At 37.7% G+C, this 144,179-nt stretch overlaps 2 long non-coding RNA genes across 2 annotated transcripts; both read left to right on the forward strand.

The window, feature by feature from the left end:
• Window positions 1-32,239: 32,239 nt before the first annotated feature.
• LOC132325844 (uncharacterized) lies at window positions 32,240-112,434 on the forward strand. Its single transcript, XR_009486044.1, has 3 exons — window positions 32,240-32,367; window positions 40,296-40,376; window positions 111,527-112,434. It is a non-coding gene; the product is annotated as an uncharacterized LOC132325844 (long non-coding RNA).
• A 10,250-nt stretch (window positions 112,435-122,684) lies between these two features.
• LOC132325473 (uncharacterized) lies at window positions 122,685-134,136 on the forward strand. Its single transcript, XR_009485949.1, has 4 exons — window positions 122,685-122,818; window positions 126,469-126,612; window positions 128,518-128,575; window positions 129,868-134,136. It is a non-coding gene; the product is annotated as an uncharacterized LOC132325473 (long non-coding RNA).
• The last annotated feature ends 10,043 nt before the right edge of the window (window positions 134,137-144,179 follow it).

Raw genomic sequence — 144,179 nt, forward strand, 5'->3', positions numbered from 1 at the left:
TCCATTTTCATTTCAGGTAAATTGCTATATAGTTATTCCAGAACTTAAATAAAAACTGGTGGAGAGAGAGTTCCAGACATCTATTCTTAATTCAGGATGTATTTAACCCAGTTGAATATATGCAGCATAGATTAGAGGAAGACAAAGAAAATATGGGTTTTTTCATTTGGATTAAATAATTGAAGATTTAAAAAAAGACCCCCAAAAAACCCCCAATTCCCCCCCCCGAAAAAAACAAAACCTCTAAAACCAAAACAAAAAAAAAAGCAAAAAACCTCATCTCCTATTTATTGCTATTTATTATGAATGCAAATTTCCCTTTCAATGTGCTTGAAAGGTGAAACTATAAAGCAGAGTCCCTGCTGAAGACAGAAGTATACCTGGAAAACAGTGGTCCTGTGAATTATAAGGATGCCTTCATCTTTTCTGTGAAGATAACTTTGCACCTTTTTTGTTTCCCATGGCCCCCTGTTTTATTCAAAATTATGTATTTTTCTCCCAGAGTCAGAACTTTCCTTGTGGGAATATACTGAAAAAGCTAAATGGAATAGTGATTTCTTTTTGGCATTATACTTAAACGAATATTTTTCTCCAGAGTTTTGAAAAGTCCTGTTTATTTTTCTTCCCCACACAATTTGATTATTTCTCTCTGCCATTATTTTACACGTAATCCATTTTTTCTCCTCTAAAAAACTGATCCATCATCTTAGAAGAAAACAATCTAAACCCTCTGCAGGGAACATAGAAAGCAAATGACCAGTTTTTCTGTTATTGTCATGATAGAATAATCTTATCACACATGGTTTTGCTAATGCAGAAAAAATATAGAATATGAGATAATAAAGCAATACATGTTGTGTGAGAATTACCCATACTTTAAATTTTCTGAACAATAATATAAATTAATTCAGTTATAATTAGATACACTCAAGAAAATAGCACTATCAATGGAGTAGATAGCTTTGGCTGCATCTTCATGAATTTTCAGAAAATTTTATTAGAAGGGTTCATTCTTACCTGACAGCACAGCTCTAGTGCTGATACATAGTTTCTCTACATATGTAATTTATTTTGTATAGGTGTGATGCTAGGTTATGGTAATATATGCAAAATTAGTTCTAACTAATTAGGTACAAAGATGTAGTGTTCACATGTGATGACTGTAGGTTCAGATTCTGCTCTCCCTTATACTTGCTGACATATTAATCTTAATGAAGATAACTAGGTCTAACTGAGGATAGAATTTGTCTTCCATTTTTTTTTTTTTTTACACTTTCAAACACCAAGATACCTATTAAAATATAGCTAAGCTTATTAGTGCAAGGCTGTGTGCAGTGTACTTCAGATGAAGCATAGGGGGAGATGCAGAGGAATAAATGGCCGGTTTTTTCTACATGACCTGGCACCTGCAGGTTTCAAATCTGATTTAAAGCTGTTTTATACCAGAGATTATTGTGTGGGTCCACTGTGATCACCTACAGTGACATCTCCTATAATCAGAGAATCCATGAATTTTCTTTCTGTCTGAATACTGTCTCTAAAACTAGCCAAACATCTCTACCCTCAATTTTTTTCTTAATTATCTCATTTTGAGGTAGTTTTATAGATTCAGGAGACTTCTTTTAAACTTCTGCTCTACATGGACAACAGAAATTTAATAAGGTATATAGAATGTGACCAAGTAAGGCTTTATATTTCAGTTCTTTAAGTCAGACTGATCATCTTTTGATTTTGCAGTGAAACATTTCCAGTTTTAATGTGTCCTTGAAATTTTCCTGTGGGATCTTTGAGATCTGTAACATCCCTGAAATGTGCTCAGACGAAAGGAGCTAGCATTCCAATGCTAACTGCTGCCAAATGCAGATGCAATCTGACCTCCCTCTGCTGCTTCACCTTCTGTAATTATACACCCAAGGATCACCTTTTTGACCCTTCAATTGCAATTGCCTCTACCATCAGCAATTCCTTTTCAAAGGCTGCATCTAAGTTTAACTGCAAGGGAACACCAGGAGATACCCCAGATCCTGCTTGCTCCTTGTATAACGAGATCGTGTGCTTAGATTTCACCTGCATGGAGACAGGGATGTGGGAAATGGCTGGTGCCTTTCTAGATAGCATGCTAATGGAAAGCCAGGATGAAGCAGGGGTCAGCACCTGTATCTGGGAATTCAGAAACACTCCTGGACTTTAGATTCTAGAGATAATTTAAAAAGTTTCTTCCTGGTGTTGCGTCTTACATTTTTTGGTTCTGAGTATATTTCCTGAACAGCAAGGTCTGGAGTTTGTCCTGTGCATTATTTACTTTTCTGCTGTGTTACCGTTTACCAACAGAGGTTTTCTGGTTTAGTTCAGGTAACTACTAAATCTTCTCTGAAATGCAAATATATAAATAAAATACTTATATTTAGTAGGAATTAGGTAGCATGTCTCAAAATGTAACAGAGTGTAAGTTTTAATCTTGTTTTATTTTGTTTTGCCTTGCCAATTTTATATTTCCTTGAACTAATCAGAATGTCCAGCATTGCAAAGGGAGATGCTGGCAGAAGCACCAATACATATGCATTTAATAACACAACTTTTAATCTTTTAGATAAAACCAGCAAGTCAGTTAAACAAGAGTTGCTTATATAAACCTTTGTGAATTTTCATTAATTGCCTTCCAAACCTTTAAATTTTTTATTACCCTGGTACCTTGTAATTTATCAGATTATTTTGCCCGCTTGTTTCCATCTTATGGCCTGACAAGTAACTCAGGTTTTACCACCTAATTAGTGGCACATTTTATCTTTTTTAAGTTTTTCAGAGCTTTCAGAAATGTACTAAAAATGAGCACTGATGGTCCAGAGAGCCCCTTTGTACAATATTTCTTTAGAAGTTCTTTTGCACTCGTTTTCCAGACCTGCTGATCCTACATGATTTTTTAAATTAGTGTTCTATGTTTGGTTATTAATGACTGAAATAAAACTCGCTATCAAGGTTTTCCCAAGGGCACAAGAGATGTATTTACTGACCACTTCTGGCCTCCCTAAGATCTCATCACTATTAATAAGAATTCCACCAGCTCTAATAATGAATTAATGCCACTATTGGAATTATTTTTGTTTCTAAAATGTCCCCTCTATACTCTCGCTCTTATCTCTGCTGACTATAGATTTTTTTCAGGAATTATTTTCTTTCCTTTACCCATTTTCTACAAATCCAGTTTTCTGATTTGTATTTGCTACTAGTATTTTTGTTTTTTCCATTTTGTTAATTTTTAAAGCTATTGTTAATCCTCTTTATATTAAATTCTGTTAATGTTTTTTTAAGGTTTCTTTTGTCTTCTGACTGTTTAATAAAGATCCAGCCATCATTCATGCATTTCTGATTATTTTCTGTCCTGTCTGATGATGTTGCAAATATTTGTTCTAAGACTATTTTATTTATTTTATGTAGAGTGGCAAACTTGAGTATTACTGATAAAGATTGGTGTCTTCATGTGATTATGAAAGAAACATAGTACTGAAGATACTATTGCTCTTTAATTTTGTGATCAGCTGTTATCTAAGCCATGACAGCTTAAAAAGTGTCATTCCATGGCTTGTATATGAAATCACCAATATTGTCTGTGATATGTCTAGAAACAACAGTTAAATACAGGTCCAGCACATGCCATCCTAATGTGCCATCCTAATGTGCCATGTGCTCCTGGAATTTTATTCAGGACTGACACAGCACTCAAGGGGCCCCATGGCCACAAGAAGCTTGTATGGGATTGAGAGAATCTCCTGAGGGGAAAACAGGTGGTGGGAGAATATTGGGAAGGTGGTGAATTAGCACCTGTGCTTGTTTTAATTTTAGTCTTCTGTACTTATTCACTAATCCACAGGGGAAATGGACCCTTTGTTGCTGGATCCTTAAGACAGTGTGGGTCTCTTTGATTATGTCTTAGAGGTGGTAGGGACAACAACAAGTATCTTTGTTTCATGGCATCACTAGTTCCTGATCTCTCATGTGAGAGCTATGGTAAAAATCTGACTTAACTTCACCTTGATCCTACACAGGTTTCTTGAAAGAACACATCTTAAGTATTTGCCAGCTCTCTTGAAAATGCAAATGCATTACACAGTGAACACAGAAGAGGTGCTCTTCTCAATGTGCTCCATCCCAGGGGAGTGATGCATTAACTTTGTGTGGCCAAAGGAAAACAAAGTCCCATTTCCATTTACTTTCCTGCCAGTATTTCTGGTTTTGTGTGCATGTAGGACATGTACTTGGGTGGATATGAATGCACATACCACTTGTCAAAATGGGATTGTTTTTTTTGGCCCATAATTAAGAAATCTTCTGAAAACCTCTGCGATTTCACACATTTCCAATGCATTACCTGAGGAGTAAGAACTACTTAATGTCACACAGATTAATAGACCTGAGCTCTGTAATGAGCCCATGTTAATAAGTAGAGAATCAGTGAAAATCATTATTCTGTGATTATGAATAAAAAGCTGTTCAAGACTAGAATAATAGTTTATTTTGCAGTTTTCCTTTACCGTCTTTAGAATGAAATAGGCAGGTAGGAAATTTTGTTACTATTGACCAGAGAAGTCACTTACCTGGAAGATTTCCATTTTGGAATTTCTGCCATGCAGAAACTTGTTTCCTTGTCAAGTGGCACATCTCAAAAGAGTTCCTCATCTCCTATAGCAAAATTCTATATGCAGTAGAAATAAATCTAGATTGGTACAACAGAAAGTGAGATACCAGCAATAACCCATTTGACCAGATCAATCTGCCTGCTTAAAACTGTCAAAGGCTATAGAGTTGTTAAAAGAAAAGTCTCCAGGAAGTAACTAACCTCTTCCTTCTTCTCCCATTTGCACTCACTTTCTTAAATGTTTCTTGTCTAACTGATGTCAGAAAGGTCATAATACTGTTTTTAGAAGATTTCCCTTCTTAAAAGGAATATATACATATATTATCTATGAAAATTGCATCAATTTAAGTTGGTCTTTCTGAACTGTTCAAAAATTGGAAGTTAACTATTTCCAGCATTCTGTGTCTAAGATTAACACCTCAAGGAATACTAATTTTGATTACTCTTTTCCAAAAATAATACCTTGATATTTAACCATGGTAAATTGGAGCACCTCTTTATGTGAGGAAAATTAAAACATTCGCATAAGCTTCCTGAATTCTTCTGCTCAGTGCTGTAATATGGATTGGAGACTTGTGATATGCTTGTGCACAAACAAAACACACTCACAGAAATCAACACAAGCATGTCCCTCTTTTCTTTACATGTGTGTATACACAGGAGCTCTTGCCATGCTTCACAACTCTGCACTTCCCTTTCAAAGCTCAGACTGAATGGTGATGTACTGATCAAAGACTAATGTGAAGGGATTAATATCTTTCCTGAGTTTTGACAGGGAGAAGGAAAATCTATGTTCATAATAAGCTAAACCATATCTTTTACTGGAAATGACAAATGTAGAATGATTTTATAAAAATGAATCTGCCATTCTTTTCTGATGAAGTTCACTATCATATGGCATCAGATTAATCTTTTATAAATTTGTGTTTGTGGCATTGACTTATAATGATTTGTGGTTGTTTTCTTACAATGAAGTAAACTCCTGTGAAACACAGAAATAACCATGAGCATTACCACCACAGATCTGCTGCTTGGGACTCACAGTTTCACCCTAGGGTGATTCTTCTGGGTCAATTAAACTGTGTTGGCAGTCATTCTTTCACTGCCATGTGTCTGCTGCCAGTTAGCATTGATTGAGTGGGTTGCACCTAAAGGAAGCCCATCCATGTGAGTCCAGAAACTACACACCACCTTTATATTTACATTATAGGTCTAAATTTAGGTAGTCTTGTTTGGCAGTTTGTGCATTAGTCTCTAGTCTTGGCCTCTCCATAGGACAGCTATGCCCTCGCCTCTTGTGACAATCCTCACTGGGATAGTGTCCTTGAGAGTATGACAGAACCTGAACTCCACCAACTCCACAGAGCCATGCAGAGGTAGTAATATCAAGAGCAGGTAAGATAGTTTGCAAAGTATGTTTAACTTTTTTGCTATATGGAGGTTTCAACTCTTCTTCTAAATCATCTCCCTTCTGCCTAGATAGAAACAGTTCCTTAGGAAGGGAAAAGCAGGAGGGAAGGAAGCAGATGCATTGGGGGGTCCTTAAGTTTTCAGGATGGCACTTACACAACACAAAGCAAAGAGCTTGTCTTCTGGCTTTGTGCAGGACACAGATTCTTCTTTCCTGTTTCCAAGATCTGCTGAGTTCAAAACAGTCCTGATTTTGGCCAGGACAGGGTTAACTTTCTGCAGTAGCTGGGAGAGACCATGACCAGGATGCTGATGACATTTGATACCATCTCACATCTTTGTCAGGGCAGGAGAGAAAACATGGCAGGGGGTTTTCTGTGCAAATAGTTTCTTTATATATAGATATCTTGTAGCTTTTGCTATTAATATTTTTGCTGTTACTGTGGTTTTCTTATCTCACTGCTGTTCCTAGTAAATTGGTCTTATCTCCACTCATGATCTTTGCCTTTTGTGCCTCCCATTGGAGGGAGAGTGGTGTGTGGTCCTTTCAACAGGAGTACTAAATTGGAGAATACCATCCTGCACCAGGACAACACAACCATCTTATCATGGAAATATCCTAAGATATCCCTTTCTAAGAGGTAGCTTCTACCCCTATAAAAGCTCAAGGCCTCCTATTCCTGTTGAAGTGGGTATAATCTTAGTCTGTGGACCTCTGCTTTCAGGGAAGGAGAAGCTAATGGACTTGCTGTCAGGATGCTCTTTTTCTACATCCTCAATGCCTTGTTTACACTATAACTGGAATCTATGCCCTGACTGATATTTAGAAAGATCAAGAGTGGCTTTCTTAATACTAAGCATTAGGGTGGTAATTTTCCTATTCAGTCACTGTCTAAACTGGACTCACTTCTGGTTTTTTAGCTAAACATTGCAGTTCAAAATCAAAAAGGTTGAAGGGTTAAAATTTTTATGTTTCCTCAGAAGCATTATTCTTTTAACTTCATAAAATATGAAATGCTATGTTGCAGCAGTTATTAGTAAAAAAAGAAATCTTTACGCAGGTATCTCGTTTTTCTAGATAAAATCAAGCATTAAGACATTAAAAAAATAACAGGTTTGTCTCAGAAAATTGGTATAGAGTTTTGTCATTTTAACAGAGATTCAGAGGATCCTTTTAGCCCTTTTCAAAAGTAATTTTTAATTCATTTAGTAATCCTTTCCACAATACTTACAATCAGTTTTAAAACTGCTAATTCCAACAGTTTTGGAAACCTGAAGTGCTTGAAGGACAGAATGACAGCACTAATCATATAAATCATGCAAGGTGCATATGGCTGCAAACTGTACTAACAAATGGTATCCTCCTCTGACATTATTGATAGTGTTATGATCACTGTCATATCATATAACCCCCATCCACTGCCTTCTTCCCATTTCTTACAATTTATCATTTCATTCTCTAGGCTGGCATCCCACCTCATCAGTACTGACTTCTTTCTGGCTGCATGAGTGAACTCCTTGGTATGGTATCTTTGCCCACAGACCAAGTCCTATACCTTCGAGTAGGTGTGTTGATCAAGCCACAAAGTTCAACAGCCACCTTTAAGCTCAGTCTGTGCAGCTGGGGAAGATACCAGATAAAGACAACTCCTTCCAAATTGAGGGTCAAATCTTCATCCTGCCATTTAAAAAATATTTATATTTGTTTTTCCAGAGAAAGTGTGAGCCCGACTATATCTGTGATTTTATACTCTTTGATTATCACTGTGCTCAAGGGCAGGGTTTTGACTTATGCCAGCTGGCATTTTCCTAGGTCATGGCCAGAATTAACACAAGGACACTACTCCCAGAAGGCAATAGGAACAGCATTCCCCTTCTTTGCAGGGTGAAGGAAAAGAACATTTCCCATACCACTTTTTTTCTCAGGATTTGCCCCCTTCCCTTTCTTTGCTGGCATGGGGGTAGTTTGCATCCAGATAAGTCTTTCTATACCTCCCTCTAATCTACAGTGTTCAACAAAGACAACAGAAGAAGAAGCAGTTTTCTGATAGGTTGAATAGGAGATGAGACAATTTGTTACTCATGCCATCAGCCTTTTCTGGAGCACATGTGTAGTGGGATTATGCTTGAGGCCTCCTCCTGCATAAAATAGATCACGCTGGGTCTGCACAAACCTCATGTTACAAATATCTATCTTCTTGCTTTGTGTGGGTTTCCTTTTTTTTCCCCTTATTGTTGTTTTGTTTTCTATAATTTTACTTAACATTAAATAAATCACGCTGGTTCTGCACAAATCTCATGTTACAAATATCTATCTTCTTGCTTTGTGTGGGTTTCCTTTTTTTTCCCTTATTCTTGTTTTGTTTTCTATAATTTTACTTAACATTAAATAATTCTGTCCAATTAACCCCTTTGTGCAACATGAAATATGTACTCAGACATTTAGGTACAAGATTGTATGATTCATAATTGGTTTTCATATGTTATACCCATGTGACAATTTATGTTGTAAAGCCACTATATTTACATTTTTTTTTTAATTAAATGTTAATTTTAAGGATTTAAACAGATATCCATACATGCCTCCTCTTGAGATTATTAACTTATTATCTTAAACATGTATGTCATAGGGCCAATTCATAAAAAAAATCCGGTGTTTGGCTTCCTTCTATTCCCTTTGCAATCCTGGTTTTGATAATCATTATTAAAGAACTGTTCAGCTTAATGCCTTTACAGTAAAAATAACAGTGCTGTTGAGAGAAGAAGAGATTTATTGGAACCACAATACAAATAAAAAACTATTGCCACATTTGGTGTTTTTCTAAAAGCTTTGTCTCTACTAGTGAATAAAATGGGCCAGAGACTATTCTCTGTCCCTGAGGGCAAATGATATGGCACAACCCACATTTATACAGCTAAACTCTCTTAATTCTCAAAACAAAGGAACCACATCCATGCTGCCTATTCGGAGCAATCCTTGGAGTGCACTACCCCCCAGATCATGGTCCAGGACTGTTTGTGATGGTGTTAATTGGTTTACATCCAAAAGTCTGCCAGGAGCTAATCTGACAGGGTGGATGTTTCTGCCCGTGCACAGACTCTGTTGCTTATTAGTGTAGTCATGGCCATATTTCTACAGAACACCGATCTCACAGTGATTGAGGGCTGTGGTAACCATTTGTGGCACTGGTTCAAGTTTCAGCTCAGCACTAGGACTTTTAAATCAGAACAAAAGATGTTGTATTTGAATACTGATATTCAAAATAAAACAATTCCTTGGTTTACAGAATGTTTTTGGACAAAGGAGTGAATTCGTTTTATGCAGCTCAAAGATCAGCTGTCTTCAAAAGATGGCTAAAAGCAATGGGTAAAGAGAAATTTAAAACCACTGGGCTCTAACCTTACTAAAGGAACACCTGCACTTTAACCCTTAAACAGGAGGCAAATGAACTTGGTTGGAGCTCCTGCTGAGGCAAATAGCCCTTAGTGCACTTACTGAGAGCAGGCTGAGGTGTTTCTGCAGTATGGTGAGCTGTGCAGCACACATAAATGCTTCCCTTCTCAGCCTTGACTTCAGGCAAGAAGCAACTTTGCTGCTGGCAGTATCAGCATTGACTCTGTCTGGCAGGCTGAGCCAGGGCATGCTGAAGCACCAAGGAATGAAGGTCAGGGAATGCCCTTAGTCTCTCAGAGCTCAGGTGAGTAGGGTGCCAGGTGCCACATTCACAAAAACAAGATAGTTTGTAGAGAAGATCGTTGCCTGCAAATCAGGAAAGTGCTGAGCACATGATCAATATTCAGCATGTTTGCAGCTGACTTTATGAAACAAAATTTTAGTGGTTTCTTGGGTTCTGAATGTGCAAAGAGTAAGAAAGATCTCTTGACAAGGAAACATAAATGCACCAGGGAAACAGTAAGAAGACAGCAATGCCAGCTTTTATTTTAAAACACTGAGCTATAAATGTGAACAAGAGCAAAATGGAAAAGCAGTTCAGAACGCTGGAGGAGGCAGGCAGCCAAAACATTTGTTTGAAAAAGCAGCTTCCTTGGTACTCTTGGGCTAAAATGGCTTGTGTTTGTACCTTGCCCTGAATGATGGTTGACTTGAACAGGACTTTGCTTCTGCAGCAAAAAGCAGCCAAGGCCTAGTGGATAGAGTACATTTTTTGCCACCTTCTGTTAAAAAAAATGTAGCAGTTTAACACTGCAAATTCACATTTTGGCAAATTAAAGGCAGAATAGTCTGTCTCTACAGAATTTCTAATGGATATGGATTTTGTTGTTATGCTGGAGTTTTTCACTTAGAAAATTCAAACTTTTGTTCTGTATGTTTTAATTTAAATTGGCTCTGGACCTATTCAGATGTATTTTCAGAGAGCTAATCCAGCAGAAGGTCTTCAGAGTCTTTCCAGATCTGGACAGGCAGTCAGGGATTATGAAAAGAGTGACAGCCACAAAGCCTGCAGCTAGCAAAAGCTGTTGACTTTGATGCTGGATACAGCCCTGTGTGGTACCCCTTAGAGGTATTGCTAGGACTGTTGATGAGTACTCGTTCTCCCAGTGGTGAAGAAGACATTTTGGCCATAGAAATTAGCAAATTAGCTGGAGATGGGCTTTCATCTGAGGAGTAAACAAAAAGGTAACGTTGGCCACATGTTGAAATGAAATTCCAACTGTATGCATACAAAAATGTGTCAGGAGGCAGTACAGCCTCTGTCTTTTAAGATTGTTAAACCTTATGGCTCAACACTCTTTATTTAGCTTTAAAGTTGGCCTGTTCTGAGCAGTAGCTTGAACTTACAGAGATCCCTTCAAACCTAAATTATATTCAAGTTCTAGTTTTATAATTCTATAGAAAGCTAGCAAAGAAAGGTAAAAATTAAGTAGATGCCATCTATACCTTTCTAAACTACTATATTTATGACAAATATTATCATCAGTTCATTTAGAAACATAAAAATCTTGGTATTGATATTTCAATATCTACATAATTTCTAGAAGTCAGCCAGATATAGACATAGCTAGATGAAACAATCTTCAATTAGCATTTTAGTGGCTCCAGAATCTATTTAATATTTTGTGTGGAAGACCCACACAACCATGCTTTCTAAATTGCATATATTACAAGGTAAATTACGCCTCAAATGTTGGAAAATTATGCTGGACCTCAGAGAGCTACAGTAGTTTTTATATCACAAACTATGAATTTCTTTTTCAGCTTGAAGCTCTGAGCTTCAGGTTTCAGCAAACTCAAAATTCAAAGGAAGATTAAGGAAAATTACAATGTTTTCTCTGCTTCTTAGTCAAAACCATTAATACCACAGATGTTTTCATGGCTACCACGGTACAACAGCTGCTGCACTGAAAAAAAGAATTTATGAAACCAATAAAAAAGTAAAGAGAGACCATGAAAGAAAAGGGTTCTTCTTTAACAAATTTGCAATATAGATATTAAGATGAAAGAGAACCACACATATACAGGCAGAAAGCAGGCTGAGTTGGTACCACAGCAAGGCATTTCTGAGCAGCTTCATTACCAATTGCACTTCATGTAAATGGGTTTCTCATCCTCTCAAAGCAGTACGGGGAAGTTCAAGTTTAAAGGTGGCCCTAAAAGATGGTGAAGATTTCTCACAGTGAAAAATTAAAACAAAATCATGGTAACTAAGGCAGCCATTTATCCATCAGGCAAATGGGGGGACTTACCAGTTCCCAGGCTGTCATTAGCATGGCAACAGCACTGGCCTCACACCACAGCATCACCCAGGCTTTGTGGACAGAAAAGATTTTGGCTGAGTTTTGTGAAGGAATCCAGTCCTTAATCATGAACAGTCTTGACACTTTCTGTAAGCAAAAAATTGTCTTTCCTGGGGCCATGTAAACATTTAAGCCAGCTCTGAAATGTAAATAAGTGAGTGAATGTGTCTATGTGTGGAAAAGGTGCAGAAAAAGTACATTCAAGGCAGAGAATGTATGATACTGGATTAAAGTATTTTAGGTTACTGGGTAAGTGTGTGTATATATATATATATATATATATATAATTTTTTATCATTGTGCAGTCATTTTTTCCTGCAACCCAACATGCAGTTCTGGGCTTCTATTATAACAACTTTGTGTGTGCTATTTATAATTTGGCTATTTATGCCTACTAAAAATCTGGCCCTTATAATTTTAATGCTAAAATTTCAGAAGAATTTCCTCTACTCATTTTTACATTTAACTGATGACAAATATATTTCTTTTTTTCTTCTCTCCTTTCTATAGAGCAAGGTCAGCTTCCTGCATGGTTCACGGCAAGCCAGCATTCAGTATCATCCATCATGAAGGTGTGTTTCCTCAAAAGCTGCATGAGTATGGATGTTGTTGGCTTATACTTATTCTTGAAAAGTTCTTCTGGTTAGGTTGGCCTGGCTGATTCTACCTTCCTAAGTTTCACCCTCAGTTGAGGAAATAAGAAATATTTACACTGCTAGAGAAAAAAAAAAAAGTTACCTTTAAACATAATCTTTGTGCTCAGCACATGCTGCCAGTTGTAAATAAAGACATTCACAGAAATAATGTTTCTTGCTCAAAGCTTTTGAGGGTTGATATAAAGTGAGTGACTCTCTGCACTGGCATCTTTTTCAGTGAGTCCTCTGGTTTTGGTAGTATCAAGGTGTTTCAGAAAGATCCAATGGTCTTCCTCAATTGCTTTAGTGTAGACACAAAATAATTTTTAAAAACATTAATAAATAATGACATTGTGATTTTTCAACTGGAAATATATTTATTGCTATTATTAATTAACTTTATTTTCTTTTAATTTAGATTTGATTTTATTTTTAAAATTTAAATGCCAGTTTCTCACATTCAAGGTAAACATTATGGTTGAGGTGAAGGAAAAGATTATTTTCTAGAATCTGGTCCTTAGGAAGTATTTTCAGCTACCTTATTTTTAAGTAATTTTAAAAAGTATTAAATCTACTTTTCTTTTTCTTAACTGGAAAAAAAAAAGAAGCTAGCAGCACAGCTTTAATCTTAACAGGGTCTTTAGTAATAAGGGCAGCTGCTCACTAGATAAATGGCTTTCATTTATTCACTCATTTCATCTTGGACACCTAATGTGATTGACAAATGTGTCTATTCAGGTTTTTCACTTGTTCTGACATCCTAGTGCTGGCAGAACTTCATTGAATTACTTGAGAAAATCAAACTGTTGCCACAAATCAACAGGTGCAAATTTATGAATGTCTTTTGCACCAAACACTGTGGAAATAATCTCAAGAGAATAATTATGGGAGAAGTGATGATGGGTCTTTCTAATAGAGAGCCAGCAGACAAACATGTGTAGTTTGCAATGAATTGCTGAGATCTGTCTGCCCAACGCCAGTGATGGAGTGTGATAATTCTGCAATGTCTCTGATACTCAGACTTGAATGGATCATTTAATTTATTCAGACTGAGCTGATTAGGTGCCTTAATTCTCAGGCTTTGAGCACCTTTCTGGTGCAGTACTTCAGGGCAGTTTGGTCAGATAGCCTGTTAGTCAGCCTTTCCTCCCTGACCACTGCCAGTAGTCCTGATGATGTCCAAAACCTATGGACTGGTAATCCATGGAGTGAAAGAATGTAAGTCTGGGTATTTAACTGTAAAATTTTAACCACATAATTATAGTTCTATTTTCACAAAAATTACTTCCTACAAAGTAATTTCAACAGATCAGTCATGCATTTTTCTTCATCTAGGATATTTGGGGCCCCTTGTATTCCCTATAGGATTATATTTCACAAGCCATCTGCTGAGAATCAAGGAAAACCTTTATGCTTCCATCATTCTACCCTTCCTCTTGCAGGATAACACAGGCACAGTAATAGCTGAAAAACCCTGGATAAAATCTCCCTGTTTTCTGTTCCTCTTCAACTCTTTTCTGACCCAGACCTCTTCTGATACTTGACAATGCATTCATATTCTAAAACAAAAATAGATGACTAGTCAGGCAGCTAAAGAGATACTCCTTTTTTGTATAACAGATTTTACTCCTAGAGATTGTACACTCCCAGTATAGAAGTTGTAAGAATTAATTTGACAGAACACTAAGCTTATGAAAAATACAGAAGTATCAGTAAAGGAGTTATTACTGAATGGTGCAACTAATGACAGAATCTTTTTTAATTTTCTTATTACTAAAATCTTTTTTTCCATACTTGATCTAAAAATCATAAAATCACTGAGGATGGAAAATATCTCCAAAATTGAGTCCAACTGTTAGTCTAACACTTCCAAGTCCACCACTAAATCATCCATGTCCCTAAATGGATCTGTATTTCCCACTCAATGCTCTCCTACATTGTATTTCTGCTTCCCTTGATTTTCATGGGAAGTCTCTCATCTGCTCACCAGACAGACCTGATAGCAGGAAATTTCTATCCTCACCATTGTGGGAGCACTTAGACAAAGTCTATGAGCTTGAAAAACATAGACATTGCAGATGGTGTTATCAGCGATAGACAGTGCCAGAGATGACAAAAGCATTTAAACCAGTGGAAACGATGAAAGTGTGGGAATCTGTGTTTATATAGTGGCATTAGATTCTTGGGAAGTAGATGAAGCAAGAAAGAAGAAACAAGTGACATTAATCAGAGTACCAGAGCAGTCACCACACCTTGCTGAGGATAAGATTAAGCCCTCCATCTGTGCCTGTTGAGGACACACATACACAGCATGATGTACATGGCTGTCTGAAGGAAAATGTCTTAACAAGATCTATAGGTTTTCATTGATTTCTGGAAGGAATGAAAAAAAATTAGTTGTTCTGAGTAGCAGAGAACCTCTACTGAGTGGCTACAGCATGGCAAAGCCTGGAAACAAATTATAAATGCAGCCATGGAAAGACTCCATATAATGTTGTAAAGATATGGTCAGGTGTCTGTATAATTGCTTGCTTGAATTAAGTCTAGTGAGCTGTATTTCTTACAAAATCAACCCACAAGCTAAATGAACAAAGCAAAGATGTCCTTAAAATTACTGGTGTCAACGTTAAGGTTTTCTGAAGCATATACACATCTTATGTAAACAGTATAAAAAAGACAGTCTCTGGGATAAGTCATTTATATCATGCATATTAAGCATTTTCTCCTTATTCAGCTTGCTATCAAAGATATTATTCAATTTTAAACCATAATGTTTAAGTAATTACTTATTCTAATTACTTTAGGCAATGAAATATATTTATACCTTTTTAACAGCATTTTCTTAATTTGCATATTTTCATAAATTTAAAAAATTGACTCATTTAGAAGCACAGTAACAGATGAGTTACACTAAAAGACATTTTTTCTGTGAAGAACAGTTTACCCATTTTTCCCATATATAGTACTGGGCAGCAGCCCAAGAGCTTTGGTGTCTACACTACGGAAACCAAAGGCCTGCAACATCCTTCAGTTGGCTCCTTTGCTGTGGATCTGTTAATAAAACAACTTCTGCTGTTTCCAGATCACCCCAGCTATGACTGATCAAGGCCTGGTGCAAGTGAGAAAAGCCTCAAGGCTGCTCTAAATTATGAATGTCATATGGTCCCCAGAGAAATCCATTACATAGGGTAATGTCTCATTTGCAAGGAGCCAGAGCTCTGTGAGGCTATGGATGGCCTCTTCTGTCTTTTTCTTCACTGAACAAAAGGGTGGCAGGTTCAGATCTAGGCCAGGTGGAAAAATCCAAATTCTGAATTTCATGCTCTTTGAGGTGGGTTTTGTTGCAATTACCACAGTGAAAGCACATAGCAACTTCTGCTATTGAAGTGCTGGAGCACATTCAAAGAGAAGTGACAAAGGTGGTGAAGGGTCTGGAACACAAATCTGGTGAGGAGTGGTTGAGGCACCTGGGGGTGTTTAGCCTGGAGAAATGGAATCTCAGAATAGACCTGATCACTCTCTACAACTACCTGTAGCCAGGTGGGGGTCAGTCTCCTCCCAAATAACAAACCACAAGACAAGAAGAAATGGCCTCATGTTGTGCCCGGGGATGTTTAGATTGGATATTAGGAAAAATTTGTTCACTGAAAAGTTGTTAAGCACTGAAACAGGCTGCTCAAGGATGTGATTGACCCAGCATCCCTGGGGGGATTTAAAAGCTGTGTAGAAGTGGCACTTAGGGGCATGATTCACTTGGCAGTCCTGGGTTAATGGTTGTGATGCCTTAGGATTTTATTTTTTATATTTTTTAAATCCTGTACTGCTTTAGTGTATAACTCTAAAATTCCATATAGAGTGTTAGCTACTGTCTTCACTTTTTGGTCAGACAAAAAAATTCCTCTAGGCCTGAAGCTCAAGGACACCTTATTGACTCAGGTCCAGAAAGTATAAACAAAAGTGAGTGGAGGGGGGGGAGCAAACTGTGGGTATATGACTTCATTACCTGAAAATGTAATTGCAGGATTAACCCCTGAAATGTGAATGGACCAAACTTATAACTGTGTGAAAAACTCATGACCATCTTGAGTGTACCCCTTGGTGGCTCTTGACTGCCCAAGGTGAACCTACTGAAGGCCTTCAATAAACACCCCCTTTTACTCTCTTAATTTTGTCTAGCCTCTGTTTCAGGTAGCCATTCCAAGGCATCAGCTGGACTTGATAATGTTAGAGGACTTCAGGGGGAAAAAGTCAAAATAGAGAAAACAAGACTGTTTTGACCAGATGTACATGATAAAATAATCTCATGAGAGGTTTGGCCATTTGTGGAAAGTTTAGGTGTTCATAAATAGAACATATCTAGGTGATAGCATGCCGTGGTATGGAGCATGGTGTGCAGCTCTGCAGAATTGTTACCTTCATTACCTACCACACATCTGCTGAGCACTGTACTGGAGTTAATTCAGGGACTTCTACCCCACACTCCTCTGCATGTTATAAACCACTGCCCAGAGTCTAAAGCAGCAGTTGAGCACCGTTTAGATCAAACAAATGACAGGATTCATACTGGATCCATAAATACACACATTCTGTTACATAGTACATGTCATCCTTAAATCTGTTATCTCTACATTTTAGTTGTAAATCATAGTCCATTTCAAGAAAATGGATACTCCACATGCTTGACATGCTAGTTCCATAGGAAAGAATGAGTACTGTGAACACACAGCAGGATTTGTTATAACCAATGCCAGACAGACATCAGTGCACATTTATGCCATCTGAAAAGCCAGCCTATAAAATGTTATGAAATAAAAATTGAAGAAAATTGGAAACACAAGGGTACATGTTCTGATTAGACTATTCTATTGATAGTCTTGACCAATGTCATAGTTCTTGATTCCTCATTTGTATAGTTTTAAATAACCAGAATATTGTCCCAAAATTACTGCAGATTTACCCATGTATTTTTGGAACTGGGAGAAAAATAAAATTGAAGTTCATCTAGATTTGCAAGGATCAAACTGAAATACTCTGATTCAGCAAAGACTATTCTTTTTTCCAAATAAACTCCAGATAGAGTATTTTATATGCTGAGATTGTCACACAGTCAGTGCAGCTGCTTGCTCAGGCAAGAAAAGTGTTGCTGTTAAAACATCAACAGTGAGATGCTGTGTATCAGAAAAGAAATGTTGTAGTTGATAGAGCTTTATCACCTCCAGGACTGGTATTACATAAACTTACAAAGTTCCTTGATTGCTGCAGCTACATGCAAGCTGCCAAAAATGTTTTACCTGGCTCATTTAACTCAGAGAGGTTTCTTAGCAAGGAGTCCATATTGTAGGCAAACCTTCTGAAGCTTTCTTTGTGTCACTGGTTGGTTGGTCAGTGTAAAGTATCATAGGGAAAAGATGGGTAAAGTTGGTGCTCTTCCACATTCTAGACACTGAACTGCTTCTGGAAGTCCAAAAAGCAAATACATAGGACAAGAAAGCCACACGTTTTCCTTTCAACTGTAGCTCAAAGCTAGCGAATAGACAAAATGGATTATGTTTGGATTTAATGGAAAAGTAGCCTCCAGAAAAAGAAAGAGGATGTAGTGATCTTCTACCCCACCCCAAGCAGTGGAATACCTAAACAAGAAAATCAAATTTGGTCCAGACATTCCTCAAGACAGCAGTTTAAAGATATCAAGTGAAGAGCTTGGCCTATCTCCATTACAGGAGAAAAATAATTTATGCAACATAAAGAGAAAAAAAATTGTCATATTTCTTTAAAATGACATCTCTTCATCATACATTATGTTTGGTGACAGAAAGAACAAGCTGTAAAGCACCATATGATAAAACAGAGGAAGCATGGCTTCCAGTTTTGGTACCCTTCTGGCCCTGCATCCAGGTCATTTAAGGAGCTATTGAAGAGCACAGGATCGAGGATGGAGCCCTGCAGAACCCCACTAGTGATGGGTCACCAGTGTGATGTCACTCCATTCACTGTAACCCTTTGTGCCCAAAGAGCTAAGAGGATATTCTTGCTCAGTCAGATAATAGGCACAAATTAGCTGAAGCTTTACAGCAAGTACAGGGTTAATCACACTCCTCATCCTCATTCAATGCAAACCAGACCTTGGCATTGGAAAAGGGAATGTGGGAGGGAAGCTACTCCTCTGCAGTGAAGGAAGAACACAGAAAAGGGAAAACTCTGGAGATAAAAGAGCCTGGCCTACCATGGCACATAGAGAAAAGAGCAGGGAAAGGAGGAAGCAGGTTTTAGATTTTAATTGAAGTGCAGGATAGTTAAGTGATCTGTGAGAACATTTTAGTACTTTTCATGAGCCTGAGAATTTTTGCACTTCATGTTTGCTACTTTTACATCTTATTGGCATGCATGGTGATCTCTGAGAAGTGAGAATATTCATCTTTAAGGACAAATATTTTATGATTGGTTTTAAGGTAAGGAAACACTTGTCTATATATTGCTTGTACAGTCTAGCCAGTTTGAGTGGTTTCTGGAGCAACTCAAGTGAATGATCTTATACATATAGAAAATCCAGGAAAAAATAATTTTTTTAATGGCTTGCCTGGGAACAATCTTCATATACATATACAGCACTATAGTTCTACCATCAAAATACTTGAACCCATATGTTGCAGAGGATCCAGAAAGGCCTGTTGCAAAGGTTTTGTATCTGCAATGAAAGGTGTGTCTGCAAGTGTTAGTATGTTTATGTGTGTCTGTATTTACAACTCAGGTTCTCAGCCCTAGAATTATTCCCATCTTAATATTTGTCCATTGACTACTGTATTTGTATCTCATTTTAAGCATTTGTCATGCTTCTCTTTAGTTCATCTTATGTTCTTCAAGTTCTAACCCTTGAGTAGCAAAAGAGCAGTGTGCCACGGTGCTTGCACCAGCAGGAAATTTTCCCCAAGACCACATGAGTTTAATGGAAATAACATCAAATTTGAATGGATTTTTGAGAGCAAACATCAAGGCTGCAAAGCAATTCTCAGAGTCCTCATGGACAGCTGGCAGTGTAAGTGAAGCTCAAATGGCCTTAGTTGGGAGAATTTAGCAGACCTTTCCTGTTCACCTCCAACATATAATCTTTTCATATATATATATATATATATATATATATATATATATATAGATATATAGATATATAGATATATGTCTTGCTTTTAAAATATATTTTTTAAAGATACTCATAACAGGTATTCAGACTGTAAAGGACCCATTTTACATAGGGTCATTAAGAGAGCTCCCTGATTGCAAGAGTAACTTTAGCATCAAATCTTCAGCAGCTTATAATTATGTGGCTTCAAAGAGCAATCCAATTTGTTTATGCAATAAATTATCTCCAGATTGTTGAAATGGCTTCAGCTGTCCTTTTTTTTTTTTTTTTGACTCTGATAAAGACCTTGTTCTGATATTTGAAAGCAATTTCTTTTTAGGCAATGGATAAAATAACCAACCAAGTACAAATACACCAAGAAACTAGCCCACCAAAATATCAGGTTTTAATCTGGATAAAATCAGAGTCTTTTCAGAGGATACAGAAAGTTGCTGTATTTGAATTTTTTAAAATATATTATTTTTCCTTCTGGTTTGAAATGAAAACTTTTAATGTATTAAAATGCATGCTATTTTTGCAGCATATTTCCTGAATCATTTACATTATTTGTCTTCTACTGGACAATTAATGTTCATTTTAAACTAACATGCAACTGGTGTAAAGCTATAAACATAAGAGTTTCCAGCAGTATTTTCCTATTTTGTGACTTATTTGGTTTAGGACGATAAGCATATGTTTTTCTCTGAGAGCAAGAGGGATCTGAGGATTAGGAAATATGAAATTTCTGCAAGGAATTACTGAGACATTTTTTCACCTGCTCTGAACTTTCTTGACTCCCGATCTTAGGGGAGGAAGGTGAATCCATCAGATGCTTTCCTGTTCCCAACAAATCCTTTATGCCTTTTATCTCTTTTGTGTTAGCTAAGGCTAGTCTAGCCAGTTATATGCTGAAAATTAGTCTTTGCTTTTTTTTAAGGAAAAGCAAATTTAACATTAGTTTGGAAATCAATGTAGCAAGGGTATAATGAGAGGGCAAAGACAGAGGTCCCACAGGAGCTACTTGGAATACAATCACTTTTATTTAAGCAGCGAATTTGCTCTGTAATTTAAAAACTTGCAAATTTACCGCTCACTAACCTGAATTCTTACTATTTGTGTTCTACGAATGTTCTTTAGGATTTGCAAACATTTCCCTTCAGAAGTATGTTAATTTCTACATGCTACTTCTAAAATATTTGGGCTCTTATTAGGAATTGATGATGATGTCATGTTGTGCCAGGTTGTGCCACACCTGTGCCTGCTTGGATGTGACCCAAAGTAACGTCCTGAACTGTGCATGTATCACACCTGTGTTAGCTCCGTGTGACCAGGGCTGAATATTGAAACTTGGCTTGGTAAGACTTGTCCAGTTAACAACCATTTGCAGGTGGCAAAGGCATGGCACGAGGACCCCCACTTGAGACAAGTTTTGATGCATGTTTGGGGCCACACGGGAAGGGTGGGCATGGCTCAGCCTTTGAGTGAAGGCAGGCACAGCCTTCGAGTGTCATCACTCACCCTGATGGGGAGCAGAGGAAGGCTGAGGCAGACACCTTGCTGAGATGGCCCCCAGGACCAGTCCTATGCCACTCCACCATCCTCCAAATTTCTCCGTGCCTTCATTCAGTGCTCTGTGTCTCAGGAGAATGATAGAATCTGCTGGGTCAAAATCCTCTCAAATGCACTCTGGGGTTCTTCTGAAAAGCTCTGGGGATCCTCTGCTCCACCAGCAGCAGAACTTCAGGCATTTTGCTGCCTGACTCTTTTCCATGTGGCTGCTCTTGTCTCAGACCTCACCTCTTCTTCAGGGATCACTCTAATTTGTCTGTCTCACTTTCCTCTATGCTATGATATCTACTTTTAGGAACTAAGTAGGAGTTTAATACCCTTAAACTTTTTCCTTTCCTATCACAGTCTGTTGAAATTGGCAAAAAGGTCTGAAGCAAGAGACAAATTAAGAGATTGACCTGAAAAAGCATAATCACATACTTTTTTTCCTGGAAACAGGTTAAAATAAGCTTTTTAATTTTGTTCAAAACAAGTTTTCTTTTTAAGTTAGGGTGGTGACGACACTTTTGAGGTATAACATATAACTGAGGTCTAAATGCAGCAGAAATTAAGTCTGAAATTGCAAGTACCTTTGATTCAGTCTTTATCATCAGCAACAAAATAGTATATTTTTTATTACAGAACATTAAAAGTAATTATCTTTTCCATTGTTGAGTGTATTGTGAAGAGTTTTCTGTAAAGTAAGAGATAAAAAAATGATGATAAAATGCAGTGTAACACATGCAGTGCCCTTCCAAGCACAGACAGCTGTCACTCCTAAGTAATTAAGAAGTTTAATATACGATATTGAAATTGTCACTGGTGCTTTATTTCATTGGTGGTGTATGAGGTTCATTATGAGAGTACAATTTTAAGTTAAAATGAAGAAATTTGCATAGAAGACTTCCTTTTTATGAAGACTGCTTCCAAAACCATTTTCCAAAGCAGTAGAGAAGAGGCTGGTGAAAAATAACAAAAGAGAAAATGCCATTTGATGCCACTGGTTTGTCTAAGTTGAAATTCGGGACAGTCAGAGAAGAAAGCAGAAAGGGGGATTCAGATGAGGATTTCATACACCATCATATGCCAGAGTGTTTTCATTTAAGTTATGGTTTCTTCAAATAAATAGAATACTTTTGTCAAATTTAAGGGCTTGATGGCAATACAGTTTTTGCATTTAACATTTTGGCTCTGATTTCAGTCAGTTTTACATTGCTTGAAGTCGCAACTCTTTCTATTAAAGATTTTGGGGTTTGTCATGAGTGTCACGAGTGCAGTATTTCCAGTGTTCATCAGGTGGGGATAAGTGCTGGAAGGGCAAAGACTCCTTAGCTCTGCCAAGGGGGGTGTGCATGTTTGGTTATGCTTTGTCACCACAGAAGTTTATTAGCATTAGAAACATGGAATCATTTCGGTTGGAAAAGATCTTTATGACCATTGAGTCCAACCATAAACCAATGTAAAAGCATAATTTTATGTGCCTGTGAATACTCTTAGCCACTGAATTGAGACATGCTGTGGGAATACTTTATTTTTGCTGCTGCCTTTGTTGCTTTCAAAGGGTAAAATTTATCTTGTCCAAAAGGTACAGACAAAAAATTTTCAAAGTGTGTAAACCACAGAGGTGAGTTGGGGTAAAATGGGCAAATGGAGCCCCTCGATCACAGCATGGGAAAGGCTGCAAAAGAGTAGGATGTCTGTGCGCTGGTGGGAGGACACAGTATTGATGCCAATGCTGTGGCTCCCCACTCAGTGCAGTTTGAAGAGAGGCTGTGGCTGCTCTCTGAGAGCTGTAACACCCCCACCACTTGAATAGCACATTCAATTTGCTGTTACTGTGTTTGTGCCTGTGAGAAAGTTGGATTCCCACCTCACTCCATCTGCTTACAGGCACAAGCACAGCTACAGGGAATTCAGTTTTTCATTTAAATGAATACTGGTGGGAGCTCGAGGTATTCACTTCGCTCTGGTGAAAGCCTGGAAGCTATTAAAAAAAATGGAGAAAAGTAAAAGACAGAGTCTGTCTCATTTGGATTGCTCTTCAAGGAAACAGGAGCTACAAGTAGATTAAAACTGTGATGGTAGGGTAGGAGCAGATGTTCACTCTTGAGGGCAGTGATGGAACAATAATTATAGCATATGTTGATGTCCTGTAGACAACAGAAAACTTGTACCAGTAACTGTAACTTGATAGATCCAGACAAATATGTCAGTACTGTTCATCTGTATGTTCTAATGCTCTGGAAACGAAAGAGAAAAATAGAGACATCTCCTCTCACATACATGCAAAATCTCTTCAGAACAATGACATATTTTAAGAAAGGCAAGACTACTGTAATTATTTTTTTTTTTATTGTGACAAAGAGGAGAAATTTGGTAATTAGTGTTGGATGGGGGGCAGAAGAGGAGGCTTTTGTGAAGGTATTACCTTTTAGTTATCTGGGGAGGAGGGAACTAGGTGAGTCAGAGAAGAGGTTAAGTTGCATTCCAAATATGTTAAGACAAGCGTTGCCCATAAGTAAAAAGCCTAGAATCAAAGAACTGGAGCAAAAAAAAAAATTCTAAAGCAAGAAGACAGAGTCTGGAGAAAGAAATTTACATTGGTCAGCATGTAAAATCATCTTTAAAGTACAAGCCAGGCTTAACATATATAGCAGCAGTTTCTGGGCTTCCGCTGATAATTCCCACTTCTGGTTGTGATCCTCACTTGGCTGAATGTGACCCTTATTTTCAGAACTACTGATAGAGTAATGCTTGATGTGCCTGATGCAAATCATCAAGTATGTGCAAGTGTTTCAGTTTGCAGTTTGTCATGCTTGTTCTAAGATTTCAGCAGATGTTATTTATTTATTTAATCAAGAGCAGATTTTATCTAACTTTTGTGGGAAGCTTCCAAGTATGCATGTATACACACTCTATAAAGGAACATTGTTTTCACTGGGGGACTTGAGAAAACTGTTCCTGCTGAAGGCAGTCATCTTGTTTAGCAAAAAGGTAATTTAGAAAGTTTGATAGAAATGGCAGTAAGCAAGAAGAATTGCCCCTGGCAAATTTATTTATAATTTCACCATTTATATCTATGGAACCGAGATACTCTCTGTTTCCTTAAAAAACATCTTACTTTACAAAAGAGGAGGTACTGCAAAGACTTCAAAAGGCTAGATAGTATAAAAGTATTACCTTGATTTTCTTAATACACCTTGCTATAAACCTGTCATTTGCTGGTTTTTTTGGTATCATTTTTGTATTTTAATGTATGTGGGTTGCTGTGACAGAGCTCAGGAGTTACCTGGGGTGTGAAAGAGAATACTGAAAGTGAGACATCCAACTCATCATTCCATGTGGAACTTATAAAGAAACAGCAAATAATATTTTTTTTCATTGAAAAGTATCAAGATCCAGTTTATTCAAACACAATGAATAAAAAAATAAGGAAATCAATCAAAAGCACTGAAGAAAAAAAGAACTGTATTTTCACTGCAGTGTTAGAAATTTTATGAAAATGTTTAAATCTGCTCCAACCTCTGATTCTTCATTTGCTCACAGGGTTCACGTTACACCACTGAAATAGCTGAATTATTTCAAGGTTGGTAAACACCTAGGGTTTGTTTCACTATAGGGAAGACTTGATGGTTTGAACTCCTAAGTTCTATCTTTAGATGATATTACAAAACTTAATTTCCTCTTACCAGTTTCCTCACTGCCTCCTCCTTCTTGCTGTTTGTAACTCTGCATTGCATTTTATCAGAACACCCCATGCATCCCTCTCAAAAAATGACACCCTCCTCAGTGAAGGCCAGAAAACCACTGCCAGCTAATTGAGCAATGGCAAGGTTACCCAGGCAATCTTCACCTACATCTGGCACAGAGGTAAATAGTGATAAAAAGAAGCTGATATCTGTGGTTCCTGTTGCTTTTGTGAAATTAGGTGTTCTGTGGCTTTGTGGACAGGTAAGACGGTCACACTTATTAACTAAAGAAACATAATATTGACTGGTGTGGAAAAAAAATATTAAGTACTGCACTCTTTTCATTGAAGAATTACAGAGAACAGTTCAAGGCCACTGAACTCTGATTGCAGCAAGACCTGACGTGCTGTGCCTAGAAGTTAGCAGCACAATGATTTTATCTACCTGTTGGAATAGAGGAGTGTTTCACTACCTCTTGGATCTGGATTTGCCTGCAATTGTACATATGTTAGTTTAGATCTTTTAATATAAAGCCATGTGTAATCAACCCCTGAATCAATCCTCATAACAGAAAATAATAAATATTTGGTTTGGTTTTAAGTTTTTTTTTGAGAAAGCAGCTGAAAAAAATCAGTAACATTAGTCTGACTGGAGTACTAGAACTAGATCAGCTCCAGCCAGGTGAACATAGCCAGGTAAAACTCTGCTGGCTCTGCAAGCTTCTGGCAGCTCTTCAGAGAAGCCACCCCTGCAGCCACCCCACCAGAAGAACCTTGCCTTATTTTAGTGTGGTCAGCAACGATACTGCCCTCTCTTTGCCCACTTTATTCTGGGAACAAAGAGCTTTGTGTAAAAGTAGGTTGACTCAGGTAGATTTCAATCTGTCTTGTTTTTGGGACCAGGGAGCAACACAGCTCTCAAGGCAATGCACCTTTGCTTATGTGGTGCTGTGCTTTAAGCAGAAATATTTTGGAACTTGATGGTCACACTGTGGCCTGGATAATCTGCAGGGATAATCTCACTGCAGGTAAACTCCCAAGGACAACAGTGTCATTAAATTCATGAAAATATGATGAGAACAGAAAATACTCACAAATATGGGGTTTCTACCCATTTTATAAGTCTGGACCAAAAACATTCTTTTTGCTTCACCCACCTGCACCCATGGTTTAGCATTGTCTGATGATTTAAGCACCTCTTCAGGACTCTTCTGGTCATTTAGGCATGTGGGTGGTGTGAGTGAAGCAGGGTTGGGCTCAACACCACGTCTCTGGTCACAGCCACCTCAGGCTGCCTGGAAACAGAGCAGGGCAGTGACCACTCTGCTTTGGGTCTGAGGATGGTTTAACAGCACAAAGTGAGCTGGGCCATTCCATCTGGCTGTGGAGGCAGAGAACAAGGCACACTAGCACAAACAGTTCTCCAGATACTCAATTTTACTGCTTAATTCCAAACTCTGCTAAGACAACATGCAGACAAATGTATATCTTTCTAGACATCTTTGTCCTTTTTTAGCATGAGAAGTGCCCAGGTCTGTGGAAAACAATGAGCACACTTACAGACATTTCTGCATCACAGTTTCCTCTCAGCACTCCAGGAGTTTTGGCCAAAGACAGCATCCTTTCATGGTTCCCTGACTCCTCTTCCCTATAAATGTTTTCTTTTACATTGAATCATGGCTTTCACTCCCTCTCTTTGTTGTAGATTACTTTACTTTGATTTTGGCTGGTCTCGCATTTACAAGAGATTATTTTGCTATGAAAATATACATCAGGCTTCCTGTCTCCCATTTGAAGCTTTCTGACCTGCTCTTTGAGACTCTCAAAATTATGTCTGTGATTATTCTTTTTATTCAGCCTTTGGGTATTATCTGCTCTCAATTTTTCAGAAAAAATTAGGAATTACTGGTTTTCCTAGCCCAGTTCAAGAGAGTCTTAACAAAATTAGATGTCAGCAACCTAAATATTACCCTGTTATTTGAGACCTCAAATAAAACAATGACAGTAACTGGCTGGTTCTACTGTGAAGTAAATTCATATCTAAAACCAGAAGTAACGTGTTTTGTAACTTCCTGTGAAAAGAAAACACAGTCTTTTGATATATTTGATATACTTATGATATCCCCAGATAATCAGTTTATTCACAGTAGGTGAAAAACGAGGCCTGACAGTACAGGATGAGATTATAAGCTTTTTGAACGGAAAGAGTCAGAATATTTATAAGATTATTTATAAGAAACTTAAGAATAATTTAGAATGTTTTCAGAGCTCACCAAGAATCCATAAAGATCTGACCACTGCAGTCACTGAAGCCCAGAGAGCAATTCAGGAGGGCCAGTACTATCAGGTGAGTTGAATTCCCCTTTCCTCTCTCTTTCCTCTCCATATTCCCCTTGTCTGCAGCTGCTTGTTGCTCACACACAAAACCATGCCATGAACACCTAAGTTCAGGGATCTGGGTTACTCACCTATGCTGAACTCTCTGGCACATTTTGAGATCACATAGGCTGCTCCAAGACACATTGGACTTACAGAGATCTTGTGTCACATCTGTCAGCTCTCCCTCAGAAATGGCCTGTAGCAGGGCAAATGAGTAGAGACTCCTGTTTTTAGGCAACATACAAATGAGCAGTCACACACTGGAATCTGGAATGAAATTTCACCACTTCTGACTAGTCAAGCGCTTAATTCTGGTGAAATGAAGGGTACAAAACTCACATTGTGTTTCTGCTTGTCCTAGAGCTAGTACAGATTTCTATTTTCTTGAAGGCATGCCTGGATAACTAATGTTTGCTACATTTTTCAATATCTTCCCAGGAAAGAGAAGCACAGCAAGGTTGATGAGGCTGATTGAGAGGAGCCGATAGAGCAAGGCTTTCTGTCCATGTTTTCCTGCCCTGCCAGCTTTCCCTGGCATAACACCATCTCATTTAGATTCTCTCACCTTTTTAGTTAAATGTATAAAGTGAAGATAAGGAGTCAGTTCTGCCCTCCCATTGACCTGCTTGGCTCTCAAGGGCCAGTAGTATCACATTTTTGCCATTCAGGGGAGGAAAGGACTTGATAAAAGCCATCTGGTGCTTTGTTACCTGAGGACTGATCATCTGAGAAGCCCCTTAAGTGGGATAGCATGGAAGTGGGGACCAATATAAGTGTAAGGTAGAGCAGAATGTGACATTTTACTTAGAAGAAAAGGCATCAAGATAGTTTAGGATCAGCTTTGCCTATTCATTTGTTACATTTGTAACTTACTCCTTTTGCTGAGGATTTGGTTTTAGTTTTTTTTGCAGTGAAAGAAATGCCTTTAATTTATGGGCATTATGTAATTATGTAATACTGTGCTAAATGTGTGAGAAGTACTTAAGCTCCTGAAAGATGTCAGGACAACTGGTAAAAGGGGGCCCAACACTGAGGGATTCATCATAATCTTTCAATCCAATCATTCCTGCACTTGCTTTTACTTTAGTTCAATTTTTTGTTCATCAAACTGGAAATTGTCAGGAGAGCAATTAATGTTGTGTTTCTAAATCTTTATACATGACGAAAGGAAATCACTCATCTGTATCAGCAGCCCTGGGGGAAGGGAGAGCAAAATCCAGAGAGAATCTAAATTCTCTTAAACTGCTGTGCAAAGACTATTGGATCAATTAGTGTGACTGTGTGAAAGTGCAGCAGGCCCTCCTGGCAAAGTGCAGCTCTCAGGGTGGGCTGAGCTGCAGCTCGGTGATGCCGGGCTGCTCCTGGAGAGCCGGACTCCTGCTGCCTGCTGCGCCAGGGTGGGATTGCTTCCACCCCACAGAATCCCAGCTCTCTGATTGCATGTCTTGTGCTCTTGTCATTTTTCTCTTCACACCTAGCACCACTTCTTTGCCCGGAAAAGTCCCTGTTGCAGTCAATACTGCTTTCCTACTGATGCCACTCTGCACTTAACATGTCCTTTAACGTGGGCAGAATTTTACTTGCAAAACAATGCTATGTACCATTGCATCCAGTGCAGTGTATGGAAGTTGTTCCTGTTTCTTAACAGGTGCACTGTAACAGTGCATGGAATGTCTGGTTTGGCTCTCAGCACTGTACTGCAACTCTTTTATCACTTCATCTGGCCGAAGTTTCAGTCATTCCACTTACACACCACTCTCACACATTCTCAGCAATGCCCTTACTTTCATCTACGTGTTTGTATTAAAGTCAGTAGTAGAGCAGATGGGAATAAGTAATTGAAATGCTTTATTCTCTGGAAACTGTTGATTTAAATAAATAACTGGGGTTTTTGGGGTTTTTTTCTTCATAAAAACCACATTGGTATGATCAATACTTGGAAAAACTTGCATGTTGTATTTGGTAGAAATTCTGTCAACTTTCTCTTCGGACATCCCTGGTAAATTTAATTACATCATTTTCAAGACCAGGTTGCTCCTTGATATCTGTTGTTTGGAGAGGTTTTTTTTCAGTGAAAGTAGTAAACTCTTTCATTTTGACTAGAGAAAGGAATATTTTTAAACTTTTTTTAAAAAACAATGAGCTCCAAGTATTGACTTCTTACTATCTGGCTTCAGGAACTGGACATAATTGAATGCTGGTTATGCTGGTTCAAGCTCTAGACAAATCAGACTAGGCTTTTGCATAAAGTGGAAACATAGGAACACTTTGACATCCAGCTTCAACCTGGATACAGATTCTTTTTTTTTTTAATGTAAAGGATAAACCCAAGTGATTTAAATTTCTGAGATTTCAAGTCTAAATTCAGGAGTTTGCATCTTGAGTCATTTATGATTTAGCATAAGAACTACTTTATTTTTCAGTGATCCTTAATTCTCCTTCTGTGAATTTGCAAAGTGAAAATCAAGCTCTTTATGATTATTTCTGTTATTATTAATAAAATATAAAACTTGTAATAATTATATAATAATAATATAAATTAATTTATGTGGTGGAATTGCACAGAAACACCAGTCACTCAGAAGTCCAAATAAAGTAGAAGGGGAAAGGTGAAGGAAAATATATACTGTTTTTCTAGGCATTGACAAATGTTGTTATCAGCAAATAATTCCCAGCATCAGATCTACCCAACTTATTTAGTATTAGTAGTTAGGGTTCTCACAAACATTCAGAAATATTAAATATAAAATAAATAATAATATTCATAATGTACATTACGTGTTTTGCAACCTGGCATTTCATTTATTTAATTCTGCTTTAAAAAATTTACATGAGAAAGAGTATCATTTAACCTTCGGGTATAGCAATAATTCCTTCTTTATATTCTTGTGTGTTATACTCAAGGGTTTTTGTTTTTTTTCAGTTGGTTGGTGGTTTTTTGTTTTGTTTTTTTTTTTCTTTTTCTTTTTCATCTCATTTGTTTTGTTTGGGGGAGTTGTTTGTTTGTTTTATTTTTAATTTATGAGCAAGATAAATCATTTAGGTAGGTGGCAGATTTTATTTTCCTGGATTGAATCAAGTTGGTTTTAGTCTTGAAGCTATTTAACTGCAAAAACAATACACAAATGATGCCATACAAAAGAATGTGAAGCATGCAGACTTGTCTAGTAGGCATCTCTGAAAAAACATATGTCCTAAAAGTCAGCTTGCCATCACTGGGGAAATGGTGACATGTCTGAGGCAGTGCTGCTGACATTGCATGAGGTTAATGAATGACAGTGCCAAAATGCCAGCACTTACCTTGTCACCGCCAAAGAGCTACAATTAAATTGCCCCTTAAAGAACTGACAAGTGACGAAAGGGGTTTCAGTGAAGGTCATGAGTATCTAAGATTTCTATTCCTTTGAGCACTGCTGTAATTTCTGATTTGCCACAAAGAAATCACAAGACAAATATCCTCTATAACCCAGCAGTCTTCCCACAGAATTATTAAATTACTGGGGCACAGTTAGTATTAAACCTGCAATATTAAGACATATTGAATGGCACCACAAGTTTACACACTCAAACTGTTTTGTGTCCTAAGTCATATTTTTTCTTGACCAGCAATATCCATAAAAAGGGAAGAAAGTCCTCCAAAATGCATTAGACTTTTCTTTTTGAAAGAGCACAGGAGAGTTTTTTCTCATGAGAAAGACATGATTGGTATCGCCCATATGAAGGGAGGATGGGTACCATTTAACAAAGGTTTGTCTGTGCATCCACTGACAACAGAGGATGGAATGAATGTACCTCTTGTGCTGATATTAATATGAGCAAAATATTTCAGTCTTTTCTTCTTTCATTAATCAGGCAAAAATCTTATCAACAGAGGTCACAGAATCTGGTTTCCAGGGTTTAAATGGACACTTTCATATGAATCTCATTTTTTAAAGCCCGCATTTTTCTGATAGCATGGCAAAGGTAAAACACATTCCTAAAATGTGAGTCAAACTCTATTTCCACATTTGCATTTCAGATAAATGAGTGAAAATGTTTATAAAAAATTTATCAAGTGTAGAAGTCCTTGCAATACTGTAAATTTATTTTATTTATTTGAGGGAAAGGTAGTTTTATTTATGATTTAGATATTAATTAGGAGAACACTTTAGACTTAAAAAATTGTAAAAACTCAAAATGGAAAAACAAAAGAAATAAAGATAGTATTAAGCAAAATGGCAAGAGAAATATTTCTGTCTGAACTTTGAAAATAATGTATGTAGGTGGGTCTATAAAATAGAGAAAACTGTTTTTTTCCTCTCACACTGCAGAGGTTACAGAAAACTGATGTGTCCACACAAAAGCAGTGGGTGGAATGAGAAGGTGGAGAAAAAGCCACTGCCAGATGAGTGACAGAATCAGGGAAGAAGGCAAAACCAGTTAAACAGAAAAGATCTAGTCCATGGCAAGCTCTGAAATGGGAAGAACAGTTTTGTGTCTTCCAGAGGGCCCCAGAGGAACACTGAGCATGGTGAGCCTAAATGCTGAGTTTCCTGAACTGAAGCACTCTGCTTCAGTTTCAGGCTGCAGAATATACATGTATTAATTTTAGTGATAGCACTCTGAAATACTGGACATACTTTTGCCTAGTCTTTGGGTCCTGCAGGAGCCTTGTAATTAGAGACCATGGTACAACTGCTATTGAGGGTCCAAATGCCCATTAAGGTGGAATCTGCACTATGATTTTATTCTAAATAAAAGTTACAATATTCTTTTATTCAGACTGGCCTGGTGTTTGCAGCATTTCTACATAAATTAGAAGCCTCTCCTCCCCATAACCCCAAATTCCTCTTTTTTTCTGTTTTCATTTTTTCAGAGTCCTTAAATGCTAAACAGCTAAGAGGTTTCTCAATCAAAGATTTCAATTAAAAACATCCCCCTTTTGGAGAACAGACCTTTAATTTATAAAGCTGAGCTGTCACATGGAATAATTTATGTTGGAAGAGATTTCCGGATGACACCTGGTTCCACATCCTGCTCCAAACAGGGAAATATTGAGTTGCTGGAGCATATCCAGAGATTGGGCAGCAGAGCTGGTGAAATGTCTGGAGAGTAAGTCATATGAGACACAGCTGAGAGAGCTGGGGTTGTTTAGCTTGGAGAAAAAGGGAGCTCAGGGGAGACCTTATCCCTCTACAACTGCCTGAAAGGAGACTGAGGTCAGGTAGGTGTCAGTCTCTTCTCCCGGGCAACCAGTGACAGGACAGAGCCTCAAGCCATGCCAGGAGTGGTTCAGGTTGGACATCCAAAAGAATTTCTTCATTGAAAGGTCTGTCAGCCTTTGGAGAGGGCTACCCAAGGAAGTGGTGATATCACCATCCTGGACATGGTTAAAAAAAACTACTCAATGTAACACTTAGTGCTATGGTTTAGTTCACAAGGTGGTGTTTGAGCAAAGGTTTGATGGACTGGAGGATATCAGAGGTCTTTTCCAACCCTACTGATTCTATAATTCTATGACTGTATTCCACAATTTCTCTTGGTAACTTATTCCATTATTTTACTTGTCCTGAAGGTTTTTTTTTTTCCACAATATTTAATTTTGATTTATTTTGTTGCAGCTTATGTCCATTGTCCATTTTTCTATTGATGAGCACCTCTGAGAGGACTCTGGGTCCATCCTCTCTAAGCACAGCCCTCTCTGCAGCATGTGTGCAGACATTGGCATCCACACAGTATTTGTGTTGAAACTCCCTTGGCAATGCAGAGTTGTGTAGTCCTGCAAAGATACCACTAGGAGTCAATTTTGTTCTTGCAGACCCCCAACATTCATATGTAGAGATGTAGGTGGAGGCTGCCTAGATCAGACACAAGATGCTGCATCCCACAAGCAAGATGGGGAAATCTGGTTACTTTCAAAAAGCTGGTGACTTGTGGCCTCCCCTGATAAATGCTGACAGAGTTGACCCAGAAGTGAGCTAAATGACTCTCTCAAAGCTAACTAATGTGAACAGTATCAGCCATGACCTCAGCCATGCCCTCTCAGCCACTGCTGCAAAGGGCAGGGATTCAGCCATGATACCACAGCAGTATAAGGCACAGGAATGTAAGAAATGATCCAGCTACTAAAAAACGAATGTTGTGGATGCTGTTTGTCCTACCTAAAGCCAAACAGCAGTTCAGTCTTTGCTTCCCAGTCAATCTGATTACCCCATTTACAATATGCTGTCAATCTTTCTGGGCCACCCTTGGAGTAAACTAGAACTTTGCTTTAGAGAATAATTTATTTCTTATGTCTCAAATGTAGGAAAAGTGATACATATCTCCAAATTAGACTAACCTTAATTTCAGAATCTTGCTCATTAATTTGCAATAATGAGATGTAATGAATATTTATAGAAGATTTTATCTATACCTATTAACTTACCATAAAATACCACTGATATCGCTGCAGTTTGAGTTAATAGCAAGGAGAATTAAATGGAAAGCTGATAAAACTTCTCTTTGCAATGTGAGGCTTGGATATTATGTTTAAAGGGTAATATGTTCTGTAGAAATGCGAGTTCAGTGTGTCTCTAAGTAGCTCACTGACTACATTATTCAGAACTGAGTGACTCGTCAGATATAATCTTACTACTACCATGGGTCCTTATTTTTTCCCTTGTATTTTAGGCATTTAAAAAAAAAAAAAACAAACCCAACACCTGTATTTCTGCACTTAGTAGAAACAGAATGTTTTCACTCACAGTAATTATTGTGAGACTCTCAAAAAATCTTTCACCTGGATGAAAGATCAAAGGAAAAGCTGAGATCATAACTCATGGTTTTCACCGTCGTCTTTGATGAAAGGCTTCAATCTCAGTCACCAATTGCTATATATCAACTGCATTAGACTAGTTTGGCAGTTTTCACCCCTCTTTAGTTGTGGCTTTATATATTATTTCCTTTTTTGTATAGTTTCTAAAAGGAGGAGTGGTTGATTAGAAAGCTTTAATTTAATTTTGTTTTATGAAACAATAATTGCAGAATATTCTTTGGTGTACTCAATATGTCTCATGAATGAGTTCCAAATGTTAAAATGTGAATAGATGCAGTCAGAACAATGGTGACAAGAAAGAAAAAAACATGATCACAATATCTTGGGTTTTATTTTTTCTTTTTTATTTTGTCTTAGGATCTGGGGAGATTTTCCTTGGGATTTCTAGTGATTGGAGATGTGAAAGCAACTTCTGGTCTTCAAAGTTCACCAGCATTTTATATTCTGTAGTTGTGCTTTTCAAATAAGGAGGCAACTCTAGCTAAATCACTTAAGCTCACTAGATTAAACACTTTGTACAGTATAAATTTTTCTGAGTTTGAACACATTTACAAAGCAATTCTGCACCAAAAACTGGTGTCTAACATGGTTTATTCTTGCTTGAACAAATTTAATAATAATAATGGTCCTTTATTGTAAATCTAATTCAAGTTTTTTGTCTCTTACTACAAAAATACCTGTACTGAAATGTCCAAATATAATGCCGACCATCTCCTCTTTTGTTACAGTAGAAATTTCAATCCGAACCAGGGTTCTTTGCTTTATTTTATTAATTCTGTCTCTGATTAATTTTTTACTCTCTTGACTGTCAATCAGTGCTAGCAGAAGAATTTAGGTTCCATTAGACAGCATTCTGAGAAGGGAATCCTCAGCTTGTGAGAGCAAATGCCTTTCTCTTGGGAGCTCTGGTTACAGAAGCCAGACAGAAGGACCTGAAAAGGGCCTCCTGGAGGCTGGGGCAGCAGAGGGGGGCAGTGAGTGATGGTTGGCTGTTTTCCACACAGTTTGCAAAATAAAATAGCCTAGAAATCAGTTTTTCTGCATGGGCAGCTACACTCTGTCAGAATTTTGAAAAACACACTGTTTTTCTCTCTGAAGGCAAGGGAAATGTGAAAGTAGATGACAACCAGATAGAAGCATAGCTACTATCAGAGCATAAACAAATATACTTTTCCATCAAAAGTACCTATACTAAGCTTCAGGTTCAGCTCAGCTTCTCAAACCTTTAGCAAAACTTTTCAGAATACTGATTTGGAATATAAATGCCTTCTCATATGTGCTGTATTTATGCCTCTTTGCTAACTGCCAAAAGCTTTCACAACAGTTCAACAGTTTTTTTTTTTGCTCACACAAAATATTAGGAGTGTGTCTATACCCATCTTTACCTGCAGCCTTGAGTAACAGTATGTTGAAAATGAGGACTTCACTATTCCTTGTCTTTTGCTCATGTCCTGTCTTACAAGCCTTACTTGTCAGACCAAAAAAAAAAAAAAAAAAGGCATAATGACCAAGACTATCAATCATGCAATCAAGTGGTAAGCAGTCCATAGCTCACACATAAACAGCCAACATGGAAACACAGGGAAATTCAATGTCTAGCTACCATAACTCAGTTTTGTTGAAATCAAAACTGTATTAGCCTTCTTTTTCCATTCTACAGTATCCTGTAATACTGAAATTCTTGTAATAAATCCTGACTTAATAAAATCTTTTCCTACCACACGTCAGTTTTCTTATACTTGTACAACTCACGGACATAATTTCTGGTGGTGATAGAAAACCAGTTTAAAACAGCTCCACCTTTGTTTGGGGGATAAAGACAATCAAGGTTGTGTCTCATTAGACAGAAAGGCAGCAGAAGATGCCCTTACATGTCAGGGCCACAGCAGCTGTTTGATTAGAGGTGTGTGGCTGACACTGTGGTGAACTGGAACTAGGGCAAGGGCTTCAGCTTAGATCCTGATTAATTTCTGACTCTGGTGGTGCCCAAAACGATGCACGCTGGAATGCTGAAACAGTGATATTTGTTTGAAGTGAAGACATAAATAATTTCAAATTAACAAGAAGGTTTGTGGGGTTTTTAACTGTCTTTGAGTGGTATGTTGTATGCTCTATAGAAAATAGTGCAGAGATTGGGGAAGCTTAAAGGGAGGATGAAGACATCAGCATTAAAAGAAAACACTGACCAAACCCTTGGAAACTGACTGGGAGAAGCAGAAAGTTCCATGGCTGAAAGAACATTTGGATTAATGAATAAACAATATACACTGAATTTTGCTGCATTCAGAAAATAAAGTTTCTTGAATTCCTGAAAGCAAATAATGGTCTGTTCAAGCTACCTGAACTCAATCCACAATCAATTTCTCTTCCTAATGACACTAAAATTGCTACTCAGGACAGAAAATCATAACGGTACTATAATGAAATACTGAGCTCTGTTATGAATGAAACAGTCCCTGCCACCCCAAAAAGAAACCCAGCAAAAAAACCCCACAAAAACAATCAGCCAAGCAAGCAACAACAACAAAAAAACAAACCAAAACATTAAAAAAAACCCCAGGTGTTGAGATGAAACACATGTACTAAATGAAATAACATCTCTGTAAATAATACTTTATTTAGACTGATGTGCTTGGGCCTAGCCCTCGAAATTGAATATCTTGAGCAATGCACTTCTTGAGTAATTTCATGCATTTTCTCAGCTAATCTCCCATCACCAATATCAAGCTTGTCATATTGATTTTAAAGGGGAGGCAAAAAAAAAGGCAAGGTAGTTTTCCTTTATCAATCCTGAGCACGGTTGCCAGGCAACTTGATGACCTGACTTGGGATGGATTGTTACAGTGACCTGACTGAATACTCCCAAAACACCCAAGAATTTGTAAAGAAAATATAGTAAAGTGGAATTACTTCTGCAATAATAAGTATTAAATTTTCTGTTTGCCTTTATAAAGAAAAATATATACTTAAGGGGAATAATACTTTTAGTGTCAATGAAAATCTGGTTATATAAAAGAGAAAGAATGGGCTATTTGACCCTGAAAACTCTTTGACTTGACATTGTTTCAATTTAGTGTGTTAAAACTGAACTGTATAATTCATTTAGTATAACCTGCTTTTTACAAATATGGACTGTTTCTTAGATTTACAAATATTTCTTACACATGTTATTCCAGAAGACTGGCTAGGAAAGATGTGTGCAGACTTAGGTAAGAAGTTTTAAAGAATATTTTTGAAGTGCTGACTTATTGACATTATTTTTCTTCATTTTCCTGCATGTAACATTTTGTTTTTTCAGACTGGCACTCTAAATTAGTTACCTCAGGTATATAAAACCACTACTAATATTTTTTGTCATAGTCAGAGCCTGCTTTCAATCAAATTTTAACTTTGCCAAGTACTAAAAATACTGATACTAGGTGAAAACAGGCAATTTTTTTTCCCTGAAACATCTGCTGAAATAGAAAAAACAAGAGGCAAGGGGCAGAAACTCATGCACAGGGAGATCCACCTAAATGCAAAGAAGAGAAGAACTTTACTGTGTGGGTGACTAAGCACTGGAACAGATTGCCCAGAGAGGTTGTGGAGTCTCCCTCACTGAAGATATTCCAGAGCTGCCTAAACACAATCCTGTGCCATGTGCTCCAGGATGGCCCTGCTGGAGCAGGGAGTTTGGACAATATGACCCTCTGTGGTTCCTTCCAACATGACCCATTCTGGGATTCTGTGAAATGATCCAACCATTGTCTCATATGTCTATCACGTCAACCATGCTTGAATTTCTGTTTGTACCAAGTGCAAACAGAAGGAAGGCACTCAGCCTTGTTTCTAACAACTTCTTGTTCTGAGGCACTTGATGATTTCTTGGTTTTCACTAAGTCATCAGAAGGCACTTCTTGAAATTGTATTTCAATGTGAAGGGTACTGTGCTCTTTGTATTGACAGAGAAGTTTCTTACCAAGAGACACGTGTAACAGTTGAAAATATAGAAGGGTTTATGAATTATTTGAAGGTGAAGGGTATACTTTGCAATTCCATTAATTTATAGAGGCCTTGATAAAGTTATGGTTAGTTTGTGAAACAAAACACTTTTAGAAAAGCACATTGAAGGATGCAAAATTTACCAGTCCTAAACTCAGTTAGAAATTGCCATAAAAGAGCATTTCAGACTGAAGAATCCCCTGAGCAACTTTTACATGAGTTTTTTACAGTTAGAAATTTCTGAAAAATGGTCTTCTACAGAAAGACATATGGAGCTCAGAATGATAATTCTCCAAATGACACAAAACCAATATATGGAAATGCACATCCTGAGGAAAAGACCCCAGACTTTGAAATTAGGTGAAAGCATCTTAATGGGCTGTATTACTTTGCAGTAATTCTTATTTCAGATGTTAGCATGTACTGGAAAACCGTGCTTGAACTCAGCAGGTGATTCTTCACCAGGCAAGACCAGTGGATAATGTTCTGTGAATTTATGGATGAGACATTAGCCTTAGAAATAACAAAATTCCTACCAATGGAAAATAATGTGAATGGAATGGTATACTGACTAGGTGCCACTAGATCTCAATAAAACTTAGTGGGTTTTGTTTCATTTTGGGTTGCTTCAGAGTAAAACAGATTAAGATGAAGATTTAGATTAGGCAATTTAGTTGAGGGTGAGCAGGTTTAATGTAAGAATTGTAACAAAGAACTATTTAGGGTAGGCCTCAGTGGACTGTACTGAAAAGGAGCTCTATCAGAAAATAGAGGCCTCCTACAGAGGATTCTGGGGCCAATACCTATTAATGTTGCAGTAGTGACTAAAGCAAAGCTGCAGGGAAGCAGCCCTGGTTGAAGGAGAGACTGTAGCCAAAATAATGGGATGCTCTTTGTGTCTGGTACAATCTGATGGGCCATCCTAACAAACAGAGACTGACCACATTGTGAGCCAGTGCAAGGGAAATGTGGTGAAATTTTACAGGGGAAAATGGGAAGTAAAAATTTTGCAGACCAAGTACAAGAAAAAATTCAATTTCTAGTATAGAAAGAGAGAAAAATGAAATTAAATCAAACAAAATGCAAAGATTATAAAATTGGTCCTGGAAATTCAGAAATTTCATAACCATAACATAACCACAATTTTCAGAACTTCTCACAAAGAGTGCTGGGGACCTAAATAATTTCAAGGTGAAGACTGTTAAGTGTGTGTAAATGACGCACTATAGGGGATTTGATGTGCAAAATAAAATCTTAAAGATGAGACTTTCTGATATTCTTGAAAAGAAGTTAAAAAGAATGTAATAAACACTGATAGCCATATATTTATCCTGAAAAAATACTTTTGTCATATTTTTGAATTACTATATATGTAGATCACATGTAAGAAAGTGAAGAAAAATGAGGGAAATCATATTTTTGCCTCTCCCCATAAGTTGTTTTCCTTTCTCAGATGCAGTGAGAATTAGTCACAAGACTATATGCTGTGTGGAGTGCTCTGAAGTGCATTGTAGTACTGGGAAACTCACATTTAGTTGGTGTGTCCTTCAGGTGCTCAGAGTTGAAGTGATTGCCAGATACTGGAGCAGGATGCTATTTTCCCATGGTCAGAGTCTTAGGAACCACTTTTTTCCTCACTACCATGGGCTGTAGTTCAAGTGTTCAATCATATCTGATGTTCTTCAGTGGTGTACTGAGATTTTTGAACTTTTGTCATTGAGTACACAAGTTTGTAAATGTGGTGAATGTTATTTGTTTTGCAAAGGAAGGCAGAAAATGGAAGCTTATTGTACAGGGACATGTATAATAATGATCTGAACTATATAGTTTAGATAGATTTTTTTTTTAAGGCACTTCATTTGTATTACTGGATGGGCATGAGTTGAGACAGGCTTATTATCTCTGTGTGAATGAGTGAACACTGGAACACATTGCTGGGAGAGAGGCTGTGGAGTCTCCCTGCCTGGAGATATTCAAGAATATCTCTGGATGCAATCCTGTACAATGTGCTCTGGGATGACCCTGTTTAAACAGGGAGGAGACACCTTACCCATACTTTGATTCTGTGATTATCAAGTTGGGTGTTATTTACCAAGAAATAAAAGTCTGTATAAAGGGTAGATAGTTTCCTAGAGTAGTTATTCCTCAATTTATTAAAAGCCTGAATGGTTTTTAGTACTTGGATCTACAGATTTCCTTTTTCAAATTTTTTCTGTGTTAAGGAGTAGAAAGCATAAAGGTCAACCAAATAATTTCAGGTTGTTTGTGGAAATTATTTCTTTTCATGATGCCTGTGGAGTGTTCAATAACAGTCTGGCATTTGCTTAACAAGACAACATCTTTTGTGTTCACAGGTCTTTTTTCAGAAATTAACAGCCTACAAAAGATAATGAGCTCTGTGAATCTTATTAAAGCAAGTTACAGCTGACTGACAAGTAAGTACATGGCTGTCATGTAATGTAATCATGGTATTATAATTCAATTAACTATTGATTTTAGTAACCCATACTATATTCTAACTGCTGCAGAAAAAAAATATTCAATATTTGAAGAATTTTATGATTAATACAAATTATATCAGTCCCAGACACTATTGACCTCAGATATTATAGAAATGTATGTATTTTGTGTTTAATAGAAGTGTTGTTTGTTTTCAGGTACTACTATTCATGTAATAGCTATGAGCTATACTGAAGTTTCTTCTACTCAATCAAACTGATAATACTTGGAAATAAAGTGGGCACTATTTGCTGTTTATTTAACACCTGAGTAGATCTAATGCTGTATCATTTGGCACTTGTGCAGTCATTTCTACCTATGCAAAATGAATGTAAAACAGGCATGAAGCCTTATTTTCCAGACCGTTGATTTATCTACCCCTTTGGACTATCACAGATGACTGCACAAATGGCAAAATGTGTTACTCTCAGGCATGAAGACAGAGTCATGAGTCCAATTGCAAATGTTAGACTGAATTGCCAGACACACTACTACTTCAATGAATCTCAGGCCACTCTCAGACTGGTGGAGCTATTGATGCTTTGCTCTCCCCAGCCATGCTTTTAACTTTTTTAACAGGGAGATGCATAGGAAGGTAGATGAAGCTGTGTTTAGTTTTTTTCCATCAGAGGTAGACAGTATAACAGATTTGAATCAATCTGAGGAGGGAAATAAAGAAACAGCTAGGCCACACTAGTATGTACTTCTTACACCCTGGCCCAACATTTTAAAAAGAAGCAATAGATGTTGCTTATTTTATGATGATTCTTGATCTTATATTAACAGCTGCATATTTTCAAAAGTATCTACTATAATGACTACTTTAAGGCAATAATCAATAACATTTCTTTACTGACTTTCTTAACTAAGTTTAGGCAGGAGAAGTGAGTTAAGAATGCAGTCATAAAAAGGCATAAATTTTGGTTACCGTTTTTTTTCACTTGATTAGATGAACCCACTCTATTTAAAGCAAAAAATCTGGTCTGCAGGTAGGTCTTTAAGAACTATGGCATTTTGAACTTGTCCCAAAAATTCAACTTCAGATTTAGGTGCGTAATTCCTCCTTTTTGGGTATGATCCATCAGCTAGTTATTGCACCAGTGAGTGCAGTCACCAGATCTCTCCCACGGCAATCTTCCTGGCTGCCAGAGTTTGTGCTGTGCCAGGGGCAAAAGACTTCAGATCCACTTCTTATGCTGCAAAGGATATACTTAAAGTTACCAATGCCTTTCTTGACTTGCTTGGATTTTAGCTCATTCTGCATTCAAATTAACCGTACATATTTTACTTTAGAATGTATATTTCTAGTAGTATGAAAATCCACCATACCCATACTGTGAAGCTGGTTACACCAGAAGCTTCAAAACCGCAGGGTCTTTTACTTGACAGATTTATCAATCTACTAAAATAACTGTGCCTTGCCACTTAGAGTATATATCTGTTATACTAACAGCCTGAAAAGTCCAGCAAATAATACAAGTAATTCAAGGCAAGAGCCTTTTATGACTATACCACACAATTTACATGTGCAGAATAGTATATTAAAATGACTTACTAAAAAGAAAAGCCATTGCAGAGAATTACTTTTTAATGTCATTGTTTACCTCATTTCTTGTTCCAATATGGCTCAAGCCCAGGCAATTTTCTTTGTCATTGGCACTGCCACAAGACACAGGCAGTAAGTTGAATGTAATAAGCAGTCTGCCTACTTTTGGGAAAGTAATGCATTGTCTCATTCTCACAAATGGGCAGCTATCACCAGCCCCTGTATATGACCATTTTAATATATGTGGCATCTTGGCTGAAGAATGCTTCTCATATATAGTCTTAACAGAAGCAGTTCTTCACCATGTCTCAATTTTGCTCTTTTCTGAATTCTTTTCTAAGGGATATATGCCTGTAACAGATGAAAGCAGTACAGGTAGGGAAGCCTTCTACAGCTTTCATCTTGCTAGTGTGACTGACACTGAAGAATAGATGGCAGGGGCATCTGTTATGCCCCATAAAATTCCTCATGGGATGCCTGCTAAGCATGTTGACAGATTGCTAGTCCATGAAGTCATTTTGCTGCAAGTTTGTCCCCTAAGATACATACATAAAAGCAGGTAGGACATGTCTGTAGCTTTTACTGGTTTACTCCATGTTGCTCGTAGAGCTTTTCATTGATTCTGTCTGTGAAGGGTGTCATTCTTTGATGGAAAAAAAGTGACTAAGAAAAGTTTTGCCATTCACAAGCTGACATGTTTTCTTTATTTCTGTTTATTCAGATTTTTGAGTAATAATAAAATATATACATCTTCATTGAATTGTTCATTTTATTCAATGTATCGCTCCAAATGCAACAAGTAAAATAACACAATAGGGTGCAAATAAATACAAAAGATGCTTTTTAGAATAGTAGAGTATGGAAATATCCTTCCACCTACTGTAATGGCCCTACAGCATTGTCAACCTGCAGTTAGTCAAAACCAATGTTACTACACAGATAGACAAACCTTGTTGAAAGTAAATTCTATTTACGGTTTTAATTATGACACAGAAATGTTATAATTCTAGTAAAAATCTCTGATGAAATAAAGCTCTCTAATTCTTTATATACTTTACTTTTATGTGTCCTTGAGTTGATCAATAAACTAAAAATTACACTGCTGTTTGCTGAGAACTGTAGTCTCAAAGATGGCCAAGCATTGTTACAGCCCTCACTCAGCAAATCACCTCGTCTGCTGCTTCAGTCACTACTCAGGCTCTCGGTACAACCTGGCTACTTCCAAAGAGGATCACCACGTCCCAGTTCACTGAAAAGGGACCTAGGTTAATCAGGAATGGAGAAGCAGTGGAGTAAAGTTTATATTGACAGGCAAGACATGCTTATAGCCAGGCCAGCAAGATGAGCAGGCAGCCCTGTGGCTTGCTTTGAACCCTATTGACTTGACCAGTTTGCAGACAGCTTCAAGCCTGTGAGCTTGGATTTCCCTACACTGGAAAAGCAGATGTGGACCTTTTTCAGGCTGTGTGCACTCCAACAGATCTCTGTATGGGAATATTCAAGGTCAGAACTGCATGGTCCAGGACACAGCACTATTTTGTGCAGATAGAGCACAGGTCCTTGAAGCATGATTGTAGGAGACACCTGAGGCATTCCTGTCCTCTTGTGTAAATTCACCTAAATCTTAATGGGATGATATTTAACATCCTTAAGTAAGAATACAGAATAGAGACATGAAAACTCAATAAATACAGAAAAAATTAGCCAAAAAAAAAAAAAAAAAAAAAAAGAAATAATAAAAAGGAGGGAAGGATGTGGTTTTTTGTTTCTTTAACATGAAAGTAACCTCCAAATTTACACGTCTTCCAAGGCAGGTTTCATTTGCAGGAGAATCACCTCAAACCTTTTGGCACAGATGAATTCTGTAAGACCATGATTGAACTAAACCTGATAAATCTGGTATTTCAGTAGAGTGCCCCAGGGAGGGGGAAGAAGAAGAGAAGAGAGGGGGAAGAAGAAGAAAAGAGAGGGACACGAAGAAGAAAAGAGAGGGACACGACACGACATGACACGACACGACACGGGACCACACCACACCACATGTTGTATGTGATGGCCCTGCAAAGCTTGTCCCTCAGCAGCATGTGGCACAGCCATGCAAAAGATGTGGCCACATGTTGGGATGCCACTTGGTGGGGATGGGGTTCCTGCAAGGAAATATTGCTGCTCTCCACATCACTCATTCTGGGCAAGTGTTCTTCTCTAGGTAAGGGTCCTGGGTATAAAGATTCACAGTTTCTTCTCACAAGAAACACTGTCAAGGTACCATGGTATTTTGTGAGTTATCAGGTTCTGCTGCTTGGGAAAGAAAGAGGTCAAGATCTGAATGCTAGTATTAAAACAATTAGAGCTAAACAACTTCTTGTTTGAATGTGCCCTGTTGTGGGCATGCTGTTCCAAAGAGCCTAAGAAACTAAGAGAGCAGCCCCAGGCAATGCTGCAAGGGGCACATGTGTTATTGCAGAGATTTAAAAAACAAAGCTGACAAGCAGACTTGCCTAAATTGGTTGGATTGGTGCTTGTTCAGAGTTGTCACTAATTCAATGCAGATTGTCTGTGTAATATGAGTGCTTAATTTCAAAAGAAACAGGGTGAAAAAAGTGTGTGCAATCCTCAGGAGATTCTGATTGCAAAAGGCATGGTTGGAGCTGATTAGCCTGTTTACCCTGTCAGTTTTCACACACAGACAGACAGGCAGTCTTGTGCATTTCCTCAAGCAGATTCTGGAGAAAGCTGAGGAGGAAAATGAAATCCAGTTTCAATTCCATTTTTTTCTCACCCTTTTGTTTTAATCAGAGAAAATGCTTTGTTTTGAGATCTCTTATGACTAATTGAGATCTCTTATGGCTAATAAGAAATGGCTAATTTTTGGGACTGTCATTGTAGCAGATCAGTAGATCCTGAATTTAGTCCCTCACCTTTGCTTATGAGGAGTGAGATTTATTAATTGTTGGTAATAGTGCAAAATTCACTTGCTTTTTCTTTCAAGTATTTGGTTCTGGGCCACAAAGTGACTTATTTTTTCAATGTGTTTTCAGTTGCTTACCTCATTTTCATTACTTACAAGGTCTTTTTTCCTCTTTCATATTTGCAGAGGTTTTTAGTTAATGACAGGAACAGAAGTCTTCCTTTCTAAACGGTTCCTTGTGCTCCCATGATTAGAAGTCACAGCCTAACTTCTTCCCTGGCCAGTCCTATCTTCTCTTCTCCAGTCTCAGATGTTTCCATAAGCATACTTGTATTATAGGCGTTCTTTAACTGAAAAAGGATTTTTCTTTTCTTATTTTTATATCCCTGTGTCTTTCTCCTGAGGATAAGAGCATCTCAAATGCAAGAAATCTTGAGTTTTGAATTTGGTTCAACCTATCACATGATTCCAGGGATCCAAAGATGTTGTAGGGAGAACTGCATCACCTCTGGGGGATGCCTACAATTTGATCTGATCTTCCTGAGGTACCTAGGAAAATTTTAGGAATACAATATTTATGGTTCTCAAGTGTGCTGGGTTGGGCTGGGGTAGAATTACTTTTCATCACAGTGGCTGGTATGAGGCTATGTTTTGGATTTTTGCTGAACACGGGGCTGATCATATAGGGATGTTCTTGTTATTGCTGAGCAGAATTTACACTGGGCCAGGGCTTTTGATGTTTTTCATTCTGCTGTGCTGGTGAGGAAGGTTGGGAGGAGATCCAGCTGAGAGAGGTGACCCTAATGACCAAAGGAACATTACAGACCACAGGACATCATGCTCACCATTTGGAAAATGGGGGAGACAAGGAGGAAGATGGGGCATGTAGAGTGATGGTGTTTGTCTTCCCAAGTCACTGTTACATGTGATGGGGCCCTGCTCTCCTGGAGATGGCTGAACAACTGTCTGACCTTGGGAAGAAGTGAATTCATTCCTTGTTTTGCTTTGCTTGTGTGGGTGGCTTTTGTTTTCTCTGTTGAACTGTTTTCATATTAACCCACAAGTTCTCCGCCTTTTACCTTTCCAATTCTCTCCCTGATCCTGCTGGTGGGGGAGTGAGCTAATGCTTATGTGGTACTTGGCTGCTGGCTGGGGTTTAACCATGACATTAAGATGGGTAAAAAATTATGTTCATTTTTCATTCTGTTTATAATTGGTAAATAGTGGTATAGAAATTACAGCAGTAGAGTACACGTCACCAAATTTCAGACATCAAAAGTTTAGATGTCAGGTCTAAGCTATTTTAATAAGCTTCTAAGCTCTAATTTACAGAGATGGGTACCTTCAGACAGCAGTTTTTACCTCCTCTCAGGATACTTCTTTCATTCTCTCAGTGCATCTCACTGGGCCCTAGGAATTAAAACTTTGCATTAAACAAAACATAAATGAAGAATTTGGAATGATAGAAGAAAGCCATCAGGAGGATACAGCAAGGAAAGATCTCCAACAAGCTAGGAGGTCTTTAGGCATTTCACAAAAGCAAAAGAGAATGGCAGAACAAGCACAAAACCAGTAGGCAAAAAGAACACCCAGTTCTGATTACAGTAGACTGTTCTGGCACAGTAAAAAGGATTGGTAAATAGCATAAATAAAATTTACTCCCACAGGAAGGACCTTTTATCCCTGTTTGTTTCAGATTTCTTACAACTCAAATGGAAGTGCAGTAAAATTGCAAACTTGGAAAGACGTGTCTTTTTAATGACAGTTTATTTTATGTACTTGCTGCAGGTTAAAGAAAAGGATTTTTTTTTCCAAATAAATTAGTCCAAGACAATTTTGGTGCCTTGAACTGATAGCTTAGAACAAATTGGCAGCTACAGATTTCTTGTTGCCTGTGTAATGTATGAGCACACTTTCAGAATGGTATTTATCAAGCATAAATAGTATCCTTTCTAGAAATAACATTGTTATGCAAATAATGCCGTGCCCAAGTTTTCAAAATAACATGAGTTAATTATGTCAGTGATAATATTTGGGAAATCTCTCATTTCTGAGCAAAGAATCTTAGGGATCCATCTGTAGCATGGGGACACTCTCATAGCACAGTGGGGGGAACCCACATGACCACCTTGGAGGGAACTCCAAAATTTTGGCTTGTAGATGCCTGTTTCTGCCAAGATCCCCCAGTGTGGTTGTCTGCCTCTTAGAGAACTGGATTATAGGACTATTTTTGTACCTCTGAAAGTGGCACAAAAGGCCACCTTTCACTGTAGGGAAATACCTAGCTTGTGTACAATCAACATGCAAGCATTGTCAGCTAGTTGGTAGGAACAACTGCAGCTATGGGAGAACCACCAGTTCTTTCTAGTGTCTTGGCAGCAGGCTAGGGGCTGCAGGGAAGGTTGCTTTTCACTCTGGGTCATTTTGTTGGTCTCTGCAATTATGACTGGTAAAAGCAACATAGGGCAGTGGTTGCACTCAAGCTCTTCTAGAACAGGCATTTCCAAGTTCTGGCAGCAGGACACCACCTGGTCTGTTGTATCAGATGGTGTAGCATTGACAGCACTGATGTGGAATAAAGTAACTTGTAAAACAGTAGTTCCAAAGATCATTTTGCAAGCCATTTTTTAAGAGTAGGGGAACAATGTATAATTCATGATGCTCACTTTTTTAATGGGTCAGAGAGGAAGAAAGGAGCAGACAAAATCCAGGCAGGAATGCATGTATGCATGCTGAAATACTACTGCACCTGTAATTACAAACTAGTGTGTCATACAGGTTTGAGAGAAGTATGTTTTCTAAATTCCAATTGCAGAGCTACATTTAAAAGCAATAAGGGCAAATACACACATTTTGGTTCACAGCTAGCTAGCTTAAGGATATGTTAAACACCTTCTGATCATCCTTTCCAGGACAAAGCAAATTCTGAGCATCTACAAATGTGTACCTCCAGATATTTTGGGAAATCAAGAGTAAAAGAGAAAATGCAACTGGTTTTGGAGTTCAGACTTCTCAGGCTTAAATTGCTGTACCTCAGGTTGGGATTTTCATACATCTCCTTTCAATTTTAGGTATCAACGTCTTTCCTGGTTTAAATTCTTAATTGTTTTGTCCCAGCATCTTTGTTTGAAATCTGATACACTGCAACCAAATTATTTTAAGTTATATACCTGTATTGATCAGTAAACCGTACTAGGCAGTTTTGCTAAATAAGCTGCATAGTTTCCTGTGAAATATTCTTGTGTTGAATATATCTGTGCTGCACATCTAATTAGAAATGCCCAGACTAGCAGTTTGTTCAGTTTTGTTCAGTATCCTCAAAAGGTACAGAAGATGCTGACATATGATGTTCAAATACTTTCCCATAGGCAGAGGATGGCAGTCATTTCAGTATTCCCAGTATGACATACATTTACAATTCCCTTACATCATTCCTCCAAAGGTTCCACACAGCACTGCTGACAGGTATTGAGGCTCTTTGAATATGAACTTTTGCATTTCAGTATTTTCACTGCTTTCTAATAACCAAAAATGGGGGATAGCAAGTACAGGGAATTTTTAATCACATTCCAAAACATTCAGTAAATAATCTTGTCAGAAACTTCAGCCTGCAACTGCAGATGCCTTCAATTTTTCTGATCATCTGGGGTTTCAGACACAAGTGTAACTTAGGTTTTTTCAATTGAGAACAAAAGTACTTGGCAGTCTTGTGACTTTTTTTATTACTATAATGTCATCAGGTTTTTCAGAGTTTCTTTCTTTTCACTATGCTTTTCAAATAAATAAGAAGGGACCATAATTTGGATCTTTCAGAAGCCTGTAAGATTAAGAAGACAACCAAAGTCGGCCCAGCTGGTATGAAAGAGTTCACACACATTTTACACTCTGATATGTAATCACAAAAGGTTCAGGACCTCAGTAAACACAGCCTGACCCACCCATGATATTGCTTTATCTGTGGCCCATGCACCCAGCATAGGTGTCTGCTGCTTTGGTCTTCATCTGACCATTTTGGACAGTTTCGGTGGGACTGCTGAGGCCATGCCTAATTCAACCATTTTTCTTGCACACCTGAAATGGTACAAAACAGGTAAGATGAAAAGGGGAGGCAGTTAGAGTTGGCCTTTCCAGCCCAGTAACTCAGTTATTTGTTCATGCAGAGATCCAGGCTCCCACTGAGGTCTGCACTCAAAGGGAGTGGGGAGTGTCACAGCCAAACAAGATATTGCCTTTTTGGCACTTAGTGGAAAGTGGTGAGGTACATCATGCCTCTGTGAGAGACAGACTTTCACTATGTTCCTGAGGGTATTAGTAATGCAGTCCTTTCCCAAATAAAAGCTGAGGTGGTTGAGCTGCTTTTTCTTTCAAAATAACTTGTCATACCATGTTTTCATTGCATATTCTTCCTCTCTAGCAAAGAACATTGTTGTCCTTGAAGGCACATGCAATCCATAAACTAAAGATTTGTGGGAGAAGCATTACTGAAATGTCATCTCCCATCCACAGATGCTGTAACTGTAATAAAATCTAGTATGAATCTGGACTTTTTAAGATGCTACAATGTTATCAAACACTTCAGAAGGCTTGATAGGGTCTGAAACATGTTTATCTGTCTGACAAGTGTCTGAAGCTCTCTAAAACTGTAAGATTCAGTCCAACAATCCCATTTTCTGAAACCTGCTCTTTTCTAAGGAAAAAAAAAAATTACAATCATTTCCTAGAACAGAACAAAAAGTAAGGGCGAATGTATTGTCTTCCAAGAGCAACCTAGATTCTGCTGGTGTCCTGGACACAGCAGTCCAAAGGAACACTGAACTCTATTACTGAAGAGATGTGTATCTTTTAATTGTCTAAAGCAGTTTATGTGCAGTTTAATAGGATCAGTATTAGCAGCATTAGCACTGACACCTAAATGGGAGCTCTGATCCAGCCTTAAGCTCTGTGAGTCCTGAAGACAATACTTATTACAGCAACATAAGTATCATCTTCAATGCCATTAAAATTAAATATGAGTACACATCAATTTCAGTGTCAGGAGACATACTGTAAAGATCAACAATAATTCTAGCTGCAGATCTCTCTGGAAGCCCATAAAGCTTGAATACCACAGTATGAGCTATACAGAATTTAGAGTTGTTTGAGTAGTACTTACAGATATAGAATGCTTTTATTTTGTCTTTTTCTTTTATAGAGCATTCCTGCAATTTAGCAATTTGTTATAGTGGAGTGAATCTCATCATTGTACACAAATGAGAATACACTTGAAAAGTCTTTAACACTGTTATTTGTGATCTGAACCCAGGTACTTCAGATATCTCTGTGTCATATGAATGTTTTCAAATCAGTTGTGAAATTGTGCAGCTCTGTGAATACTGAATAATTCAGAACTGGTCTAGAAAACTGCAATGCTAACATGACTAAAGAGTGAGATTAACTGGCAGGTAATCCTGACTATTTGGTACCACTCCAGAGGTGCAAGGAAACAGTAAGTAAGTGCTGCCTATTGTGCTGTGACTGATCAATAACTGCTTTATGACTTCAGGTTAGCACAAAGTAGATGAAGAGTATTCATGATTTGGCTGAAAACATTTAAAATTATACTTTCTTGCCTTCAACCACTTTGAAGAAAATATATTAACAACATCCACAATATAATAAAACTAACAGAGTTTCCAGTTCTGAACCAATAATTGTTTTATTAAAAAGTCTGGCAATAGTTCTTACCTAAAAGTGGTACCCAAAGTGTGCACTTAGGCTCATTAAGGGACTAATGCTGTGGAAGAATGAGTTGCTGCAAGTCAGCTGGTTTGCAGGAAGTGCCTGTGCTCTGTCTTATTGTAAACACTTCTGAATCTGAGCCCTCAAATCTTTCAGTAAAAAGTTACCACCATTCAGGGCCTTCCAGACATTGTTCCTGCAATTCTTCCAACAGTGCCTCCAGCACAGGTCCATCCCCATCAGAGGATCTCTGGATGAGCCCATCATTCTACCCTCCTTCTTTCCTTAAGAACAACATTCCTTCTCGTGCTGGGGAATGCAAACAGATAGACCTGGCCCTGACAGCATTTACATTTTCATTTCCCTAATTGTGTGTCCATTTGCATCTTTATCTGTTGATATTTAGATGGAAGATGAATTCCTAAGAAAGTTATGTTTGCACAAGATCACTAACTCAGCCGTACTTCAGCTTTTGCAGGTGGGACTCCTAAGAAAGGAACATCTTCACTGAGTGAAATGGACTTGAACCATATGTGCTTTTAAAGAGCATCAGTAGCAAGGCTCATTAGGCTACAGAAATGAAGGAAAATTAAACCTGTGGGTTAAGACAGGCTCTGGAAGATCTGCGGATACTAGTGAGGATTTTTGGTGAACTTAGGAATGATGTTACTGGAACAGGAAGATGGGATGCCCCAGATTTGAAGCAGGAGAGCAGTGGTTTTGAAAAAGGTGTAAGTCCCTGGGTTGACTGTTATTTTAGAGTGGACCCATAAGGTGAAGCATAGCAGGTTTGGAATGGGAAAGGTTTCAGAAGGTAAGATAATGATTAAGGAGATCTTTGAAAGAAAAATTTAAAATTTAGTGTAGAGACTTCATAGAGGCAAAGGCAGAGTTTGGGGCACTAGCAGAGGACCAGAGAGCTTAGCTGGTTTATTTTTCAGGTAACCTTTGAACAAGAAACAGAAAGGTTCTGGATTTCCAGGTGCTTGCCATCAACATGTTGTGAGCAATGTATCAGTTTAAAGCCGGAGACATACTCTTTGACTGTTCTCTCTTCTGTTTCCAGTTAAGCGATTTGCTACACTCCCTCCGCAATGTAATCCAGTAATTCAGCTCAGAAAGCAAAAAACACAACACAAATGTCTTTGATATTGGTTCCAAGGCAGTGTTTAGATGAGGAAGGACCCCTAATGTGGTCAGGGTTAACCCAGATAGTCAGATTTGTCATTGTTCAGTGAGGAACTGAAAGGAGTTGGGGGCAAACCCAGTTGTAGTTCAGAACAGCTTTGCCCACAAGTACTCCTTAATACTGGCTGCACTGCTTGTTTTGTCAAGGGTATGTTTTTTCAAGTATCTCCCACCACCTGAAAGGTGGTTGTAGTCAGGTGGAGGTTGATCTCTTTCACCAGGTACTGATAGAACAAGACAGTTTTAGGCTGTGCCAAGGGAAATACAGGTTGGATATTAGGAAAAAGTTTTTCATGGAAAGAGTCATAAAGTCCTGGAATGGCCTGCCCGGGAAGGTGGTGGAGTCACCATCCCTGGATGTATTAAAAATAAAGACTGGATGTGGTTTAGATGAGGTGTTAGGGAATGGGTTGGACTCGGTGATCTTTAAGGTCTCTTCGAACCTAGTCAGTCTGTGAATTCTGTGAATCTTTTGTTTATTTGTCTTTGAGCTGTTAGTAATGTTACTAATGAGAAGACAGGAAAAATACCTCAAAGGCCCTGGATGGGCTGGAAAGCTAAAGATGGAGGGTTCTTCTTTCATGTGTCTTATCTACTTTGTGCTGTAATAGGACTTGGCTCTTTGTCATGGCCAGGACATTCCAGCACTAACAAAGTGTCAGGAGATCTCTGTAGGTGCTTTCTGCAGACAAAGAGATCACTTCTACCACCAGCCTGGATTCTGAGAAGATTCAGAGTACTTGTCATGCATGATGTGAGAAAAAAATCCCTTACCTACAGGGAAGACTTTGGCAAATCCCTTCTCAAGGAGAGTCCATTAACCTAAGTGAGCTAGTTGTTTTCATGGATAGCCTTCCATCATATTAGAGGTGGTGATATATTAATGAAGCATCAATGCGTGTCTTAACAAAGAGTAAAACCCCAGTGAAGTTTTCTAAGGTAGTAGCATTCTTGGACTAAGGATCACTGAAATAATTTCTTAAGCAACAGTCTCCAAACTATCCCACAAAGCTACATCCTTCTGGAGTTTTAATGAGTAAATGTTTATTCATCCATTTCTAATGTTACACACAGTGTAACTCCAGTTACTGCAATGTCATATCATGGGAAACGACAAAAGCTCTTTCTAAAGACCTGAAAGCAGATTTCCCTAAACACATCTCACAGCAGCTAAGCAAATTAAATTCATAATATTCATTCTGATACTAGTTGAAATGAAAATTATTTTACTACCTTCTAGAGGCAGAGATTTAACTTTTGCTGCAGAAGTTAGTTTATTACCAAAAATGTTATGTGTCACTGATGGGAGGTTTAACAAGGCTCATAAATGAGAAGTGCAAGTTGTATTCTGTACAGGGTTTTGCTCATCAGAGAGGTTTGACATCTCTGCTGATGTCAGCTGCCATGGTAGACCCTTGTCATTTGTGCAGAAAAACAACACCTCATTACAAAGGGTATAATTTTTTCCATTCTCTTTTAATCTCACTTCACACTCACAGTCTAACTGAATGGCACTTTATTCAAAACATGCTGAATTGTGCTGATTTGGGATCATACATCAGTGCAACTAGAACAAGGCTGAAACTAACAGCTAAAATATTTTCATACATAATCATAACATGAAACCTGGGAAAGGACCTCTGAACAGGAAAAGATGGCTACTGCCTCTTTTACAGTGAGTGAAATGTCATTGGCATAATATAATATGTGCATTCAGTTTATACATTTTTAAATCCTTGGAATATAGATCTCTGCAAAACAGTGGCTTTCATCTCTTTAGCTTGGTAAAAACATTTGTTTCTCTCGGAGTGCTGTACATTGAGAACATAGAAGACAGAATTTAACATTGGTGAGGATGATGTACGGGAATTTTGCTAAGTTTATTGAGTTTGCAGGGTTGTCAACCTGAAAATGGACAATAACTCACTTCTAATGTTATTCCTTAAAAATCTTTTCCAGTCTGGGGTAAGCATATCTCCTTGAAGGCTGATTTCCTTCGCAGAAATTCTGTGACTATGATTCTGCATATTCTGCATTACAATTTTCAGTAAAGTACTAGTCACACTGTGAAACTAGACATTTCAGAAAGTCATTCAGGTCGTTAACACTGAAGGACAGAAATAAGTATTTTTCCAGTTTGAGGGAAGTTTATATTGTAAAAGAAAACATTAAAAGGAAATCCAGCTGTTAGAACCCCTAAGCAAGTTCACTCTACTTATTAGGAAAATCAATTACTTCATTTTAACTGCTTCTGATTTAATTATGAAAGGTGATGCAGTCTGCAAATCTGGAAGTGTAGAGCCATGGTGACCAGTCATGGAGCAGCAGAGAAGTGTTTGTGCATGTTGCAATGATGTAGAGCTGAGCTCGCAGCAAAGGGGACAGGACAGGGACAGCATGTTTGAGGATGATGGCTACATGAAAAGATGAGCTGTACTTCCCAAATTATATATGAAGAAGATTAAAAAAGAGAATTCTATTTTCCTTCATAATGGATGACAGGTTTTAGAGATTCCACTTGCAGCTTTAAACAAGGAAAACAGCTGGTCTTTTTTCAGCTGAGCTGAAAGTATCTTCAGTCTCACCTTGCTCTTCCTAAGTATTCCTCTGTATGCACAGCTGTCCTGGTTGATCCCATTTCCCCTTCCAGTCATCTTCTCCTTAACTAGTACTGGGGCAGTTAAAGGAATTGTACAAGCAGAGTAATTTTTATTACTGAACCTGGTTAGTGCTTGCTTTGGCTCACAGACAAACCTTACTCAATACCTCTGCACACTGGGAAGTAGCAAAACTTAAAGATTATAGAGAGAAGGAAAACAGATATCTGAAGCAGAAGTGAGAACTAGAGAGAATGAAAATATTGAATAGGGCTAAACTGCATCAAAGGGTGCGCAGTAAATATTTGAGGCAGAACAGGGAGATGTAAATATAGGTAGATGTTCTTCTGCTGCTCTCCCTGGATCCTGACAGCAGCACAGGATGATTTCAGGGATCCACACAAGCCTCCCTTCCAGCCACTCCATTAATCACTTGCTGCTGCTGCTGTGTGCAAAACATGGAGTGAGAAGGGTGTTCTTGTTAGCAAGTAACCATCCTTCATTTCAGTTCACAATGCCAGTCACATGCATCAGTCCAAACCAGCAACTCTCCAAACCTCAAGGGAAAAAGCATGAGTCAGAAAAAAGAAAGAAAAAGACTTTCTGAGGACAGTGGAGGAAAATAATAGCTGACATACTGCTTGCAGAGAAGAGATAAAGCAGGGGCAAACCTCAAATTTCTCTGCAAAATGGGACAATGTATTCAAATATTTTCTGCTGAATTCATGCTTAAAATTAATCAAGATGAGAGTTTTCTCTTTTTTTAACCAAACTTAATCATTACTGAAAGACACAATAAGGGACACTGTCTTTTCATACAGGTGGCTGAGTCTTCCAGGTATCTACAAGTGAGGTGTGGCCAGACTTCCTGTACAAGAGGGAGAAGTCCAATATCTGAATATTAAGAGTTGTGAAGAAGAGAACTAGAGGTGGCAGCTTAGGAGTACAAGGGTCTTGCACTCTCCCACAAATCAATTCTTATTGTCTTAATGTCATCCACATTAAAATTTCAAAAACTGCTGTGATGTGTGTGGCATGCACAGCTGAATATATTGTACTGACATAAACAATAGTGAAATTTGATAGTGAAATTTGTATACTACTAACATATATGCCTCTGAGATGAAGCATGCTAAAGAATTCTGAGACGTTAAAGGTAGTTAATTTTTTTTTTCAGTTAAAATAAAATATAAAACTTTAAAAAATTGTTTCTTCTAAGAACCTGAATTCCCTTTTCACTGAGGATCCTTTATAGAATTCTGGCAGTGTAGAGGGTTTTATGTTGGATTCAATTTATGTCTATTTGAAAGACAAGCTTAAATGAGGATGAGAATCTTATCCAATACATGTGTTTATTTTGAATTCTGAACTTATAAATGAATCTGGTGAGAAGCACCAAGTCTCAGATGGTCACGCCTCAATGACTTCATAGTTTATCTTTAAGTTTTATTATTTCTGTATCTGAACTACAGGCACTGGTCATCTACCAATATACCACCAAGCAAAGTGATGCCAAAACACAGAATAAAAATAATTGAAACTATCACAAAGACCTTCCACAATAGTTGAACACACAGTCCTGAAAGGAAAACTCCTAATTTCACTGTAGTTTTTTTATGAAAAACTGTAACATATCCAAGGTCCCTTTGAGTCCAAGGGAGCTTCTGCTTTTATTTCAGCTCTTTCATGCAACCCATTAGGATTGCCTTGTTTTGCTCAAAAAAGGTATATAGCCCTTTGAGTCTAGTTTAATGGTCTTCATTTAATGATGTATTAACAGAAGTTTGCATTTTTTGTTCTATCATCTTGTTAATAAAAGACTAAGTATCTTACCAATAGATAAATATTCTAATTGATTTCAAATGGGATTTGTGGGTTCACAATTAGATCGTGAAGTTCACATTTTAAATTCCAACAAGCTCCAAAATTAGGGCTGGTTGGGGTTTTTTTTCCTGCAGCAGCTAATGAGAGAGTCATGGTGTGGGATAGAAAAATAGCAATAAAATGAAGTTTGTGTTTATATGACTCAGTGTGACAATATTCATGTTTACAATTCAGCAAAGTTGAGAAAATACCTCTCTCCTGACCCTGACATGACACATTGGCAGCTTTAGTATAAAATGTGCATCCTTGAGCCTGCAGGTGATTCTCACTGTGGAAGACCTTGTATTCACAACTACCCAGTAAAACCTGAGAATTGTTAAAATGGAGGATAAAATATAGCTTCAGAAGAATATTCAAAGAAAGCCACTAAAGTCAAAATCCTCAAACTAGATTTAAGTTTTTGAAGTGAGGCAATTCACCTCAAATAGGAGCAAATAAAAGATACTTTAAAAGCACAGGATTAAAAAGTAGACATAAAAGAACAGTGATACTCTCTTTTCAAGTAATAGAACAAACTATATTATGAGCAGCATTTTGAAGTGTACATCAAACCGATTTTCTCCTCTTTATCCTTTTTAATCTCCACCAGATGCAGTTTCTTTAAATTCAAGTTTTACATTCCTAGCCATAACTTGTCTGAACACACGGAGAGAGCATTGAGAGACATTAGTGGCATTCTTTTTCTCTTTCTTTCTCTGTCATTCTATTTGTTACAGCTGCTGAAGGCTTATCTTCTTAAGTCACTCAGTTTTACAGACTTGGTTTGCTTTATTTTCATCTATGTTTTTAGGCTCCAAACAATTCCATGCCATTCTTCCATGGAATTTGTGCAGTGAAAGAGATGCACAAATACACAGAGATACTTACTTATGTAAAAGCATACGTAAATAAATGTGTGTATGTATATGTATGCATGTATATAAATGATCTCAAAGAAAAGCTGACATGATTGTTAGTGGTATGGTAGAAAAAAGCTTTACAATTATACTTTAAAGCTTAATTGACAGAACATAGCCTGATTGAAATCTCAGAATGGAAACGCTGCAGGAGGAAGGAAGGGTTTTCATTAAGGCACACCAATATTCAGTAGCACTTTTTCTCAGTTGATCCCTCAGGGTCATAATTTTCTCAGGAATGATGAAATACAGTTTCCTTTCCCACAAACATTTTGATCTTTTTTTTTTTTTCTTTCTTAAGAGATTGTCAGTAATGAGTTTCTCCTTTATTCTTTCCCTCTTCTCTCTTATATCTCAATTAATTGTGGATAAGGATGGATTTACCATTTTCATTGTTTCTTCTAATTAGAACTACATGTATGTGAAGCAAACTGATCTGTTACTAGGTGTTTGGTTTTTTCTTCCTGTACAGGAAATACCTATGACTAACATCCTGCAGTAGCTAAGTCTCTAGAATAGTTTTTATTCATTAAGGCAGCATGATATGTTTTAATGGTGTTTAACAGAATCCGCACAATTTCAGCAAGTCTGTCTGCTGACCTTGTGCTGTAAACATAGGTTATATTACAAGTGTTACTAAAGACAGCAAAAAATTATTTTATTTTTCTTCCTGGAGGTAAAAATCTGACTGCTTGTTATTTATTTTGGACCTGTACAGCTGGACGGACAAGAATAATTGCATTTTTTGACATTGTTAAATCCACAAAACATCAAAGGTGCAATGCATATAATGCTGGAAACAACTCTCAGTGAGGAAACTCTAGGATAAATGGTACAAAATAAACCCCTCATCCATTTGGTTAATCAACTCTATTCCCCTTTTCCCCTCATCTTTCAAATCCACAGGCAAATGACATTAGCCTTTCCCCAGCATGCACCTCTCCTTTAAACCAGGGAGTTTGCCTGGGGCCATACCTATATATCTGATCCATGCATAATGAAGCATGAAGCTGCCAATTGTAGGGAGCGTCTGCTGTGTCAGAGACTGATAGGCATTTCATTTGCTGAACTCCCAAGGGCCCTCACGCTTCTCAGGTTTCATGTAGTATTTATTTTAGGCACTCACATTTCTCATCTGTGAACTTCGCACCATATGTAGAATGAGTAACACAAGCTCTGCGTGAAAAAGCTCTCCAGGTAGTTTTAAATGTAACTTGGTGGACTGGGGGCATTATGGCCTTGAAAAATAGGCTTGCATGGGAAATGAAGGAATATTAAGCTTTGTTCATACAACAGCTGTCTGAGTCTTTCACTGAATAAGAATGGTCTTATTCTAATAAAATCACTGCTCTACACTTCTACCACACAAATTGTTTTGTACTGTGCACTGTGCAGATCTACATTTTTCACAAATTATTGCTACTCTGCTATACTGTCTACAAGGAAATGTTCATTTGCTGTTCTGAAGTGCACTTTTGTTAGGTCTGAGGCTCACAGTCAGGCTGAGCTGATGGATAGCAAGCTCATATGCCATGCAGCTTTGAAATCTGAAGGCTGAATAAAATCCTGAAAAGGTTGTTTTAGTTCTCAAAATCTGAGCATGCAGGATTACTGAGGCAAATATATGTGTCTTTATTTTTGCTGGTAGGGATCTAGAAAATATTTCCTATGAAATGCTCTCTTATAGCGTAACAACGAAGGAGAATAATAGAGAGGGATAAAAGAAATGCTTATTCTCCATTGGTGTCTTTTCTGAATAGGTGTTTCTAAGCATAACAAAACCTTTGGCATTTGCTTCTCAGTTTGTAGGTGAGGGGATTATGACAACCTTATGAAAAATCCTCACGTAAGTGTTCATAGGGGACACACTCTCTGGACTTGCAGCCAAATGATGTAGACTAGACAGTAAAACTGACATTCAGAAAACAAATCTGTTTGACCGCTTGGCAGTTCAAGCTTGTTTCTGGGAGGAGACAAATACTATGTTCTTGATCAGGAATATTGAAATATGCATGCAGTATGAAGCATTTCAGTATTTCACTGTTTGCAATGGCAGATTACTCTTGTAGAATTGAATGTGCTCACAGGCACACGCTGTGTTGAGAGAGCAGACCCTCTGCCAGCCCAAAGTGCTGTAGTGGAGCAATGTCAATTGAAACAGAAGCTTTGTTACCCTGCACTTCCATCTTTATCTGTTTGCAACACTCTGCTTTCATGAGTGCTCAGTGTCCAAACTTCCTTTGGCAATCAGCTTTCTCGATTTTGTCCTTTATTGAAGGCAATTCTGGGGGTTTCATCATTTAAAAACAAGCAAACAAAAAAAAAGAAACCACTTCAAACCCTTTTCTGTGAGCTCTGTATGTCGTGTACAATCTGTAATAGGCAATGCTGTGAATGAGACAGTTCACTACTATTAAGCTAATGAAATACAAAGTGTAAGTGGTTTCATTATGCCAGCAGCAATTCTTTCTTATATTTCATTGAAATACTTGTTCCATAGTATGCTTTACAGTAGGAAATTCTATTGAAAATTTTTTCTTCTTATTGAATTTGAGCTGTAAAAACACATTGCAGAATTCTACTTCATGTATATATAATCTTCAAAACAAAGTGAATGAATAGAGTTGCCTGCATGGAATTAGGGTATTACAATAATGAATGCAATCATGTTGTGAAAGGCTTTTTATGTTGTTCAGACTCACATGAGAGTGCAGCAATATTTGTTTGGCAAGTGGCATTTTGGTATTCTCTGGCTTTCAAATTCCTAATCACAATCTACCTTAATGTAAAGGGGTTTTTTTAACACATCATTTGCATACACCTGTATACATGTGCCAAATGTGTGTTGGGTTGTTTTTTTTAAATGTGTACAGTTAATTAGCATGGCTGAAATCAAGCAGATGTTATTGACAGGAGAAAAATTGTGCAATGGCGAATTCAGCTCCAGATGCTATAGCAAAGCTTTAAATTGCTTTACCTGACACAACTACATGCATGTGCAGGTACCCTCGTTTGTGTGCAGACACAGTACATGGATAAAAACAGGTACAGCATGTATGTTTGGAATTGGCCTGTGTCCCTGCACACTTCTTTTCTCTGACTGCTACATTCAAAGGGAGCGTGAGGCGTGAGGAGGAAGGGCGCAGACATCTCCTGATTCATGTGTCATCTCCGACGCAGCTCACTGCATTGCAGGTCTTCTGCTGCCAGTGCAACTGAACCATGATGAGGAGGGACCACCCTCTAATGGAGAAAAATAGTATTTCGGTTTGGGGCTCATTTGAATATTGCCTTTCAGCTTTGCCTTTGTGGCGTGGCTGCAGCGTGGCGTGGGGAGGCAGAGACCACACAGCACCTCGGCACAGAAGGGGCAATTTACAGACAGCTGGCCCAAAATGTGTCAGCTGCTTTCCATTCAGATTCCTCCCATTACTTTAATCCTGTGGCAGAGAACTTCATCTCTGAGTTTAGTTTTCAGTCAGCTTGTGTTTTGTGAGTGTCAACAAACATTTTAGACGTGTAAATCCTACTGGCATAAATGGACATTTCCCCTCTGAATCTCACCAAAAAAAGCAGTGTTCTTGGTTGAGAGAATTCTGAGTTCAGCAGTGGTGGGTGAGAAGTCTATTTATTTTTGAAGCCTACATGCATTTCAGATTAGTTTTACAGATGAAAAGAGAGACAATTTATCCTTCTTGAAAGCTGCCTTAAGCATCATGTACAGAAAAGCTCTAGCTCCACAAATACACACCCCCATATTAAGCAAATATTTCCTTCAACAGTTTGAAAAGTAAATTTCCACAAGCAATCTGTTTGTTCACTGTTTGGTTTTGGTTCTGGGTTTTTTTTCAGCTTATATATTAATTTAGAAATATCTGTTCATGCAGTTCAGAGGGATATACACCAGGAAATACCCAAACAATCTGTCAGAGAAGCCACATGAATGTTACACTGTATGCACATATGACCTCCTGAATTTTTGCTACTATTAGGTGTTCATTTAATGTGCATTGAAAATACTTAGCCAATAGAACTAATTCACTTAGACTGAAACCACTACAAGTCTATAAGCTTATGTGTATTATCTTTTTAGTTAAGGTTAACCCTAAAAGGTTATAAGCTACACTTTCCAATCAGTGGGAAAATTCAAAATTCATACCTGCAAGAGTCTGTAGAGGTGTTTTAATTAAAGATAATAGTCAAATGAAATTAATGAAAGCATTGTTATCCAGTTTGTAAAAGATAATTACATTTCAGCTCTCTAAAATCCTCAGATTGCTTCAAGAGCAAATGAAAACTAAAATCCTAAACTGCTGTGTGTGACTATAACATATTACTGAAAGCAGAGGTTGTGAAAAATTCTCTAGTATTTTATTATTTATTTTATTTTTAAATGATGAAAGAAAATGAAAGAAAATACAGTAAATATGTATTTAAGTAAATACAGTAAATAACTATGTACAGGTACACATTCACACACATATATAAGCAGACATATATGTGGCCTTCCTGAGGATTGTTATGGATGGCTTACAGGGGAAATGATACCAGCATACAGCAAAGAAGATTGCTTATGCACTCCCCTGTGCAGGAAGCACTCACTTGATGTCAAATAAAGCAGCATACAATATTTTGTCTTTTTTACCTCTTCTCTGTCCAGGTGGTATATGTGTGTAATATTCTTTGCAGTCAGAAGATAGCATGGAGTGCAACTGGGAGGAGGGATGCCTGGGGGGAAGGTCTGGCCCTGCATGCGTAAGAAAAGCCAGCTGCAATCTGGTTCAGAATTTCTGCTTTCTGTTCTTAAATTTATGAAATACTCTAGGATGATATTATATAAACAAAATATATTTAAATTCTTGTCTAAATGTCTCAAACCTGTAGAAGTAATTGAGAAGAGAACAAAAAGAGGAGAGAATAGTCTGAGTAATACACTTTCACAAATCAAGAGCTCCAATAAATAATATATAATATTTGATTCATTCAGCTGAATCAATCTCTGAAACAATGCTTACTTTTTTTTATTCCATTGTCTTAGATAGTTGGTAAAAAGGGTCATCTTACAGAAGTGAGGTGGTAGAGTTTACTGACTCAGGTCCATGCAGCTTTTCATTTCAGCTATTACTTTTCTGCTTAATAACTTGCATGGCTTTTATCCAGAACTAATTTTGTGTGGATGGAGGTGTCAGTAGCTGTGCTAATACACTAATGCATATTCAGGTTCTAACACACTGGTCTGTAGTGTTCTGCAGTCAGTCTTCCTCCTGCCACTACTTGATCTGAAAACTAGTCTGGTATTTATAAAATAGAACTCCTAGAGCTCCTAAGGCATTGGATTTTCGGATTATTTTTCCCATTTTGCCAGGAAAGCAGAGAGTTTTGTGCATTGCGATCTCATCATGCTAGAAATCAGTGACCAAAATATAGTATGAAGATTTACATTATGAGATTCATTCCAAATTTAGGAGTGGTACATCACAAAGACATTGACTGAGGAGCTTTTGGATGATGTCTGCCTCCATTATATTTATGTGGACCCGAAATGGAAGCTGGTTTTCTAAAGCACCACCTCTAGTTACAGTATATTTTTTATCTCCTAGGAACAATTCACCCTACAAGTCCCAGATACCTGCTCTGTATCTTTAGATATCTGTACCTTTAGAAGGTGTAATCATTCCTTTGAAAGCATGTCTCTCCTCCTCTACCACAGTGGGAGCATGAATAATAAATTTATCTTAAATACCTGATTTTCTGTTGTCTAAAGTAGGATGAGACCCACATTACACAACCATTGAGACCCAGATTAGCATTGAGACCCAGATTAACCACATAGAAAGCTAGGTACAAAGCAGAGCAATTGGGGAACACTATGCTAAAACAATTTTATATATGGGCAATAGCCCTTCATGTGTCTTCATGGAGGTCTAAAACAATGCAGATAAAATAGCAGCCTCAGAGAGCTATGGTGTGTCTTCACAGACCTGACATTAAAAATGCCTTTGAGAGGTTATAGGTAAAGAGTTTGTAGAAATGTGAATGAAAAGTCATTGTGTGGTAGCGTGTTGCTCACTTTACAGCCCATGTGACACTTTCTTTGTCAATTTCTTCCTTTTTAAAACAATTTTGGATTTAATAAATGGGAAGTTACAAAGAGAGGGATAGAGGAAGGAAGCAAGGGAAAGAGGAAACGGAAAGAGGGAAAGAGAGAAAAAAGGAAGGAAGTGGTGGAAGGAAGTGGCGGAAGGAAGTGGCAGAAGGAAGTGGCGGAAGGAAGGAAGGAAGTGGCGGAAGGAAGGAAGTGGCGGAAGGAAGGAAGTGGCAGAAGGAAGTGGCAGAAGGAAGTGGCAGAAGGAAGTGGCAGAAGTGGCGGAAGTGGCGGAAGTGGCGGAAGTGGCGGAAGTGGCGGAAGTGGCGGAAGGAAGGAAGGAAGGAAGGAAGGAAGGAAGGAAGGAAGGAAGGAAGGAAGGAAGGAAGGAAGGAAGTGGCGGAAGGAAGGAAGTGGCGGAAGGAAGGAAGTGGCGGAAGGAAGGAAGGAAGTGGCGGAAGGAAGGAAGGAAGTGGTGGAAGGAAGTGGCGGAAGGAAGTGGCGGAAGGAAGTGGCGGAAGGAAGGAAGGAAGGAAGGAAGGAAGGAAGGAAGGAAGGAAGGAAGGAAGGAAGGAAGGAAGGAAGGAAGGAAGGAAGGAAGGAAGGAAGGAAGGAAGGAAGGAAGGAAGGAAGGAAGGAAGGAAGGAAGGAAGGAAGGAAGGAAGGAAGGATGGGGTGGAGGAGTGAAAAAATATTTTATCTGGAACACAACCTTCATACATCTCCATTAGTGTTTTCCCAGCCTTTTCCAAGTCCAGGTATACTACTCCTTTGTAATGTTGCTGCCAGCAGTCTTACTGCGTGCAAAACTACTTACCTCTCTTGGCTGCTTTGGAGTCTTGTGCATTTACTTTGTCTGAGAAATTTTGCCATTGTCAGAAAATCTCCATTTAATTTACATTTAATTTTACAGTGGGTTAAATCAGGTGGCAGTAACATCACACAGTCCTGGCTTTCAAGCAACTTTCAAGAGTATAACTGTCAGCAGAGACTATTCCATTTTGTTTTAGCAGAGCACAGCTCATCTAGTCCTTTTAAGATTTGGAATCAGTTCTCCATGTTCTTATTTACTTGAACTATCATACTGAAGCACTAAAGGTGCTATATCACCCGGTTAATTAGGAAGCAAAACAGAAGCAAGTAGTCTAATCAATTCCACATTCTTCTTTTTCACCTGTCAATAATGGGCTACCTAGCTCCACATTTTGAACCAGCCCAACACCAACTTCTTACAGGAGAAAAGATTAATCTGGGAGAAATATTGCACATGTTCACTGGGAAAACTTCCAAAGATAGACTACAGGTAATTCACTTGTCTTCTTTTAAAGGACTTTGGGGCACAGAGGACTTTGCATATGACAGGGTCTGGGACATGGTAATCAGTTAGAACACCTCAGCAATGCAGACACATAAGTTCAGAATCTGCTGTTCTGAAAGCACCTTTTTCCAGGAAAAAAAATTCCAGGGTTCAGTAACAAAGCTGCATCTCCTGGTTTGCCCCAACCTCCTTGACACAGGATCACTGTTTGCTGCCCCCCTGGACTGTTCTTAGCCTCACAGTCAGTGGGAGGACACACAGCCTCACGTCACTGCTCATCAAATGCTTGTGTTTGCTCCATTGCTCAAGGAAGGCTGTTGTTACTCAGCCATAATGACTTTATTTAAAAGCAGTTCCTGCTCTATCCAGCAATTCACACTATTCTGCATATACACACAAACCATTTTGGTATGCAAACCCTACCATATTTTCTTTGGTAGAGTTTGCATACCTATTCACTTTTCTCTATTCACTTTTACCTTACTTTGTCCTTCCCTTGTCCAGTCTTGGATTGTATAACCAAGGTTTTATTTTGTCTTAGCTTTTCAGAAATCCATGTGAAAGACTGAAAAATATTGTAAAAAAAGACTTTTTTCTCTTTTATACAACATTTAGAGGCAGATATTATTCACACAGGCCCTAGAGCCAACAATTTAGCTCAATCACCAAAAGGAAAAAATAACTTGAATGTGATGTGGTGGTCAATAATGCCATATTACTATGCTTTTCTCCATGTGACACACTAATATATCAATATACAAAAAGTAAAACTGTGTTAGTATCCCAGAAGCTCTTATACAGTTTCTCACTACAGGCATAGTTTTCACATGTTATCACTCAGCATTAATCTGGGAGTCAAAGGCCAAAAATGCCTTCCCATTTCACTGCTGTACTGAAATACCATAAATTCTCTACCCTTAAAAGTCTGTCAGGTATGAATGAGGGTCAGAGGAATACAAAACTCTTACCCACGAGGTTAGGAAAAGTAGATTCTTTAGCAGGAGAAATGTTGCAGCACAGACTGTGCAACACCAAAAGAGAAACCACAGGGAGTGATGGTCCTGCAGCTGTCCTAAAGGCTTCTATAGGTGGTGGTGCCAGCAATGAAACTGTCTGTAGTGGAAGAAAAGGACAAAAAAAAAAAAAAAAAAATAGGTCTATCCTGAGAAAAATCATGTTGGTTGCCTTTCTCTTGGCATGAGGACAGAGAGACTTGTTGAAAACAATTTTTGGTGAACAGTGGCCTTTATAGAAACATAATTTGGGAATAATTTGCCTTTAACCAAACTACCTTTATAAAACATAAAATTGAAGGATTTAAATGCAAGGGGAACAAGGTATTAAAAAAATGGGCAAATGTTCTTAGGTTGTTCTTTGCCCTCAAAACTCTGTTTTCTTTTGTTTGTATCCTCAAATGAGGTAGCACTTTTCAGCAACTCATGCTTTATTCAGAGGTCAAATTTTGAGTTAATTTTGAAGCAGTAACTCAAAAAAGTAAATTTTTAATGTGCAAGCCATGAATATGCTGAAATACCTAGCTCACCAACCAGATTTTTAGGCAAAATTCTGCAGGTTTTGTTATATGCAGTATCTGTGCAGGCCTTTTATTTTCAAGAGCATGCATTGCCAGCATTTACATCCAAACAGTTACATGGATGTAGATGTTCTATAAAGCAGAAGTTGTGTACCTAAAAAGAAAAAAACAACTTTTGGGAGCCTAAAACCTTTGATTATTTTATGCAAAATCTCAAAAGGATTTATTTGTTATTTTGTCTATGTACATGCTCACACAGCTCCAGGCTCCACCCCCTCATGGCTGCTGTGAAAAAATTAACACTGTCCTTGATGAAACTAGGCATCAATGTATGTGGGGGAAAAAAAAGGAATGTGGCATTGATTTGGAGTGATTTAGTCTCCTCTCAAATAAGCCATATGACAGACAGAACGGATTGATATTCTTTTCAAAAGCAGCCATAAGGCAAAAAACCCAGCCCCAAAATAAACAGAAAACTCATCTTAGAAGAATTAATAATAATAAAATGAAAAACTCGTTTTAATGGTGTGAGAAGTGTGAATAGCTGATTGTGTATTGAAGGCCTATCTATTACCACTCTTTAATAAAAAGACTTAAAATTAAATAATTTTTTAAAAATCATGTTCATCCTTTGCTGGTACAGAGTCTCTGAAGCCTTAGAAACCATACCACTTTAAAATATTAAAACAAATCCTTTTTAAAAAGCAGATATATAAAATTACCATAACATTTGGTTTCTAACTTTTTTTCTTCATATACTGAATACCTTATAGCTGTTTTACCTGATTAATACAAATATAGTGTTCTTAGTGACTGCAAATGAGAAAAGTGGGCTCTTGTAAATCAGTGCACACCATTCCCAGATAAGGATGACACCCTAATGCCAATATTTTCTGCAAGATGCTCTGAGAATTGGCTATTTCAACCACCTTTATACTGTTACCATTTGTTGCTTAACCAGTGAAGTCCATATTTGCTTTTGTTGCCATCTTGTTCTGTCGCTTTCACAGATTGGGAGCCATCAGGCACTCTGAAGTTCTCCAGGTTTGCTTATTCACTCCTCTGTCTTTATGTTCTGCTGTCTTTTGTGCTCTCTCCCCCTCTCCCAGTCTAGTCATCATTTACCTTGTGCCATCACTTAGGCGCCTGCTTTTTAATTTTAAGGGCTACTCAGTCATTCAGAGGGATTTTAAGTCATTTACAGTAGGGTAAATAGTGATCAAGCTGAAGATCAGCAGAAACTAATTTGCCCCACTACACAGGCATGGAGCATGTTAAACTGAACTGTGCAGCACTCAGGAGCTAACAGCATGTACACTCCATTTCATTCCTTTTACTTTTTACTTTTTCTTCTTTCTTTCACCTTCCTAACAGTTTAATAATTTATTTTTTTGGTAAAAACGAACATTTTGTAGCGCATCCTTATTTTGATTTGGCTATTCATCCAATATATCTGAAATATGCCACAAAAATAATAGAATCATTTAAAAAACCCTAAAACCAACAGTAAAGACACAACAGGATTTTCACCTCATACACAGCTCCCTCTTCCACTCTGTGGAGTCACCTGGGCAGAGAAAACTATAGTTCAGAAACTGCTCCTGTTATCAGAGCAGTGGGGTTAGGATGAGTTTTGTGTTCATAAACCTGTAGGATTCAATACACCACACTAATTCTGCTTATAAAGGGTGTTTACATATTGGCATGATAAAATTCTAATTTCCACATGAAAATTAAGAGGGAAATTAGATGAAAGTAAGTGTCAAGATCATTTCTCTTCAAGAACATTTTGTCATTAGAATCCAATAGCCTTTTGTGAGAGTAAGGGAAAAAATGTAACCTTCAAAAACAAAAGATGTGTTTAATATGTTTGGGTGTGGAGTCATTTTTTTGGAAAAAAAAAAGTCTTTTGGTCTTTTTATGTGCCAGAGGCTTGACATGGCCTTTCATGGTCTTCCTGGTCTCCTTTGGTGCATTCCAGACACATTCCCTTCTCAGCCTTCCTTTTGTTTTCAATAGAGCAGAGCTAGGCTACTTGCTACCCTTTCTCTTCTCCAGATAAATTTCTTTTGTAGAGCTCTAGAAAAATTATATCATTAATAAAGAACTTGGAAATAATGTTGACCTCCCTACAAATAAATTGACTGTATTATTAACATTTAGCTATCAGTCCTTCTAGGCTCGTGCTTTTGATCTCTTTTTATAAATAGCCAAAAAGGAATGTATTTGAAGTCCTATTCAGTTTGGATGTGTTGCTATAATCAACCTTACACTCTATTATTATTTGGAAAGTTTTGACTGATCTAAGTGTGTAATCAACTATTGATTCATGTTTAATAACAGCCACATTGGGACAGCAGTCAAGGCTTTATTATTTTGCATTTTTTGCCCTTAAATCACTTGCATTAATCATGTTTGATGACTGAATATTCAATACTCATGACTTTCCTTTCCTTTCTCCTCTCCACCTCCTTCATTTCCCACTTCTATAACTTCTTTGATCTTTTATTGTCAAGTCTAAAAATCAAATAAGTCCTGTTTTGCCTTATTCATTTAAATGTCAAAGGATCAAACAGTCAGTATCTGCTGCAGAGTCCCTAACACAGACAAAATGGCAGATATGCTGTACAAAGACAAGCAGAGGGATAATCATTCCTGTATCTGTGGAATACTATATCTGTGCTTTCTATTCAATCTCACTATTCCTTCAAACTCTACTGGTTAAATTGAATATATAAGTAAATTGAACCCTAACCCTTCAGATTTACATTAAGTCTAGGACCCAAGGTTAGAAAAAATAATGATCAAAAACCCACATATCTGGAAGTGGGATCCTTCTCTGCATGAATATTTGCTCCTCTTTCATCCCAAGATGAAAAATGAAAAAGGTGTCTATTTGCTTTTTCACAGGATACAAAATTGGATGAAAATACCACAAGAGATTTTTCACTTTCTTGATACTTCTAGTGACCAATACTGTGTTTACAATAGTAAAACACAAACTTTTCTAAAATAGTAAGCTTTGCCTCTGGGTTCATCCCAAAGACAGGGAACACAAGGGTTAATACTTAGTTATAGCAGAGTTCAAGGGAGGAATCTGCCTATTTTCAGAATTAGAAATTGAAGAAGCTACAGAAAAGAGACTTCTCTGCCTGAAATAATTCACCTGTCCCTAGATTCTGCCTTTTTATTAAGAGTTTTCTTCCCTTTAATCTGAATGCCAGTAGTTTCAAGGGTCCTGTTAACCTCAGTTTTGGTTCCCTTACTCTGTACTGGTGCTGAGCTGGAGAGTTTCATCACTGTCATGGATGCAGCAGTGTCAGAACTCCTTGCAATCAGCAAATCTTCAGGTTACTCTTCCTTTCCTGGGTGAGTCATACCTACAGCATCATTTTGCACTGCTCCCTGAGCCTGTTCTATCAGCTGCTGACCACTCTTCTCAATGAAAGCCATCAAGATTGTCTAAAGTAATAACCTGTCTTACAAACTCAACACAATCAATCCAACAGTAAACTCTGGGAAACCCCCAATGTTTAATAACAGTGGAATCTGCTAAATCCTTTTAAAAATAATTAATCCACTATACATTTCATTTAAGGAATGTAGAAAGTTCAATATTAATTCACCAAATATTAATGTCACTATGTTATGCAAAATTACAAGAGCCTGAGATGGCAATTCACTTGATGGGGGACCGTTTCAGGAAACATTTCTCCCAGTAAAACTCATTCCAGCTGCCTTCTCAATACATCTTAAATACTTGAAGACAGTTAATTATGAGAAAAATGAAGATTGTGTGAAGGAAGATGACTTTAGTACAGTATAAAAAAAATTAATATTTTCATTATTTGCACTCCTGAAAGTAAATATCTCCATTCCAGCACTTGAGAGCAATAATTATTCCAGTGAAATAAGGAAAGAACATATTTTATCTTCTCAATAGTTACAGTCAGTATTTATTGTGAAATAGAGACAGTGAAGACAAATGACCTGTTTTAGAAACCCGGTGGTTCTTTTTTTCCCTCTTGGGTTGACTTTAGTTGGAAAGGAAAAAAAAAAACAGTCCTATCATGGAATAGGCTCGAGATGGAAAGAAACAACTTGCACTAGAGAATCTCTGCAAGGGATGAACTTGTCTGTGCAAAGACATATTAGAAACAGGTATATACCCAGCTTTATGCTGATAACACCCTTGTTACAGAACAGAAAGGTCAATAATGTGTTACATCATCTACCAGAAGTAATAATCTCTGAGAACTAGAAATCCAACTATGACTGGATTATTAATTCAGTCAGAATGAAGATGTGCTTGAGTGGTCTTTGACCTAAAACAAGAATCTTCTGATGCCAAGATTCATAAAGGCAGAAGAAAACCAAAATGCACTCCTAGAGAAGAAAGTTATTAGCAATATTGGAGTTATCTCAGCAAAGGGGATGCTACCAAGCTGCACTGGTCTTTGGTGATATTTTACTGTATTTGAGAGGAGAATACATAAATGAGATACAGATATAAAGTAAAATGTAATGATGATAACATGAGAGTTAATACATTTTACAAGAAAATGTTGGAAGTGTAACAATCATGGAAATATTTTCCTCCTTAGATTCCCCTGTGAGTTTGGCATGAGCCCTGCTGTCCCTGCTGCAAAACGAGCAATAATTTGCTTAAAATTTTACCATGATCCCGAAAGTCCTTCTGGAATCTGTAGTCTGACAAAGACAGAGAAACAGACACCCCCCCCCACCCCCCCAGTCCCTTCAAGCATAGCCTACCCTTTCTATCTTTCTATCATTACTAGTAGTAGTAGTAGTAGTTGTTGTTGTTGTTGTTGTTGTTGTTAATAATAATAATAATAATAATAATAATAATAATAATAATAATAATAGTAATAATAATGTGTTTGGGTACCATAATGCACTTTACTTGTTGCCAGGTCTCTGAGTGATTTAGTTTATTCCAAACTGGTCACCTGCCCTCAATCACTGCATCCCAGTAACACTAGATGTCTTTCATGTTTTCTTACAAGCCATTAAATGTAGCAGATGAATATATCCCAATAGATTACAGTTACAATTGCAGCAACTCAGGGGTAATTTTTGTTTATAGTTTCACCCTCTAACAGTGAAACCCTCTATAGTGAAACCCTCCAATTTCTAGTCCATTCAGTATATGTTATATTCCCATTAGTTTACTACCAGATAAAACGTGCAATTTTATATGTCCACAATATCTGTTCCCTAAAGAACTTTCCTGCACTTAGTTAGAAATTCTTTCCTTTCTTCAGTTATTACACATTCTGTTTAGGAATAGTAGTGGTGGTGGTAGTAGTAGTAGTAGTAGTAGTAGTAGTAGTAGTAGTAGTAGTAGTAGTAGTAGTAGTAGTAGTAGTTGTTGAAAGTTATTATCTTTCACCCTTTCTGGTGATACATATTTCTTAAGTGCTGTAACTTTATTAATTGGATTGCATTATTTTCTCCTACTATCAACACTTAAAAGTTTTCTTAGTTTTATAACTGTTCTTAATAAAATTTTATAATCAGTGAAGTTGTAATTATAGACTTATGACAGATCTCTCAAAATATTCTTGATGTGCTTCCTAATCATGAAACATATTTTTCTGTTGCATTGCCTCTTTCATCTGGCTTTAGCTACTTTATCCCCATTTACTTGAAGAAGCTCTTTACAGATGTCTTCTATGTATTAATGGACAGAGAGCTTCTGACTCAATCTCAAGGCCCCCTAAAGAATGACACATAAACTCTCAACCTCTGAGCTGAATCCTCACCTTTTTCTTAAACTTCCCATCTGCCAGGACTTGCAGCTGCGGCTCTGGTGGTGGTAACATGACCCTCCTGAGTTCAGCATACCCTCAAAAACAGTTCCCCAAAGAATTGCATTTCCAAGTCCTGAGTCTGATTACATGTCCTTTAAAGCTCATAATACAGAACTGATGAGTCCATCACCTGGAAGATGATACAATAGCAACCTTCAAGGTTAGCCCTTTTCCTGTCTCAGAATCCTTTGCAAAAATATACCAATGCACTGAGTTCCTACATCTTTTTACTGCCCACTCATAATACAAATGACAATTCTGTCTGTAAATATGATAGCATGTCAACCATCTGTAAGAGAAGATGAGATGAGTGGCTTGACAGACCCTCATCTTCTAAATCCCTGCAAGTACTCTTTGAGCTTCCAGAACAAAAAACCTTTTTGAAGTGATAGGTGCCCTCAATACAACCTGAGACAAAATCTGGGCTCAGTAGACTGGGGGGGTCAGACGACAGACAAAGTGCTCCTTTTTGTGACTCAAGCAATTACCTCAAAGCTACAAGGCACCAGCTTTCCCTGGAATTTTGACTTCTTCCTACCCTCACAGCTAAACATTACACAAGAAAATTGACCAGTGCTTCTTCATGATGTTCAATCCACTTCTTATTTTAGATGATTTAAGGTTAGGAAACAGGATCCTAATTCTAATCAAAGTTGGGCAGGATCTTCTGGAGATTTGATAACCTTTAAGTGACTTGTTGACTATCCTCAAGAGGTGATCAGAGGGATCCTATCCTCTAAATCACTCTCAGAACCATCCTAAACATCATCAAATCTTACCTTTAACTACAGATATCACCACTGCCAGCACTCCTCTCCAGCCTGAATAGGAGACTATTATCATCACCACTAATTTCACCATCAGTATGAGCCCTGATGATGGTCACTGGCAGAATTAGAGCTGTAAAAGAACTGTCACTGTCATCTTTCTCGGTGCACTTTCTCCATTAATGTGAGCATCCAGACTGAATTCCAGCACTGCTCTCACCTAAACCCTAAGTCCATGGTGAAGGTATCTATCCAAAGTCTTAAAGAAAGTTGAGACCATGGTGGTTAATGAACACTAACTCTATTTTTCATTCTGCAGATTCTGACTGGTATGTTGGTTAAGTGGACCAGTGAAGCTTGTAATTCTCAAACCCTATGAGCTCGTGCAGGGCCCTCAATAAAGGGCCATAAGGAAGACAATAAGTCTCATAATGAAACCAGCTTCCTAATCCATTGAAGTCTGCAGTATATGCCAAAATAAAAGCTCCCAAATGAATTAGAGAGTCAAGTTGCAATCATAATACCCTAAACTACTCTCACAGTCCTTATAAATGCCCATGCCTATGAAGAAACTGACTTCTTACATGACTGCAGGTCCTTGCAAGTCTCACTAGTAAGCTGGAAAACACAGGTTTTTCAAGCCCCTTTTTATCCCTAACCCTATCCTTACTATAATGGTAATTAGAGCCAGGAAATAAATCCCTGTGCTAAATGAGATCCTATTATTTCAATCCTATTAACACTATGGCCTCTTCCTAGCCCTGTAGGCACTCTTGAATCCAGAAGTAATCATGGCTCTGAATGTGTGCATTCTCAAATTCTAACCCTAACAACACCCCTGAATTCTAACCCTAATTAAACTTAACTTTAATTATTGAAGTACCAGTTGTGTCTTAAAAGAGAACATGAGTCATTGGACCTTTACCTAATTCTGTGGGCCCTTCAGTGACTGCTAATAAAATGGAATTTTGAAGGTTTATTCCCAAGTCATTCCCCAAACTCACACTCTACTCCAGCCTCTACTTACAGCCTGCAGTTAATGAAACATATGGTACTCTCTTCTGTGCACAGCATTCCCTTTTCCTAACTTCTAATTCTGCAGTAATGAACTGAATTTTTGAAGTTTTATATTCAAAAATTCTACACGAAATAGCAGCCTTAGCTCTAAAGTTAATTGTAGCAGAGAGACCAGTTCTTACTAGTTTTATTAAGCCAAAATCTAATCCAAACACCAAATCTAATCCGAACATGAGGATGGATTGATAACTATATAATAAAAAAAAGAAAAAAAAAGGGGGGGGGAGCATAAAAAACAAACAAAAAAAAAAAAAAAGAAAGAAAGTTAATAAAAAAGCAGAAACAAAAAGCAGATTTGATCATCATCAACTGTCTCTCATTCCCTTTCTCCAAGGTCTGTAAAAGTTAACAACAGATTACAGGAAACCAGAAGGTTTTAGAAGATCTGAATACCTATTTCCATATGGTTCTTGGGCCTTAGAGAACCCAGTAACAAATTAGATAATTAGAGGCTGTATTCCCAAACTGTAGTCTAACCTGGAAACTTTTTATTATAGTAACTAATCTCTACACAAAAAGACAATCTGATGATTTTTTTGCACCATCTTCCTGTCTAACTCCTTGAACCTCAAAAAATCCAGCTACAGATTTGCTCTCAAATTAGTAGAGACCAGACCCTTAATCCTCAGCTTTAGTTATCACCAAAAGCCCAATCTATGCAATAAAGAATAATGAAAAGACATTGGCCTAACCCAAGCAAAGAATCAGATATTAAGGTAACCTCTTGGTATTTCCCTAGATGTAATCTTGATTTTAAATATTCCTTCTCTAAATGTAATTAGAAATAGAGCTGAGACACATTCTGACATTAGATACAAATACAGGGGAGTAGAGATGCTGCTGACACCACTTTCCACTTTTTCTGTCTTTATAACGTGAAACAATCAGCACGTGTGACACTGTTCATTTTATAGCATGAGAGTCTGGAAATTTTTGATAGTGAAATGGTTCTAGAAGACTGGATAGGGTGAAGGGAGCTAAAACAAGTGTGGCATTTTCTGTACTGGGTAAGGATAGAATCAGTCTACTTAAAAATATTTTCAGAAGCACACATTTTGGATTTTTTTTGGAAGGAACTAGACTGTTCATTGCAATATTGGAGATAGAAATAAACGAAGCTTTGCTTAATGTAGACAAGTGAAGGACCAAAACCTGGTAGTAATTTCCACAGTTAAATTTTAACAGCATTATGAAATATGTTTTTATGGTGTATCCAAGTGGAGAGATCTCCCTCCTTTCCTTGTCCTCTAGCAGTCTAATTGCAGCATCCATTTTCAGATGTAATGCTCTATTTGCAAGCAGGGAGAAGGAATTTACCTTGATTTTATACTCTTGCCCTAAGTATCTATTCCTGACCACTGCATAAAACAGATTTAATAATCCCTGGTGTCTGAGGCAGAAAAAAACCCATGCAATAACCCAAGGCCAGACCCTCAGCTACTGTTAATCTGCAGATCCACTAAAGTCAGTTCATAACCTGAGGCTATGGATTCTCAGTGTACTCAGTGCACACTGAGAATTGCAGGATCTAGTCTATTATTGTACAGGTTTTGAAGATTTCCTGATTATTTTAAAAATAATTCACAAATCCTTACCCCTGCACATGTATGTGTCTAATTGATGCACAAACTCAGAGGATCATTTGCCTCATACTGTACCTGACACATAATTTCTCAAAGAGAGATTGCTATTAGTCATCTCTCTTCCATGCTTTGCACAGGTCACTAAAGTAGCATCAATCCATACTAAAACAAATTTTAATCTGATCACAGCTACAGTGGTGTAAATGCTTGAGTTCAGTGGAAAATCATCTGTAAAATAGATTTTCTAAACCCTTCCTTTCCCTTTGTTCCTTTTTTATTTGCAGAAAAAAAATAGAGCAATCTACTTTTGAAATAAAAGACAACAGTTCATAAAAAAAAATTATGTATTGTAACTTGGTTGTTGAAGGATTGTAATTAAAGAGAAAAAACAGTGAAAAAATGAAAAAAACAGTGTCACACTTTTGAATATTTAAACATCTCGAGCACTTTACACACTGTAAATTAAACCTTATGACACATTAACAGTAATATGTTAAAATATATATATATATAGGCTGTATTTTAGCAGTGTATAATCTGAGTCATGTACACACCCTCCACACTGTAGGAGAGAATATTTGCAAATGTCAACAGTACGTCTGTGGGATCCAGGACACAGGACTCAGTTCCCCATGCAGCTGATGATTTCTTGAAGTAATTTGGGGCTGCATTATCAAAACAACTCTATTTTCACCACAACAAGGCTGTTAATTTTCAGGATTATCTAAAGTCCAATGCCTTTTCTCTTTCTATTCCTTTCTTGTGTTATTTACTGGTGAGCTTGGAGAGGACTATACATTCCACAAGCTTAGCTCTGTAAAAGTAATTTATTTTGATGCACTAGTTGATTTTCAAAACATGTCAGTCACTCATCTCACACTTCCTTATTAGTCAGAAGGAGGTATTACTGCTTCCTTCACCTTTCACAGCAATCTCTTTCAGAAATAACTGTTTATTGCTTTGTGCAGTGTACCAGCCAGAGCACAATCTGCATCTACACTCGCAGGTGTAACATACCTGGGGGCTCAATACCAGTTTGCTGGTGCTGCAGCCATCTGGGTGACAGGGAGTGCAGCCATTCCTCCCTTTCTGCTGCCCTCCAGAAGACAGCAACAACATGCAGGCTGCCATCAGGAAATAATTCCAAACTGCACAACTGAATTACCTGTTAGAATATTAGGTGGCTCCACTCCAAACACAGTGGATGACTGCTCTACCACCTCGACAACTCCACGGTGCAGACCAGGAATAATGAACAGCACCAGGAAACTCATACATGGTACATGTATAGAGAAACATGAGACACTTATGTAAAACAGGTTCTGTAATGCATTGCTACTGGTAATCATCTTGTGCTGGTTTTGGCTGGGATAGAGGTAATTTACTTCATAGTAGCTGGTATGGGGCTGTGTTTTAGATTTGTGCTGAAAACAGCATTGATAATTCAGGGATGGTTTTGTTATTGCTGAGCAGAGGTTGCACAGTCAAGACCTTTTCTACTCCTCATACAGCCTTCCCAGCGAAGAGGCTGGGGGTGTACAGGGGGCTGGGTGGGCAGACAGCCAGGAGAGACCACAACTGACCCAAGGGATATTCCATACAGTGTGATGTCATGCTGGATGTATAAAGCCAGCTGAACACCTGCCTGACCATGGAAAGGGATGAAATTTCATGTTCTGCTTTTGCTTGTGCATTCAGCTGTTGCTTTACCTACTAAACTGTCTATCTCAACCAATAGGTTTCCTCATCTCAGTGGTAGTTGCATCCAAAATTCAGTCCAGACAGGAGAATAAAAGGTAGTATAGGGAAGGGTGGCAGGGTTGATTGAACCTGTGCAAAGAAACTCAAAGCATACATAGAAAGAAAGAGATAGTTTATTTTAGCTAGGAATGAATAGAAGGGGGCATGAAAAAATTATGCATCCTATTATTTTTATTAGTGACATTTGTGATACTACTACTACTACTATTATTATTATTATTATTGTTGTTGTTATTGTTATTACTATTTTCATTAAGTGTATCGTGTATTTACATTAAGTGTATCTCACAAGACCATAAGATGATGTGGTCTCCTTGCTGAATGATACTGAAACCCAGACACACCTCAGAGTAAGTGATCTTTATGGTAAGAATATCCTGTATTTTGGCATGAAATATCAGGGTTTATGTAAGCTGGTATCAAACATGAAATCTGTACTTTTGTGGACCTGGGAGACACTCTGGCACCAGGTGATTCCTGACTGTCTGCTCCTTTTCTGAGCTCTGCAGCCATAAATTAATGCCATGTAAAAGTGTTGGATATACAAAGGAAACTCCTCTCAGGATGTTTTCCAATATAGAAGCATCTCTTGCCCTGGAGAAAGGGGGGAAAAATAGGGAGAATAAAGCATAAGCTTAAGTCTGCTGTGGAATTCCTGGTATTAATTAAACATTACAGAATTTGCGGTAACATTGCAGATGTGATGATTTTCAGAGAATTCCTTGAGTAAAACATGTTGTTTGTCTGCTTCAGAATTAAGTAATTACTTTTTTCATGTAAGGAATAATAATCTCCCTAACTGAACTTTTTTCATCTTTAGAACTTATCTGCAAACTGTTTCTAAAACCTTCCTTCTTATGATGCCTCAGTCCTGGCTAACTAATTTCTCTACATTAACTATTCTATTCCAAATTATAGTTTTCTTTTAAGAAGCCTCCTCTTCCTTCTCCTAGCTCTCAACAATTATTACAAATTCTTACCTATAAGCACTGTCTCAGTCTGATTTTTTTTTTTTGCATAAATATCTTGCACCCTTATTTTCCTCATATCTCTCAATGTTGTTTCCTCTGTTACTAAGTCTGTCTGTCCCCTATAGTTATTTTTATGGCATCTATCCTAGCTGTGTATCCCTATTTTTTTTTCCCATTTGTTGTTTCCCCTGCACAATTCAGCAGCTTTCAGTAGAGCAGCTACAACCTCTGGGAAGATGAGGGAAATTGATAGTGGCAATTGACAGATGGCCTCTTTTTCCATCTGATAATGATGCTAAAATTGCAATGAAATCTTAGAATTGTCATAAAAAATTACCACTCTCCGACAGCATGAAAATTAAGTCACAACCAGGTTTAAGCAAACAGTAAAATTATAAATCTCTCCAAATAAGTCTAAAAACAAAAACAAAACCAACAACTAACTCCAACTTTTGGTCTTGTCAGGAAAATGTTCAGGATAGGAAAAAGAGGAGGCTACAAAGTGGCACAGATTGTGAACTGTGGGCTGTAGAGAGAGCTTGACAGATGTCCAGTGTTTGACAGGCTTCTAGCATTCAAATTACTCTCAGATTAGCCAGCACATCTCCAGTAATAAAAGAGAGTAATGATTTCAGCTCTCTTATTTATTCATTTTACACTGAGTCTGAAAGCCATAAAACATTGCACTGATGGATGTAAATTGTCTCAGACAATTAGCTCCTATTGTGCAAAAGCAAATTTGAAGTCTCTCCAGTTTAATAAGCAAGATGCCTTGGATTGCATTTCAAATATTAGGGAAGTAAACAAAAAGAGAAAAAAAAAGGCTTATAGTGGGCAGACAGATGTGAAATGTCCAGGGTGTGACTGGAAAGCACTGTTAGGAATATAAATCTGCAACAGGGCCAGTTCAGCTGCTCAAATGCATATTTGCTTATACTTTCTGTAATGTTGAGTAATAATCTGTTCTTATAATTATTAATATTTTTTTCTTTTTATAGCAGTTTTTGGTTTGATTGCTAGGTCTAGACAGAATCATGATGTTTACCATTCCTTCACCAAACAGTTATTCAGTCTCTTCAGCTCAGAAAATCTCTCTACATTGTCTGTCAGATTTTTCTTTAAAACCTCCCCCAAAGGACTTCTACCAATGATCAGTCAGCAAAGTCATTCAAAACAGTTCATAAAATTTTCTCTTATAGTGCCAAAGACAAGTCAGTCTAGACACTTTCAACCTGTATGGTGATATTTCCCAAAGTCTAGGATTTTTTTACAGCTTTAAGATTTCCTGGGAATGCACCATGGATTTGAAGCAAAGGAACACACTGTAGACCTGAATCAAAAGTTCAAAACCTAGCAAAGTGATGCAAATTCTTACATTATTATTAATTGATTATTCATTCCATCTTTGCCTTGGTGAAATTTATTTCTCTTGTTTGTCCTGATGGATTTGCATTTGGAGGAGCATTGAGCCCTGGTCATTCAGAAACAAATTTGAAGGAAGTGTGGGAAGTGATGGCTTAATCAGCTTCAGATTTAAGATATCCTCTATGCTTATGGACATTAAAAATTCATGGTTGCATTTGTATAGATGAAAACCATGACAGATGCAGAGCAAGTGTAAGGAGTCCCATAAGCATCAGAATTGTCTCCCTTTTGCTGGACTTGGGGAACAGTTGACACTGTGTCCCCAGAGTGCCAGAATGATGCTGTTGAAGCATCCAGCACCATCTCCTGTGCTGCATATCCAGTCAGCAGCTCAACAGGTCCTCCTTCAGTTGTTTCAGGGCTGTCTGTCCTGTTTAATTGCTTTAGCTTTGAAGTTATGTCAAAAGGCTCCACGAAGCTGACACTGAAGCTGAAACAACAGCAAAGGCTGGATCTGGATGGTCTGTCCCAGTTTCTACAAATCAGATGGGAAAGGTAGTTGGGATCTACACATCACCACCTCACAGAAGCACTAATAACTATTCTTTTGCACTCCAGCTCTGTGTTCTGTCATTTCACATCACTGGTCCCAAACCAGCAAGTAAATTTTTCAGTGTTATGAGCGAAAATGTGAGATTAAAATAAATAATATGCTTAATATCTCACAAATAACCAATAGAAGAGGAAGGAAATCATCCCAGGATATCTTTTAGTGACACTGACCTTTGATACCTAAGAGCATACTTAATCAGGAAAAGAGGGCTGAAAGGGATCAATTAGTTATTACGAGGAGACAGCCTACCTGAAGAAAAAGACCTGGTTTTCCTTTAGTTTAAGGCTTTTTCCACTGCACTAACAGTGCAAATGAACTTACATAGTGCGTGCAAATTGCATTTACAGTTGTAGAAGATCAAAATGGGTTATTGTATATATATGTTAATTGGATTCTCTCTCTTTTTTCCTGCTTTCCAACAGTTCCAACTGCTCTTAGGAGGAGAAAGGTTCTGAAGTATAAAAATGCGGGTGTTAGAATGGCAGGTGCTGCTGCCTATTTCTTGTTCCCAACAAACCTCTCCTGTCAAAAAAGCAAGATGAGTTAACATTCAGGCAACGCAGTCAAACCTCCACAAAAGGTGGACACAAAAGGTCCATTTGGGAGTCTGTTTTTCCCCGCAGGAGCGCTGACTCTATGGTAAGTAGTTACTGATATTTCCAGGGCTGAGGGCTTGGGGATTGACCAAGGGAAGAGAGTTCATGGGATACAGAAGGACACACTTTGTGTATTAACAGCACAAGGGTGGTCAGCTTTTTCCACAATGATTGTTTCAGCTTGAAGTTGGGCCCAAAACAATAGCTGTCTAACAAGGGGCTTCTCTGGAGTTTCATTTTTGGAGGTCAAGATAAATTAAATGAATGTTTTGTTCAGCCAGTGAAAACTGTGAACAATGCATATGATTTTGTACGCAGAACTACAAACTGTGTGTTTAGACCATACACCCTATGCCTCCTCAAACTCTGAACTGTGCATAAACAGGCTATAGTCCTAATAATCTTTTTTCTGGTAAACCAAATAGTAACAGCATTTGTTTCTTATGTATAAATTTAAATTTTTATTCATCACATGTTATCTTCATGCCTTTAGCAGATCTTCTTGAAAAAAATCCTTGACAAAAGTCTCAAGAGGAACTGTTGACCATCTCTCTAAAATATACCCTCCAGTCTGGTATTCTTATTTGCTGTCTTTTTTCCTTTCATCTATAGCTGGTCAATATCACATTCTTGTTCAGAAAACTATGTTCAGCACTTAAGAGTTTGTTTAAGGAAAGCTTACACTTTTTTGTCCTGTGTTGTTTACCATATGCTCTTAATTCTTTTGTATTTCAACATTTAGCATAAGCTTTACATAACATTACTCCTCTTTCTGAAAAATCATCCAAACCATGTTTTTTTTAAGAGGAAGAAAGAAATGACAAAATCTTTAAGCAGACCTGATGGAGCTAATGTCTTTTTTTCTCTCTGTTCTTCTGTTTTTACTTTATAGAGCTCGAGATAATTTTAAGACTTATTTTAATTTCATTTGCAAAATCTAAGTCAACTTGATCATCTCCATCAACTTTTGGCAGCCTATATTATTACTGTATTTCTTAAACTTTAATGTGCAATGTTCATTGCTGATTAATATATTTCTTCATTTCCTGTAGGCACTCTGCTTGCTCCAAATATCCTCTTTAAGGTGATATTAATTGAGCATGAGATTACATAATTTTCATGTCTGTGCAAAGTGGTTTTGAAATCTCAGAATTTAACACATTTCTTTAAAGGCAATATTATAGTTTAGCAAATGTGGGTATCTATCAGCATATCTGCACAATCCATACCAGTTGGTGTCAAAGTAGTAATTAAATACAGCGCAAAAGCAAATCAGGTCCTCCAAATGTTAATCTCATTATCACCTTCTCAGCCCTGCTTGCCAGAAAGTTAACAGCCGTTAAAGCTCTGCTGCTCATCCAATCAGAATATTAAATTAATCAGCAAGGCCTGACACAAATATTGCCAGTGGTGTTAATCCTTTGCTTTGTACATAGCAAATGGGGAAATAAGCATCAGTCTATGGAGCTTGATGAATTCCTATTAATATTTCAAATCTGCAACACGCTTTGGAATGTTTTATGTCGTGGTGCGCAATGAAAAGTTTCTCAGAGACTGGAAAATGCACCTCATGTCTGGTTCCCAGGCTCTTTGCCTCATCTCTGTTCCCCTAACGCCGCTCATAGATAGATTCCTCTCTCTTCCCTCTCTCTGTGCAATCATATGACTTCCTGGCAAATTTTTAAAAATGCACCAGCAGTGTCTGAAATCAGATATGATTAGATAGATGAACCCAGACGGGCTCCAGGATTCAACAGGCATGTGCTGCAGGGAGTCATCTGAACCACAGTGTAACATTGTTCCTTTAAATTTATTTTGGGTATCACAAAAGCTATATAGTATTATTTTTTTCCCCATAAACAGACGAACATGAAAACAGCAGCTGAAAGAACCTCCTGTGCTGTAAATTTTGGCTAATAAAAGTCGTCATGTTCTCAAAGCCTTGGATACTGTTTGGCCGAGGCCTTTGCCCTGCCTTTGTTATGATAGTTGCATCCAAGCCATGATCCTGTCAGAATTAATCACAGATAATAAAAAAATATTAAATGTACATAATTCCACCTTTCATGTAGATGCTTCCATTTATAAATAATGCACATCTATAAAGAGCATGTTTACAACCTTCCAGAATTACAGCTGTTTGTGGACAACCCTGTGGATGGATGGATGTATATACATGAGAATGTACATGTATGGGGAACCTGTATACATGCACATCTATGTGTAGAGAGCTACTTAATATTTTTCCATGTGCATATTTATATAAACACAAAATATACATACATGCATGCACTCATGCTGCAAGAGGAATAAATATTCATTGCTTATTTTAATAATTCATCATAATAAATATTTATATAACATACACAGTGATGTGTTGTGGTATAAATGTTTTAGTGGCATGAGTTGGGGCTGAATACATTATTTATGAGTGACAAAGCCACAACTAAGTCATGCAGGTCAGCAATAAAATCTTTCCAATTCACTCTCATGGATTTCTTACATACTATCTAAAGAAAAACTATTTCTCAAATGTCTAGAACCATTAAAATTTTGCTATTCCTGTTATTTTTTCCTCTATTAATGCTCCTCTTTCTGACCAGAAATAATCAAAAAAGACTGCCAATATGTACATAAAATTACCATTTTCTACTTTTATTTTGGTAAATATTAAGTCAATTTCATTCATTAACAGGGAGCAAAGAAAGCATTGGAACAAAGGCTTTGTTGCACTGCAATTACCTATAAGTTTTGAAAGTAAACCTGTGATTCTGATAAGAAGGGGGGAAAGAACAAGGCAAAATAAAATACAATGACAGCAACTTCTCCAAGATTCAAAGTTACACATTTTGAGGTTTTGTCAGATTTAAGTGCTGAAAAAGCTCATAGGGAACAATCTTATCTGTGGTAGTGTGATTTTCTTTTTTTCTTAACAGACGTTTGTCTGAAGCTGTTTAGAGGTGTGGGATAGTCAAGCTTCCTCCTTAAGAGGAGGACTAGGAAAAAGATTAGACAGACAGACAGAGGTAACTGATAAATTTAAGAAGCATGAGATAAATTTTATTTATATCATGGTTTAGCAATTTATCACACAACTATACCATTTATTGCATTGCTTTGCCATTACTCATGCAGTAATGTGCATTTGTTTCCATGTTTTTACCTCTGTCTTTTCCCTAGTTTAGGTTAAAAGTGCATTTGTTTATGTCTCTAAGATAATATAAAAAATCATATATGGTATCTTTTCCCATATCACATAATGCTGTGGCAATGACAGGAAATGGCTGGTATAAATACAGATAATTCTGAATAAAAATGCATTCACACCAGAAAGTACTCAACCTAAGCAAAATAGACAGGTGGGATTTTGAAGAATCTGAGTGCATGGAGATAGAGATCTGTAATTGTGATTGTCTAGAAAAAAAAGTATTTTAGATTGGAATAGTATGGACTGAAACTTCTCTGTGAATAATGATTCTGTATACCTTCATTCTTATACATACACTTTTTTTAAATTTTATTTTTTATACATGATCTCTTACATCTCTTGTTTGCAAAAAAATGAACGAGATTGTACCAGGCAAAAAAAAAATTTTTCCTCTACCACATTTATAAACAACTGCTGATACCAATACCTTGCACTCCCCTGCAACATGATACCAGTATCTCTTCTTCCAAGCCCCTAAGCTTAACTGTGCATATTTTCATTAATTATAATTTGGAGGAGATGGAGAGTTTCTTTGAGGTGACAGACAAACAGCAGGATATCATGAATATGTATTACATGTCTGAGAAAATAAATTAACAGGGGCCATCCACTCTGGTGACCCACTTAGGCTGTCATTGATGAGTGTGACAGGAAGGTTCTGTAAGAACTGAATTTGCATGACAGACTTTTCTCCTGATCAACTAATTTACCCTATGCATTTAGATTATTTTAAGCACTACACAGCAGTCAGATAATTAATCACTAAATCACCAATAGTGACATTAAGGTACAAGCTATACATTATTGCTGATTACCACTTAAAACTCAGTCTTGTCACGCTTCATCTCAAAAATTGGTGTAATCTTACACTGAGTAATAAAATATATGATCTGATATGTTCATAAGGTTAGATGTTTGGGGAAATAGGTCCATACTCTATAAATAAATGCATTTTGTCTTCTTTATGACAAATATGAAAAGATTTATGGAAATTCTCACAGAGGTACCTGGTTGCCACTAGTTAGTAGGTTATTCTATTAAACACAGATTCTATTAAAATTAAATGTCTTAAAATAGTTAGTGTGAAAATGTTTGTGTGCATGCACATATATCTGCATACACATAAGCATATAAATACATGAATGAAACATCATTTTCTGTGGCTCAGATATCTTCACACAAACATGCACACTTTCAGCCAAAGTAATCTAACCCTTAAAAGAATATAAACAGATATGAAATTATAATAGAATGGGTCTCTAAAATTTTAAAAACATTATTGCAATGTATTTTTGTGATGCATCAGAAACATACAGAGAGCATCTTCCTATGCTGTAGATTTTTACTGATTCATATTAACTTGATTCAATGCCTGTAGCAACATATGAATATTCAGATGCTTTCTTAGTAGTTGAATTTGGCCCTAAAGTTATACCACGAAGGCCAGATATAAACTATCATGTATTTTAACAAATTCCTCAATGAAGGCATGTAAAAAAGTAAAGCAAAAAAGGCCAGCTTGTCTCTTAACATCTTGAAAATTAAGAATAGAATTTTAAATTATTTTCTATCAGACATTAAAAAAGTTCTCAACTCTAACAACTGATCAGGCTTCTTCAATCCTCTTAATTACATATGGAAAGCCAACAGCTTATAAAACTTTCTTTTAAAAATTGGGACAAACCTTGTGGTGTTTGCCTGGTTTTGACTGACTTTAGACCACATGTTTTTCATAACAGCAGAAAGCTCCAGCACCAGATTCTTTAGCCCAAGAGGCCTTTGACACTTCTGGAAACTTAAGCTTCTTAGTTGGAGGATAACAAATCAGTGTTTGAGACCTGCTGTCTTTAATCTTCTATGCTTACTTGCAATCAAAGAAACAAGTCAGGTTTGGAAGGCTTATTTATCCTGAGGTACACCTGGCAAATCACTTGTTTTCAGCTCCCTTTTCAGCTCCCTCCCAGGAATTCATCCATCTATGCATGTGCCTTGGGTGCCTTTTGGAGAAAACCACCTGTTGGGACGTAATAGACTAGAAAAAGCATAATCTATTTGGTAGCCAAGGTAATTCTCTCTACATATAATTAATTAGTTTTCTTTCCCAATCAAAAGCTGATTTTGACTCTTTTTGGTTTTCTTTTCTATGCTTACTGAAGAGTTTTCAACAACACTGAGAATTCTCCTGAAGCAAAGTTCTGCAGCTAATATCTTTTATAAATCCACCTTGACTCCTATTCCTCTGCAATTTCTTTGTAAGCTGAGCTGCAATTGTATCTTAAAGGCTTATTTCAGTTCCCAACCAGCAGCTGAGTTTAAGTGACTAGAGGAGCACAGCAAGAGATGAGGCCATTCAAGTCATCAACTGAAGTACTCTGGAAACTTAGAAACTGTGTAGGGCTGTTTTGTTCAGAAACACTGTGAGGACAGCTATTCACAACACACTCTGCAGGCAACAGCACTTTTCCCAGAAGTCTCTTAAAGTCTGTGTTTAATACATAAGGCAATAGCTTTCTTGTGCCACCAGCAGAGAACCGGGAATGCTAATGTCCTAGGAAATTGAGCCAGGCACCTCAGGCTCTGCACAGTGCAGAGTCCACGCTCTGGGCTATGGAGGTGAGAATACAAACAGTAACCTCAGTAACTGCTGATCTGATTCTGTCTCTGTACCTACTTTTTACTTACCCAATTTACTTTTGGAAATTGGGTTACCTCAATGTGTGTCAGCAAGACAAATTTGCACGTATTTAGAGGATAAGTCCCCATCTTCTAAACCCCGAACTACACCAATCGTCTCATCCTTGGACATCTCATCTGAAGTTCAGATTAAAGCTATGAATATCAGAAACAGGCAATGATAATGCCCATAAAAAGATAAAAAATCCTTAGCCCAATCTGACCAAACATATTTTAGATCAGAAGCAACCCAAAATCTGTCTTTGAATAAACTGAAGTTTGTGATCTTGGAAAATATTTGTTCACATCAGATATGTTACCGTGGCAACAAAAAAAAGTGGTTGAAACTTAGATGTCTTGTAGAAAAGAGTCCAAGACTAATTTCAATAGAAAAGAGGGGGGAAAATGGGAAAACAGAAGTCTGAAATCACAAACTCATATGTACTTTACCCATATGTAGGTGTTTCAAGGGAGGTTTTATATCTCATGCTATCCTCTGCCCCAAGTCCTTTATAAAATACAGTGTGCATTAAATATACAGAAAATGTATCAACAAGCCTTTATAGGGAGGGAGAATCCAGGGTTCATGTCCCATCTGAGTTTGTGAACACCGGTCCATGTTTAAGCTCATGGTCTCTCCCTGTACATTTACAGCAGGAATGAATGAAGGGTTTAGTTCTGTGCCAGCTGCTCCCCTGGCACTGCTCACAGGCAGGTGGAGGCTGCAGGGCAGCCATGGCAAATTCAGTCCCTGTCAAAATGGGTAGAATTACACCAGCTATTGCTGAGAGCATCTCTGATTACAGCTTTTCCCCAGCAATAATGCCATACTAATTTTCACTAGTTTGACACTCCAATATCTGTCAGTCTATCAGCTGAAAGAAAGGAATTGCACATTTCCTAGAAAGCAGGAAATAAAAAGGAAATCCCTTACAACCTTATTTACTTAGATAAAATGGTGTTATTGACATTCACTCAAGGTTTGGAATGCTACCATAAATCCTCCTATTTTAGTGGGATTAGTGGGTAGAGTTCTCACATACTTCAAGAAATTTAATATGTACAATTAACCAGATTTCAAAGTGAGAAAATGGGATGTGAATCATTTTCAGAGAAGAGTGGTTAGTGAGCGGAGATGTAAGAAAGGAAGCATGTAGCATGAGATATAAAAGCTAGGAAGTCCTTTCATCATTCCAATTTCTTTTTTCCCTCTTTATATTACATGGTGCCTCAAAAAATGTTATCTGTTCCTGGAAGGATATTAATTTTCACCAAGTAATTTTGAACAATGTCATATTGGTAGAACATACTTTTTTATTATTGTGTTCAAATATATTTTTCATGATTTATATATTTACTTGAGGGTTTTCTGGATTTTCAAGACCCATCTAGAAAGATCAGGGCCGTGACCAGCAAGCAACTTAATGAAATTCTTCTGCAGCTAATCTGTGTGGGGACAAAGGCCCTTTGTTACCCCTGTTTCTCATATCTGGAGTTTAAATAAACCCACTCACACACACACACACACACACACAAAAAAAAAAAAAAAAAAAAAAAAGGTTGTTTTCTGCTCATAAGTCAATATCTTTTACTTACATTCAATGGAAACAGTGAATTTTTTAGCCCAAAGGTGTCAGGAAGAAAAGGAGCTCTTCCATTTCCCAAACATTAGTAATGTACAAACTGCAAGTGAAAAGACTTATTTGCATGCTTAACTCAATCATGTGAATAGGTCTGTTCAGTCTGTGCATGCCTGTTTGCAGAATGGAAGCCCAAAAGACCAATCTTAGTCCCGGTGGAATTAGGAAAGGCTTTACCAATTATTTCAGTAGAAGCAGGATCATGACATTACATATGAATGAGAATTGATGGTTTAGAGACACGATTGTTTTCAGAGCAACTGTTTTGTACACTGCCAATTTGTCCAGCTCCCCAAGGTCTGTTAGTGAGTCCCACAATTCCCTATCTTCTCTGGGAAAGATACATACCTCTCCAGCCTTACAACAACAAGCTGTGAAATTAGCCACGTAGTTTCAGAAGCAATGAGTTATTTCATAATTCTTTGTAAAAGAATTTTGTTTAATAATTGCATAAATTGCTTGATAATAACAACTCAATATTGAATAGAACAAGAAACAAAGTGAGATTACCTAACAGGTGACAACTAAAATGCTGAGAACAAGTAGATAATTATATAGTCTGCAGGCCAACTCCCTCCCCAAATAATTATTAATATTTAGTAAGCAATTATATTTAAAGGACAATTTGTGGGTGTAAGAAGAGGTGCTATTTATGAAATGCAGCTGTCCATTTATTTGAACTCTTAATTCTTTCATAAGAAATGGTTAGAAGTAAAATTAATTTAAATCCACAGTGACAAATACTCTGGTCAAACCTCCAAGTTTACAAACACTCACCAATTCTTTTACTTATCTCCTTCTCCACCCTCCTTTCCTCATCACCTCCTGTTGGGCCCTTTTCTTTTCCCTGAAGCCAAGAAAAAAGTAAAAAAAAAAAAAAAAAAAAGAGAGTGACTGCAACAACAAATAACCATGTAATTGGATATGCATATTAGTCAGACAAAGATTTCAGATAAAAATACCGGCTCCAAACATTCCTTTTGCCAAGGTAAGGCAGGTTTTTTCTTCAGGTGCTCATAGGTTTCTTAGCACCTAGGGTCAGATCTAGGATCCATTTATTTGCTCCACCAAATCTTTTGCCATCTGTGTTATCAAAGCATTAACAAATAATAAGCTGACTGACCATGAATTCAAAAGAAATCACTAATTTTCTTTGGATAAGACTGTGGAGTTGCTTAGGGAAAAGACTGGAGGACAACCTGTTTGCTTTTCTGTGCCATGTTTGTGCCAGAGTTTTTCTAAAAAAAGAACTTTAGACAATAGAATTGTAGGCTAGGAAGGATACTTTGATGATTTTTACTATACCTGATGTCATTTTTTATCATTTGGATAAAAATGGAGTGAAATCTGGATGCCTTAGAAGTGTTTGTTTCAGACTGATTTATTTCCACTTTGGTGATAGAAGACTCTTCTCAGGACCAGCTTGTTCTGTTCAAATGTGCAGACAGCTGTGCAGCTCCTTCTCCACTGTGGCTCACTCTATAGCACCTCAGTTCTCACTCTGAGACAGAAAGCACATTCCCTGCCAATATCTTTCAAAGAATAATTACCACTCCCTCCCCTTCCATCCTGCACTTCTGCAGATTCATGCATCACAGATGCCAACTACTGCAGCCTGAGAGTTTGCTTAAGGTGGACAACACATCATCTGTACTGCAAACAACTCCTTTGGCATGCCATGGCCTAGACCTGCACTTGTGGCTGGCTTCCCATCAATCATGTCTCTGAGAGCTGATTAGGCACATCTGGATATGGAAGTGCTTGATGAGGAGGTAGGAGAGCAGATATCATCAGTGATGGACAATTAATGGATAGGGTAAGGGTCAATGACAGCACTGAAGAAACAGCCAGCTGTGTCTATTCTTTTCCAAACAGTGCATATCATGGTATAACAGCTGTGGAGGGAAAAGAAGACAATTTGTGGGGACTAAAACCACAAACTTCAACAAATAGGCTTATAGAAATTTCACAGCAGACTTTAAGAGGATGTCTGTCTTGATATCTGTCTTGATATCTGACATATTTATGAGACACCAACATTTGTCTAAATCTACAGTTTTCTTTCAGTGTGTCTGGTTTGCTAAGAAATATTTGAAACCAATGTATGTAGCTTAATTATTGCTCTTAATTCAGTCTAAATTAATTTTCATCCATATCTTTGTTATGAAATGTACAGAAGTCCCCAGGTTAAAATTATTTTTGCTTTTATTGACACTAACCATGCAAGATTTAGAAATAGAAACAATAACATGTGCTAAAACTTAAGCACATGCAACTACAAAATTTAAACTTCTTTCTTAATGGACTGGATTAAATCAGTCCAGACAACAAACTAGTCCTCTCTGTGTCTGAGATTATTTAATTGCCTGCAGAGCCCTCTGCAACTTTAGGAAATGTGGAGGTAGTCATACAGTTACCAAGGAAAAGAAAATTATTAGAAAATAAGCTTTTATCAGAAAATTTTAGAAGGAGAAACCTAAAAATTTGCAGACTATAGAACTGTATAGACTGACTATAGAAAGAGATAGGGAGGTGAATCTCTATTTCCAATGCAGAACTGGCCTAGAAGCACAGTTGTACATAGCATTTGCACTGTCCTGTGGGAACTCTGCTGTATAGTATATGCATAACACTTTTTTCACATTCTTGTTCTCCAAATAGGCCAAGGCTGAAGCAGGAAATAAATGCATACCTGGCAGGGGGCCAGGCCCCTGTGTTCTGGAAAAATAAGTGTCATGTAATGTCTGATCAAGAATTATGCAGTTGCTGAAGATAAGAAGATTTTCCCCTTTAAAATCATGGGAAATTCCTAGAGTCCCAGAAGCTGGGAGACTTCATCTGCCCATGAGTGAAGAGGCAGACCCCAGCCTGCCATTCTGCCATTCTGCCATTCCTCTTGCTGCTGCTGCTGCTGCTTTACCCCATCAGTCCCCCCACTACTCCAGACATTGTGCTGTGGCTCAGCTCTCACACATCCAAGTAGCCTAGCTCATCCAAGCAGACATTTGACATGATGTGTTCCTTTATAGGTATACTGCTATAAATCAGGAGCAGGTCCACAGAGGTTGGAGGTTTAGTATCAATATATAAGCAACATAAGCAAAAACAGGCTCAAACAAGAGCAAAAACTTTGGCCAAGTTTTTGAATTTATACTGAATGACAGATTTATGGAGCAGATTATAAACTATTCAAGGCAGACTATCATTTGCTTCTCCAATATTCCACATACTGAGTCTGAAGTCTCCAGAGTACGAATAATTATATGTCTATTATAAGGAACATTTTTATTTTTAAACATGAAAAGCAGCATTGTCAGCAAAGCATAAATATGTATTTTAGGAAAGAAAGCTCACCCGTCTACAATCTTTAGTAATGGCAGAGGGCAAAAGGTCATCTCCTAGAACTGCACTCAACAAGTATCCCCAAACCTACTGTATCTAGTATAACACTGACACAGAATGATTGTATTTTCTTTCACTCTTTTTGCGGTGTTTCTAGTGCTTTTTGGGCATTCCATCCCAGAGTTTCACTGCTATCTGTGTGTGTGTGGATGGTACAGGGACTTTCCATATGCTCAGCATGACTTAAATAAACTCTTCAGCCATTTGAAATGTGGGTGTTACTGTTTAAGGGGGAAAAAAGTAGATGGAGGGGAAATGACAGATGTTTTTACTCAGCAGTGTGCTCCCATGATTTAAATCAAGATTTTTGATGTATAAATAGTGTTTGCAAGGCTAAATATTTTTCATGTGGTATTCAGCTGCAGCTTTGTTTTTTTCTCAGAGTAAAAGTCAGCTGGAAAAAAATACATATGATATGGTATTAATATAGATGTATATGTGTCTTTATGGTTCTGTAAAAGGGTATGGTTCTTTAAAATTAAAATAAAACCAGAGTAGGAATTAAGGAACACAAAAATATTAGAAACTTGAACCATCCTAGTGTGTAAGCAACTATGTTTGCAAATATCCTTACAGACTCCATATGGTTCCAGCAGCTGGATCACCCCACCCAGTTTGGGACAGAAAAGTTAAATTCTACACATATTTAACCATAACATCAGTCCCACTCAAGCCCCACGTAATCAGGTATATGTATAAATGTCTATCCTCAGAAAGATTCTTTTGTCCAAGAAACCAAATGTACTCACAAAAATTGGGGTAGATCTGTAGTAAATGAAGTTTACAGGCAATGTGTCGTTTTCCTGGGCTCTAAATACATAGTCAAAAATGGGTCCAAGTGCTGGAGAACTGAGCTGTTTTGAACAAGACTCACATAAACCAGCAGGGCTTTTCTCCCTTTTTAAATTGCTTGAACTTTGTATCGAGGCTGAAGTTCTTGATTTAGGATAGCAAATTACCACAGATTTAAGATCATTGTTCTGCAGCAAAACATTTAAATTTAAACATGAATTAAAAGTTCTTTTCCTAAGTGAATTTTCCTTGATTTCCAAATATCTACAGAGAAGTTGTCATGACATCTCCCAAAAAGTAGATATACAAGACAGAGTGAAGGTCATTGAGAGCAGAAGGGTGGCTTCAAATGGTGAAGACAAGGTTTCATCTTCAGCCTCTAGGTGTTCCTCTAAAAGGAATCTTTTCTAGTCCTGGGCAAGCTGGGCAAGGGGCCGGTCTAGTGCTACATCCATGCCAATATACTATTCATGGTGTTCCTTTTTTATGCCTCGTTAAATTGGTGCTATCAGGAAAAGCAGCTCAACCCTACCCACCTTGCTATGGCTGCAAGTCCCCATTACTTGCCTTGCACCAGTGTAAGGAAACATGTCACTGCACAGTGAGGTGAAGAAGGGATTTGACCTGATTGAAAACGGATCATTTTTCTTTGCTGTGCACATTTTAAGCTGGGTAACACCTCTGTGTTTTTCCATACAGATGAGTTAAACTCAGGCCAGGAAAGAGGGAATTGTGAAGAACACACAGGCAGAAAAGGGGGAGGCTTGAACCATCCTTTCAGCCCCATCCTGTGCTGTGAAGTCAGCCTCCAGACTTTCAGCCCAGTATGTTAGCTCTGGTGCAGCATGTGGCTAGAACTGTCTGGATCAAAAACTGAGATGCAGACACCTACGTTGGTGCCTTTTCCCATCATATTTCCAATTCCAATACCAGCATGGGAAGACCAAGCTCAGTTCGGCCTGTACCTGCTAATGTACACCTACACACAGCTTCTGTGCATCTGCTCTTTGTCTGCTAACTTGGGGAAAACTGCATTACCTTAAATGACAGGAAAACATATTCCAAGCAAAAATGCTTTCACAGCTTGTGAGGCTTACAAGCACTGAAGTAAGATGTGCCAGTCAAGCATCTTGGGCTACTCTGCCAAAAATACGCATATAGATCCCAATCAGAAAATTATTAAGATGTTAAGAAGGAAATATTTGTATTTTACTATTCTGCTCTGCTCAAAAGCTGTGCATCTTTTTAAGTGGTTCATTTGGGTATGGGTCTTTCTCTTATTTTCATAGAGTGAGCTGGTTTTAATCCTTCATGAGAGCATACTGTACAATTATTGAATACACACATAGCCAGCACAGCTCAGGGAAATTGGTACTGATATTTCAGCAGTTTTGTTTAGCAATTGATTTAATATGTGTTTATTTTAAGCTTGATGATGCAATACATGTTGTGAAATAAAGACTGCTAAGTAATCCTAGTCTGAATAAGACTCAATCACTGAAGAAACACTTCACACTATGACTGTTTTTGCTCAATTTGGGAACTCTAGCAGTCCATACAGTGCCAATGATTCTGGTTCATACTGAGAATATTGAACAGACCCTTTATTCAGCATCCTTCTTAGCTTTTTCAAAAAATATTTATTTAAATAATTTAATTTTAGATGGGATCTTATATATCTTGAACAACTCTTTTACTAAAACACCACATTCAATAAAGGGATCAAATGTAATTTTTTCCATTTACAAATGTGATATTGTTTCTGTTTAGAAAGGAAAACACATTGAAGTCACAATTGGAACCAGATTTCCCAAGTGCTTTTTAAATAAACTGTATGAGAGACTTTGATCTAGTTAGCTGATTGGTATCATAGTTCCATGCATATGTCCTTCTTAATTCTGTTGAAAACTTAATATCATTTCAGATCATGTCTTGCATGGCCAATAGGTTAGGTTGCTAGAAGTTAAAGCCAGTAGTAAAATTTCTATAAGCTAAAAAATATATCTATTTAACATTACTGAAGTTTTTTATACAAATTATCAAAGAGGAATTATTTTCCTTCCCTTTTTTCTAGGCACTATACAGAACTGTGGAAATGTGGAAGTGGGGTCAATCAAGTCATCATCTTTTAAACATAAAAATGTTTTGGGTCCAAGCTTCAGTAATATGTACTGTGTTTCCAAACCACAAATTGCTGGTTTTGGCCATGACTGAGAGTCTATCTCCAGCTGACACGTGTGTTACTTCTCTGTGCAACATTTAGCAAGGTGATTTATCATTTGTGCACAATATCATGTCATGAAACACTTACAAACCTCCTGAAGACAGTCAGAACAATATCTACCATAATAAAGTACAGTTCCAGTAGCCTCCAAATTACATCTTAGATATTTTGTTACTTGTCCTTTATCAAGCACATGTAAAATTGTAGTGGATTACTGACAGACTCTATAATTCAGCTGTCTGCTGCTTTATCACAGCTCTCAGTAGGTCTCTAATGAATATTTCTGTATGCATGTTTCTGACTGATAATCAAACTAAGAACAAGTCCTAATTGGGTTTTCCAGTGCACAGAAAAGTGCCTATCTGCATTCGCAGATATCCCAACCAGTGTTAAATTAAAAGTGCAAACATAACAGATATTCTTTTACAATTCTTTAAAGATTCAAATGTGCACAGAGTGCAGAGGCTTGTGCATAAAGCTATGTAGTGCTCTAGAATAAAAAAACAGGGAATGAAAGGGTTTGCTGCATCCAATGAAAGTATATAAATCAGTGTCTATGGGTCTGTTTCTTCAAAGAATCACACCAAATCAAACTAAAATGTCAGTAACATGGTGGAGATCAGATGAAGCCTTAGAACTTTATCAGACAAACAGTGTAATAATTACTAGGTTTTTTGAGCCAGATCTGCATGCTATCCTATTCAGGTAATTTTAAACCATTAAGGATTTTGATCTGACTTGCAGTTTAAACACACCTCTTTTTTCAGTATACACAGCATTGGAGTCAGTGGAAATTACACCAACGCACAAACATGAAGCCCATTTAACCAATTTAACTATATGAGTTATGCAACTCCCTTTAGCTTACAGTGGAGGATAAGGCGAGAGACCCAAGAAGAATCCAACTTGTCTCATAGAATAAGCTGGGTTGGAAGGGATATCAGTATTCAAGAAGGCAAATTATGGTTATGTGTAGCCAGAAAGGATACTCCTCCTTAACCAGTACAAGAGATCAAGATATGTCTGTGGTATGCAGTGACCTACATACAGCAGCAAATGATCAGCCTTACATATTTTATATATCTTAGTCCAGAACTTGATCTCAACTGCCTAAATTGCATTTGGACTACTGTGTTGCATTGTGTGGTTTTGATTGTAATGCAGTTCTAGTAGTCAGTTTTATCATCCTTCCTATTTTGTACTGTTATAGCATATTTTATTACTAATGGGTTCTTACTTTCCCCCCCGGGTAGCTCTTTTTGCCCTAGTTGTCCACGTCCCCAAAGACCTGCCCTTTTGTTCCCTGTTCCTCCTCCCACTGAATGTCAATCCCTCCCCAAGCCTGCCTCTTTCTCTAGAAACTTCCCTATCAATTTTGTATCCTCATTGGTTTGTTTAAGTTATTCTACTCCCCTGTAGTCCCCTACTGGTTTAAACATTGTATTCCCCGCCTTGCGTTCCACCCCCACTTTCTCCCAGTCAGTTAAAGATTGTATCCTCCCCTGGGACCTCCCCCATATATAAGTTGATGTATGCCTTTGAGTCAGTGCCTTTCTGTCTCTGACCCTCTGGGGGATCAACTCCTCTGAAAAACATACAGAAGACCTCTCCATGTTCCTTGTCCCTGCCCTCGGCGTGGTTCTCTCCCTAGTGGAGTCCACCCATGCCATAGAGCAGCTGTGCCCCAATGCAGCCCACCCATGCCGTAGAGCGGCTGTGCCCCAATGCAGCCCACCCACGCCGTAGAGCAGCTGTGCCCCAATGCAGCCCTCCCACGCCGTAGAGCAGCTGTGCCCCAATGCAGTCCACCCATGCCGTAGAGCAGCTGTGCCCTACAGCTGCACCCCGGATCCCACAGCTCTCTGGGGACAGCCCACTCCCGCTGTCGGAGTCGGGAGCCAGTTAGGCTGAAGAAATCCGGCACTGCACTGCTACTGTATATGGCTTCATTTGCTTTAACTTGAATTTCTATCTGTATAACAACTTACAACCCAGCAGGTTTCAGTTACTAGAATCATCATTGAAATACTTTCTTTTTTATTAGAATTACTTTTCAGTAGTTTGTGGAGTCTAGTTTTCTCTGGATTAAAATATATATGGGGGAAAATCTTAAGCTAAGATAGGCTGAAGAAGGATCCAGCTGATATAAACAATTGGACAGTGCTTTTTCATAAGTATGGGTAGAAGGATTTCAGGTAAGAAGAGAGTTCAACAGGCTACACAGGCTTAGAGTCCTAAATTATCTATAGCCATAGACAGAGGATATCTAAGTATCACAAAGATCAGGATTAGGTAATGTTATACAGAGTACAGTTATAGTAAAACAGGTAGGCAAGGTGCAACAAAACACAGCACAGATAAAATCATTAAACACTGCAATTAGGTCTTTAAAAGCACTCATTTCTTTCTTCTAATAATTCCAATGCACAGCCCACTTCTAATTCCAATTCTTTCATTTTTTTTACAAAGGATTTTCCATACTTTCAGAGCCTTATTCCTCATTTTCCTAAAACTCTCTGTGTAATGCTTAGACATAGAAGTGGAAAGAATAGGTATTACAAAAGCGGGGGGTAACCACAAATACTAGTAATATTAAAATACCAAGAAGCTTCATGTGGAAAGGTAAAGTGCAGAAGCAGAATAGCTATGGTCTCTTTAAAGACATAATTTTGAGCATCTCACTACCTTCCCCCTTCCACATTGTCAGTGAGTCATTCTAGTGGGGGCAGAGAGAGGTAATATCAGCTGCATGATTCATGTGCATGCTGCTGGCCCCTGTGAGCCTCAAAATGCTCAGTCTGTTTGAGCTTAAGTGAACTCCTGACCCTCTTCAAAGAGAGACACAGAAATTTCCCATTATATTTTCCCATTCTGAACAAGGTGGAATTAAGACACTGAGACAATGAATTAAAAAAGCTGTTTTTCAAGGCTAAATCATGCCTCCAGCAAAATGCAATGAGAAATGGATACCACATGAAGAACAGGTACTGTCTTTCACTCAGAGCAGAACTGAAAGTTTCATTTAGTTCTTAAGACATATTTCCTCTTCCTGTGAATTATCTTTACAGGCCATGACTGGAGGCAAGATAGAGAATAAGGTGGAGTATTCATTTCATACATTTGAGCATTCTCAATTTTATATGCCTGACTTCAGATGAAAGCGTTTTCTTAGAAAGATTGTTTTCTAAACTTCCTAGACATAGATTAGTTTTCAAGCATGTTAAAAGTCAGAATGATTATGAAAAGGAACAGGAACTAATAAATTTATTAAATATGTTGTGGATTAAAGATCTTGTGAAAATGTTGAAATCCTTTGCTGCATGCACCTTCTTAAGTATACTTTAGATGCTAAAACTCTGAACCTAAGGAAAGATGCTGTAGTTTTAGACTGTTACACATACTAAGACAACCAGTGTTGTTCACAACCTGCCTAGCCAGCCCTGAGGAGATTTATAACTTTGATTGGCAGAGGCCAAAACTCCTCACATCTGCTTTATAAAAGTAGTTCTTGAAGACCAGATATCTAATTATTGCCAAATCCACTATGCAAGTTTAGAGTGTCTGATCTTATGATTACAGACAGGTGCACTTAGAATACAGAAAATGTCTCTAATTCAATTTCACTGATGAGATAATCAGGACTGACTTTCTATTGAAGCCATGTACTCTGAAGCCTTGAACTTTGTTTTCTGTGCCATTAATGGCCATCCCTGTTGTGTTTTGTTAAGCAAACTAAGAAGTCAGTACTGGAATTGAAGGTATGTCACCATTATCTTAGGGACAAGCAGACTGGGTTGATAAAGTAAATAAATAATTATATGTTACTAGTGTGTCTTGATAGGAAACTGAAGAGCTTCAAAGCTAGTTTATCCTAGTAAAATAAAAACCAGTCCTGATATCTAACATCCAGCCATATACTTCTAAGGTCTAGAAGGTAATTATTTATTTACAGTCTTGTAGAGCAAATACAGTTTGACTGGCATAGTTTTGTTCTTCTATAAAATTTTTTGAAAATAATCAACCTCAGATAACCTCATGGGACAATGACTTAAGGAAACTTTAATCTGTACTGAACACAAAAAATTTATCCACTTCTTTGAAACAGTGTTGTTGCTATTTAAAACAGATGTAGAGTCCACAGTGGATCTGGGTTTTTAATCCAAAGCTTCAAGTAAGATTAACCTCCCAAATAGTGAAAGCTCTGGAGCGGTTATTAATTATAAAGATAATAAAATATTTTTATGTTGTGATGAGTTACACTGAAATTTGATATGAGCCTATTTGTGTAAGATGCAGCTGAAAACTCCTCATGCAATTGATGAATTTGTCAATTGTTATGGATCTAGGGATCACAACACAGGAAAAAAAAAATCACCTTTATTACCTGTATTATAAATAAAATATCTCTTGCTGCCAATATTTATCTGAATCTAGTTCTAAGAGGATCCAAATGAGACAAGGTTGCTGCTCTTGGTACAGTACACTTGTGAGCCCAGTCTTTTCACCTGCTCTCTCCACAGGATGTAACCACTGCTACTCTGCTAAAGCAATCTATACACTTGTATATCTGCAATGTAAAATAAATGAATAGTTTATAAAATGAGCAGCTGTCGTTTCCTAATACAGCAATGCGTGCATGAAAGAATCATATCTAGCAAAAGCTTAGTTGAGAATATTAATAATTCTGTGAATTGTGAAGCCACAAGACTAGCCAAGTTTTTACTTATTCATCCAAAGCATTCCCATTACCTGAAGGTCATCACCCACTCTCTCAGTGCAGATTCCTGCAATCACAGATCTCCTTTGTTGTGTTTGTAACCCAGACTCTTCTACTGCCATCTCTGTTGTTGTTCTTTCCTGCCTGGGATAAGCATGTGGCTGGCAATTTAAATTTCCTGTTGCTAGGGCAGGATTTGAGAGCAAGCTGAACCACCCTCCTGGAGGGTATCCTTGGAATAATGGATTAATTCATATCCCTAAGTTTCTTTCTGAGAAAACAGGAATGGGTGACTCATAGGTTCAGTCCAAGGTAATGTAAGATTTCTTGAACAGGTTCGGCAATTTTTGTCTCTCTTTAATAGGAGAATTTCTGTCAAGTGTGCAAGCAGGAAATGGCATTTAGACCCATGAGAATTCAGAAAAGGGTAAGAACCAGAAGGAAGACAGAAATTGAGCATGCAGCAGAATCTTGAGACATCTTTTTGCTCTAAGTATTATACCACCAAGTGCTGTCACTGCTTTCACCCTGTTCCTTGCCTGTAGGATCAAAAAGCACTCCAAAACCCTGCTGCTTTTCCTGAAGTGAAATTTTTAGGAAAATTGAAATTCATGCTGACCTGTGGTAGGAAACAGGAAGCCCTGAGGAGGAGGGCAGTCTGTTTTATTGCAGGCTACACAATCTCGGCCTTGAGGCTTCAATTCTCAAATGAACTCAGTTTATCTGAGAAATTTCTCTAATTTCACAGTTTGTTCCCAGGCTGTGACACCTTTGCTATAGATGTTTCTTCCTCCACAATCTGACTTCAACAAACATGTGCCTATTGATAACATGGCTGTAAAATAATCACATTTTGCTAATTTAGCTATTAATGAAGAAATCATAAAATTCTCTCAGCCAGGGAGCACTTCTCTATGTATTTTACATGTTTTTAAAAACTGAATCATAGGGAGTTAATCTGACCTTGCATAGATTCCAGGCAGCTCTTTCTCAATTCTGTTTGTCACTAGTGTTGAAAGTACTTCAAAGTGTAATGAAATGAACAGAGTTCAAATGCGCCATAACTTATTTTTGAAGCATGAATCAGAGATGCTTAAGTATCAACACTAAGTTGAAACTTAACACAGCTGATGTGTTAAGCCCTGTCATACAGATAGTGGTAGATAATACCAAAAGATTGTGTTAGATAATATCAAAACTGCTTCTTTTTTATGAAAAAAACATTTACAGGCAAAACTGGCTCTTGAAGGGGATTTCCACTAAAACACATTCCTAATTTATTTGTGAAATTAAAAAAAGTTTGCGTAGCCAGCATGACAGAGCATATAATATGCAAGGACATCTTTCATTTATAGGCAGATTACGCCACCTTTACCTTTATTGATTTGAGCACGACTACTCAAGCATCAAGAACAATACTTGATATAGATAAGGCCAGTCAATAGGTCAAAGATAACTATATTAGATGTCTCAGGGAAGCAAGGGAAAATGTTTTAAATATTAACAAGGGACTGAGGTCGAACTACTGTATTACTTAAGCTGAGATGGAAAGAGGGATTTTAACCTAGCACTGCATGATAATGTGCAAACCATGCAGAGAAGCCCACTTAGACTTTGCACTTAGACTTTCTCTTAGTTTGACATAACTTTAATCCTACATATGGGAGGGCTTTTCTAGCAAACAAAGGGATCTTCAACCACCAGCATACCATGGACGATAGTGGTTGTCATGTTACACAGTTTCAGACATCAGCTAAATTAGGGTTTTAATCTACATCAGTTTTTCCTGCAGCTAGTACAGAGGGAGAGATAGCTTTGGTCTCCGCTTTGTATTGCTCCACAAAAGTATACAGCATTCCTCTTTGGCGTAGGAGGAAAATCAATATAAAAATTAATGCTGTGAAATGCTTCTGGGAAGGCATTAAAAATGGACAATTAAAATAAGTAATCTTAGGGAAAAACAAAATATATATATACATATACATATATACATATGTATATGTATATACATATATATACATTTTAAAACTTATAGGTTTTGCTTTATAATTTTATATTTTATTAAAAATTTGATTTTATATATATATATATATATATATATATATATATATATATATATGCATACAAACCTTATAATTCAATTAAAACATCAGATTAACTCTCATCAGTGGCCCAATAAACTCTAAACAAATGTTAAAATTTATTAGGGTAAAAATAGTGAAACAGAGAATAAGTCTAGGATATGGTCTAGCATAGATGTCCTTTTTTAACAGCTGGTTCTTTTGACTTAAAAAGTGTATGGATTGACTGGAAAATATACAGAAAAAAAACCAGAAAGTCAAAATCATGCACTAACTTCTGTATAAAGAAAGAATACAGGGAATACAACCTATAAAGAAAAGACAGAAAGTGCTAAAAGAGAAACATAGCTAAAGAAATATAAAATCATGAGTGTCTTGAAGCACTCAATACAGAGTTGTTTCTTTCTGTTTTTCTCAAAGAAAAAAATGGTACAGAAAAAAACTTGCATAAATTAAAGGAAGCAATGGCTACTGGAACTTGTTAAATGCAAAGACAATAATTTTTCCTCAGGAGGCCCCTTAGCACTAAATCACTGCAAAAGCATTGCTACAGCTTTGCCCTGTTCTTAATCTCTTCCCTTGTTTTTGGCTACTCTCCAAGGCAGGATTTGAGGACATTTACTCTGACCTAACAGGGCTTTTCTGAATCTAATACTTCAGAATTGCTTAGGGGAAAAGGAATCTTAAATTGTTACCATGGATTTCACTTGAAATGATATCAAGGGCATTCTTAAAACCCAGGCAGGTGCTTTTGTACTATTTCTCTGAATATTATCAAATAGATAATTTTAGGACGGTTTATTCTCCTGCAGATGTCAATAGCTCCTGTTAAATTCAGTCTTGCTAGAAAAAACTCATTGTGAATTATATTGCTATTCTCTTTCATTTCATGGTATCACATGCTTGGAGCTGTTTGGGTTTCCTGCCAGTTTAACAATGTGATTTTCAGTGATTTTCTTTTTTCTTCTTTGTTTTGCAGCCTTACTTAACTGTGAGACTAATGGATATATTTAACATTGGAATAAATTATAATTTATGATCCTAGCTGGCAAGAGAACAATGAGCTTGCATGAGCTGAAGACATTTAAAATCAGAGATTAGGTGCTTTGCTGAAGTTCAAGAGACATGGGGCTCCAGATGTAGCATGAAGTGATACTTGGATTAAGCAATGATGGGACCAAGAAACCTATATAATTGGGAATTTCTGTGGGAAATTACCAGGACTCAGGCATCAAGACCTCAGGCTTTTTTCAGTGGAATTCTGCTTCTAACACTAAACCTGTAGAGAAATGGAGAGACAATTTTCTCTGTGTGTGGAGGTAAAACAAAGTATTCACTTTCAATGGCAAGTGTACCAATGACTTAAACACAACTTCAAGTATGGACAGTAGAGGTGAGACTCACATCCCTAACCATGGTTGCTCATAATTTAGCCAGTAAAACACGAGTCAGTCGTGTGAGGCTGCTGAAGTAGTAACTGGAGATTGAGTCAGTACAATGAACAGATCCCAAGGCATGGTACAAGTTACGCCAACATATCTGTATTTGATGAATTGAACATGGTCCAAATTCATTGACTCTAAAAGAGTCTTCAGGTGACTGACTATCTCTGGTGTATGCTCCCACATTATAAACATAAAATAAGGTGACCATAAATCACATTGATTTAAGGAGATTGAGAGAATCACCTTAAGGTGTTAAGAGAAGCATTGTATCCATCTTTTCAAAGGGTAGATTGGGGAATCCTGGGAACGGCTAACCTGTTTCACCTTTGTTCCTGGGATGATCATGGCAGAGATCCTCCTAGAAGCATCCAGAGGGTACTGGTCAATGGCCCGGAGTCCCATTGAACATCAGGGACAAGTGTTGTCCTTTAGGGGTCTGTACTGGGAGCAGTGTTATTTAATATCTGCATTAATGGCATCGACAAAGGGATCAGGTGCACCCTCAGCAGATTTGCAGATGACACCAAGCTGGGGTGCAGTGGAAGGCCAGGATGCTATCCAGAGGGACCTGGAAAAGCTGGAGAAGTGGCCCATGGGAATCTCTTGAGGTTTAACAAGACCAAGGGCAAGGTGCTGCACCTGGGTCGGGGCAAGCCCCGGTATTAACACAGGCTGGGGATGAGCAGATCCAGAGCAGCCCTGCTGAGAAGGATTTGGGGGTGTGAGGGGGTGAGAGGCTGGACATGACCCAGCCATGTGCCCTCACAGCCTGGAGAGCCAAACATGCCTTGGGCTGCATCAGAGGCAGCGTGGGGAGGGGATTCTGCCCCTCTGCTCTGCTCTGCTGAGACCCCACCTGCAGGGCTGCAGCCAGCCCTGGGGTACCAGCACAGGAAGGACATGGACCTGTTGGAGTGAGTCCAGAGGAGGCCACCAAGATGATCAGAGGGATGGAGCACCTCTACTGTGGGGAAAGGATGAGAGAATTGGGATTGTTCAGCCTGAAAAAGAGAAGGCTTCAGAGTCACCTAATGTGGCTTTCCAGTACCTGAGTAGAGCCTAAAGGAAAGATGGAAAGAGGCCATTTACCTGGGCATGTAGTGACACGACAAGGGGAAATGGCTTCAAACTAAGAGTAGGTTTAGACTAGATATCAGGAAAAAAATTACTGTAGAGTGCTGTAGGTTGCCCAGAGAAGCTTTGGATGCCTCATCCCTGGGAGTGTCCAAGGCCAGGTTGGGTGGGGTGTGGAGCAATCTGGTCTAGTGGAAGGTGTCCCTGCCCATGTCAGGGAGTTGTAAGCAGATGATCTTTAAGGTCCTTTCTAACCTAAGTCATTCTATGATCCTAAATCCTGCCTTAGTTTTCCAGGTTTTCCTATTGCAATTACTGAATCAATTTCTTGTATAAGGATATCTTGTTGAAATCAGATGTGTCATCTAAACTGTCAAACCCACCAGGTTTTAAATATGTTTAAGGTACTTCTTTCATTACAGCAATTAGTTATATGTTATAGAGCATAGTGAAATTGCTTTAAAATTCTGGTTTAGATATATTTGAATTTCATTTAAAAAATATGAAAAGTGATTGGCCAAATTCCCAACCAGTATGACTAGCAATTCATCCATTTCTTAGGGATATACTGGAGTTATACCAGTGACTGTGAAGGAAAGGATCTGAGATGTCTTAGTCTCACCTATATAAAGGTAGTTAAACTAATCTGAAATTTCTTTAACTACATTACACCATTTCTGTTTGTACAGATCTTATAGCAACATAATTATTTCAAAATCTTTCCAGTGACTGAGTTATAACAATATCTTTCTTATAAATAGTTCAAAATAATATACCCTGTGACCTCACTTCTGTTCAGAACAGCACACAGATTCTTTAAGTAAAAGAGTCTTTAAAAATTTTTCCTTATTAGCACTTTTTAAGTTTAACTAGGCACAACTGAATAGTTAATTTTTTAAGATCTTATGTTTTCGCCATCTTTATGGTAATGTTGCAGATTTGCAGTGAAAAATTAATGATTTTCAAATTGGTTTTTTGAGTTCATTTTCATCATCTCACTGTCAGAAATAAGTGGTCTAGACTTAAAAGGGTTGAAACATGATTCTCCCTTGAGTAATTGTAGAACCTCTGTTCCCTAAAACTTAGAGGTGTCGTTGTGCTTCAGTCATGATCTCAGAAGAAATAATAGACCATTTCTGCACTGTCTTGTTTTGAGTTTCATAACCATTTTACCAATGTGGGAGAAGTTTTGTGCAAATAATTAATTTTGTATCAGTTCTCCTTATTTTTTGTTTCTCAGAGCTGTCATTTAAAACTGCCCCCACTGCAGTAATCTAACAATGATTTTGGTGACTTTATGTATGATTCAGTGAAATGGCAATACTAAAAGATTTATCTGTTCATTTAGTGAAATACCAACTTGTGATGAATTAATGTCTATAATCTATTTTATTCTCTACTCGTATTAAAATTATAAAGACCTTGTTTTAAAAGTTTTTATGAATTTCACTGCTTTTTGTGAATGGAAGAAAAGGTTGAGTCCATTCACTACTCAGGAGCTGCTACCTTGCAGCTTTTCTCCATGCTTGTCATGCAGGACTTTGACCTTTAATTCTCCACTTTTGTTCATTCAATAGTAAATCCACTCACAGCATCCCCTAATGGTGAAGTAAGATGTAATAAAAGATAAAATAATAAATAAGATAAAAGATAAAATAATAAAACCCACAAAGATAAATGAGGAAACAGATGAGGGCAAGCCTTTGAACCACGAATTAGGTCTTTTGCATATCTTCAGTAGCTGTAGCATGTGTCCTAGAGCCATTTGAGAATTAACATGAGAAAGGAGAATTCACCAAACACCTGAGAGAGGAAGTTAGCAATTGTTCGTTGTTTTTCTGTTCAAAGTAGTTTTAAACTTACCAGTTGCCCCAAAGCTTAAGTTGAAATTTTGTTTCCTCCAGCACTGACACATAAACAGTGTGTGCAACACATGTAGGTATTTTTTGTACAAGATTAAGTAGGTATCTTATCTGCTTATTAACTTTCTTTTAGTTCTGAATAATGATGACTATTCTAGTGGCTAGTAGAAAGTAGTTTGTCTTAGAGAAAAATTGTTGCCTGTATTTATTAAAAAAAAGAAAAAAAAGAGAGAAAAAGAGCACTTTTACTTGACTTTATCTGGGATAAATTTCTGGTTAAATTGGAATTGCAGTGGTACTCATTCAAATCAAACAAATAATTAATGATGGAAGAGACTAGAACTGCAGCAGTCAGATGACAGGCTTCAGGTCAGCCTCAATCTTACTTCAACTCTGGGATTAAATTTTGCTGAATTTGCCCATTGTGTCAGTAAAAAAGACATTTAACTGTCAAAATATCTCTCATGTGTGACTGTACACAAACACTTCCAGGACCACCATATTTTTACAGCAGGACATCCAGACATTAATGAAAAAAGTGTTTTGCATTTAAATGCAGACTGCAATAGATTTCAGGTAGTGACATCCCCTCTAGCCACTGAGTTCTCTGTGTAGATGAGAGCTTTAGTACTAAAAAAAAAAAATACACTGCATTTCAACTGCCATAACCAAATGCAGATATTTGAATCAAATGTAAAAAAGTTAGCATAAATTATTAATTGATGCCATTAATGATCTAATCATTTCCTTAAACAATTCCCCATGGTTATTGGTACAATTTTGAAATGTATAGACGTAGAAAGTTTTGTCTCCCTATGGTACTAGGATGCTCCTATGAGACTTGAACATTCAGAGTGGTAACATTTTATTATACATAATAATCTCAGATATGAGAGGAAGAAATTTTGTCTCTCATTAGACCATCTGGCACAGCTGAGAGAAAATCCAAAAACTGCCTGGTGGGGCCAGGGAGGGGATGGTTGCTGTTGATGTACTTCCATCCCTACCTGTTTGGAGATGTGAAATTGATACAATACCATGATTGCATCAAATATAAGAATTATGCAAGATGAAGGGCCTATGACTTCCTAACTATTTTTTTAGTGCTTGTGAAGTACAAAAAGCATGGGGGGAAATATCTTTACTGAGTCCACCTTGAAAGCTAATATTTCTCACAGCACAGTTAAATGGACTGCAAATATGCACAGGTGTGTAACACATGAATAGAGTTGACTGAGCTAGTGAAGGGTGTGATGGAAGCACTGTAATCATGTTACTGTTAGCCCAGGCTAAGGAATGTCAACAGTATACAAGATATTGCAGAGGCTGCAAGTTAATAAAGAGCCACAGAGTGCCCTTCTATAAAAAAGCAGGCTTGCCTCCTTTGTTTTTTTTGATTGCTTCAGTGTGGTTATTCATTTTTGTATTGTCTGTACCAATTAACTACTAAATTATCTATCAATTTATCTACCTATTTATCATCAAAGAGAAGACTGAGAGGTTTTCTTGACAATATTTTCTTTTAAATGAGCTCTTCTTCATCAGAACCAGAAATATCTATTTAAATGGATGAAGAGTCTTAAAAATTAGCAGTGTGACCCAGCCCGAAATAAGGATTAGCAGGATTAAGCTCCAGCATAAGGATTTGTGATTTTACACATGAATAGTGCCAAATGGAATGGTTTTCATGTGTAAAGTTATTCACCTGTTTAATGTTGAAAGTATCTTTTCATTTTAAATCTGACTTTTACCTTTGTAAAGATTTCAACTTCTGTTCTGCCTAAAACTGCAGATGTGATATAATTAGTCAATGGAGAACTTCCTTGATACATCTGAAGTTATTGCAAAGCACCTTTTCAGAAGTTTGATTGCAAAGTAGAATGAATGATAATTATTAAACAACATGTTGGCATAATTAACAATACTTTTCAAAATAATTTATTTGTCTTTCAGTATTTCAATGAAATAAAGACCATGATTATTATTTGTAGGTGAGGAAGGGATTTCTGATCTAGTTCTTATCTGATTTAGGAAACTGCTCCCAAAGCAACTCTGTAAGTTTACATTTTAGAGCAATTTCTTTTTATCAGTAAGTTATTTTTCTTAAAATAATTTTATACATCTCTTGATATGATATGAGATGAGATATGAGATATGAGCCACAGTCCATGCAAGTAAATGCAAATACTCACTTCTCTTAAAGGTTTTGAATTGTTCACTCATTATTTGACCTGCTTGTCCTTCAAAACATAAGAAGTGATTATATGGTTAGGGTGCCCGTAAGGAACCTGGAAGAACTGCATTTCTTTTCTTGTTTTGCTCGTGTTGCTTGTGTTACCACAGACATTCCCTTTATCCTCTTTGTGTATCAAATCTTTGCCTGAGAAACACAAACAGCAGGTGCTCTCTCACCCCCTCATCTGTCTTTTTCTGCCTACCTGGAATACAAGAATCTTCTGGAGTTTTTGAGAAAGGGTACAGTGGCTGCTCACAGAGTACACTGTGAATAAAACAGTCCACAGAAAAACAAAAATAAACCTATAAGGGATCATCTACTCTGCATATATCACTGATTTCAGATTTCTGAGAATTTACTACATGTAATTGTGGTTTTGACAGACTGACCGGAATTCTAAGAATACTTGAGAAGAAAAATTGTTCTGCCAGTCTCAAAACCAAAGCAAAGGAAAAGCTTTTTCTTTCCCCATAGACAAACAGTGAAAGCTATAATATAATAAGATAACAACCTGGTTTTATTTTATTTATTTATTTAATGAATAAGGAGAACATTGAGTAAATCAAGCAAACTTTTACAACACTAATACTAAGTAGTAAGAGATCATTAAACCCCTTTTCCATGCTTGATTTCAGCTTGAGGAAATTATTTATTATTAGCAAAAAGTTATCACAAAGCTTGAATTAATAGTAACAAAAACCAAACAATTTTTTAAAAAATTTCCTTTTTGTTGTCCTAAGACTGCACACAACTGCCAACACTATTAACAGCCAGAGATTAAACTTTTTTTCCCTTCTCTCACTGCCTTCAGGGCATTAACTGACAAGATACACAACAGCTCATAACTGAAGCTTAAATTTTAACTGTAGATAGGAGCCTCAAGACACCCTTATATTATAAGTATATACTATATAGCAATTAGTAATGCTACTGGGGCTTTCTTTGGTTGAATTTTTTCCTCTCCTTTTCTTTTAAAGTATTTGGTGAAAGCCTGTTTTGTAGCCCTTCATTTGTGACATATTGCTCTAATCTTGTGTGCCCACATTCTGTTAGATCTGTTCATATTTACCCTACCTAACTATTCTCTTCTACAAAAACAGATTTCCTTTGTTCTGGATAGTCAAATGCTTTGTCTTTTGGGTGGAAATCTCTGGTTGGCTGCTTGTATCTTAAGGGGAAAATCCATCTGTCCTAGCACTTGGAGAGGGCCTAGTTTAAAGCTAGCATGAAAGTAATCCACTTTTTTTTCTTTCCTCTTACTTTGCCCAAAGAATCAGCAATTTAGTTGACAAAGAATCTTAACATGCTTCCTTCTGTGATTTACACCTGCTACCTGGCAGCAACTTTTATCCAACCTCAAACAATCTTCGCTCAATTTCTAAACTATCCCACACTTGCCTTTTTGCATTGGCTGTGGAGGAAACAGGAGGCCACTTCCTCTGATGGGATACCACCGTTCCTGTTGTGTGTTCCCTCTCACCTCAGAAAGGTATATTTTTGCTACTGCTGTCCCCCCACGTGGTGTGAATAAACCTCAAGCCCACATCTGACTAGACTATACCGTGTTGTGGTTTGAGGTCACAGCCTGAATTGTGCAGGAAGTAATTTGGGACAGAATGCTGTCAAGATGTGGCCAATGTTGGCTGCGCTTCTGTTGATTGCTCCCTTCTGGTTACTGAGATAGAGTTTGAGTCATTTCCTTGGTGCCATCAAGAACACATTCTATTGGCTGTGGTTGAACATAGAGAGGAACTAAGAGGTGCTCAACACCCCAAATCACTGGGAAATAAAGTAGTGCAAGCTCTTTGGAGAGAGCTTTGACTCTTGCCCAGATGAGGTTGGAAAGGGTACTATGACTCCAGTTTATAACACAGGGTAAATATCACCTTAAACTAATAAGCAGAATTAGATTTCATCAGAGACAATAGGTTCAGTCTTAGGTTTATCTTAACATGCTGTGTTCAGAAACAGAGCTGGTACAGTTCTGGGAGAAAAAATTCTCCAGTTAAGAATCTAACAGCTGGGTTAAACTGGTTGTTATGAGCAAAGCATCTTGTGAATTCCCCTCAGAACAAAGATTTAACATAAACTGTCTTTTGGGTTAAACATCCTGCTAAAACATGCTTGAAGTAACTAATAAATAAACAAAATCTTGGCTTCAAAAAGCTGAAAGTAAGGGTTAATAGAGAACAGATAAATACTGCCTTTGTAGATATGATACTTCCCCCTTATACGTTGCAACTAACTGGCAACTGTGTTGGGGTTTGAGAGTCTTTTTCCTTTTATTTTTTCTTCTCTCTTTTTTTTTTTTTTTTTTTTCTTAAGAGGCAAGAAAAGATTTGAATTGGCTCTGATCCCATTGCCCACAAGGTGGCTGGAGCCCGGCCATCTGTCGCAGCTGCTGCTTGCCATTGCTGCCACTCTAATTGACAATGAACCCAGCACCCCGCAGTAATTGGGGCTGCACTGTGACTTGGGCAGGTAATGCACCCTTTTAGCATCCAGCAGTCCCCATCTGTGCAGCAGCCCTGGGCATGGGAGCACAGTGACCCCACTGCTGGTTTCCCAGGTGGGCAGCAGGGATGGCCTCACCTGGGAAGCATTAGGAAGGCCCAAGGGAAACCATGCCCACATCAAAATTGAAAACCTCCCCAAACTCACTGGAAGTTTTTTAATACTGCTGCCAAGGCACACTGACATCTACAATTCAGCTGTGGTTTTTATATTAAAGAAAAAAAGTCTCCCACTATTAAGCAGTTCGTGGACTGCCCCAGTCAGGGTTTCTTTATTAAATAATTTCTCAACAATATTTTAAATTGAGTGGTCTGGGGTTTTTCTCCATCACAAGCAGTACAGACACCAAAGCTTTGGTGCATTGGGCATTTAATTCAGTCACTGAGAAGACAGCTTTGCAGCAAGTCTTTCCTCAAGGTCTAGATATTTTGGGGAGACAAAGCCAAATCTTCACCATGTTTTTTGACTGCAAGGTGTTGGAAAACTCAGCAATTCCCTTGTGCCATGAGCATAACCTTGGTCCCAGAATATTCCATGCAACATTTGTCTGTCCCCTTCAGTCACTGGTCTGCTTGTTATGAATTGCAAGTTACTGTTATTTGACCGTATTTTGGGAACTGCTGCCTTCTTAAGTGGAGGTAACTCAGGTTTCCATGGCAGGTGCATGTGTGGTGAAAAATAAAGGTATACTCTTACATTTAAAATGTGCTCATCCAGAACATAATGAAGTAGATAGAATTAAGTCATTTTATTCCAGAGAGATTCAGTCTCAACAGGTAGTTTAAGGCTTAATGCAACATTTTGAGGCTAAATCTGTTCTTTCTGCAATTTCTCCACAATTCTGTATAAATTAGGATAAAGAATTAGGCCCAGTGATTCTGACAAGCTTAGAAGGATTGAAGACATGGATTGCTTCATTGAAAATTACTTTTGTTTTAAAAAGTACTATTTTGAGCTGTAATGATTTCTAATTGCAGGTAAATTCTTCCAGATGAGACCAACTGGCCAGTGGGCCTGGCAGCTGATTTCCAGTGGGGGCACTGTCCTGTGCTGCAAGGCAGCTCTGTCATCCACACAACTTCAGATCCTCCCAAATGATGCTTTCACATGATTTGGATGGTACAAAGGCCTTTATTTCTTTTTTAATCATTATCAATTCAAATGTGACATTTTCAGTTTTAATACCTTACTTTTTTTCCCTTTGCTTCCCAAAATAGAAGCTCAAAAGTGTTTCAGTTCCCTTCGTGAAATAAGGCTCTCTACAGAATTTGACCCTTTTTAATTTTTAATATTATTGTTAGGTTTGTATTGGAAAACTGTACTGTCTGAGCTAGTACAGAACCACTTTACCAGCTCCTGTCTCCAGAAAGGTGATTTTTCCTTCACTTTTTGGAGTGTGGAGTGATGTTGTACTAACACTAAGTAAATTACTCCAACAGCAGCTTGTAGTGGAGAAATTATACTGTGTAATATTTTACAATGTTTTCAGTCCTTTACTCCCATATCAGCAAAACTTCACCTGAGAAATTAATGAAACTGTGAGCTGAGTGGTGGGAATTGTTGGAAAGAGAAACACTTTACACATGAGTTGTTTAGCAGTTGGAAATGCAGTTCCTGTGTTCATTTTCTTAAATGCAAGAAAAGACATTTCAGACTTGATGTATAAGTAAAGACAGGAAATATTCCTAATAAAAAAGGAAATGTCAAAATTCACATGGCTAGAAAATGATGCTAATGTGTGATTTTTTTCCCTCAAAAATAAATGATCATGTAGAGGAACTTAGCACATACACTTCCACACACATGCACAAGAAAGGCCAGAAGAATGTTTCTGCTCCTGACATGAAGAGCTTCAAGCATTTTGTTAGATCTCTTTCTAGTCAGTTCCCTACACCATAGTTTTTGACCTGCAGATATCAGTGGACTTATACATCATAGATATTTCTCAAAGAACTAGCTGCAAAGTGGTAGATTCTGCAAAAATGTAAGGAAATCTGTTGCTTGTTATGAAATAATTTGGCAGTAAAATTATGAGTCTAAAACTTCTGTTTCTAGTACTTTATTCAGTTTCATTTTAATCTGGATTATTTTATGAACCTGGTTTACAGCATGGTTTCAAAAGCACAGAAGTGAACGTATTTGTGAAAAATGTGACTTGTCACCTCTCAGCAGAGAGAATGAATGAATAAATGAAATGTGCAATCACCTGCAATGGCTAACAACGTTGTCTAAAGCTCTACATGCTTTTGGTACATTTCTTAATTTCACTTAAGTATGTTTAAAACCAAGACAGGTGAAAAGGGAAGAGCAGAGGGATGCTGCCTGTTTTGGAGAAGCAGGAGCAGCCTCTCATTCCCGACAGGCTGCGAGCTGCAGAGCCTGTGCAGGCTCATCTCCTCCTCAGCTGCCTGCATAGGACACACAGTTGGATATATTTCCTTAAAGCTGTGGGCTACACTTCAGGTTAATATAACATGGACTTTAGTTGTCCAGCATTTCCCAAAGTTTAGAGCTGTGTTTTCTAAGAATTACTTGTGAATACAACCCCAACATTGGAGGCAGTTATTCAAAGTGAAAAGATTGGCCATGGTCCAGCATCTAAAGAGAGATTGAGGCAGAACTCATCTCAGATTCCAAAGGTGTAACTCAGATTTATATGAGTGTAACTAAAAGCAGAAGGAAGTTCATTGTCTATTATGTCAAAGACATAAGATCTTTCAGATAATGGGCTATAGATACCAGGCAAAATGCACTCATATGTTTTTCATCCTATTCATTGAGATCCCTTGCTTAGAAAACTTCATCATTTTAAATGCAATGCTCACATATTGTGAGGAAAGCTTGGAATATCTAAAAAAGAATCTGTGGAAAAGCTTTATATCAATTTTCACACAAAAATCTGTCCAGTGATTGAGATAAGAAATCAAGAGATACAGACAGGATTTTTCACTATTTCTAGACCAACTCTAACTTTCAAAGGAAGTGGCCTCACTGTTCTCTTTATATATATTCTATGTGCAAAATGAAGCATATCTCTTCTAGCTGGAGTGACAACTTCATGCATCTTAACAAGTTGTCCTATAACAAAGGATAAACACCTCTGCATTCATGGTAAGAAACTTTATGTGTTGGTTTGAGATATATGACATTTTATAGCTGACAATATGCATTCTCTGAGGGTGAAGCATAGCCTCTGCAAAGTTTTTATGCCTTGATATATTGTGTCTTTTGAATATAATTTTTTTTCAAGGTAGGTTGTTGGGGCTTTGTACTTCTTTCAGTATCTCTTTGATTATAACATTCTTTTCAGTTTAGGAATTTAAGTTTTTGATTTCTAAGAAAGAAAGAAAGAAGTGTGTGTGTGCAAGAGTGTGTGTGTTTGTGTACACCCTGAGACACTTGGGTTACTGTACCTTTCTGTCCTGGCTAACTACTACAGAGGCAATTATTCAGCTCACAAGATTTACAGAAGAGTACCTTTCACAATGAAACCTGAACTTTCATTAGTATGTTATTATTTCTTCTAGGTCATTATTAAAGATGAACAATATCACTCTACCTAACACAGTCTTGTCATATCATCATAGTAAATAAATCCTGGTTGATTAAAAAGAATTGTAACATTTCTTTTTCACATCTTCCAAGCTGCATAATTTGTCCACATGTCAGTTACAGAGATTTCTGTAGAACTGTGGAAAGAAAGAAAATAGAACCAAGACACCAAATTGAGTGCCATGCACCTTCAGCCATGCCTGCCAAGGGCTTGTACATCTGAACAGTAGCTGAAGAGAATTGTTAGGAGCAAGAAGAGGCAACTGCATTTCAACATTTGTTCCAGTTTCCTGAAGTAATTTCTCACAAGGACCATCCTCAAGAATCATTAGGGTGAAATTTCCAAGAGTTACTTGGTTATTTAGCAATGCAAGCCTTCTTAAAGTCTGCAGAACCTTTACTCTTGATAACAGTAAACACTTGTAAAATCTCTGTCATTTGAATGCTGAGCAGATTGAACTCTGTCACAATATTTTCCTCCCTGAGACATACTTTTTACTACTGATAAATGTCAAGATGGCAATATTCTTTCTTTGTAAAGCAATTGTAAAGTTGGCTGCCTCAGGAAAGCTCCTTCTGCTGAAGTCACAGATCTTTGAAGAACTGTCTGCAAAGCATCTTTAAGGTATTCAGCTACTGCAGCTTGTAAACCTGTTCTGCCTGAAGTAAAAAACCCCACACTCTTCTCGAAAATACAGGTGCTAAAAATGTAGAAGTTGCCTTCAGAACTAATCAAAAGCTTCTTAAAATTTCTCTGTCAACAGTAAAAAGGACTAAGTTGCTTCTAACCTGGGAGTGGGGGAGATATATAGGGAGAGGACTATATTAAGTGAGGCCCCGGGCACAAGTAATAAATCCAGGTTTATTGTTTTGGTTGAAGAGGTGACCATAATGTGGGATGGGAGCCCTTCAGCTCTGGCCTGATAACAGTATCCACCACCTGCTGCTCTTCGACTTTCAGCTCAGTGGCAGCTGCAGGCATTCACTCAAACTAGAAAACTGAGGGAACACACACTTTTATGATGTCAAAAGGTAGCTGAAAGGCAACTAGAAGCGGTACTAAAGTGAAAAAAATATTGCTTTAGAAGCATAGATTATCGTATTTGGAAGGGACCCACAAGAATCATTGAGTCCAGTTCTCAGCCCTGCACAGAACAGCCCAAGAGTCACAGCATGTGCCTGAGAGTACTGTCCAAGTGCTTCTTGAGCTCTGTCAGGCTGATCCTGTGACTACTTCCCTGGGGAGCCTGTTCCAGTGCCCAGCCATCCTCTGGGGGAAGAACCTTTTTCTAATATCCACCCTAAACCTCCCCTGACACAGCTTCATGCTGTAAGCTCAGGGGCTGTGCAGTGATACGGCTCTGACTGATACAGACTCTCCTCTTGGGGTCACGCTGCACCACACACAAATGTCCCTGAGCACACAAAGTTTGACTCCTAACACTTAATACTGTTACAGATACTCATCCAGCTGAACAAGAAACCTTTCTGTTTGGTGTCCATTTAGGGAATTTAGAATAAGAGTTAGTTTTTGGTTGATATTCATCTGTACTTAAGTTCCTTGTATGTATAGTGAGATATACTGTGTTTCTTAAAGGAGAGTTTAACTAGTCCACTGAAGAAATGCTGAGAAAAAAGTTGATGCCTGGACCCCACCTCAACATGGTTAGCAGACAGCTAAGTGGGGTTGTGGTGGTTAAGGACGGTTTTGCAGTTCTAAAGTTAGAACTTGTGAGGGAAAAGTAATGGTCAGGTTGTTAAATCTCTTTGTTCTTCAAGCTCTTTCTTTAAAGTCTTCAGACTGACTCCTGAAGTCTGTATTTTGTCTTGTAAGTATTTACACTGTAAAATAAATGGGGCCTGTTTAACATTCCCTCCTAAAAATGCCTGTGTGCATGTTCAGCTCCATTAACAATAGAGGTGTACACAGGAGAGGAGAGACCCTGACCCCAGGAAATTATTGCCTACCTGCTGTAATGGCAATTGCTTATCTCTTATTTAAATAATCAAGTTAAATACCAAACAAATCTTCTAAACTCTGGTTTTTTGTTAAGCTCAAAGAAATCATGTTGGGAATGAAACACAAATCCTGCACCAGAATGATTACAAAAAGTCCCCCAAACCCTCCTTTCTTTATCCTGCTGGCAAGCTACAGAAAGATTAATATTTTTTAAAATGCCAAATTAATTGTAAATATGAGATGTCCCTATCCTCCAAATGCCAACTGAAAGGCTAGATTGCTATCTGTATAAGATTAGCAGGAAATTTAAAGTATTATTTATTGTGGGCAAGAAATTAATTCAGGATAAAACCGCTTCCATTTAGAAACAGCAGGGTGAAATCAGAATTTGTCTTTTAATTAACCACCAGAGCTTCATAGCTAAGATTTCACTGTCTTCTCAGTTTTGACTTTCTGGTAACTAAAATGGCTTTTTCTGCATCGGAGTAACTGTGTAATATAGCATGTCACTGGTGTACCTCCTAATTTTATTTGCTAATGTATTTAGCACATTCCTTATCATATGATAGACTAAGAACCCCACAAATTATATAACACTAATTCATGTTACTGGGCTTCTAAGACCAATAAAACAGCTAGGTAGCACTAATAGTATCAGTAAAATCAGCTGTTTGTACAGGCTTCCTTTTTATTAAAATAGTCAGAGGATAAAATCAGTATATACAGTAACCATGTGTTGTGAGATACTGATCAAACCACAATAAAGTTCTTACAGCGGGGTAATTAGGGCTTTGAATGTGATCTGAATGGGGTAAGTGACACCACCTTACATTCCAATGGTCAAAGAGATGTGATTGTATCTCCTTTACAAAGAATTAAATAACACTCCAAAGTTTATCTGTCCATCTGAAAGAAGTTCCATAAAGGGAAATAAACACTTTTAAATTCTTGACACCTTGAGACTCTTTTTTCACTCAGCTGCAACTACCCTAATTTTCCCCTCAGTATTGCTTTTTTATAATGATATTGCTAATATATTTTGAGGAGACAAAATCAATTTTACAATCAAAAGTGGAGCAACACAGTATGGAACAACAAAGTGGAGGACTTTTTAGTGGCTGCCATATGATCTTTAATTTCCAAAGTTCCTGAACCTTTTCTTAATCAGTTTGTAGATTTCTTCTGGTATGCAGCCAAAATTAGAGGTTTTAGCCAAATGCTATTTGTCTAGTGCTCAGGAGCATCAGTGGGAAGAAGAAGCCTGTAGAATCCCAGCTTTAGTGTTTGGCTTTAGGATTAAGACACATGCCTGCAGTTAAGAATGCTACTGTAATTTTTTTTAATGATCAGAGTGTGAGAGATAATACTGCTGTAGGAGGCATCTAACAGAAGAGGAAAAACAAATGGAGGCTTAGAGGTAAGGTAAGTTTTTAAACAAAGCAGTAACAGTTATTATGAAAGACCCACATAGATTGATCTACTATCCCTAACTCTCATTTACACTGGGAGCAAAACAGTTCTCAAAAATCCCAGACAATAATCCATACAGCCTGGTGTCCATGGCTACTCAGTACTCTACAGTCTTAACTTCACTTGAAACTTGTGATGTTGCCTACACATGTTGTCTAAGACTAATAAAGAAATAGAAAATGGATTCAAAAAGGAAAAAGAGAGGAATTTTATATGTTATGTTGATAGCAAGTGTATTAATTTCCATGAGATCTACATAAATGGGGAGGAAGAACTGAGAGAAGTAGGAGATAATCTGAAATTAAGATTTTTTTTCAACAAAAGCTGCCAGAAAATCAGGAAAAGCAGTGGAGGTAGATGAAAATAAGATGCTGAGATTTTATCATGAATACTGGAATTTCAGTAAGGGTTGAGGTAGTTATGAGAAAATGTTGAGAAGCCAGGAAGAGTTTGTGGGTGTTAAGCAATATATGAGAACCACTAGCATGAATGTAAGGAATTGTTTGTAAGGAACTGTTTTGTACAAACAAAAAGGTAAGCCAGTAACACCACAGGAATTGTGGGAATTGAGGGAAGAAAATTCTATGAAGGAGATCTTAAGCAGGAAAAAATTGAAAAGGTATTTACTCCACAAAGAACTAGTTAAGAGGAGCTGGGGAGTGAACTCAGGAGAGGGAATAGAGATAATCATAATGGAAAAGTCTGTTTTACAGGTAGATAATAAAGAACTTCCTATTTTTGGAAAGGCAAATTCTATATAACTACATATATAGCTATTTATATAATATATGTAACTATATATTATAAATAGGTATATATAATCTTCTGTGCAGGTTAGAATCAAGGTTAGACAGCAAGGAGGAAGGAGTCAGAGAACAGCATGCGTGTCCTCAGGCAGAGAGAACCCATTCATAGTGAGGACAGAGAGAGAAGGACAGTGAACAAGGAGAGGTGGGTGAGATGCAGCAATGACAAAGAGCTCAGCAAGGTCTAGTTAAGGGAGGAGGAAAGTACAGATAAATCAAATGGTTGATAACGTGATAGGGTGGAGGCAAAAAAGACAGAAGCTTGAATTGAGAAAAAAGTAGGTGGTCTTGAGCTGAGCCATTTAGGAATGGCAATGGTAATGGATATGGTAAAAAGAATTGGTAGTAAAGGGGAGTGAATAACATCAGCACAGATAGGCTGTGCATGAGCCTGTCAAGTGTTACTTTTTGAAATGCCAGAAAGATCAAAGACTAAGCAAAGAAAACCAAAGGTTGTATAGAACTTTAAAAAAAAACTCTGGAGAGGACAAAATTTAAACCTGAAGACCTACTGTGAATGCCAGAAGAGAAGAAATTATAAAAGTTGTACTCATCAGTAGTATGAATAGTAGGAGTAGTATAGTAGTTCAGGAACTTTCTCCAGAGCAGATGAAGAGTCGGAATAAGTGGTGTCCACAAAGCTAGGAAACAGAGCAGGGGAAGGAATAGCAAGGTGGATCAAAAGACTCATATGGTTAGACAAAGACTGGGGTAGAGCTCTGGACAGTGGCGCCTCTGGTCCTGTGGACCTGGGTATTGGGTAGACAGGAGTTAAGTTTAGAACAGATTAGAGTCAGAATGATTGACAGACTGAAAAACAAGTTTGGCAAGTGAACAGAGAGGCAGGACATGAAAGAACCAGGATTGGGACAGGGCAAGGGAAACTATGATGGAAAAAACAGAGAACATAAGAAATAAGATCTTAATATGGAGCAGGAGGTGGGCAAACTGAAAAGCACATGTATTTTCAGGGAGGTTAATTTTGTAAAATATGGTTTAGTTTTTGAGGACTGCATTTAAACTAAGCAGTTCTGCAGCATGGAGATTTCCTCACCTGTCTGCATGCTTCTCAGCCTTCCCAGAAATCTTTTCTCCTTTCAGGAGAGATGACTGCTGTCCCAGATACCTTTAATGTATGTAATCACCCTGTGGTGCCTTTCATCTAATTTGGCATTATGCACATTTGAAAACCTGTCACAAATGGGCCAGTTTGAAATGATGCTGTAATGCACAAAATTAGTTCTCCTGCCCTTTGGCTGCTGAACAAGAAAATTGATTTTTGTGCATTATGCAATGAATTTAAAATGGTATATTTCAGACAGCTTTGTAAACATAGGACTTCGCAAACAGAGACACTGGAGGGATTCAAACATAACCAAAGGCAATAGTAGCTATTTTGGCAACCTATTAAATAATTTTTTACTGACTCTTGCCCATCATGCCATTGGACTAATGGGCAGACTTGTCTTTGTGGTTTATGTGTTCGTTAGAAGCTCTGGTTCCAAATACAACTGGTCACTGCTGCAGCTTCCATTACCTATATTGGTTTTAAAAGGTTCTTCTGGTTACAGTACTTAGGTTGTGTATATATAGTGAGTGCTTTTGAAAAGGCAAATTCCTGTGCTGTCATCCAAGCAATCAAAACACTCTTTGTTTGCAGAGCGGGGGAGGATGGAGAGGGGGAGATGTTTAGAGAACCAGCAGTTGCCACTCATTGGTGTGGCCGCTGCCTTCCTGTCCCTTCCCGGCTGCCCCTCAGAGCTGTGTGCTAAAATCCAGTGTTCAAGGTGAGGTGACAAAGCCGAGGAATGCGGAGCCAGCCCTGGCGCTGGTGGTTTCCCGGCCGGCACATCTCCCCTGGTGCAGAGCCCCAGCGCTTGAGGGAGCGCGGGGACCGCAGGCACTGGTGCCGCACCACCGGGATGACAAATGAAGCTCTAATGTGTTTGCTAGGGGCTTAGCTGCTGGGCTGGGGTAGCAGATAGAGTAACCCCTCTGCTCTCTGACCTTTGCTTCTTGACTGCAGTTGGGTGCAGGGAGGCTAAAGAACAAACACTCTGCTTTTGATCAGCAGTGCGACTCTGTGCTCCAGCCCAGGCACCTGACGGGGAGAGAAAACTGTTCGAGCTTTCTCCTCGCTCCATGGCAATATGCTGAATGTTTCTGCAGCACAAGCACTACTTTTTAAAAAAGGATTAAGAGCCCCTACCATCAGGAGAAGCCTCTTTGCACTTCATGTTTTTATGCTTCACAAAGATCAGTCTATCTGAAGTCAAAATAATTTTTTTCTCTGAAAATAAGCAAGAAATTATGTATTTATTAGCAATTTCTCTGACTGAATTATTCTCCTACAAGCCCTAGCTTCTCTCTCACCAAGCAAAGCAAATAAGCTATTAATTCTCTGTTTTTCCTCGGGGTATGTGCACGAACAGCAGTTGTAGAAGCTCATCAAGCTGCTGTTTGTTCCTGACAGACCCAGAATCCCTGATGAATGTTTCATTATTTTCATCCAAAAAGGGGGAAAAAAAGATAATTTCTGGGATGATTTACACTCTTTTAAAAGCCACTGTTAAACCCCTCCTGTTGCAGGTTTTTCTAGGTCTCGGTTCCTCTCTTCTCCACTATACCCTTTCTGAAATCTGGTACCAAAAGCTATGGAGAAGACAGCGAGGTGAGTGGCATGGAGCCTAATGTCCCCTTTACACAACCTTTTAGAGCACTAGACTGAAGTGTGCCAAGGGCCTCAGCTAGAACAACAAATTGCTTCCCACACGACGACAGGTCTCCATTACCCAGAACAGATCAATTGCTCTCAGTGTGACTGATGAAGCTGAGGTGAAGGTACAAAAAACAGAATGATGCTAGCTCAATATTTTATATTTGGTAATGAAAGTGATCTATTGCTGTTTAACTAGTAATTCCAAGAACATCAACAGGGAAGACAGGGTAAAAAATGTTGGTTACAACATTGTTTATGTAGCCGGATTTCAAGATGAAACTAGCTGCATGTAGTTCGCAAAACGCTGGCATTTCATCATCTTTTATTTATGGAATTCATTAAAATGTGAGACTCTAATATACCATGCACTAAAAAGAAAACCTATAAACTATTCCCTGTATCATCAAACCCATCACCCATGCTGCAGTAGATGGCTTGGAGGAACACCTCATATTCCACTGATGAGCCCCTTGATCCCTTGGGGATGGTGCATCTACCTTGGCAATTGTTTTTCAGAGAAGGACCATTTGTTTCAGTGGCACATCAGGACAAGCCAAGAAGAGCTGCAAGTAAGTGACAGAGAGAGAATTCACCACCTGCATTTTGGCTGTTACATTTTAGATGTAGTATTTATTTTTATAAGCCCCTGGGGGAACAACTCTCCCAGATGCACAGTATCTGCATAATCACCCAATTTTAGATAGATTAAATATTCATATCAGGCTTCTTGAGTTGTGGTAATGTCCCTCTGGGGTTCTGAGGATCCAGGAAGAGCTTTGCCACAGCATAATGATTGGTGCCTGTTATTCAGACTGTCAGGGTTAGCCTCTCCCCATCACAGAGGCAAGTTCTGGTGAACTCTTGAGAATGCTGAGGTTTTCCCCATATAATTAGGCATGATATGGTTCTTATAATACAAGGTAGTTCAAAGATAACCAGACCTGCATAAAGACTTTTGCTACACCTGTACGCTGAGATTTATTATCTGTCTTTTTAGTTCGGACCCATCTAGCAACACAACTGGCTCAGATGAGGCTGAGGTGAATAACAGATCAGGATCATGGATATAATTACATTAAATAGAAATATCTGTGGAAAGAGTGGGAAGAATTTTCTATGCGGTATGGATGGGCTTGGTAACATCTTCCCAAAATTCATTCTAGAACTACTCTTTTCCATTTTGTGTGCTTCTTTGTTTGCGGTAACAGTATAGTAATCAATGTAATTTTTTTTCTTCTTTGCAATTAAATTGCAAAATTAATTGGTGATTAATAAATTCAATAAAATAATTTTAAAAGCCACTCTTTATCCAAATTTTACATCCTAAAAGTTCTTTGGATTACTTAACTGATTACATTATGTAATAGGTCTAAATATTGTTGCTCTCTTGTGGTTGGCAAATTGCATTAAAGTTTTCAGGCCGGGAGAGCAGCATGATTTGAAATTGTGTAAGCAAAACTTGCTGAAAAACTCCCATCATCTTTCTTTGTATTTGTAACTATGACCCATTCTAGCTTCTCCAAACACAAACATTTTAAAGGGCACACATGGTTGTTTTTCCATTTGTCATCGCTGTTGGTGACAACAGAGGGTTTAACAGGTATCACCTTGCTTCTAAACAGGATGTGCTTATCCAAACTCAGATGCTTGAAAAACATGTGTATATCAGAGCTAGTTGCCTACAACCTCACTAGAGACAACAAAGAGGAGGCAGAATTATTCAGAATAATTCCTTTTGCGTTAAATGAAGCATCTAAGATGGGTAAGTTGAATTCTTTTCCTAAAATGTTTCCCTCAAATTACGTGTGAGAGGAGATAAGGCAACTACTTCAGATATTGGCATCTGCATTATCAACATTTATAGGTAGGACAAATAAATTGCATCTTTTTTGCTGAAGATTATTTTTTCAAGAAATGTGGATGATTTAGAGATTTTATTCTTTATGAAATTAAAACAGAAACGGAGGGGGAGAGAGGCATCCTAGAGTGCCCATTAATAAACAAATCTTGTCTGTGTACAGATAGGCATCACATCCAATTTATATTCAGACATTTAAGTTTTATAAGCTTCATCTGAAGAGAATACCTCTATCACTCAAATGTCTGCATGATGAGGATATTGCACACTGTCAGAAGAGTGGATTTTTTAGCACTAAAGAGCAAGTTCACAAGAAATTTTAAAAACAAGGTGAAGATGGTTAATCATATACATTGCAATGCAAAAGGAAATTATGCACATAGTTCTGGACAGTTAACAGTTAACAAATTAGTTAAATAAATAGTGGTATTTCATTGAAATGCTGATATGTTTGAAAATTCACTAAAATACTTTTTACAACTGGTAGAAAAAGCTGCAGTTTCTAAGACTTGGATGCCTAAAGCTAAACAACTAATTAATGTCTTGAATGAAAGTTTTTTGATTTTTTTCTTTTTTAAGATGCTGGCTATACTCAAGGAGTGCAAAACCTTTTAAGCATGCTTTTGAAAACCAAGCCAATTCATTTTGTTCCTGTGCAAGATTCCTTAGTTAAAAAATTTGGGGAAACTGAAAAAAATACCGTGCTAAAGTTTAGTAAACTTACATACCAGCAGCTAACAATGTTGTTTAAATACCTTTTTATTTTGCTATTTATGAACAAAGTACAGCAGGTTATGACAGAAAATAAGAAAGTCCTGCTTTCTTGTTAGATAATATTTTACCAGTTCCACATGATGAGATTCTGCTTGTCTTGCCTGTTCAACACAAAAGGAAACCAGCAGATGGAAGCAATGAAAAGCAGAATCTTTACTGCACTCATTGGCAGCTAGTGCAATTTACTGACTTTCCAAAAGTATAATATGCATTACTACATCTTCCATTCTGTGCTGATAGATGTTGGATGGAGTGTCCTTCATTTCAGGACACTGAGGAAAGAAGCAAAAAACATAAGTCGGCAACTGAAAATAGGACATGCTGATTCTATTTCTACAAGTCAAAATCAAATGTTTCAGCTCCCATACTTTATATGTAATTAAACTTAGTATAATTACAAACTACTATGATTACTACTTGCTCTTTGTATGCACAGGCAAAACCTCCTTTGGGAGGAACCAGCTTAATTCTATTGAAGTGAAAGGACTTGAGTTCCTGCTCACTCTTAAATAGTGAGCGGGCGTAGCGCGCCCTTTTCTGCTAAACTATTCCTGTCGTTTGAGCCTCACCTCTTTTTTTTTTTTTTTTTCTTTGTATTTAACATGAGCCAGTAAGACAGACAAATGTAGTGGATAAATATATGGATACAGATTTGGTGAAAACTGGTTTTCAAAGAAATCTGCTGAGAGATTTATAAAATAGAAAAAAATGAGTTTTTATAATACACTTGTTAAGAGTTTGAGCTCTGAGATAGATCATCAGGTACAAATCACCTTTCAATAACTATGAAACTGTATATTTTCATCATAAATTGAGAAATCAAGAAAGAAGAGAAACAGAAAGTATACTCTGAAATTTTCAAGGGCAGCAGGCTAGTGGAGCAGAAGACAGAGTATTTCAATATTTTACTCTATTTTCACTCTCAGGGTAATTAAAATCCTCAGTGTGAATGCTCAGTTATGGCATCTATGTTTTACTAGTAGCAAGTAAAACTGTTCAGGAGGAGTTTAACAAATGTTTAAAATTTATTTGAAATTCATTACCATATTTCCACCAGCTGGGATGTAGCCATGTCTGCTTTCAGTCTCACACCAAAAGCATGTTACATTGCTCTGACTTTTCTATGGGAAGCCAAATTTATAATAATTTGGAACATATCAAAGATTGGAAAGTATTCAAGCCACAGTGACAGTGAGATGAGACTTCATGCACTGGTTGCATTTAGAGGGGAGTGGGAGAAACTGAGCAATGGGTTTGTTATGCTCTGGATCTCTTCTTTCTAACATACTCTGGTGTACCTCATTTCCACAAAAGCCTTGTGATCACTCTCCCTAACCACTATCCTTCACCACAAGCTAAAACAAGCTGTATATTACAGCCCTGTTTATTTTTAGAAAGATTCAGAGTCCTGCCTATTCTGGTTTCATTTTCTTTAACTTTCACACTCCAATAAACTTAACCCACTTTCAACACACTAAGATAATTTAACCTTTCCATGCAGGGACTTGCTGTATTTCAATATAATATTTGTACTTCAATTTCCAAAAGGCTTGTGTGTTGTCAAATCTTGAGAAAATAAACCAACTTTGACTTCTTAATCTCTGGTAAATTCCACAGACACAACAAGACACAGAACAACAGCAAAGCATCAAACATTGGTTTTTTTTTCTGAAAATGGATATTAATGTCTAATATATTTTTTTAATTTATAGAATTTGGAATTTACATTTTAGAATGTAAAATGGACACTTTTTCAATAGTGTTCTCAAGAGTAACACATTTCAAAAGTCTTCTGCAGAAGTCTACATTCTGATAATTTCCCTGAAGCAAGCTTTGGAGGTTTTTTTGTTTTTGCTGTTGCAACCAGGTTGCTAACTTTTAGGGGAAAAAAAAAAAAAAAACAACTAAAAACTTGTTTAAATAAAGCTTACAAAAAACAGAACTAAAACAGAACTGACCTCTTAGCAAAGCTACAGGACTATGAATCTATACAGTGTTATGTTTGCAGTGTAAAGACAGCAGATGTGGGAATAGATCTGGCAGTAGGAGGGAATTGCCAGCATACACTTCACAGAGGGAAAATGTCCATGGTGTTCCAGACCTGTCTTTTCCAAGTACCACTATTTCTCTTTCAATACCTTTGTCTTCCCACCAGCATTGTGTGATCTCTGACTAGTCCTTCCCAGACACTTCTCATCCAAGACATTCCAATCCCCTATGTTTCTTATTCCTATTTTCATGTCCCTATCCCTGTCCTGTCACCCTGTGGCTGGCAGTGCTGTTAGACACTCCCAGCTGTTTATTCATCATTGCCCAGTTTGGGAATGGGAAAATGACCCCTCTTTATATACTTTTATTACACTTTTTTCTCTCCCTGCCTCTATCCCCTAGAGTTCTCATGGGAATGTTTTTAATGTCAAGTAGCACACTAAAATCATTTCTCAGCAAATAAATCGAATCATTGATAGTTTGTATTTGCAAGTAGTTATAAAGAAGTTTCCACAAAATTTAATAATAAGGAATATGTAAAACCTTTAAAAAAACTAGTTCAATTTGGAACAAAATTTTAATTTTTCCCAGAAAATTATTTGCTGTGGTTAGTAGCAAGGCTACATAATTGGTGGGAAATCTGGTTTGTTCTGGGGCAGCTGGAAAGTACAGTGGACAAGAACAACTAAAATGTTTCTATCACTCTCAAATACTGTCCTAGATATTCCCTTTAACAGGACGTCAAGAATGTACTGATTTTCAAATATATGTGTTTGGGTTTCTTAAAAAAGGAAAGTAAAAGAAGAGCAAACTACAGTAAAGCATGTTATGCACCAACAAGAACAAGGAGACGTGACCACATGGTGTACCTCAGAGGAGGCTGTCAGGAGAACTACAGTTGAGCTCACAAACGCTGGGCTTATAAAAAACCAATGGTAATGTTTTATTTTAATTATAGGTATGAATGTGTTTCATTTATTCTTTCAGTGGCTTCAGTCTCATATTAGTCACTAGGGCCATAAAGTATGCAGTATGGTTTATAATCTACAGTGCCCTTTGTTGCTTTTGGAGTAATCAGAAGGCTGCTCATGCAGTGCATTGTGCAAAGAGACCTGGTATTCTTCCTCTTGCATGAGCAGCTGGTTAAAATACAGTGGTTAAAATACAGTGTGTTTTCTGCTGCTGTGTAACTGTGATGCCTCATGCAGACAGGACTAAATTCCAAAGCAAGTGCTCCAACAGAAGCAGTATGCTCCGTGATGTCAGCTGATAGACTGCTCTGGCCCTTGGCACCAAGGGAGCACAGCCCACAGGAGACCATCCAGCCCACAGACTTCAGAGTCCTAGGTCAGGTACAGCAATACTGGAAATGTAGTTCCCTCATCACGACAGGACTGCCAAAATTGTCTACATTTTACAACTTAGTTCCAAATCCAAAAAATTTACAGTAATAGTTGTAAAGGCAATTTGATCTGTTCCTGAAGCGGTTATTAAAAATCAGCTCCAGGAAACTGGTTTGTGGGTCTTCTCTTGGGATCCAGCAATTCTCCACTGGAAAAGCTCTCATCTAGAGCTGCTTGTTACTGGTTTTACAGCATGTCCCTAATGTAGATTTCACAATATGGTACTCTGGAGTATATTTCTGGTTATGAGTCCTTGGAGTATTCATATATATTCCTTGCAAAGAAAACAGAAACACTCATGTGACTCAAGTGAAGCCAAGGCACACCTAGTACTGGACAAATACCTCACCACTGGGCACCAGACCTGTGGTCCTCCTTGCTTATTCATAGCATCATTTAGGCTGGAAGAATCTCTACGACAATCAAGTCCAAATGGTCCTCGGCTCCAGATCCAAGCTACGTGATAGTCACTATCTTTTAATTGACATCAAGGGTACATTGCATCTAAATCAAAGGGCTAAGAGTAACTCCTTCTTTACAGTAATTGTAGAGGTTTGCCACTCTTAAAGAACTGAACTTAAATATTACACAAATGTTCAGGGAAAAGCTACCTTCTCAAAAGTATAAAAAAACTGCACTGGACCCCCACACAAAAAGGGGATCCTTTGTGATCTCATGCTGATCTCTTAAAACAATGTGTGAATGGTGATTCTCGTCATGGAGACTGAAACCTGCTCAGACAGAGCCCTCCTCCTTGAGGCCTCTGTTGGCTGGCTCCCACAGGGTCTCTCATAATTCCTGAATGGCCAGGAGTAAGAAACTGATGCTTGCAAGTAATGCAAGAAAATTTACTGCTTTCCATGGCTGTTCTACATCCCTGCTGCTTCTTTGATGTGGATTTGTAGGTCTGTCCACAAGCCTTTGGGGTGCATGGCCTAAGTGCTGGAAAAATAATGTGTTTTCTTATGCATTAAAGGGATTTGCTACACATCTTCTTTCCTTAATTTGAAGAAAACATTACTATTGGATATATTGCAAAGGTTTTACTGCTTGTTGTTGAAGAGAGCTATCTAAAGCCACAAATGTTGAGCAAGCCACATCTCAGAGTGAAGGTTCCATGAAAAAGTTTATAAATCTCAGTAGTCTGCTCACTGCTCTCTAGTGATTCAGATTCTGTGTGTCTGCTCCTGTATATTACCATTTTAATTGCTGTACATGAGACTATATAATATATTCAGTAAGGCATGATGCAGAATAATGAAACATTTCATTACAGAAGCATAAGCCTCTTCATTATATTGTCACGGGAATAGATTTGTCCCATTATAATTGTTTTTATATTTACCAAAAAAAATTTCTCAAATATATTAAGCTTTAGTACACTAATTAGATTGTATTTTACAGTACCTGTATGTGTGATTTTCTTTCTCTTCACAGCTGGCAGATGGTGTGGAGCACATAGTTCTGTTATTAAGAGCTAAGGAAGTTTAAAGAGGTGAACACAATGTGCATTGTTTTTTTTTTTTTCCTTTTCATTATGTCTGCAACATTTCCCTGTCTTCGGTTATTTCTCTTTTTTTGCTTTCTCTGTTTAGCTGCTTTTGCACTTTGGATCCATTGCACTTATTCCAGTAAATCAGCTGTAAATACCTTAGCCATTGCATTGAGTTTTGTGTGCTTGAATACAGTGGATTTCCATCCATATTTGATTTCATTAACTTCACTGGATTGCAGGTACATATAAAGTTAATCATGCTGTTAAATGTTACTTTGAAAAAGCCTCTGGATGCATGAAAAGTCACAAGAGGGCAGACAACATTATGCATTTGATGGTCATCCAGTTAGGACTGTCTGATCATATACATATTCTCTCTAAACGATAAACTCCTTATCTTAGTAATCAACCTTTGTATTAATTTAATTTAATAAGGAACAACTGATCCACCAGTAATTTGGACTCCAGGATACCACAAAGCAACTTGGATCACAAAAATAACTCTCAAATAAAGGAAAGGAACAGTTTTTGATAGTGTTAACTTTGAATAAAATATAAAGAATATATGTTCCAATATACAATTTTCTGGGTAAGAGTGATAATTATCAGATAATTGGAATATACTGCTTCTCCATAAGTGAAGCAGAATAATAGTGGAATGGAAAATATAAGACTTTTGAAGTTTCATAGATAGTCATTATAAAATGTATTCCAATGTAAGTGTGTAATTACAATATTTCCATTATTTCATGAGAATTAATTCTGTGTTGGAAATTATTATTGTATTCATAATCAAAATTATTATCTATTATTAATTACTGGTAAATATTTTACCCAACAAAATTCCTTACAATTATTAACACAACTGATGACATGTACCTCATACTTTGGAAAGCAAGGATAATAAAAAGTAGATTTGACATTTTTAGCCATTTGTAGCACAGTTTTGTGTATGTCTTGATTAGATTATTAAAACAAAAGACTACCTCCTGAAGCTGATAGCTCTTCCTACTGATGATCGTAGTGAGGAAAACCAATGTGGCTGTAGTGTACTAAGTACTAGTTCCTAAATTCTTTAGGAATAATCCAAGTCCAAGAAACAGTTTCTAAGACTAGGAGGTTCAAGCCTGTATTTTTAGTGGTAAAAAGTTAAATTAAATACTCTAATGAATTAGTAATGTCAACAAGGCAGACCAGGGCACCTATTTTAGAGATTCTCAGGCCTTCAGTCAATGTAGAGAAAGACACCTCCAGAAATGAGCCAAAATCCTCACCTCATCTTCCTCTCACAGGCATGAAGAGAGCCCAAGTTCTGTGGGGTGAGAACTGCAGTGGGCGAGCTCATGCACGTTAAGCACCTTGGAAATGCTGAAGTTTAAAATGGAAAGCCCACATTGACATTTTTGAGTGTCACACCTTCACTGACAGGAATGACTGACTGACTGACTGACTGACTGTCTGACTGTCTGTCTGTCTGAATGACTGACTGACTGACGGTCTGACTGACTGACTGTCTGACTGAACAAATGGTCCTTATCCATGTGAGCATTTGTGGTGATGGGTTACTGGTGTTACTGGTGCAGTGGTACATGATTTAATGCACAAACTTTAAATACAAAAATATCAGACTCATCTAACTACTTTCCCTGAGGAATAGACAGAAACCCCCCTACAATGCAGTCTGTAAACAGCCTGAGATCTGTTAAAGACTGTAGTCATTCATAGGAAACTCCTGTCTCCAGCAGGCACTGGAAATACCATTAAGTCCTAGGAAAAATTATACTATTGGCCATTTTAAGGGGGGCATTAGCAGAAGGAAAGATGCACAGGAAAATATCTGTCTGTATTTTTTCTGATGAGGTTGAGTAGATGATAAATGTAATTTTCCCTACTTATTTTTCTCTTAACTACCCGTAAATTCTTACACCCAGGTGTGTAAACCTCTCAGCCACAACCTACAATTGCAATCTTTGCATTGCACTTAAAAGGACAAAAAATAAATTGTTTGAGATAGCTGGTTATTTGATTTTTTTGAATATTTTCTTAATTATTAGTGAGTGGATAAAACATTCTGAGTGTTGTTTGCTCTACTGTTCTGGCTTTCCTCAGTTTCAAATTTCAAGATTCTGTCATAAGCTTTGTGCTTTCCTAGGAAAAAATGAATTTATTTTTTTCAAATGTTCCAAATAAATCAATAGACCACTTTCAGGTAGCAGGAAATACAACAAAAAGGAAAAAAAAAAAAAGGGAAGGGGATATGGAATAATTTTTACTTTAACAACAAAAAGTCTTACTCTACAATACTACTAAATCAACCTCCATCCAAAATATCCTGAATAACAGCAGAAACAACAACAAACATTTTCTGTAGAGAACTCTGATTAGAATGCATATTATTTCCTCTCTTGATTAATTGAACTGGCATTTTGATTACCTTTAATTGTACACATCAAATAAGCTAGTACTGTGCAGTGATACACCAATGCACATAGAGGACTTTTTAATTTAATGTAAACAATTACATCCTAAATCACAAAAAGCATTGAAACCCTCCATTGAAACATTCCCTTCATAAGTTTAGAGAATTGTGGTTCTGATTAAGGTCATGGAAGCACCCTTCCAAAACAACATCCAAGGTTTTTGACTGTACTGCAAGACAGACTCCTTGGAGCTCTATTTATAGATTCTGACTTTGCTACAAAACAACATTTCTCCTCAAAAAAAGCAGAATTGTTATCTTCTTCAAGGGGCTTTACAATCTGGAATGAGTAGTTATATTAAAAATAATGATAATGAAGAGCATCATGCAAGTCTGTATTGGATCTTTCAGTTTTACAGGCATTGGAAATAAGATCAGTCATTGACTTGGAAAAGTGAGAAATCATTTAAACATGAGGGGTGTTTTGCAGTAAACAATTATGGGTTTATATGTATTGGTTATTTTTATTTTTTTCTATGTAGGATCAGCCAGCATAAACACATGTGCTAAGTTTAAAAAGCGCAAGCAGATATGACTTTGAAAAACACGTTTTAGTTCAGTTTTGTCAAATTTGGTCATTCCTTAGCACGGTGTTACAAATATTCTAGTTTCTACTAAAATGCTGCACAAGGTAAAAATACATTTCTCATCTAGACCACATAAGTATTTTACATATAGGTATTTCTCTAATTGAAATGAAAAACTGAAGATGGACACTGAGGGATGAAGAACATGAAGATGAAGCATGAGAAAGATAAGGAAGTTTAAGGACTCAAATAAATTAGAGGAGAGAAAGTCAAGATAAATCAGTTATATTGTGCAACATTCTGAAAGCCCTTCCAGCACATGTAAAAAAGAGCTGTCTGTAGTGCATTTAAACTCAAGGAAGGAAAACCTCTAATATATTGCAAGTGACTCAAAAAGAAATGTTACTTTGTAATAAATAAATAAATAAATAAATAAATTTTTTAAAATTTTGTGCTGTCTTAAGCAGAAGTGGAAAAAAAAAGTTCCCTGTTACAAAGTAAGTCAGGTTTTTAAACAACAGGGGGAAAAAAGGGATAAAGGAATACAGAATAGCACTCACAGCTAACAACAAATATAGTTTTTAAAAGACTCATTAATGAGCAGATACATGGTGCATTGATAAAATTAACCTAGTCAGATGAACTTGGTGTGCCTTTCTGGACTGAGAAGGAGATGTGTCCATATCTAGTGAGAAGTGGTGCAAAAAAGAAAGAGGCAGAAGGAAGGAGACAGCGCCTAAGAGGAATTCAGTAATGTTGCCTGCACGTGTAGGAAGGTACCAGAAATGCCAGAGCTCAGCTGGACTGGAGACTTCATAGGTACACAAAAAGAAGAGCCTGTGCATTACTAGTAAAAGACTGAATAAGGAATGTGTTGAACTGTTGCTGAATGAGAATGATGATTCAGTGCCAAGGGTGACAGATAAGACTAAGGAACTCAGTGTCACCTTTCCCTCAGTCTTCAACTACTGAAGAGGACTTCATTTTTTTATATCCATGGGAACCAAGATTTTATTTGTATATTCATGAGTAAAATTACAGTTCTGAATTTCTTGTGATGATAGGAAACTCTTTCCCAAAGTGTTAACACCCTCCACCCCCTAATAATCACATTTCATGATGTATTTTACTATAATTCTTTTACTCCAAATTTCTGTCTGAACAGTTATTTGCATTTGTGATGCATACAGCTAAAAGCTGCTTGGAAAATTTAATCAGGATATTTGAGTTCCCTATCAGCTCCTTGTCTGTGCCACAGGAAATTAGTGAATTTGTCGTCATATTTTTGATTGGCAAAATCATTTCTATCTGAAGCTGTCAGCCATCAACCAGGGATGTCAGAACAAGAGGTTGTGAGCACATCCAGGGCTGATTTGGGCAGTGCCTTGTCCCAGGAGCAGATGAAGAGCCCCAGTGAGGAAACCACAGGGCTCATGAAAGTCAGTGAGGAAGCACTTTCCCAGTGGATGGACATTTCATTAACACCTCCATTTGAAGGGCAAAATGACATCCTGCCTACAGTATGCTGAGGTCTTGACCCTCCTCAAGAAACCATCTAATTACTACCCTCTGTCAAACCTCCCTTTTTGGAGAACATGATTAAGGACACAGTTGCTAAGCAACTTCAGGAGCACCTGGACGAAGGGGGATTTTTAGCCTTCTTCCAGTCTTCGAGTAATCATTTCCAGACAAGTTTTCGTAACAGTCTTAGCTTCATATTTCCTAATACTGCTCTTGGGACCCTAATGAAATATTGTTTTATATCAACTCTGTTAATGTTTTTCACATATATTTCAGTTATTGATGATTCAGGTCATCTCATGTTGAGTAACAGAAGGAACATGTTATTACCAGAATTTTATAAAGAACATATGCATTTAAAATCAAATACCATTTACTTATATTCATGAGAAGCAAAGCTCACCTTGAAGAACAGATAATGATTTTATTCATATTCATCTCCATGTTTCTTCTTAAATCCCACATATCAAATATGCAAATCCCCTAGCTTCTGTCAAAGAAAAAGAAAAACTGAAATTGTATCACCATCAGGACTTCAAATAATGAAGCCATGAATAAAAAGATCTGTGATAAATGAGTTTCTAATAACAACGGGGTTTCTAATAACAGCAGGAATCAGATTATGGGAACATAAAGGGGAAGTTTCATGTATGAATGAAAGACTGCAACCTTAATGTTTCTTTATCGCTTAAAATGAGGAATGATGCAGACTGTAGCAGTCAGAAGTTCTTCTGTGGACCTGCCAAGCCTCCTGCTTTCACAGATCCTGCGGCTCAGCTGTGAAACTGTGGCTAAGAAATTAATCAAGTGCCACAAAAATCAATCAAACAAACAAGCAGTCTGGTAAAGAAGCTTTCCTCGAAAAACCTGTTCAAGCTGGAAACACTCTGAAATATGGAATATCTAGGTTTGTCTAGACAATTTGTTTATAAAGAAATTCTACCTGATGTGAAATAAATTAACATTTTTCATTATATAATTAACTGAATAAAATATATAAAAAAGCTTTTTCTTGCAAAAGGACTATGTTTCTAGAAAATTATTCTGCTTTGGTCCAGCAAGACAGAGGGAAGAACTGTCAATCTGGTATTGCTGTAAGTATCAAGAAAGCCCTTTTCTTAAACACAGACAAGTTGTCTCTGAGAAGTAGTTTAGGTGAACTAAGAATGGGTTAATAAAAGTAGTGCCAGTGTGTAATTTCAGCTCTGTTGCCCTCCTGTATTGACTTTCTCTGTTATCAAGTTTCTATTACATAACCAGATTTATGCCACAGCTCCAAGCATCACAGGCATAAATCAATGAGTGGGAGCAGCCTGCAGAGTCAGACAGGGAAATTGTTTTAAAGTCCCACAGACATTTGGTTCTAAGTCTGAAACTCCAGCAATGCTCGTGAACTTGTGACCGTGGAAAGTGGTGCTGGTGGGGGAGCTCAGCTCTCTTCCTGCAGCCTGCCAAGCTCTCCACTGCTTAAGCTGCTGATGAAACTGCAGCAAACACACAGGAGGATGGAGCAGAGCAGAGGGAAAGAGAAGGCAGCCAAGGCACAAAAGCGCCATGGAACAACTCTCTCTTCTATCACAGCTTCCGTCATGGAGGGTGAAGTACTTGAACATTCATTATCCCCTGAGGAGACTGGCAAAGTGATCCTTTTGACTGTTTTCAGCCCTTTTTACCAATTGATTAGGTATTGAGAAGGAAACAGGCTGCAGAAAAAGTTTCTTCTTTCTGACTGAACATGGAAAATAAGACTATTTAGATAGTTTCTTCAATACCAAGACTAGCATCTGTACAGACTTCTTTCTGCTTGTTTTTCTGTTTGGCTTTGGAGGGGTTTGTTTCAGGCAATGGGACACTGGAAAAATATCAGTGCTTTTTGAGAGAAGCATACAAGGAAGAAGGGCTATATGTTTTTTTCTGAGTTAAATGTGCAATTCCTATTTGTCTGTTTGTTAACAGTAGACCATTGTCCACTTTTGATTGCCATACCTTCTGCAACTTTCAGAATAACTCACAGCCAGGCATTAGGCAGATGGATGGTCTTTCCATTCTGAAGAGCTAAAGTCCATGGATTGTTGCAGAGCATTCATGCCTGTCTGTCAGGAAAGGTCCCCTGTTCAGCATGTCCCACCTACCTGGAACCCCAGCTGCAGCAATACAGGGATCCACCAGAATGCAGCATGGCTGCAAGTTGCCACACAAATAGGGAATTCTGCTGCAATGGTCTCAGAACAGCCCAGGGTAAAAGCACATACCTGAGTCTTTTCCTACTGTGGACTCTAGCACCAGGAAAAAGGCAAGCCCTTAGGAGGACTCCTCACAGCCTTGGAACGAGTGAGAGTGAGAGAGATATACTAGTAGAAAGGTATTTTAAAAGATTTCACACAAGATAAAGAGATTTTCCTTGGACACTTACAATTCCTCTGTCCTTAGGTGTTTTAAGCTCTTCCTGGCTACATGGCCATTTTCCTAGCATGTTATATCTCTTATCCACCATTATCATGAGGCTACTTTCTGTCTGTCTATGAATTCCAATTTGACAGCACAGATTTCTTGGGGGGAAAAAACCACTGCTGTGGGGATGTTGCAGTTTGATGTTTCTTTGTTCAGTCAGTTCAGTTGTGTAAGTTGAAATTAACCCAGATATTTTTTCAGGGTGAATACACCTTCTGACAGTCCCTGAACATAGCTTCAACGGGGGTTTTGTTTGCATTTTGCAGAGGAAGCTGTGACATTTTCCACAACCAGGCAATTGCCTACTCTACCTACAACTATTTTCTAATGGTAGCTGACTACTGAAGGGAAGGAGGCAAGGATTTTGCAGTTAGAAACAAATCCCTTTAAATAAATAAGTCTGGACAGTACCTGTGGTAATTTATCCATTTTTGAGTTCAGCTTGTTCCTATGATCCTTTCTCACTTGCCAGATGTATATTCCAACTGATGACTATTGTACCCTGCCATCACTTTTAAACAGTCTTTCCAAATAAAACGACTATCAAAACCTGTCAAATTCCTAGAGGAAATTTGTCTTCAATTAATTAACATTTTTCCTCAGAAAGAATTTTTGCAAACACACCTTATCTCTTGTGCCTTTCTGATTTACTTGGGTGAGAACTCTAGTTATCATGCTTTGGGGTTTTTTTTAAATTAAAGCAGCAATACAGCATTTGTTTTTGGGATCCTCACAGAATCCATGTAATATTTAAATCCAGAAAATGACAAATTAAAAGTATTAAATATATGGCCTTACATTTGTAATACTTGTCTGGAAATGACATTTTACTTTATTACCATTTAACATCAACTTGAAAACAGTTCTTAAAAATTAATGGCCTATGCTAAATAGATACTGAAGGATCAGTGTCTAATTTTAGCTAGACTATGTTATAATAAGCAATTACTTTTTCTCATATCATGTTTATATAGCATGACCAAGTTTAAATACCTGATTTAGTAAGGTCCTGAAATGAATAATATAGCTTCTTAAAGTAAGAGTAAAAAGCCTTGTGTTAATGAAAACTCATAGAGAAGCTTCCTTTGGTTTATTCAGCTGATGGGCTGATAACTGCACTATTACAAGGGAAAAGTATATAAACAAACTTGTGCCTTTTAATAGCTTTTTGTACTGTTATGTTTTAAAACAAATTCCTCACTTTCCCTAGAAATTTAAAGGCCTTTTTTCTTTCCCAGTTGCCTGGGTTTGCTGTATGGTCAGTAAGAAAGCAGGTTATCGTGTTCTCTAGTGTCTTAGAGGGGAAGGGATGCTCACAATGGCACTGACAGCCCCTGTGGATCAGGACCCTGTTCCACTTCTCTTTCCAGAAGAGTTCACCAGTCAGGAAAGCTGCCAACAGCGAGATCTCATTTCCAACAGAAGAAATGAGATCAGATGTAAAATCCAGTACTGTTCAACAGCACTGAAGGTTTCAGTATCTGTCCCTCAGACTTTTTGAAAGATCTCTTAGCATCAGATTCTCCTTTCTTCTAAAGAGGTGGTTCTTGAAAGCTGTTCTTGCTGTGGTAGTTCCCAGATAAAACGCTAAAGAGCTGGGGCATGGTTGTCTGAGCCTGAATCAATAACCATTCCTTGCCAAGAAATCTTGAGCATTCATAATGCCATTTTTGATCTTGTCAGCTTCAAAGTGCCTGGTAACATTACTATTTTTATGTAGCAGTGCACAGAGATCTTATCACAGAGCACACCTCTATTCAAATATAGGGCAAAAAGATGACCTCTGCCCCAAGGAGATCACATCTTAATATGACAGAGAAGTGACTTACAGATATAAATAGAGGCAAAATAAAGTATTGGTGATCCTAGAAGGTTGTATTCATACAGCATTTGCAGCTTGATCTCTGTTTTTGGAGGAGCAGGGTAATATAGTTAATGCACGTATCGTTTTCATATCTTTTCTTCATTTTCCATGTACATGCAAACCCACTCGTAAGAAATGCATACCTTGTACAATAAACTTTCTCACTGGCATGGTTACATTTTTCTTATTTATTTTTTATTCTTTAGCAAGAAAAAAAAAAATCATGAATGGTAGCAGAACTGATACAAAACTCCGTATTGATAAGCATATCACTGTATGCATGTATAAACATATTCAGTATCTATGGTGTTTCATACTCACTGCAAGTGCAGTTTTTGCTTCCTGAACAGCTTCTACAAGCAGTTTCATTGGATTTCCATCCACTACAGTATCAGCCAGTCCAGACAAGTGACATTCTCAGTCTCACATTAATGTGAATGAAATTAAATGTGATAATGTCAAACAGCAAATGTTGAGATACCCAATTTGTTCAGGTATAACTTGATTTTCAGAAAAACTCCATTTGAATCAAAATATATGACTAGATATATTGCCAGAAGCCTTTTTTTCTTTGATTTTTTTAGTCTTTTAAATTATTTCAAAATAGATTAAATGTACAGTAATGCCACTGTTTATGGGAAATCCAGATTTGAAACTGAGTGATATTGATGACCATGTCTAGCTCTTTACATTCTGGCTGATGCACAGGTATTGATGGTATAACACTGTCATATGATTTCTGACAAAATAATGTTATATTAGATTATTTTCTCAATTGACTGAAAAAATTGGCAATAGTAGCAATGCTTTTCAAAAATTCTAATTTTCAGAAAAATTCTGGAGCTCTAAAACTTTTGAAAGTCAAAACTCCAACCAGCAATAGAAGTAAAAGAGTGTGAGGAAAAAAATGTTAGTCAGAGGAAACAAATACCATCAAAATGCTTCAAGGGGCAAATTGTATCTTGTTATCTTGGTCAGTATGAGAGAAGAGTGTAGAGTTATTTATATGATTCACATTGGCACAAGCTTTTAGAGCTCACATAAAGAATAACACACACTTCCTTTCCTGAAGGAAAGGAATCAGCAGTGACCAGTAAGGGTGAATTCAAATGTGGGCATAAAATTTGTTTCAACCTATCATTCACAAAGAAAGCCTTTCTAAATATCACATGACATTCACCACAGAAGAACACACAACTTCTTTTTTTGGTTTCATGTTCTCGGATGCTGAGGCAAGTGCAAAGACCAGTAAACATGGAGATATTTTCAAAGGAGATCTATAAAACTGAAAAGTTACAATTCTTTCTTTCCAGGAAGAGCTATATTAATTAATAAAGCCTCAAAATTCTACAGAGAAATAAGACAAAATGTAATTTGTACTTGAAACTGAATTACATTAGTTTTCTCTAACAGAAAAAAAAAAAAACCAATTATAAATTAAACTATTTGTATTAAACACAACAAAATCTTGCTTCACTATAAGCTTAAGCATACATTTAACTAGAATTATTGGTAGCACTTGCGTAGCAGTGCTGCCTATTTTTTCTTTTGCTGTCCTTTCAGTAAACTACTATCCACAGAAGTCATATCATTCACATTCAGACAACAGGCACAGGTAAATCAATTTAATCAGTTTTGATAAAAAATGATTGGGGGAATATACATAAATATATATATATATATATATAGAGAGAGAGAGAGAGAGAGAGAGAGAGAGAGATAGAGATATATGTGTGTGTGTGTGTGTGTGTGTATGTATGTGTGTATGTATACACTCTACATAGAGTGTATACATACACACATAGAGAACTTTGAAGAATTTCTTGCAGAAAAACAGCAGTGGACACGAAAAAATTTCTGTCCATCCTTATGGGCCAGTTTTACTCTCAAATAGTAAATACCTTAAGTAAAAGGAAAAGCAGAACAAGGACAGGAAAGTCATAAACCCTAAATTAATTGAGATTGCTATTAACACTGTTTGTCCCCCATCCCAGAAGTGGGAACACTTCTTAATCCTTTTTAAGGATGAACTCATGCAGATCTAATGATGCTGATTCACAGACACACTGAGGTAATACACTTCAGATGAGGACATTGCATCATTTCAGCAAGTCTCAAAACACAAGTATAAAAGGGAATTTCACGATGGCATCAGCTTTTACTGTAAGGTATGAGCTTTTACTCCAAGGTATGATTACAGCAATGCAGGTCACACAGTGGGATAGACCCGCTGATGCAGTAAGATGGTCCCAATCTAAAGAACATAAGGCAGGAGACACAAGCCAATTCTCTTATTGTATAATAGCTCATAATGTTATATTATGTCTTTCAAAAATCAATTTATGTTCCACACAACTGCTTCTGGTTAAGGGGAAAAAAACTAACATGAGGACTGCACATATTTATATCAAAGTTAAACACTGTGGAAAGAGGTTGCAAAATGAGATTTTTGGACAGGATAAATATCAGTTAACTGAAGTGTGCAAACAAAGTGCATTGTTTTAAAACCTCTGCATTTTTATGTGCTATGTCACATAGTCAGAATTAAACAAGAAATTTCATGGTTCTGACACTTATTTTTAAGAAATGAACTCAGGAAGAGAAAATTGCTTATAAACATATGCCTCTTTCCCAGGGAGAGCAAAGGTAGCTCCTGGAGTTATTATGTTCTTATCTTTTTTATGAAGTCCTGACCCAGAGCTGCCACAAGCTGCTTCCACCAAGGCCTGTGGCTCCTCCCCCCTCCCCAGGGATAACAGGGTGTGAAATGGAGAGTAGTGTACACAGTTGTGAAATATAAATAGCACTCCACCCAGAAGTCAGGAAAAGCAACTTAAAGCTGAAGATGATAAGATCTGGGTCATCCCTTCCTCCCTGTGGGCACCCCTCCAGGCCAGGTTCACAGGCTCTGTGCTCCAGCATCCCTGCACTCCACCTACTGCAGTCAGGGACAGAGTCACATCCCCACCACCCAGGCAGAGGCACCACTGGAGGGCCAAGGCACAGGCAACTTGTTTGCAAGAGAGGTTAGCATGGAATTTCTCAAACACCACTCTCTCTCCTTTTATGGATCTTTAAAAGTCACCTTTACTATGTTAAAACCATAAAATACTCAAATGCTTGATGCCTCTTCACTTAAGAAAAACTCCATTAAATTTGACTGACCTGCTGGCTAGAGAAGTAAGATTATTGCTTGAGTGCTTGAGTGCTTTCTTTTTTTCCTTTTTTCTTGCCAAGTGCCTGTTTCCCCCCCAGAGATGAATGCTGGATAAATCTTGAGGAATTGCAGCCAGGACTTCATAACCTGCCATATCTTACTCTTGTTGAAAGGTCCTGTGGATTTTCAGTGCAATGGCTGAGCACACACTCCTCTCTACCCATTTGCACCTCATAGCCTGCATGCTCACAGTACTCAAGCACTGTGGTCCAGCAGCAAATCTGAGACATTTTTGGCAGTGTTGGGCTTGCTCTGTAGGTTTGTACAACACTAAGTAGCATTTCATAGCCCTGTTGAGGGGACTATCTATTTGTCTGGATTACCATGTCTTCAAAACCAGCATGTCAAAAGGCTTTAAGCAGGACACCAATAGAAATTCTAACCTGTTCAGATATTTCTGCTCTGAACTGACTTGCTGTGCATTATTTATATAGATATGAGTAAAATTTGAATCCGATCTTCTTTAGTTGCTGGTTTCACTGCCATGAGTCCCACACATGATATCTCATCATTTCACTGGGCCAGCCCTTGTACTAACTTGTGTATGAAGTCTGCTGTTGTGATTTGAGTGGTTGGATCATGTGTCTCCTCTTCACTGATGATCCCACAAGCTTCAGAGTATTCCCAGAATGGTGGATAGGAGGTTTTGTTTACACCCTCTTTTGGCACTCGGGAGCACTTTCCTAGACAATCTAGAGTTTTGTTTTGTGTAGGTTACTCTACCACTGCCTGTAGAGAATAGAGAATTGCCCATCACCCAACTCTTCAGGGTGACTCCTGCCTCAGTAAAGAGCTCTGACAGTTTCTGAGCACTGCAACACCAGATTTGCTCCTCCTCGCTACAAAGGTTCATCTCTACTACTAGTTCTGTAACTAGGCCAATGAGTAATTTCTTTTTGCCTGTTCCTAGATGAAATCCATATCTATGGAAAAAAACACCTGCTAAGTTTATATCCGAGAGAAATTTTCATTTATTTTACTCAGAAAATGAAAAATCAGCTCTCACAGCTTTTTCCCCAAACCTTCGTTTTTTTTTTTTATTTCTTCAAGAAAAGCTCTGTGTATCTGTTTTCAAACTTTATCTTCATGAGAGTTGTCTATAAGAAGACACTGGCCTGCTTATTTAAGCTCTGTCATTGTATACGAAATGAAAGCTTTTATTGTATCACGTTACATATATGGTGAGGTAGGAGTGCGAGTGCAGAAAAAAAATCCAGTATCTACATTTGTTCATTCATTGCATCACCGTATTTAGTTGCCTATTCACATGAAACAACAACGCTTTTGTATTAATCTGATGTTTAAAATCTAGTCTTCTACACAATATTTATTCCACAGTCCACTTTATTTTAATTTTCCTAATGCTTTCTTTACACTTTGCAAAGTTATGAAGCCATCTTTTGGAGAGAGAAGAAGGGCTAGTAATGTGTGAAAAGAAATGTGTACGGGTGTCACTCACCCAGCACTGGTAGAAGTGACATGTTTAATGCCACTCCACTTTATTTGTTATTAGCGTGCCAAGGGGTCTCTTCTGTACACACTGAACTGCACAGTGTCAATGTATTTATCTAAGTGGCTTGGATGGCAGAGAATTACACAGTTGTAGGTACTGGTGTTAAAAGTGGATAGACTCTGTGTCTGTGCCTAGCTAGAAGTGATTTTGAAAGTTTCTCCTTTTTTCACTGGAAGAAAGTTTACTTAAAAATAAGTCTTGACAATAACTGAAATGACTCTGTTACATAAGGAGAGTTGCTAAATGAAAAACCACAGTGAAATAATGAAGTGTTTAAAATTTTGAACTTAAAGTAAAAAGTAGAGTTGCTCACACAACTCTCCTGCCTTCTCTGCATCTTTCCTTGTAAAGCATTTGCCTCCAGGCCTGTCCTGCCCGCCTTCCTCTTATAAGTTTGAAGTAAAAGAATAGTGCCATTTCACAGAGAGCTGCAGAGTCCAGAAGGTTAGTCTGGCAGAGACTGTCCTCAGGGACACATAGTCCAGTTTTTAAAGCTATTTCCAGATTAAATGACCATCACAAGCTGCCTCTTTTCTGCAGTATTACTGAAGTTTCAGCTACCCCAATTAGCCTCATTAAATCTGCAGCAGGTTGTCTGACATCTGACTTGCCTCGTGTAGTTTGGTATCAGAAAACTGTGCCACAAATTGTCTCCCAAAGAAATCACTCTTCCTTGCTATTTTTTTTTTTTAATTTAATCAGAGAAGCCTCTTCCCTCTGGATGCTGCTTGCTACACTGCAAACCCTCTAGCTCCTCTCTGGCATTTTTTCTCTGAAAATCAGCTTTTGGCCTGCTGGATCAGAAGCTGAGTGAGTGTAAATCAGTGGCAGTGGCTGGAGCTGAGCCAGCAGGATTAGGCAGGACGCCTCGTGGAGGCAGAGGCATTCACCCATGAGACAAGCCCAGAGCTCAGCCAGCAGCACACCAAGGAACAGCTTCTCCCTCTTTGTGTTTTCTTCCTTGTCTGCTTGCTTTTATGGAGAATATTAACGTATATGTAACTACATAGATGTATTTGCACCTTAAGCACATGAATGACTTAAAGGAAGAAAAAACCTCCCAAATGTTTATACAAAACACAAGTTTGAGTATTCACTGAGGGGAAAAAAGTGTCCAAAAGAGCATGCATATATATTAGTGAGATGTGCATACACACATCTGTGCACAGGATTCACAAATTAGTAAATGATGTCTTCTGCACCATTTCTTGTGTCTCAACGTGCCAAAACATGATATAGTAGGTAAATATGCTTCATAGAACTTTACACAGATATTAAAGGATTGTGTTAAACTAGAAAAAAGACTTAGCTTCCTGTTAGTGCTGAGCTGAGGGGAGCAGCAGAGCTGAGGAGCAGATGCTGCTGGGGCAGAGACTGACAGCCCTGAGGTGTGCTGAAACAGGCTCCAGCTCCATGGCTAGGGTGAGGGGGGTATGGCTGGAGTCAGTTCACTTCAGAACCTTGAGCATGTGCAGCTTTGAGCAAATATCCAAGAAAAACACAATAGGAGAGACACTTGGCAGTAGTTTAAATGATACCAGTAAATTCTGAGCTTTTAAGTTACCCTTAGAAAGGCACGTTGAGGGTGGGCTTTTCAGGTGACCATCCTAAACATCTTGCATGCATGCATGCATGGGAGAAGATAATTTTAATTATATTTTTGTGGTAGTCCTGCTGTCAGAGTAATCATAAACTCTGATGTTTCTCATCAGCTGTGCTCTGTTAGACATGAAACATCTCAGTGTGACAGCAAAAAGATTTCATGAGTGCACCCGTCAGATCCTGGAAGTGAGAAGGCTGGTACGGATTATAAAAGTGCTCTCAGTACACAAGCATTCAGTTCTTGCTATTAAATGCATTTCACAGTGAAGGGAAAAACATCATCTGGTTGTGACTAGGTGGGTGAATTAAAGCAAACCAGGGGTGTTTCTATACTCAGCCAGAGCTAAGGGCTTTAAGTGAGCCTGCAATTACTGGTACACCAACTGTCACAGCCCCTCAGAAATGGAAAAATCATTTTGCTCAGATCCTG

The sequence above is a fragment of the Haemorhous mexicanus genome, chromosome 3 (assembly GCF_027477595.1).
Source record: "Haemorhous mexicanus isolate bHaeMex1 chromosome 3, bHaeMex1.pri, whole genome shotgun sequence".
Taxonomy (NCBI): Eukaryota; Metazoa; Chordata; class Aves; order Passeriformes; family Fringillidae; genus Haemorhous; species Haemorhous mexicanus.